Raw genomic sequence first — 141,148 nt, 5'->3', positions numbered from 1 at the left:
AACAAAGCAGGGCAGAGTAGGAACTTTGGGAGTCTTTTAGCTAAAGAAGACAGCCTCTGAAGTCCCTGGAGAGGGAGGAGCAGCAGCCTGGGGGAGAGTCCTGTTCCTCCCCCACCCAGGGCCCCCATCTCCCCCTCAGACCAGATGGGGCCCCGTCCCTCTTCCTAAGGGACACAGAGACTCTTTGTTTGAGCCAGAGGCTGGAAGAGAGGCACTGCCTGTTTCTTCCTCTTCCCCTTGGTGGGGAGGTTCAGGGCCTAGGACACACCCCTTGGGTGCCTCCGTGCTGAAGCTCCCTCAGATCCTGCATGTCTGCGCTTGTTCAGGTGTGCAGACAGCTCCACCTGACCTGACCCCCTGGGGGCCTCCTCACACTAGGGAGTTCCAGAGGGTGGGGAGCCTACTTCACCCCAGAAATGGCAGGGATCCTCCCCTCCCTGTGGCAATGCCCTGCTCTCGGGTAGGGCCAGACTCCCTGATTTAGTGGGGACATGTGTGAATATTTGGGATTGGGGCTGGAGCATCCATTTGGGGCACTGAGTCAGGGAGAGGAGGGCCCGGGGAAGGAGGTGGGAACCCTTATGTGAAGATTAAGCATTTAGGGGGGGAATTGAGAACTGTATTTTGAAATCTGTGCTAAGGGTTTTGGCTGGGGCAGCTAGGACATCCAATTCTGGGATTTGAATGGAGAGACATGATCTGGGGCTGAGGCTGGGGACACATTTTGGAATCTGGGGTGAAGTTTGAAGTGGGTTGAGGATCCCTTATTTAGGGGGAAGGTATGGGGTGGGGCTGGTATCTTTTTTGTGGGGCCAGGCAGGTGGGTGAGAAGTTGGTGTCAAGCTGGGAGTGTATTTGGGGGCCTGGCTGAGACAGAAAGGATCTGGTATAAAGCCGCAGAGCCTAATTCCAGGACCTGGATGAAGGCTGAAGGTTTGAATGAGACTAAGATCTCCTTTGAGGGGGCCTTGTAGAAGGAAAGTGTTTAGGGTAAGGCTGGGACCTGGAATTCTAAGGCTGGGTGGGAGTGACCCTCCTCCTCCACCGTGGGGTGGGGCAAGAAGCGCCCGGCTCCCGGCCCAGGACTCCACCCTTAGCCGGCCAATCAGATCTCTGCACAAACTTTCCCAACTCCCCCGACCAGCTGTCAGCTACCTCCCCCCCGTCCCCCCCCTCCAGCGAGCTCCGCCTGGCCGGGCGCTGGAGCACAGGGCGAGGCCAGGGCGGGGTCTCGGGCAGTCTCCTGCGGATCCCGACTGGAGCCGACCGCCGCGAGAGTGTACCAAGCCCGTGGAGTCGCCGCGCCCCGCAGCCACCCCCACTGGGCCCCCGCCTTGAGTGTGGGCCCCTCTGGGATGGGGAGTCGCCAGGGCTTGGGCCAGCCGCGGGCCGGCCTTTGCCTGCTCCTGATTTCCCTGCAGCTTCTGCCCCAGACGCAGGCCGGTGAGCTGGGCGGGAGATACTGGACCCAGAGGGCAGGATGCAGCGAGATCCCGAAAGACTGCGTGGAGTCCGGGCGTGCATGAAGGGCGTGCACGTTGCGCGTGGCTACAGTGCAGTGTTGGGACGCGAGTGTCCGGCATTAAGCCGTTTGTGGATGTGACAGCTGGCAGGGGCGGGGAAACGTGTGACCCTGTTTTCTGGTGGATCAGTGGGAGTGAATGCTATTTGTGTGTGTGTGTGTGTGTGTGTGTGTGTGTGTGTGTGTGTAGAAATGTGCGTGCTGCCATTTGGAGTGAAATTGTGTGTGTGCTCCAGGTGGGAGTTGACAAAGATTGGATATGGGTGATGTGAGGATCCCCGGGCGAGTATGTGACTGAGTTGTGGATATGCAAGTGTGTGTCTGTGTGCGGTTATTTGAGAATAACCTGTGTGTGTTATGGGTATGATTGTGTGTCTCTGGGTGGCCCTGTGAGGGCTGTGCTTGTGATCTGGGGGGTAAATAATTGCCCCTGAGGGTGATTTTGAGGGTGGAGGTGAGTAGGGACTATTAGAGGAAGGGCTCGATCTGGGATTCAAAGCTCCCTTTACATTTCCCCAAATGGCTTCATCCTATTCTCCCTCTTCTTCTTCTGCCCCCGACTCTTGCCCCTTCCCCCCACCCCGAGCTCCCCTGAGTAGGGATCAGCACCATGGACAGGGCCTCGGGAGGGCCTTGGTGAGGGGCGAGGCGGGGCGGGGCGCAGGGCGGGGCGGGGCGGAGCGCGGGCGGGGTGGGGGGTGGCCAGCGGAAGTTGCTCCCCCAAGCTGAGGGAGCCTCAGGGTATTTTTCCCGAGGAATTTCTCAGGGGCCCCCCTAGGGGTCCCGGGGGCCGCCGGATGTGTGAGTCAGCGCTGACGCACACCCAGCTGTGAGCATCTGGCTGGATGCCGCGCCCCGCCCCGCAGGGTTCTGGGTCGGGGGCGCCCCGGGGTTCGGGAAGGTCGTGATCCTTCAAGAGGTGATTGAGGGGCTTCCCTGGTCTGAGATACTCCAGGTCAGGCCCTTCCGGTAATCCCTCCCTAAAATGAACTCAGATCCCCCCCCTCAGGCTCCCCCCGCCCCCACTTTCTTACTTCCTCTGTAGTCCAGAGAGGTGCCTGCTCACGCAGATAATCCCACATTGGCCTATGCCCCATTCCCACGCTGACACATCCATATGGTCGTGCAATCTCAGGCATCGGTTTGGAATATAAGGCCCCTGGGACATCAGGAATGTTAAACACCTGGTGCCCACTCGGAGGCAATGCCAGCAGCCACCCGCTACTCGGTCACAGCTTTTGCCACCCTCCTACGCTTTCAAACGCTCACACATGCTTCCATTGGCATCCCTACAACACAGTCAACATTCTCAAGCAGTCACCCACTCGCTGACTTGGCCACACTCTCAAGTATAATCACACTCCTCCATCTCTAGTCGGAGTGATTACAATCACAGACTTCCCCACCTCACCTGCAGAACTTCCAACTCACTGCCAGGACCCCAGGACAAGTCAAAGAACTGCACCTCATCTCGTCATCATAGGCCAAATACTTGCACACCTCAGCACATCCCAAAAAAACACATGCTCCGCTAGTCTCTTGTCCATGTGAAGTCACACATGTGCTTGCATGCATATACACAAATGTGTAGCACATATACTCATTTGCACAGACACTCGTGCCTAAGCTCTCTTATACATCTGATGAGGTCCCAGCCTGCCTCCCTCTACAACCTAGATCCCACCCCACATCTCCCTGGCATCCCGATCAGCACAGGGGGGAGCCTGCAGGGGGAAGGGGAAGCTAGATATATGAGAGACCCCGCCATCCCCTGGCCCTGCAGGCAAGACTCAATGCCTCTTGTGTGTCTCCTTGTCACAAAGCCAGCCATGAAAAGAAAGGGCAGTTAGTTTCTGAAAGGTCATTACAGAAGGAACACTGATTGAAGCAGGAGACTTGGGTTAGATGCTGGGAAAGAATTTTGAATTGTGAATGAGCAGTTGGTTGAGGGGAGATCCCCTTCCCACTGCACAGGAACTGGAGTCTGGGTGAAAGGAGAGCCTGAGAGACACACTGGGTGGAATCATGGATCTCAGCCCTCCCCTGGGCCCCAGCCTGGAGAAGGGGCAGCTGGAATGATCATTCCACAGGGGAGTGACCCTTGTGGTCAGCAGAGCCTGGGAGTCCAGATCTTAGCCCCAGGGGGCTGTAACCCAAATACCTCTTAATGACAGCCCAGCCACAAAACAGGCAATTTAGAGATGGGACTGGTGGAGGCGGCAGGGTTGGGGGGGTGGGTGCGGATGGAGAGAGAGAGCATTGGGGAGAGTAATCCACACACAGAGATAAATAGAGAGAGGCACAGAGATAGAGTCATGCAGAGAGAGACATATGTGAGAGCCATGGAAGTACCAAGAGGCAGACACAGAGCTAGGAAGTAAGAGAGAGAGGGAGCAAGAGAAAGAGAGACTGATTCAGAGTTGGACTCAGAAAGTGGGACAAAGAGAAGGCAGGGAGGGGGAGAGAAGAAAAAAAGGAGCAGAAGGAGATTGGGGACAAGCGAGAGGATGGAACAAGGCTCTGTAGAGTCTGGAGAATGAAGGCTCTGACCCAGGAGGAGCTCCTGGGGGCCCCCATCCAAGACCCTATCTCCCCCAAGTCTGGCCCCCAACCCTGGCTCCCACTGGTGAGGTCAGCAGAGCCGCCCCCGGGGTGAGGTCATGGCAGATTCAGCAGAATCTGGCTCCTGCCAAGAGGCTGGGTCAGGGGGTCAGTGGGACAGTCTACTGGGGGGAGGGGAAATCAGGCAGGGGCTTTGGGCTGAGGAGAAGACCCCGCCCACCCTTGCCCAAGCCATGTGGTTTCACTTAGCCCTGGCCAGGCTACACAGTGTGTAGTTGGCAGGACGGGCTGGATTAGGATCTGATTGGACCAGTTCCTTCCGTTGCTGGGATGAGAGGGAGAGGGTCAGAAGGAAGAGGTCAGGAGGTTATCAGAGAGAGGTAGTTAGAGGAGAAGCTCAGGGAGGGTGGTAAAACAAGGAGGTCAAAGTCAGATGGAGGAGACTGGAATAGGCAAAGGGAGATGGACAGGGTCAGGCAGAGGAAGGTCAGAGAGTGTGAAGGAGTCAGTGGGAATCAGAAAAAGAGTGGTCAGAGAGAGGAGGTCATGGGTGATGGTTATCAGAGGGAGGTGGTCAGAAGGAAGAAGTTGGAGAGGTAGAGGTCAGAGGGAGGAGGTCATGGGTGATGGAGGTCAGAGGGAGGAGGTCATGGGTGATGGAGGTCAGAGGGAGGAGGTCATGGGTGATGGAGCTCAGAGGGAGGAGGTCATGGGTGATGGAGCTCAGAGGGAGGAGGTCATGGGTGATGGTGGTCAGAGGGAGGAGAGCTGAGGGAGGAGAGCCAGGGGGAAGGGGTGGGGAGAACACACACAAGGAGCCCCTCCTCTTTATGTGGGTTTCCCCTGGCAAGGGGGCTTTGGGCCTGGGAAGCAGCCCCAGGGGGCTGGTGCGGGGGAGTTTGGAGAGGGGGGACAGTCTGGCTCTGGGGCTGGGGCCAGGAAGCTTTGATTCATCCCAGAATTAGGTCAGCTTTTTTTTTTTTTCTCACCAAAAACCAAGGGGAAAACAAAACAAAACAAAACAAAAAAACAGGAGTCAACAGGCTGATGAGACCAGAACAGCTGTGGAGTGGTGAGGGGGGTGTGGGTCCCAGACCTGCTCCTTCTCCCTGACCCACAAACATAGATGGGCAGGGGGAGTCCCCCAAACCCGAGCCACGAGCACAGAGTCCTGGGCTGGTTCTAACAGTCCCCCTGCCTGTTTCTTTTTCCAGCAGACCCTGTGGATGTGCTAAAGGCTCTGGGCGTTCGGGGGGACCAGGCTGGGATCCCCGAGGGGCCCGGTCTCTGTCCCCAAAGAGTTCCTGATGGTGACCGGGCATTCAAGGTGGGCAAGGCCAGCATGCTCGGTGTCCCCACATGGGAGCTCTTTCAAGGTGAGTCTGGGTGAGACGGGCTGTGGGTCATCCTGGGAGCCTGGGTCACAGTCAGACCATGAGTCGCCCCTTTTCCCTCTGCTCTCCCAGATGGGCAATTTCCTGAGAACTTCTCTGTGCTGATCACCCTGCGGGGCCAGACAGACAACCAGTCTGTGCTTCTCTCCATCTACGATGAGGGCGGGGTCCGGCAGCTGGGCCTGGCATTGGGGCCGGCCCTGGCTCTCCTTGGTGACTCCTTCAGCCCTCTTCCCCAGCAAATCAACCTCACAGATGGCAGGTGAATATGGGGGTGGGGTGGGGATGAATATCGGGAGAGAGGGGATGAGAAGCACCCTTTACTGAGGGTGTCCTCTTGCAGGTGGCACCGTGTGGCAGTCAGTGTGAATGGCAGAACTGCAACTCTGGTGGCTGACTGTGAACCTCAGTCCCCCGTGTTGGTCCAGGGACCTCGATTCATCAGCACAGCTGGACTCACTGTCCTGGGGACCCAGGACCTCGAGGAGGAGACTTTTGAGGTAGCGCTTCGGCATTCAGGGAAACTGAGGCAGAGGGCGGGAGTGAGATTTGTCCACAGCCTGAATATGGAGAAGAGATTTGTTGGCACCTCAGTCTGATGCTTCCAACCTCACACCAGGAAGCGAGCGAAGGGAGGGCCATGCACGCATCACTGTGCACCATTGTGGGGTGTGACTGTGAGGTGGTAAATCCACGAATCAGTAGTATGTGATGGTGCGCACTTGGCTTGTGGTGGAAGGATGAGGTTCTGATGAGGGACTGCGCTGGGTCTTGTGACCTGTGTGTGATGCCTGCAAGGCACAATGTTGTGTGGTTCTGTGACAGATGTGTTTTCAATGTGGTGATGGTTACGTGTGTCACAGCAGTCCAGGGGCCTTATCGTCTTGTTTCTCTTCTTCTCCCCAATCCCCTGAAGGGCACCTGGCATATGGTAGGTGTCACCCTGTGCCTGAGAGCGAGGAGCAAATGTGCCTCTGATGGGACAGATATTGTGGGATGTGGCTTGTTGTTATGGTTTGATGTGATCCCAACTGAATCTTCTTCTTAGTTTTCAAGGGCAGGTGGATTTCTGGGGCTGTGATGGGGCTAGCCCCTCCTGATGCTTAGGGTGCTTTGGGTGGAAAAATATCAGACCTTGATGCTTGGAATGGGGGTTGGAGTCAGCCTGTGGACCCCTTCCCTGACCCCTGCTCTCTCCCTAGGGGGATATTCAGGAGCTGCTGATAAGCACAGATCCTCAGGCAGCCTTCCAGGCTTGTGAGCAGTATCTTCCTGGCTGTGATGACCTGGATCCTAAACCCACAGGGGTGAGTGAAGGGCTTGTCCTGAGGTCCCTGGCAGAGTCCTCCCTGGCTCCAGGTCTCAGGAATGGGTGAATTCTGAGCCCTGTTCACAGGGCTGAGTGGCCCCTGGCCCTTAAACTCTTCCTAGGCATGAGTGAGCTTGACCTCAGGTCACAGGGCTGAGTGAGCCCTGACTTTAAAACATAGGACCAGTGGACCATGTGCTGGCATGACCCCAGGTGATCTGAGTGACGGGGCCTCCACTCATGGACTCTGGACCTGATAGGAGTCCTATTCCCAGGTACCCCAGGGGGAGCCGGAGACCCCTCCCCCCCGGCGGAAGGGGAAGGGAAAAGGGAAGAAAAAAGGGCGAGGTCGTAAGGGGAAGGGCAGGAAGAAGAAGAACAAGGAAACTTTGGCACTGAGTCCACCTGTCTCCCTGGAGAACCAGGTAAGAGGTCTGTGACCTCTCGCTTCTGCTCTTTGACTGCCCTGCTTCTGGTCTCTGATCTCTGGTGCCTCTAGTTTCCAATCCCTGAATCACTGCTGGGGAAGGGGGCCTGTTCCTATCTTAGGAGCTCTCTCATATTCTCCCCCCAACCTCGAGTTCTGGGGGTAGGGGCTGGTGGGAAGGGGCACACCCAGATGAATACCTTATTATTAGGGGATCCTTGATGAAGGCCACTGTTTGAGGGCATTCATTAGCTGGGCTGAACGATGGGTTAGTGTATCATTGTTTGGGGTTGACTGGTTGGGGTCATGGGTGAGGGTTATTCATTTGGCTTTCTTGATAGAGATTGCTAGTTGGGAGAGTCACTGTAGGTGGGATATTGATGTTTGGGTGATTCTTAACTGGAGACCATGTTGGTGTTATTGGTGTCACTAGTTTAGGCTTAATGAGGGTGGGATTGCTGAGGATCACTAGTTGTGGAAGTCATTAGTGGGGGACTTGATTGGAAGGCACTAATAATAGGCAATAATAATCACCAAGCACAGTCACTAGTTGAGGGAGTGACTTTTAGGGGGTCATGGATGAGATAGTTTGTGAGCCCTACAGGGTAATTAGTGGAGAAGTTGTTTTTTTTTTTTGCGGTGGGGGGGAGTTGTTGGTGGTTCATTGGTGAGTGGAATTACTGTCTGGGGGTCATTGGTTGGGGGGGCACTCACTGAGCACACTTGTGGGTACTCACTGTTGAAGGATCACTGGTTAGGAGGACCCTTTGGTTAGGAGTCACTGGTAGGCTGTATTAGTTGGGGGTAGTTAGTTAGTACTTAATGGGGGGGATCATTGGTTGGGGAGGTCACTGGATAGAAGTATAAGAGATTGATGTCATTGTGGGGGTCATTAATTGGGGGACCACTGATGGGTCACTGCTTACAGGAATATCTGGTGGGAGGCCAATGATGTAGGTTATTTGTGGGTGTGTGTGAGTTACTAGTTAGGTTCCTTAATGAGGATTATTGGTCATGGGTCATTAATTGGAAGATTGCTAATGAGTCACTAATTGTAGGAATACTCGAGGGCCATTGATGTTGATCATTAGTTGGGGTCACTGGGTAGGTGTCCCTGGTGTGATCCACTGCTTGGGGTCCTTGGTTTGTGGGTCACTGGTTGTATGATATCTGCTCTCAACATTATTGGGGAGAAAGGGATTATCAATTAAGCTTAGAACATGGACACTTTCATTACTTTCCTTCAGCCCCTTCCTTAGGTCCAGACCCCACCATCTGCTTTGCACCCTTGACCCAGTTCCTCCGCAGCTGTCCAGGCCAGGAGGAGCTCCCACTGCCTCTCTGACTGTGGCCTGGCTGGCTGACCACTGAGCTCTGCCTTGGGAATGGACATATGGGATAGGCTTCCAGGAGTCTGGCCCTAAGTGCTGGACATTGACCCTGACCACTGGCCTTTGGAGCCAGGCCTGCTCTGCCTTCCAGGCCTCCCAGACCTGCCCAGCCCTGACCCTTCTCCACACACAAGGGTGCCCCCTGCTGGCTGTTCTCATCTAGCCAGCACATCTTGGCTTCCACCGGTCTCCTGCTCTATACCTCTCAGATGTTTTTTGCGGAATCCTCTGTCCCCTCCCTAGCCTGGGTGCTCGCGGAGGCAGAGCCTGTCTCCTCCTTTGCTTCCCTTTTGTTGCTCTCTCTTTTTAATCAGAGCTATTTTTATTTAGTTATTTTTTTCTTTTTAGGGCCTTGCCTGTGGCATATGGAAGTTCCCAGGCTAGGGGTAAAATTAAAGCCATAGCCACTGGCCTATGCCACAGCCATAGCCACACCAGATCCGGGCCACATCTACAACCCACACCACAGCTTGTGGCAATGCTGGATCTTTAACCCACTGAGTCGGGCCCGGGATCAAATCAACAACCTCACGGAGACCAGTCAGGTTCTTAACCTGCTGAGCCATAACAGGAACTCTGCTTCCCTTTCATCTTGATTGTTCTGACCCCAGACCTGATACTCTCTCTGTCCTTCCTCCAGACCTCCACTGACATCCCCAAGACAGAGACACGAGCCCCAACTCTGCCTCCAACTCCCACCTCTTTGGTCATCACCACTACTGTAGCCATTGGCAGCAACGTCACCATTCTAGAGGTTGGTGGGAAGTGGATGTGGCTGGAAGGGAGGGTCTTGGGGCAGTGGTGGTGACAATGAGGCAGTCGGGGCAAACTTTGGTCTGTTCCAATGTCCTCAGGAGGGCCTGGACCCAGACAATGGAATTGAACTGGGGACCCTGGCAACCGAGTTAGACAATGAAGATGAAGAAGAAGGTGAATCCACCATGGGCCCCAACTTCCGGGCAGCAGAACAGTCATGGAGCACTCAGTTTCAGATCTTTTCTGTGAGTCTACGTGGCTGGGTTAAGTGTAGGGGAAGGGACTCCTGCCTAGGGCCAGGCATGGCCATCTTCCTTCCTTCCTTCCTTCCTTCCTTTCTTTCCCTCTTTCTTTCTTTCTTTCTTTCTTTCTTTCTTTCTTTCTTTCTTTCTTTCTTTCTTTCTTTCTTTCTTTCTTTCTTTCTTTCTTTCTTTCTTTCTTTCTTTCTCTCTCTCTCTCTCTCTCTCTCTCTTTCTTTCTTTCTCTCTTTCTTTCTTTCTTTCTCTTTTTCTTCTTTCTTTCTTTCTTTCTTTCTTTCTCTCTTTCTCTCTTTCTCTCTTTCTCTCTTTCTCTCTTTCTCTCTTTCTTTGCCACCTGGACGTATATGGAGCTCCCAGGCCAGGGATCAGATCCAAGCTACAGCTGTGGCAATGGCCGGATCCTTAACCCACCGCTCAGAGCCAGGGATAAAAGCCTATATCCCAGTGCTCCCAAGATGCCACTGATCCTGTGGCGCCACATTGAGAACTCCTTTTTTGCTTTCTTTTTATCTCACCTAAAATGCCTTCCCACCATCCCAGTGTAGCTGACAAATATTTATCTACAGATATAGTGCTAATGTGACAGGCATTGTGTTAATGAATGGCTCTGTGGGTAGGGTGACTCATTTGGCTTTTCATCTAAGCATGTTGAAAAACCACTTGATAGGGAACACCATCTTATTTGGGAGGTTTAAAAGCTCTTTCTGGCTGCTGAACAACAATATGGACTGTAGGGGGAGCCAGAGGGGCAGCAGGGAAACTAGCAGTCTATGCAGAAGAGAGTGATGACCTGGATGAAGGTGATGGTGGTGGTGGTGACTGTAGGGACAGAGAAAAGTGGACAGATTTGGGCCATGCCCCATTTTTCTCTTGTTGCTGGTGGTGGAAAGGACGTAAGGATGGCTGGGTTGATGCACGGTGGCACCATTGAATAAGGAGGAGCAAGTGGAGTGAGTCAAGGATCTCATTTTGGGTATACTAAATTGGCAACCCCTGTCTGGTTGTCAACGTGGGTGACTGGTCAGAAAGTTCTGGAGTCCATCTCTATATCTCGATTGGAGATAAAAACTTGAAACTCATCAACAGAGTGATGCTATCTTTTGTCAAGGGATTGGATGAGATTACCCAGGAAAATAATGCAGAGAAGGTGCCCAGGCTTTAGCCTTGGTGTTGAACAGGGGAAGAGGCAAATAATCGGAACCAACTTAACCCTGGGGGCCTATTATGTGCTAAGCATTGTTTTAACATCTTCATACTCCTGTGGGATATATACCATTGGCATTTACCCATGGACTTTGCAGGTGAGGCCATGGGAGTTGGATAAGTTTCCTAACATCACTCAGCTAGTAAGGGACAGCTGCAAGATTAAGGCCCTACAGCAAGTGCCAGAGTTCATGATCTATGCCTTGCCATGGTGTGGCCAGCTTGAAATTGGAGGCTGAGTTGCTGAAGACGTATTGATTGAAGAAAGGACAGCAAAGGCAGCTCAGAGGGTGGACTTGGATTATGTGCATGCACACACCTGTGTGTGTTGGGGGGTGGGGGTGGGTGGGTGGAGGGTCAGGGAGCTGAGAGTTCTATGTCTGAGTTCCAGGATTCATGCCTCTTTTCTTTCCACTCACTGCCCCAGGGGGCTGGGGAGAAGGGAGAAAAAGGAGAACCAGCTGTGATTGAAGAGGTAAGGGGCCTGGGGCTGGAGGTGGTGGAGGGGTCTGGGCTAGAATGGGAGTCACATTCATTTCTCCCCCAGGGACAGCAGTTTGAGGGACCTCCAGGAGCCACAGGACCTCGAGTAAGTCATGGCTGCCTTCCTTCCTTCTTGTCTTTTACTTCTAATTGGGGTACTTGATCCCCTGGGGTGGAGTTGGTGTTAATGCTGCCAGATCATTCAAAGACTATTGGATAGTTGAGGCTCAAAAGGCAAGTAAAAATGGAGGCTGGGATGTGAAGTTGGGAGTTCATGTGGGCCAGTGTAGTACTGGGGTAAGAAGTTCAGCCTGGGGTAAGGATCAGTGATGGGTCGGAAGTCAGCCTGGCTCAGACTTTGCGCTTCTCATGATCTCTGTTCCTCTGTCTCCAACAGGGGATAGTCGGTCCTTCAGGCCCTCCTGGTCCCCCAGGATTCCCTGGGGACCCTGGCCCACCGGTAAGAGCCTCCCTCTGGGGTGTAACCTTCTGGGGGAGGGAGGTTCCGGGCTGTGGAGCTGAAGTTGGGAGCATGACTGGGACTGGGGTCTGGCACTGACCCCTCCTGCTCATCCTTCTCCCCTCTGTGAATGATCCCTCTGGCTCCTCTCTGTCTCTGGGGACTATTCTCTGCTTTTATTCTGTCTCTATCTCTGAGTGTCTTTCATCTCTTTCTCCCTATATCTCTGTATCTATTTCCTTATCTTTCTTTTGTCATCCATCTCTTCTACTTTTTATGACTCTCTCTCCATTTCTCTTTCTCTTGCCCTCTGTCTCTGCTCTCTCTCTCTCTCTCTCTCCTTACTTCTATCCTTCTCTGTGTCTCTTCCCTGTCTCTGTCTCTCTCTGCCTTCCTCCTTCCATTTCTCTGCCTTTACTTCTATCTCTCTCCCCTCCAACTCTATCTCTCATCTCTATTTCTCTCTGTCCTCTCCTGCCTCCATTCTTCCCTCTGTCTCTCTACCTCCATTCTTCTCTGTCTCTGTCCTTTCTCAGGGCCCTGCTGGACTCCCAGGAATCCCTGGCATTGATGGAATCCGGGGTCTCCCTGGCACAGTGATCATGATGCCGGTAAGAAAGAGATAGAGTGGTATGGCCTTGGGGAGTAGAGTCCTCACCAAAGATGGGGGCCTTTCTCGGAGGCTCCCCTCACTACTAATTGCCTCCTAGTTCCAGCTTGCAGGAGGCTCCCTCAAAGGACCCCCAGTTTCCTTCCAACAGGCCCAGGCTCAAGCCATACTGCAACAGGCTCAGGTGAGTGGAGGATAATTGGGACTCTGTCATTGAGAGAAAAATGGTGGTGGGAGATCATGAATAGTCAGGAGACAGGTGGATCTTTATCTCCTGAAGATGCCTTTGTGAGGGTGTTGGGGGTCTTGGTGGAGAACTGAGTCTCTGTTCCCCCTCTGTCTCTTCAGCTGTCTATGAAAGGCCCCCCTGGCCCCGTTGGGCTCACTGGACGCCCAGGCCCCATGGTGAGTAAGGAGGCTGCATGGAGGAGGGGGATTCATCATGGAGAGGGGCAAACTCCCTCTAAGTGCATCACCCTATCTTTCTTCCTCCAAGGGTCTCCCTGGGTATCCAGGTCTGAAAGGAGAGATGGGAGAAATGGGGCCACAGGTGAGATTGGGGGTGGGGGTGGGGACAGAACTGGATGGGAAGGGTTCTCTTCCAGGGTTACAGGGTAATGTGTTTGTTAGGGAAAATGACAAAGGGGCTAGAAATACTTTGCAATGATTGCCTTTCCTAGGGAATGATTTAAAATAAGTTCTTCCTTCTTGTTTTCCCTTTTTTTAATCCTCATTTTCTTTCTCTTCCAGGGTCCCCGAGGCCTTCAGGGACCTCTTGGGCCCCCTGGCCGAGAGGGAAAGATGGTAAGTGACTCCTAGGTCCTCAGGTCATCCCTTATCCCTCTCTCAAAGCCCAACGAAAGCCTCAGCTTTGTGCTCCCAGGATGCTGATGTCATTGGTGGGATAGGAACGTTGAGGGCAGGGAATGACAGTCCACTGAAGGTATGATGAAGGAATCTGGCCAGGTCACAGAGTCAGGAAGGACTTGTGGAGGAATGATGCTTGAACTTTGATCTGAGGTATAAGCAGGGAAAAAGGAGAGGAAGGGCATTCCAAGAAGATGCATCAGTACATGCAAAAGAAGACTGGCACCTTGGAGGAATGATAAACTGGATAAATCCAGATAGTTTTAAGTGCCATGAGGTATATACTGCAGGGCAATTAATGGCGACTGAAAATGAGGATGCTTAATTTTTGTGATGCTGGTAACCTGGACTAGAGAAAGGGCACTAGGGATAAAGAATAATGGTTGGGCTTGAGATATATGTGGGAGGCTAAATTGGTACACAGAAAATTGCCAGCACAGGACACTGCCTATGGAAGCTGCTTGAACATGGTGGTAGATGTCTTGATGATGTCACTTCCCACATAGGGCCGCCCTGGAGCAGATGGGGCTCGAGGCCTCCCAGGAGACACAGGACCTAAGGTAGGTGATGGGTCCTAAGGTAGGACTTGGAGGGACTGTCAGGGTGTAGGACTCAAGGCTCAGCTGGTGTCTCTTTGTGCAGGGTGATCGGGGCTTTGATGGCCTGCCGGGGCTGCCTGGTGAGAAGGGCCAAAGGGTGAGTGTGTGAGGCCCCTCCCCCATATCCAAGCCCCCTCCCAATATTCTTGACACCCTCCCCACCCCCAATATCAGAGCCACAATCCCTGTGTCTGGGTTCTCACTCCTCATGCCCCGTCATCTTTCCTGGGGGACCTGTTTCCATACCACCTTTCTTTCTTTTCTTTTCTTTTTAGGGCTGCACTCAAGGCATATGGAAGTTCCCAGGCTAGAGATCTGATTGGAGCTATAGCCACTTGCCTATGCCACAGCCACAGCAACTCAGGATCTGAGCTGCATCTGTGACCTACACCACAGTTCACGGCAATGCTGGGTCCTTAACCCACTGAGTGAGGCCAGGGATTGAACCTGAGTCCTCATGGGTACTAGTCAGATCTGTTTCCTCTGAGCCACAATTGGAACTCCATCCATCCTCACCTTTGACTCTGAACTGCCCTCTGTTCCTCACTCCAGGGTGACTTTGGTCACGTGGGGCAACCTGGGCCCCCAGGAGAGGATGGTGAGAAGGTAAGTTTGGAAGGGAGCTATGGGGTGGCTTGGAAGCTGGAAATCAGAGTGAGAGTCAGAGAGGAGAAGAGTATTCAGGAGGCTGGGAGAAGGGTGAGGGTCTGTACTAGAGAGTCAGGAGGCACCTGTGGGGCTCAAAAAGGCAAAATGAGGAATTCCTGCCATGGCACAGTGGGTTAAAGGATCCAGTGATGCCACAGCTGGGGCTTAGGTCAGATTCCATCCCTGGCTTGGGATATTTCATATGCCTCAGGTGCAGCTGAAAAACAACACAACACAACACAACACAAAAAACAAAACAAAACCAACCAACGAATAAACAAAACAAATTGAGAGTCAGAGATTAGTACTGAAGTTAAGAGGTGAGACCCAGGATTGCAGTTGCAGGATTGGGGTCAGGGGCCTGAACTGAATCACATATGCTCTCTCAGCTGGGATCATGCCACACACTCTGACTCTGGGATCTCCTAGAAGGGGCTGCCTATATGAAGGAAGGTGAGTCTCCAAGGGTTGTACCTCCCACCTCCCCAAGTGATGATGTTTTCCTGCAGGGAGCAGAGGGACCTCCAGGGCCCACTGGCCAGGCTGGGGAGCCGGTGAGTAGCAGGGGTCCCTGGACCTCTTATCTGGCACAGGGGCGGGAATCAGGACTCACGAGTTCTCAGAGCAGAGGTGCCAGAATCAGGGTCCTACTTCTTTGCAGGGTCCCCGAGGACTGATTGGCCCTAGAGGCTCCCCTGGCCCCCTGGGACGGCCGGTGAGAATGTCACTGTCTCTCTGCATCCTTGTTTGTCCTGTTCTCACCTTCTCTCCTCTGCATGTCTCTTTCTGTTGCCTGGCTTCTCTGCTCTCTCACCTTTTCACTTGTGCCTCTCAGTGTCTCAGACACAGGCTCCTGTGCATGTGTCTGCCCTGGTCTCACACCCTCTCCTCCCCCAGGGTGTAGTTGGAATTGATGGTGCTCCAGGTGCCAAAGGAAATGTGGTATGTGTTCTGACCCTTGATACCTTCTGATCCTCTGACCTTGTGACAATTCATATCCTTGTCCACTCCAATGACCTTCCCCCTCCCCTTCAATTTCACTGACACCTCAATACCATGATCCCTCCCAGCTTCAGAGAACCCTCACTCTCTCCCCAGGGGCCTCCAGGAGAACCAGGCCCCCCAGGACAGCAAGGAAATCCCGGGTCCCAGGTTTGAGCTATCTTTCCCAATAATAGGGGGTGGTGGTGGTCAGCCAAGATCATAGAACATTCCTAGCCTCCCCAACCTCTATACTCACTGCCCCTTTCTCATGCTTTCCTTCTCCCTAATTTTTTTTAATGTCTCCAGGGAATCCCTGGCCCCCAGGGACACATTGGCATTCCCGGGGAGAAGGTGAGTGACAGCTGTACCTACCCCTCCCACTTATGTCTTCTTCTTTCAACTCTGTCTGCAAGAAAAGCTTCCCCCCAAGGTCCCTTTTGTAAGCCCTGGAAAATGATATGACATTCCTCAAACAAGCTCAGAGTAACCAAATGTCTTTGCTGGGGAAGGGTTGACTTGGAGAAACAGAACTCCACTAATGCTAGATCATAAGGGGATGTTGTTAGGATACAGGGGAACCCTCACAAGTCAGTCATAGAAAATATTACCAACACTTGTGGGCCAGGAAATTCCTTTCTTTTGGTTCTTGTGGTGTCATCTTTATTCCTCTGCACATCTGTTTCCATCTCCCCTGGCTCAGGCTTCTTTGTGTACACATCTTAGTCTGTCCTTATCCCCAACTTCTATTTCTACATAATCTTGTGCTGCTTTGTCACTATTCAGTCTCCAGATCCTTATGCCTGCATAGTTTCTTTAACCAAATCCATCTGATCACTATCCAGTCTCTAGATCCTTATGACCCATACACTTTTTAACCTAAATCCATCTCATGTATATGAGGCAAGGTGTCCCTTACCTTAGGATTTCAGAAGAGAATCTGATTGACTTAGTTGGGCCAAGTGCCCACCTCTGGACCTGTCAACTGTTTGCAGGACATAGAGGGTCACCTCATGAGTATGTAGGCCCATCCCTCTTCTGATGGAGCCATGGGTTGGAGGTGCTTCTAAAGGAAGGGGTGTGGCTGGGGAGTCATTCATCCCAACATGTCTCTCGCACTATTTTCACATCCCTCGTCACAATCCTCCCAGAGGAAGAGGGTTTCTGAGGCTCAGAGAGGGGAGGGAGCTTGTCCAGGGTCACACAGCAAGTTTGGAAAAGCTGGGGATGGATTTCCTAGCCAGTGGGATCTACTTTTTCTCTGACTTTGAGGTAGCTATATGTCTGAGTAGGGCTGTTCCTGGTGGAATGCCAGGCTCTGAGAACATCTGTCCCCCTCTACTATTCATCTTTTTTCAGGGTCCCCCCGGAAATCCAGGAATTCCAGGCCTCCCAGGATCTGATGGTCCTCCAGTGAGAACAGCTTTTGGGGAGAAGGAGGGAGAAGGGAGGAGGCTTGGGAATTTGGATGGCAAATCACGTCTCTGACAACTTACAATGGTTTTCTCCCAGGGTCACCCAGGCCATGAGGGTCCAACAGGAGAGAAAGGGGCCCAGGTAAGTGACCTGCAGAGGGGCTGATTTGGGGATGAGGGTTGGTAGGTAGGATCAGGAGTCAGGGGCTAATGAGGAGAGAGAGGAAGGCACTGGGAACATGGAGGGGAGAAGAAAGGGATGGCACTGATCTTATCTCCATTTCAGGGTCCATCAGGGTCAGCAGGTCCTCCAGGCTATCCTGGATCTCGGGGTGTGAAGGTAGGTGATACTTGGGGCCTGTGAAAGAGTTGATGCATCAGCATTGACTTTGGGGAGCTAACTCCTTCAGAAACTAATGCATGTGTGTTGAGAGGAATCAGACTGTCAGGAAAGGTGTAGTGGGAGTAGGGTTTGAGTCTGAGTGACAACATATAGTAGGGTGTGTGCAACTTTGAAGCTAAACAGCCAAAGGGTAGCATTACAGTGTAGGTAGCACCTTGTAGTGGAGAACAGTTAAACAATTAGAGGCTTAACCCATTTCACTCTAAACACGTACATCATATCCAAGTCCAGGTCAGCACATGGTAGTCAAGCAGAGAAATATTTTAAAGCTTGAGCCCAGAGTCACATAATCTATAAGCCCAGAAATGCTGGGACAAGCTGAGAGTTGTACTGCATAGAGATTCACTGTTGACCAAGTACAAGGACATCGGAATTCATATCTATATGGAAGCTGAGTCTAGTTACATTGTAGAAAAATACAGGTACCTATTTTCTGTGGTCTAAGAACAAAGTCTGGTAGCCAAGAGCCAGATCCTCACATTTTTGCATTTTAGACAAGCTCAGGTACACTGTCAGCCAAGGAGGTGGTTATATTGTAGCTGGCCACAAAGTCCTGTGGGTGTCCAGCCTCAGAGTACCTTTGTAGCCAGGTTTTTTGCATATAGTTGAAGGCTATGTTGTTACAGGATCTAGTTACACGGTAGCCATGGCCATAGAATGATTGTAGCCAAGCTTAGTTACATTGTGGTCAATGAATTGCCCTGTGGCTAGAAACAGTCAGGCTATTGCCAAAACATGTAGTTATAGTGTATCCAAGTGTAATTTCATTGTATTTGCTGAGCTTGGTTACATTGTATCTTCCTATGGCTGGAAACAGTCATGCTATTGTCAAAACATAATCCAAGTACAATTTCTTTTAGGTGTTAAGCTCAGTTACATTGTAGGCAAGTGCAGCTTTTCTTGTGGCCCAAGCCCAAAATTTGGTGTGAGCGGCATCTGGACTTGCACTGAGCCATCTCGCTTTTGCCAAGCACAGACTAGCCTTGTTGCCAGGCACAGAGTCACATTGTAGCCAGCACAATGAGAAACATTCCTTTGCTTTTAGAATGTGGCCGGGGCCTGGAATGTTCATCCTCTTTCTCCTGCCAGAAGGAACTGTGGACACAGTGTCCCAGGGAGATGGGAATCAATTACTCGGAAATTTGGCCTTCCCTGCACACCCCCACACAGATGACCTTGGGAGGCTGCCAGTGGGAAGGGGCGGGGGAGAGGCAGCCTCTTGCACACCATACTAGCAGACTTTGGGGAAAAACAATTTCCTCTGGGGCTGTCCCCCTCCCCCCTCCCCCCTCCTTCCAGTCTAATAGCCTCTTGGGACTGGCCTGACTGTTTCAGGGAAGGGGATTTGGTTTGGGGTCTTTCTTAAGCAGGTGGGCGGGGGAGGTCCTGAGAGTCTTTTATTTTTCAGGGTACCTCTGGAAACCGTGGCCTCCAGGGGGAGAAAGGAGAGAAGGTGAGAAGGGAGGGGATTCTTTGGTTGGGGGAGCTCTAATAATGGGGCTGTGGCTGTGACTGTGTCCCTTCCCTGAAGCCCTGACCCCTGATCTCTGTACTGTTCCCTACCCAGGGAGAAGATGGTTTCCCAGGCTTCAAGGGTGATGTGGGGCCTAAAGGTGATCGGGTAAGATGATCTCCAGAGGAGGGGTCTGGTGGATTTGGGGGACTCAGAAAAGACAGGGAAGTGGTGAGCTAGGGCAAAGCCAGAGGGCTAGAGGGAGCAGGGGTGACACAGGAACTGACATCAGGGCTTCTCCTTTCTATTCCAGGGGCAACCTGGACCCCCAGGTCCTCGGGGAGAGGATGGTCCTGAAGGCCTGAAGGGGCAGGAGGGGCTGGCTGGTGAGGAGGGGCCCCCAGGCTCAGCTGGGGAGAAGGTGAGTGGACCAAGTCTATACCCACACCCTCCAGCATATACCCCAGCTTCCCATCCTGCAGTCAAGGTGTTCCCTAGCCCTTTGCCTTCTGCTCTCTGATTTTATTTTATTTTTATTTATTTATTTATTTACTTTTTGCCATGCCTGTGACATGCAGAAGTTCCTGGGCTAGGGGTTGAGCCCACACCAGAGCAGTGACCTAAGCCACAGCAGCGACAATGTCAGATCCTTAACTCTAGATCACCAGGGAGCTTCCTGCCTTCTGCTCTTTTATCTCCAACTTTAGGAGGCTCTCAGCTCCTTCAGTTCCTCAGCTCAGCATTAATGAGGAATTAATTTATGCACATTATCTTATTTTTCTCCCCATAACCACCACAAGCAATAGACATTTTTACCCCCATTTTACAGTCAAGGAAACTGAGATTTGGAACAGTTGAAGAAGCTGCCCAAGGATGTGCACTTTGCAGGCAGGAGCTAGGACTTGAACCCATGTTTCCCTGAATCCCACCCTATTACCCCTGCCACCATGCCCTTGCCATCTTGCCCCTCTCCTGCTGACCTCCAGGTTGCAGTCTCTGACTTTTATCCCATATTCTTTCTGCAGGGCAAGCTTGGATTGCCAGGTCTCCCAGGTTACCCAGGACGTCCAGGCCCTAAGGTCAGAAGCTGGAGGCAGGTGGTGGGCAAAGGCAGGGCTCAGAGTATGATTAACATCTGGGAGTCTAGGCTGTGGTCTGAGGGTGTGAGCTGTCCACCCCAATGGGCACTGAAAGTGTAAGATGTGGGAATTCCACTGTAGTGCAATGGGACTGGCAGCATCTTGGGAACACTGGGATGTGGGTTTGACTCCTGGCCTAGCACAGTGGGTTAAGGATCTGATGTTGCTGCAACTGCAGCTTAGTTCACAGCTGTGGCCAAATCTGATCCTTGGCCAGGGAGCTCCATATGCTGTGGGGTGGCCAAAAAAAAAAAAAAAAAAAAAGAAAAGAAAAAAAAAAGTGTAGGATGTAGGCTTTGGCATTGGACAAACCTGGACTCAAATACCCAACCTTACCCACTAAGTGGCCTTGGGTAGGTCACCCCTTACCTGTTAAATGACCTTGAACAAGTCTCTTGAATCCATTTTCTCAGTTGCAAAATGGAGATACCAGCAGTGTATACCTCATCAATTTGCTTATATTAATGTTGCTGGTTTGGGGGATAATAAAACTGTAGGATCCTTCTTATTTGATATGCTTGAGGTTGGTTCCAACAAAAAGTCAGTAAGGAGGAAACCCATTAAAAAAAACCCTGTGTTTTCCATATCTTGAATTAATTTTAACTTGTAACAAAATGTACTTACGTAAAAATTACATTTGGTTGCCAGTGTTTTGGTGGATGAGGCTATTGATAAGATATGTATGTCTCTGCCTGAGCCACCCCCATATTACATCACTGATAATTTATAGTTTTTGTTTACCTAAAGTGGATCAGAAACTCAAAGACACCTGAGAAGAAATCTGAGTGCAGAATCCTTCCGGAGTTCCACACTTTTGCCATCTTGATCTGGCACAGTTTTCTTGCCCAGGCCTAATCTGACAGTAATTTTTTTTTTTAGAGGCTTCTCTTTATATTCAGTCTTTTTCATTCAACTTAGATTTTTATAGATATCTGCCTCTTCCTTTCTACATGTCATCAGTTTTTGTAAGCTTTCACTAGGTCACATGACTCCAACAGCAAGAGCAACTGACATAAATAGGTTTGGGAATTAACTCACGGCACCAAAATTAAGAGCAGAAGTTCATTGGGAGTTAGAACAAAGTCTCCTAGTCAAGACTGATCAGTGTGTCTTGGACATCATGCAATGCATACATTACAGGAGGCCTGATATGTCAGTTAAGTTGAGGTCAGTGTTTTATTTAGCTTGGGTTGCTAGAACAAAAATACCTTAGGCTGGGTGGTTTACACAACAGAAATTCCTTCTGGAGGCTGGAAGTTTGAGATCAGCATGCTGGTGTGGTTGTGTTCTGGTGAGGGCTCTTTTCATGATTTGCAGATGACCAGTTTCTGTCTCCGTCCTCACAGTGGGGGAGAAGGAGGGTGGGATGGGGAGAGGGAGAGAGGGGGAGGGGAGATGGGGTGGAGGAGGGGGAAAGGGGGGAGAGAGGGAAGGGTAAAGGGAGAGGGAAGAAGAAAAGGGTAGGAGAGAGGGAGGGGGAAAGGGAGAGAGGGAGGGGGAAGAGGGGAAGGGGGAGGGTGGAAGGGGACAGGATGGAAGAGAGGGAGGTGGAGGGGAGAGGGAAGGGGGAAAGGAAGGAGAAGAGGGAGGGGAAAGGAGGGGGAGGGGGAAAGGGAGAAAGAGGGGAAAAGGAGGGGAAGAGGGAGGGAGAGATGGAGAGGGAGGGAGAGGGGAGAGGAAGAGAAAGACAGATCTAGTGTTTTTTTCTTCTTTTAAGGGCACTGATTCCATCCATGGGGGCCCCACCCTCACGACCTACTTACTTCCCAAAGACTTCACCTCCAAATATCATTACACTAGGAGCTGGGGCTTCAACCTGTGAATTTGGGGAGGACACAAACATTCAGTCCATAGCAGCTAGTAATCATAAATAACAACAACAGCTACCATTTCTTGAGCACATACTATGTACCAAGTACCTTGTTTAAACAACAACAACAACAGAGTACTTCCTATACATACCCCATTTAATCCTCTCCTAAACCTTGTGAGGGAGGTATTGGTAAGGGTGTTGGTATTCCCAGGCTACGAACAAGGAGTCTGATGCTCAGAGGGGTTAAGCCATTTGTCTAGAGCCACACAGCTAGTTCAGTGGTGGATCTAGGATTGAAAACACAGTGAGGGGTGAGAGGGGATATCAGACCCTGCAATGTCTTCCCCAAGGTCAAGGATGATGCCTCCAACATGATCAGGAAAGCAAGTACTGGAGTCAGTTAGTTAACAAGGATAGAGTAAGCCCCACCACCATGTGTCCCACACTGGGGAATAAGACCAGAGCATTATGTCCTAGTCATTGAGTAAGTAAGCAGGTGAGCAAAGTAATTTCAAGACAAGTATTATAGGGAAAACAAAATAGGATGACATGATAGAGCATGACTTGAGGATGTGGTGGTCAGGAGGGTAATGGAAGTCTTCTCTGATGAAGTGGTGTCTGGATGAGATCTAAATGATGAAGGGTAGTTGGCTCTGTGGGGATGTGAGGGGAGAGCATTCTAGGCAAAGGTGGCCAGTGCAAAGGCCCTGAGGCAGGAGTGTTCCTGTGCCTAAGTAGCATTGAAGAGGCCATTGAAGCAGCTGGAATGGAGAAAGCAAAGCGGGGAGGGAGAGGGGAGAGGAGGGCCAAGGGCTGCCTTGGAGAAGGCTGGGACTGGGGTGGGGGGTGTCCAAAGAGGCTTCTGGGATCAGTGGCCTGGAAATGGCTGAAAAGATGGCGTGGCTGAGTAGGGTGAGGGGCCCATGTTGTCTACCACCCACTCCTCACCCCTATCTCTTCTGTCTCTTCTCTTGACTCAGGGATCTGTTGGCTTTCCGGGGCCCCTGGGACCATTAGGAGAAAAGGGGAAGCGGGTGAGTCATGATCCAGGGGTCAGGGGAGGGGGAAGGGCTGGCAGGAAGGGAACGGCATGTATGGCTGGGCATGGTGGCGGGTGGGATCCTGCTTCCTGTGTTTATGCCTGGAAGCACTTGTGTGCACACATATTCCTGTGTGCAATGCAGGGCACATGTAGGTGATTCCATCTGTGTCTGCATGTCCACGTGTGCATGTGCGTCCCATGTGCCTTTCAGTGCAGATTGGATGGAGTCTGGGTACTGCAACCTGGGGGTCTGTGACTGGATGAACAAGGGCACCAGTTGCATGTATGTGGTGTGACTGTGGTCATAAATGTGTGAGGCAGCATGCAGTATGTGAGAGAATAGGGAAATACTCATGTGTGTGTGTTTGTGTGTGTTCCTGTGTACCTGGGGGATTGTGTATCCATGCATGCATTGTCTGGCCATGCATTCACTATAGCTGTGTAAGTGGACATTGTGTATGTGCATATGAGTGTATGTATACTGTTGTCTTTGTCAGGACCACGTCCTTACATGAATCCTTGCACAGATGTGTTTACATTGTGTAGACACATGTGCAAGGGGCATGTTAGATGATGAGCTGTGTGTCAATCTGAGGCTGCAGTTGCCCCTTGCATGATGTGATGGCATGCAGTCCTGCAGGCATACTGTGCAACTGATAAATAGGTGTCAGCATGAGCGACATGCTTGAAATATTTGGGCCCTGTAGGTACAATCATCCATGTAACTGATTGTCTGTGATCTTTGCATGGATGTGTGTGTAAGCTCTGTGTGTGTGTGTGTGTGTGTGTGTGTGTGTGTGAATTAAAGGCTGGTGAATGAATGTGGGGCAGACATCTTTCCAGGTCTCTGACTGGGTGCCTGTGTGTGTTTGCATTACCTCTTTGCACCCTAACCCTCCTCTGCTTTCCCCTCACCTGACTTATGTTCCAGGGGAAGGCAGGGCAGCCAGGCCTGGAAGGAGAGCGGGGACCACCAGTAAGAAATGGGGGGGCTGGAAGGAGGGGCGGGAAGAGAGTTTGGGTTATGCTGGTGTCCCTGGTAGGGCCAGGGGTGGTCACAGAGGGAGGAGACCCTGGGAACTTACCGTCGCCTAGGCTCCCCCATCTTCTCACTTCTGATCTTTGCTTCATTTCTACTCAGGGTCCCCGAGGAGAAAGGGGGCAACCAGGTGCCACGGGGCAACCAGGTCCCAAGGTATGAGGTGGGTGGGCAGTCAGGCCCCCATGCAGACCCTCTGCCTCAGGCCCACCAAGTCCCTCCCAATCCCCCCCTCCCCGTTGAGTTTGTTCTGCAGCCCGAGTGTCATTCACTCTTGTCCTAGGGTGATGTGGGCCAGGATGGAGCCCCTGGATTCCCTGGAGAAAAGGTGAGTGAGTGAGTGAGAGAGAGAGAGAGAGAGAGAGAGAGAGAGAGAGAGAGAGAGAGAGATTCTGGGTGGGAGACAAGTGCGGAAGTTGGGGAGACATTGGAGTTCACTCTGTGGCACAATGGGATTGGTGGCATATTGGGAGCATTGAGATGCAGGTTTGATCCCTGGCCCAGCACAGTGGGTTAAAGATCCAGCATTGCTGCAGCTGCGGCTTAGGTTGAAACTGCAGCTCGGATCTCATCCCTGGCCTGGGAACTCCATATGCTGAGCAGTGGCCAAAAATGGAAAAAAAAAAAAAAAGAAAAAGAAAAAAGAAAAAAGAAAAGAAAGAGGAGCTCCCGTCATGGCTCAGTGGTTAACGAATCCGACTAGGAACCATGAGGTTGTGGGTTCGATCACTGGCCTCGCTCAGTGGGTTAAGGATGTGGCATTGCTGTGGCTGTGGTGTAGGCCAGCAGCCACACCTCCGATTCAACCCCTAGCCTTGGAACCTCCATATGCTACAGGTGTGGCCCTAAAAAAGATAAAAATACCAAAAAAAAAAAAAACAGAAAAGAAAGAAGTTGGGAAGACATTATAATGCAGAAAGACCACAGTCTCTCAAGTCAGGGAGCTGAAAGTTCAAATCCTAGCTCAGCCACTCACCTGCTGTATGACCTTGGGCAAGTCCCTAAACCTCTCTGTGCCTCAGTTTCTTCCTCTATAAAATGGGAACAACCACAGTGCCCATCCCAAAGGGCTGCAGTGGTGGATGAAATGACTCTGGCATGTAAAGTGCTTGGCTCCCTGCCTGGCCTGCCGGAAGCACCCAATATGCTTATTGTCATTATGTGGGTCTGGGGTGGGGGGCAGGCAGGAGAGATGAGATAATGACTTTGGTTTCCATTTCAGGGCCTCCCAGGTCTGCAAGGCCCTCCTGGGTTCTCTGGACCAAAGGGTCCCCCTGTAAGTGAGCTCACCCTGCTGGAGGGGTGGGGGGTGGGAGTTGGGAGGGGGAGCCGGCAGTAGGGAGACTCTGTGTGCCTCAACTCTCCCCACCTTGCCCCTCAGGGCCCACAGGGGAAAGACGGGCGACCTGGGCACCCTGGACAAAGAGGAGAATTGGTGAGCATCTCCTTGACCTCTGACCCTTGACCACCTATTAGGCTCTCCATTTCTTCCCCTCCATGACATTTCCCCTTAATGTGTCTCCTCAGGGCTTCCAAGGTCAGACAGGCCCACCTGGACCTGCTGGAGTCGTGGGTCCCCAGGTCAGAGTGGACTCCACAAGTCTCCCCAATTTTGCATCAGTTGGGGGATATGTGGGGGGAAGTGAATCTCAGACAGACTCCTCCCTGCCAACCCCAGGCCACCTCCATTCAAGATGAGGCTTCTTTTCTCTCCAGGGAAAGACCGGAGAAGCAGGGCCTCTGGGTGAGAGGGGGCCCCCAGGCCCCCCTGGACCTCCTGGTGAACAAGGTCTTCCGGGCCTGGAAGGCAGAGAGGGGGCCAAGGTGAGACCCTGTACTGTGGGAGATCTTGTCGAGTGTCCCCAAAGCTCCCTTAATGACCCCAGGGCCCCTCCTTGCTCAGTATCTTCCCCCCCCATGGGGGAGGGGACCCATCCTCACAGCTTGTAGGGAAACACCCCTTTCTCTGGAGCCTGACCACCCTCCTCTGCACTCCTGCAGGGGGATCTGGGACCACTGGGACCCCTTGGGAAGGAAGGGCCACCTGGACTCAGAGGTCCCCCTGGTCCAAAAGGAGCCCCTGGTGACCCAGTGAGTATCCTTTGGAGCCCCTCCTGCATGCACCTGGGTGGACTGTGAAGCAGAGAAGGGAAGCAGTGGGCCAGGTCTGGGAAATGGCCATGGCAGCCTGGGCAGGGGCAATCAGGATAGTAAAAGGATGGCTGCAGGAGTTGCCGTTGTGGCTCATCAGGTTAAGAACCTCACTGGTATCCATGAAGATGTGGGTTTGATCCCTGGCTTTGCTCGGTGGGTTAAGGCTCCTGCATTGCCATCAGCTGCGGGGTGGGTCACAGATGCTGCTTGGATCTGGCATTGTTGTGGCTACTTGTAGGCTGGCAGCTGCAGCTCAGATTCGATCCCTAGCCTGGGAACCTCCATATGCTGTAGGTGTGGCCCTCCAAATAAAAGCAAGGCTGCAGGAGGGAGCTGGAGGAGACAGTTCCCTGAACCTCAGGGCCAAGAAGGGGGGTGGGAACTCTCAGCACCCCCCTCCCCTGGCCCCCCAAACCCAGAGTGAAGACAGGACTTGCAGGCACCTTGGGATGGGGTCTCTTGACTAACTCATCTCCTCCTTCAGGGACCTACTGGTTTGAAGGGTGACAAGGGTCCCCCGGGCCCCACTGGGGCCAACGTAAGTGTAAACACATCTGCTCTGGGGTGGGGGGAGACAGTGGTGGTGGGCAGCGTGGCAGTGTCTCAGAGTATCTGAGAAGCAGGGCATTGTCAGAATAAAAACCGCTATTGGGGAACCAGACAGTCCAGGGTCACATCCACCTCCTCCGCAAGCTGGCCAAACAGTCGAATCACTCTGTGAGCCTCAGTTTCCTTGTCTGTAAAATAGTCCCATCTCATAAACCTTGATGAGATGATCCGTTGGATATATACTTACCTGTGTGCCAGACATCAGCATTTAAAAAACCTCCTTTCTCCTGGAATTCCCCTCGTGGCACAGCAGAAACAAATCTGACTAGGAACCATGAGGTTGCGGGTTCGATCCCTGGCCTTGCTCAGTGGGTTAAGGATCTGGCATTGCTATGAGCTGTGGTGTAGGTCACAGATGTGGCTCGGATCCCATGTTGCTGTGGCTATGATGTAGGCCAGCGTCTACAGCTCAGATTCGACCCCTAGCCTGGGAACTTCCATATGCCACAGGAAGCGGCCCTAAAAAAAGCAAAAAGACATACATACATACATACATACATACATAAATACAAACCTCCTTTCTCCTGGAGTTCCCCGTCGTGGCACAGCAGAAACAAATCCGACTAGGAACCATGAGGTTGTGGGTTCGATCCCTGGCCTCTCTCAGTGGGTTAAGGATCCGGCATTGCTGTGAGCTGTGGTGTAGGCCACAGATGCAGGTCGGATCCAGCATTGCTGTGGCTGTGGCGTAGGCCGGCAGCTGCAGCTCTGATTGGACCCCTAGCCTGGGAACCTCCATATGCGGCGGGTGTGGCCCTAAAGAGAAAGAATACAAATAAATAAAATAAATAAAAACCTCCTTTCTCTAGGAGTTTATGATCTAGTTAGGGAGATAAGGAGTTAGCGGCGACAATGCTACAAGGCAAAATAGCGCAGAGATGGGGGAGCAGGAGAAAGCTGTTCAAATAGGCTGGTCAGGGAAGCTCTCCTGAGAAGGTGACATTCGAGTGGAAACCTGAAGGAGGTGAGGGAGGAGCCATGTGGATGTCGGGGCAGGTGGGGGGCGGGTCAAGAGTGTGCCCTGCAGAGGGAATAGCATGTGCAAAGTCCTGAGGCTGGAGGAAACAGGAGACCTGTGTGGCTGGAGGGGAGTGAACAAGGGTGAGCGGGAGGAGGTGAGGACAGGGTGGGGATGTAGGCAGGTCGTGCAAGGCCTTGTGGGCTGCCAGGAGAGCTCTTTTTCTCCAAAATGATAAAGCTGTGCAGGACTGTGGGCAGAGGAGAAGCGTGCTCTTACTCCGGTGTTCATAGCCCCCTCTGGCTGCTGGTGGGGAGCAGATTGGATATGTGCTAGTAACTGCTTAACTTAGCGCCTGGCTGCTTGAAAGCTTTTCAGTAAATGAGAACCACTACTATTACTATTGTTCTTGAACTCTTGTCCCTCTTTTCAGGGCCCCCCTGGGGAGCGTGGTCCTGTAGGCCCAGCAGGGGGCATTGGGCTTCCCGGCCAAAGTGGAGGCCAAGGCCCTGTTGGCCCCATGGGTGAGAAAGGGTCCCCGGTAAGTGCCTGCCCACCCCATTCCTCAGGTGGCTTCAGGACCCAAGCCTCCACATACCGGGACCTTCCTCCTACCATGGCCCCTGATGTACCCCTTTCTACTCCCACTGTCAGGGTGAACGTGGCTCCCCTGGCCCCACTGGCAAAGATGGGATCCCAGGACCCCTGGGGCTTCCAGGACCTCCTGGAGCTGCTGGGCCTTCTGGTGAAGAAGGGGACAAGGTGAGAGAGGGTTAATGGAGAGGGAGGGCCTGGGGGACAATGAGGGGTAGAGGGAAGCCATGTCCTCCCTCATCCTGTTTCCTCCACAGGGAGAAGTGGGCGCCCCTGGTCATAAGGGCAGCAAAGGCGATAAAGGGGATGCGGTGAGTGTGTGTGGGGGATGGTCCTTGTGGAGGGGAGAGATGTGGAGGATGCGTGGGGGGCAGGCCACATATTTTCCTGCATTCTTGAACCCCATCTTGACACCTGTAAGCAAGAGGATCCACTCAGGTGACCTGGAATAAAGGGGCCAGCATCAGGGGCCAGCTCAGTCCCTGGGTCCTGGTGGGTCTTCTAAGCAAATGGCCTGATGGGCCAAGCTTGGGACAGCAGATGTGTCAGGTCCCATGAGTTGGTGGCTAGGAAGACAGGGTCAGCTGGGTGGTTGGCAGCTTCCTGGTGGGGGGGAGTGGATGGGGGTACAGTGATTGACATCTTTAGTGCCCTCCCCCAAATCGAACATGAGGGGGATTTTAACTCTGTTTCCTCCCCCAGGGCCCACCAGGACCAATTGGGATACAGGGTCCTGTAGGACACCCAGGCTCCCCAGTGAGTGCTCCCAGCTTTGTGACTCTCCCCTGGATCTCCAGTGGAAAGGGACAGTGTCCTCCCCTGTGATCCAGGCCCAAGCTCAACCCCAACCCTGATCTACCCCTCCATGCCAACACCCAACATGAACTCACCCCAGAATCTGACCCAGTCCTGACCTTAATCCCCAAACCCCATCACAGCCCTAATCTCAATGCAAACTTAACCTCAACCCTAACTCAGGTCTTTTCTTCACATCCTCCTTTAGTCAAAACCCTGACCCACTCCTCCCTTTGACCCTGCTCCTGATTCACTGTCTAATGCTGACGCCAAACCTGAGTTCGAATTCTGAATCTACCTTGGCCCCAACCTCAAGCCCAACCCTACTTCTCAACCCCATCTGGACCTTAATTGACCTCAACCTGACCTTGACTCACCACCCAATGCCCATCTCCAAACTTTGACTCAACCCTTGACTTTATTCCTAAACTCTGACCCTTAACCTGCACGCCCAGCTTCAAACCCAACCCTGCCCATGACTTTGACCTTGAGCCTATTTTCAACCCTTGACCCAGAACCTTAATCGTGCCCTGCCTTGTCCTCTTCCCAGGGAGCAGATGGAGCTCAGGGGCGCCGGGGACCCCCAGGCCTCTTTGGGCAGAAAGGAGATGATGGAGTGAGAGGCTTTGTGGGGGTGATTGGCCCCCCTGGCCTGCAGGTGGGTGTCCTGAGTTTGGATGTATGGCCTCTGGTTACTCCCCTCCTTATGCCCTAATTCTGCTTTTTTTTGTTGTTTCACAGGGACTGCCAGGTCCTCCTGGAGAAAAGGGGGAGGTTGGAGATGTGGGGTCCATGGTATGGACAATGGAGGGAATGTGGAGGGTGTGGTATGGCAAGGGTGGCCATTAGATCAATTTGGGGGTAGGGTCACAGGGCACATTGTCATTTTAAGGATCGTGTGGGTCACCAGCATCAAGCCTGGTGTTTGTGGTGGCTGGAGGTTTTTGAGGGTCCACGGGGGTCACCAGGTACTCTTCTAACTGTCCTGTAGGGTCCCCATGGAGCTCCAGGCCCTCGGGGTCCCCATGGCCCCAGCGGATCAGAGGTGAGGACACTGGGGGGGAGGGCAGGATGCCTCAGAGGCAAGGAACTCACTTTCCCAAGAAGGGGCTGTTGGGAGCTTGCAGTCCCACCTGTACCCTTTGCTCTCTCCCCAGGGTCCTCCAGGACTGCCTGGAGGAGTCGGTCAGCCTGGTGCTGTGGGTGAGAAGGTGAGAGGGAGAAGGGGGGCGGGCTGCCTGCAGTGAGGGATGCACAGCCAGTCCTGCTTGGGGGTGGCTGTTCTGGCTGCCAGGATGGGACTTCTCAGCCTCGCTTTGCCTTGTGCAGGGTGAGCCAGGGGAGGCCGGAGACCCAGGACCCCCGGGATCCCCAGGAATCCCTGTGAGTGACTATGTCCTGTGCTCCTGCATCCATCTCAGGGAATCCCTGACCCCCAAGGCATCCTTGACCTCTGGGCAGCCCAAGGTCACCCACTGACCCAGGCCCCATAAGCATCCCCGGTTATCTTGATGACAGCTCTGAAAGGCATCAGGATTGCTACAGAATTATCTAGGCTGTACACTGCACAAAGGTGGGGGGCCGAGGAGGCAGGTGGGGCTCAGATCTAAACCATAAGCCCTGGTTTGAGGATGACCTGCCCAAAGGGGCCCCCTTTTCTGATTCACTCTAGGGTGGCACATGGCCTAGACCAAACTTCCCCATGACTTCTGGGCAACTAGACCATCCTGACCCCTGACTCCTATAAATCCTAGATTCCTCTGACTTCTGACCCTTGGGCAATCTAGGCAGTAGTCTAGGCTATTCTGACTCCTCATCCCTGGGAAAGTCCTAAGGCACCCAGTTTCCTGAATCTAGGTACGCTAACCCCTGACACCTGGAGAGTTCCAGGCTACACTGACCTGTGACCTCTGTTTCTACAAAGGGGCCCAAGGGAGAAACTGGTGAAAAGGGAGACTCAGGCCCATCTGGGGCTGCTGGACCTCCAGGCAAGAAAGGCCCCCCTGGAGAGGATGGAGCAAAAGGGAATGTGGTGAGTCCCTGAGGACATGGAGGCAGAGACTCGGGAGGGGCACATGAGTCAACTTGAACCTGCTCCCCAACTTCCAGCCTTGGTCCCATCCTCCTGTGTGCTGATTCCATCGACAACCCAGAACATGGCTGAATGCATGAATGACTGAATGAAAGAATGAATCTATATAAAGATACAGTGGTTAGGAGTTCCCTGGTGGCCGAGTGGATTAAGGATTTGGCGTTGTCACTAATGTGACATGGGTTTGATCCTGGCCTGGGAACTTCTGCATGCCATAGGTGCAGCAAACAAACAAACAAACAAACAAACAAACAAAAAAACAGTGGTTATATGTCATTGCAGTGGGTGCAGTGGAGAAACTTGCTTCCACATTGAATCATTCTAACAATGCTGGGAAGGTCAAGGCTGAGACTGATGCTGGGTCAGAGTTGGCCCATATGGGATTTGCCCGTAGGGGCAGAGGTTGAGCCGCTCCTGCCATGGTGGTGGGGCTTTGGGTGGGGAGTGAGGGCAGCGAGGAACTTCAGAGTCTGAGGGACCTTGATTTGAATCTCACCACCCCCACCACTCGTCCCCTCTCTGAGGTCAGCTCTGTCTGTGAGTCCCAAGCTGAGAAGATGAAGTGAGATGATGGATGGAAGTGTGGGGGGCTCACATTAAACACAAGAAAGTTCCTTCTACCAGGGCAAGGATTGTGAGTTTGGTTCACCAGTATTTCCCCAGCAACCGGGATGGGCCTGGTCATGATTCATTTGCTAAATGAATGAATGAATGTGCTCGGTCATACAGAGGCATGATTAGTCATCATTCTGTGTTCCAGGGCCCCACGGGGCTGCCAGGAGACCTAGGCCCCCCTGGAGACCCCGGAGTTTCGGTGAGCGTGACCCTTCCTCCTCCGAAAATTCAGCATATTCTCTGTTCGGTCCCTATCTTTGCCTCCCCTCAACCCCCGCGCACCCACACCCCCACCCCCTGCAGCCACTGCCTCCCCTCCCCCACCAGCCCCACAGATCTGGAACAAATCATCTTTACTTTTGTCCAAGCCTCACCTTCCAATTCTCATGACCCCTCCCCACTCTGTTCCCCCAATCACAGGGTCAAGATGGTCCCCCAGGGGAGAAGGGAGACCCTGGTGATGTTGGGGGCCCGGTGAGTTGGGGAGCAGAGGACGTGTTGCCTAAAAAAGGGGTTGGGGCTGGAGAGTGGGCCAACTGAGGGGACCAGGGGAGCAGGTTAATGAAGTCCCCAGGGCTCCCGTAGATGCACTTGCTTGGGCTCCCCCAGGCCTGGCCATGAATGTGAACAGCTTGAGGGAGGGGGCAGGAGATGGCTGGTGCTGGGGTGATGTTTGGGGAAGCCTGTCTTTGTGTCATAGACATCCTGAAATCTTTGTCCTCAACTGTCCTGGTGGTTGTAACCTCCATAGGGTCCTCCTGGTGCTTCTGGGGAACCCGGCCCCACTGGGCCTCCTGGCAAAAGGGTGAGTGATGACCCACGTCCTGGCTGCTCTGGCTCCTACCTTGTCCCACTCATGCACACAGGCCCCCCACTCACCCCCAGCCCCCCACTCATGCTGTCTTGCCCTCTTCAGGGTGCTTCTGGTCGCATGGGTCGAGAAGGCAGAGAAGGGGAGAAAGGTGCCAAGGTGAGCTCCCCCACCGGGAAGGGAACTTGTTTTGATTTGTTGGCCAACAGTTGGACCATCAGAATGGGGAGAGGGAGTTCCCATCATAGCTCAGCAGTTAATGAATCCAACTAGGAACCATGAGGTTGTGGGTTCGATCCCTGGCCTCCCTCAGTGGGTTAAGGATCCAGCGTTGCTGTGAGCTGTGGTGTAGGCCAGCAGCTACAGCTCCAATTGGACCCCTAGGCTGGGAACCTCCATATGCTGTGGGTGTGGCCCTAAAAAATAAAAATATTAAAAAAAATTAGAAAAGACAGAATGGGGAAGGGCCTGCGACCTCCACCACTTGCCCTATCTGCTCGCCTCTCCCTAATGGTTCTTGGCCAGGGGTCAGGAGCAGCCCCTGACTCTCTCTACCCCCTCCCTTGCCCTTATCCTTTTCAGGGGGAGCCAGGTCCCGATGGACCCCCAGGAAGGACAGGCCCCGTGGGGGCTCGAGGGCCCCCTGGACGTGTCGGGCCTGAGGGTCTTCCAGGGATTCCCGGTCCTGTGGTGAGTGGGGCAGGAATAGAGGTAGGGTGGGGAGTGGGATCAGGCCCTCCCTGTGGGCTCCTGTCTTGTAATTTCTCACTGCAGTTGGGAGGAGCTGACCCTGGTGGGGGAGGGGTGCAATACTGGGTTCTGGCAAAGGGAAGCCCCTCGGCACCCCATGTTCTATTTTGCCCTAGGGTGAACCAGGGCTCCTGGGACCTCCTGGACAGCTGGGTCCTCCTGGTCCTCTGGTAAGAGACTCCATCCCCAGGGTTCCCAGTGCTGAGAACCACACTGGGCATTCAGTGACCAATCTAGTGATCCTGGGTGCTGATGGTGCAGCCTGACCCCTCCCTGACTATCCATCTGATGGTCCACCCCGACATCTATCCTAACCATCTCTTCTGACCTCTCATCTCAATGGTCTACACGGACCACCCATACTGACCCTTCACCTTGATGGTCTCCACTGACCCTTCAGTTTGGTCAACTGACTACATTGACCAAATTGACCATCTATCTTCATAGTCTACACCAACTGCCCACACTGATGTTGACCACTGACCATTCATATTGGCCAAAAACCCCTTCGTTCATCTCTCATCATCCCTCCTCTCTCCCAACCATCCCCAAGACCACATCCCTGGTAATTAAACTGGAAATCTGGGTGATTTCTCACTTGGCCATCCCCCCAGCCACTCACATGGACTTTGAGGCTTTCTGCTTGAGACTCACCAACTGATCCTAACTCTCCTTCCAGGGGCCCTCTGGCCTCCCAGGGCTGAAGGGAGATGCTGGCCCCAAGGGGGAAAAGGTAAGGGTACCTCCTTCCATTATCCTCCTCTGCCAGTTACCTCCTTCTCCTCCACCTTGACCTCCCACCATAAGCCAGAGGGCTAGGAGATTGGGGTCTCCTCTGCCCTCAAACTCACTATCCCAGGGCTCAGGGATAAAAGTCTCCCAACACCCACCTTCTTCCCTGACATGTGCCTTTTTTTGTTTTTTGTTTTTTTTTTTTGGCTGCCCCACAGCATATGGAGTTCCTGGGCCAGGTGTCAGATCCGAGCCACAGCTGTGCCTGATCCTTAACCTACTGTGCCTGGCCAGGATTGAACTTGCACCTCAGTGCTCCCAAGATGCCACCAATCCCCGTTGCACCACATTGGGAACTCCCATATGCACCTCTTCTATCCTCCAGGGCCACATCGGATTGATTGGTCTCATCGGCCCCCCTGGGGAAGCTGGCGAGAAAGGGGACCAGGGATTACCAGGAGTGCAGGGGCCCCCTGGCCTCCAGGGAGAACCCGTGAGTGTGTGTCCTGTCCTCAGTGGGAAGATTGTGTTCAATGTAGAAGGTGGGTGGGAAGGCAGAAATGGGGCTGGTTTGGAGACTGTGGGTGTGGGGGATTTGGGAAGCCTGGGTATAGAATAAGATAAGGGTAGTTCCCGTTGTGGCTCAGCGGGTTAAGACCCAACTAGTATCCATGAGGATGCGGGTTCAATCCCTGGCCTCACTCAGTGGGTTAAGGATCCAGCGTTGCTGTGAGCTGTGGCGTAGGCTGGCAGCTGCAGCTCCACTAGCCTGGTGGAGCCCTAAAAAAAAGCAAAATAATAATAACAATAATAACAGGGGTTGTCCTGGGAAAATAGGGGGCTCTATCTGGGAACTTGAAGGTTGAAGGCTGTCTGGGGTTAAGGTCTTCCTTTGAAGGGACTGGAGGCTTGTCTGGGGAATGTGTCTGGACCATAAGGATGAACCCTATCAGTGATGACTCTGATGTCCTTTCTCCAGGGTTCTCCTGGTCCTATCGGCTCTCTGGGCCACCCTGGGTCCCCAGGCGTGGCGGTGAGTATGAGGGGTTTGTGGGGCGGGGTCACCTTGTCAGGGCAGCCAGGATACCAGCTCTCTCTGTCTCTATCCCACAGGGTCCCCCAGGACAGAAGGGTTCAAAGGGGTCCCCGGTGAGTACTCACCAAGTTTCCCTTGGGCTCTCACATCTCTTCTCCCCAGCCTTCGCATTCATTCGTTTATTCAGTCAGTCAGGCACTCAACAAATATTTATTCAACACTTACAATTGTACTTTGTCAAATCTAAGATGCCATCAGTTGTAAGGTGAGCCATTATTTTGTTTGTTTGTTTGTTTGTTTGCTTTTTAGGGCCGCACCCACAGCATATGGAGGTTCCCAGGCTAGGGGTCTAATCAGAGCTACAGCTGCTGGCCTACACCACAGCCACAGCAACATGGGATCTGAGCTGCATCTGCGACCTACACCACAGCTCACGGCAACGCCAGATCCTTAACCCCCTGAGCAAGGCCAGGGATCAAACCTGTGTCCTCATGGATGCTAGTCAGATTCTTTAACAGCTGAGCCACGACGGGAACTCCCAGCTGTTATTTTATAAACTGCTGCAGAAGCGAACAGTTCTGCCGAGTAAACTATGACTCAAGAAAAATGTTAAGAAGCTGATTTCAGAAATGCTAAAATGTGGGAAGAAAATGTGCATTTTCTGCTTGGTGCTGAAAAAACGGCATGTCCTTCCTGGTGCTCCCCACCCCATGCTGTGTGTGTCTCTAGGTGTTGGTGTGCAGTGATTTCATAGACAGAGTTCACACTCAAGTGACTTCTCCTTACAGGGATCCCAAGGTCCCCGTGGAGACACTGGACCCCCAGGTCCCCCAGGTCCCCCGGTGAGTTCCCCGGGACAACAACAACGGAGTGTCCCTCCCCCAACACACAGGGTTCCTCAGTGCCCAGAACTGGTCAGGGCACACACCAGGTGTTCAGGGGATGCAGGTGGAGAGGGAGGTAGAAGAGGATCTTGGCTGTGTCTCGGGTTTGGGGGGGACATTCACTGGGGTTCTGATGAGATCTTGTCTGCCCATCTCTCCTGGCCTTTCTCTTTCTCTTTTTCAAAACTCCTTTGACTATTTTATCTTTGGTCTGACCACTTCTGCCTCTCCTGGTCTCTGAGCCTTTCTGTCTCTTTTCTCATATGTCTCTCTCTGTCTTTGACTGTCCTCCTGGTCCTGTCTGTATCGCTCCCTCCACTTTCTCCCCTCCGCGCTCCCCACCCCCCACGCCCATGTCTCTCTCCCTGTATCTTCCTCCTGTGTCTCTGCTCTCGCTCCTGCATCTCCACCTCTGCCCAGGGTCCCTCTGCCGAGCTGCACGGGCTGCGCCGGCGCCGACGCTCGGTGCCAGTGCTGGGCCCGGGGGTCCCAGAGGGCGGCCTGGAGGAGGTGCTGGCCTCGCTCACCTCGCTGAGCTTGGAGCTGGAGCAGCTGCGGCGCCCTCCGGGCACGGCTGAGCGCCCCGGCCTAGTGTGCAGCGAGCTGCACCGCAACCATCCGCACCTGCCCGATGGTGAGATTCCGCCCCTCCCCCACACGGCGGGCGGGGAGCCCTGGGATCAGCCCCTGCTCATGGGCCCCTCGCCTGGCTCTGCGGCAGGGGAATACTGGATTGACCCCAACCAGGGCTGCGCGCGGGACGCGATCAGGGTTTTCTGCAACTTCACTGCGGGAGGAGAGACCTGCCTCCATCCGGATAAGAAGTTTGAGACCGTGAGTACCTCTAGGGTGGGAGAGGAGTTGGGGGAGGGGTGGGGGAGGGGCGTTGATGGACGAAGGACTGGAACTCTGGAAACTATCTCATTCAAACCCAGCTCCCACCGCCGACTTACTGCAGGCATTGTCTTTTTATCCTTACTTCAACCAGCATCCATTGAGCACCTACTGTATGCCAAGTCTCGGACGTGCTCGGGCTACAGCAGAGAATCTAAAAGAAAAAACAAAACAAAACTTTTGCTTTGCTTTTATGGAGTTCATTTTCTATGGGGAAAGACAAGAAAATCTAACAAAGAAATCAGTAATGATAGTGAACCTTTAAAAAGTAGGTATGTGTGCCAGGCTACATGAACTTACTGAGGCCTGACCATCAAGTGGCAATTCTATTATCATGTCTAAATTACATAACCAAAAGGAACTCTACTCACTATTTTGTAATAACCTATAAGGGAAAAGAATCTGAAAAAAAGGATATATATATAACAGAATCCCTTTGCTGTACACCTGGAACTAACACAACATTGTAAGTCAACTATACTTCAATTTAAAAAGATAATAGAGAGTTCCTGTTGTGGATCAGCGGGTTAAGAACCTGACTAGTATCCATAAGGATGTAGGTTTGATCCCTGGCCTGGCTTAGTGGGTTAAGGATGCGGTATTGCTGTGAGCTGTTGTGTAGGCTGCAGATGAGGCTTGGATCCTGAGTTGGATGCAGCTCCGATTCAACCCCTGGCTTGGGAACTTCCATATGCTGCACGTGTGGCCCTAAAAAGCAAAAATAAATAAATTAAATAAATAAACAAACAATAAGTCTTTATCATCCCCCAGATAGGGAAACTGAGGCACAGAGAGGGACGAGATTACCCATGACAGCCTGGCTCTTGTCCCAGTCCTTTACCAACGATATATGCAGTCTCTTAATCTGCTATCTTATAGGCCGCATGGGCTCACTGCCCTGCAGGCTATGGACTGGGAGATGGGACCTCAGAATTTCTGAGATTCTCCATCATGGAGCCCTGAGCCTAACAGCCTCTGACGCCAGGCACCAGGCTTAGCTGTGGAGGGCAGTGGGTGAGCAGTACCACCTCTGGACCTCAGACTGCTCGGGTTGGAATCCAGATCTGTGACCTCAGTTTCCCCACCTGTAAAATGGGGTCCAAGAGAGTATTGACCTCTGGAGTTCCCGTTGTGGCTCAGTGGGTTACGAACTTGACCAGAGTCCATGAGAATGCAGGTTCGACCCCTGGTCTTGCTCAGTGGGTTAAGGATCTGGTGTTGCCATGAGCTGTGGTGTGGGTAGCAGACATGGCTCGGATCCCACGTTCCTGTGCCTGTGGCATAGGTCTGCAGCTGCAGCTCTGATTCGACCCCTGGCCTGGGAACCTCCATGTGCCAGGGGTGTGGCCCTAAAAAACAAAAAATGAAAAAAAAAGTATTGACCTCCTGAAGTACTTGTGCCATCAAGGTACCAATGCACATATCAGGAGACATTGATTAAACACTGAGTTTACGTGGTGCCGTGTTAATATCGCAGGCAAAACATAGTGAGCACAGACTTGCAAAATTGTGTAATAACGTTCTTCTTATTTATTATTATTTTTGACTTATCAGAACCCTGGTTTAGGGAGGACTCAGATCCTGCCATAATGCAAATTTAGACAAGCTCTCCCCTCCCCAGTTTATAGGGCAGAGGGCAGGACTTGATCTCTAAACAGTTGCTGACACCTGAGGTCTGACCTCTCCCCAGCCTACCTTCCTCCTGGCCAGAGAGAGACTGGGGATGGGCATGAGGAATGTTCTGGGTTTGGTTTCCCCAGACACAGACCCAGAGATGAGGGTTTGACAAGGGCAAGACATTTATTTAGGAGGTGATCCCAGGAGGTGGAAGTGAGAGGGGACCAGGGGAAGCAGCCAGGAAGGGGTGTGTTGTTAAAACATCACCACTGGACACTCAAGGCTCATTTCCCCTGGGCACTTTTGGGAGACAGTGTAGAGCAGGCTCCTTGGAGTTGTCCTCCCTGAGAGGAGAGGGAGCTAGGGCATTGATCCACTAGCTCTTGTCAGTCATTGGCAGAGGCTGCCTCAGAGGGCAGGAGACCCCAACCTCTTGGGTATGTCCTGTGCACTGGCCAAGCCCAGTCCCATAGCCAAACAGCTGAGAATCCGTGATATTGACAGTTGATGGCTTTCGGTGTGGAGAGTTAAATGCAGAAAGGGCACAGGGGGACACCTGGGGCATCTACTGCAGTGACCCTCCCCTCTGTCCCCCAGGTGAAGCTGGCCTCTTGGTCCAGAGAAAAGCCGGGAAACTGGTATAGCACATTCCGTCGAGGGAAGAAGGTAAGTTGTTGGTGGAGGCCAAGGTGGAGATGGTATAAAAATTGGTGGGGGAGGAGTTCCCTTCATGGCTCAGTGGTTAATGATCCCAATTAGGATCCATGAGGATGCAGGTTTGATTCCTGGCCTTGCTCAGTGGGTTAAGGACCTGGTGTTGCTGTAGCTGTGCTATAGGTCACAGATGCAGCTCAGATCCCGCGTTGCTGTGGCTGTGGTATAGGCCGGCATATGTAGCTCCGATTTGACCCCTAGCCTGGGAACTTCCATATGCAGCAACTACAGCCCTAAAAAGAAAATTGGTGGGGGTGTTGCTGTCCTGGCTCAGCAGAAACAAATCTGACTAGTATTCATGAGGATGCAGGTTCGATCCCTGGCCTCACTCAGTGGGTTAAGGATCCGGCGTTGCTGTGGCTGTGGTGTAGGCCAGCAGCTACAGCTCCAATTGGACCCCAGCCTGGGAACCTCAATATGCTGCAGGTGCAGCCCTTAAAAAAAAAAAAGACAAAAAAAATTGGCGAAAACCAGCATGGGGAACTGGGAACTGGGGGAGGTGAGATGAACTGGATAGGCTGGCCTCTGCTTTTATGGTGATCACAGGCTAGGGGTGGGTGGGTATGGCAGCATCAGATGTGTGATGAGGGAAGCACAGGGCATGGTGGCAATCCAGGGACAGTGCAGGAAGGATCTGAGGGCTTCCTGGTAGAGGTCACAGCTCAGCTGAGGCCTAAAGAATGAATTGGCTTGCAAGTTTGGGAGAACAAGGAAGAGTGTTCCGGGCAAATGGAACAGCATAAACAAAGGCCTCCAGTCAGGTTCCTGACTGGTGTCTGATGAGATTCTGAGTTATGTAAATGGGAAGAAGGGTGAGTTTAAGGGGTGTCATGGAATCTTGGGTTCATATAGGTCTTGTTTATGTAACATATATGTATATTCTAGGCACTGGGAACATAGCAGCAAATAAAACACAGTTCCTGACTTCATGATGTTGCTATACTACTGGGAATATAACCAAGGAAGCAGACAGACAATAACCAAGGAAACAAAGCTATAATATCCTGTCATGGGATCTCTTGGTCTGGGTTCCCCTAAAACAGACGCTGAGATGAAAACTCAATCACCAGGAATTTATCAGGGAGGTGATTCCAGAAAACATCTGTCAGGGAACATGAAATGATACAGGGAAGGGAAGGAAGCCAAAAAGGATGCATTACCAAGCCAGTTTTCTTTAGCCACTGTTAAGTTAATAATATATTTTATTGAGGAGTTCCCGTCATGGCTCAGTGGTTAATGAACCCGATTAGTATCCATGAAGATGCAGGTTCAATCTCTGGGCTCGCTTAGTGGGTTAAGGATCTGGTGTTTCTATGAGCTGTGGGGTAGGTTGCAGATGTGGCTCGGATCCTGCGTTGCTGTGGCTCTGGCGTAGGCCAGCAGCTGTAGTTCTTTTTTTTTTTGGTGCTGGGGCAGCGGTAGTTCTGATTCGACCCCTAGCCTGGGAAACTTCACATGCTGTGGGCCCAGCCCTAAAAAGACAAAATAAATAAATAAATATTTTATTGAACCCAATATATCCAAAATATTGTTATATCAATATAAAGATTATTGAGGTGTTTTAAATTTTTTCCCTAGGAGTTCTTCAGAATCTTGTGCATATTTTATATTTATAGCACCTCATAATTTGGATACTGCATTTCCTTGGAAATACTTAGATTACATAAAACCTGCAGTTGAAAAAGTAGATTGGTGTCCTCAAGTTGTTCCGAACTTAAGTTTTCTGATAACTGGATTGAGGTTCAGTTCTTAGTAATGAGTTAAACTTTAAAAATTTAATTAGGAGTTCCTTTTGTGGCTCAGTGGTTAACGAGCCCAACTAGGATCCATGAGGATGTGGGTTCGATTCCTGGCTTTGCTCAGTGGGTTAAGGATCTGGTGTTGTTGTGAGCTATGGTGTGGGTCACAGACGAGGCTTGGATCTGGCATTGCTGTGGCTGTAGCATAGGCTGGCAGCTGCAGCTCTGATCTGACCCCTAGCCTGGGAACTTCCATATGCCACAGGGGCAGCCCTCAAAAAACAAAACAAAGCAAAACTATACTTCAACTTTTAAAAATGGGTGCCCAAAGTAAAAAAACCCAATAATAATAATTAAATAAAGTTTAAAAAATTTTCTTAGTCTCATTGGCCACCTTGCAAGTGCCCAATGGCCACATGTGCCTAGGAGCTTGCAGGAGAACTGGGGGTGGGTGGATGGCTGGTGAAGCTGCCGAAAATGAGGACATGGTAGTAGTTCTGCAGCTTGTGGGAGGTGGGTTCCTTGGAAAGAGTAGAGGTGAAAGGAGCACCCTCACCTCTTCTTTGTCCCACCCCAGTTCTCCTACGTGGATGCTGATGGGTCCCCTGTGAGTGTGGTCCAGCTGACCTTCCTGAAGTTGCTGAGTGCCATCGCCCGCCAGAGTTTCACATACTCCTGTCAGAACTCAGCCGCCTGGCTGGATGAAGCTGCAGGCGACTATGGCCGCTCCCTCCGTTTCCTGGGGACCAACGGGGAGGAGCTGTCCTTCAACCAGACCGCAGCAGCCACCATCACTGTCCCCTATGATGGCTGCCGGGTAAGGGAGGAGCTGGGGTTTGGGCAGAGTGGGGAGGGGAGGCCGTGACTGCCTGCCCCCTGACTCTACATCCGTGTCTTTCCATGAAATCAGCTCCGCAAGGGACAGACGAAGACCCTCTTGGAGTTCAGCTCTTCCAGAGTGGGGTTTCTGCCCCTGTGGGATGTGGCAGCCGTTGACTTTGGCCAGATGAACCAGAAGTTTGGGTTTGAACTGGGCCCTGTCTGCTTTAGCAGCTGAGAGCTTCAGGGGTGGGAGGGATCAATGAGGGAGCTCCAGACGGGGCACATTTGGTGCTGAGGCTTTGAAGCCACCATATTTATCATCTCCTATGACTGTGGAGCCGGGGGAGAATCTGCTCATCACAGTCAAACAGTATTCCTTCTCTATTCCAGGGGTCTGGTGCTGGACTCCCCCTGGCCCAGGAGTCCAGTTTCCCTGCACTGCACCCCAGCTGGCATAACCGTAATCTGACTCTTTCTCCTCTCCATGCTCACCCAATGCTCAGCTCCCTCCTCCTGTGCCCCCCCAACCCCATGCAATGAACTTCTAACCCAGAGCTGTTGAATGCTCCTCCACCAATGCCTGCCTCCCACCCCAAAGTCAGTGCTCTCAACACCCTTTGGTGCTACCTTCCCCATATAGTTAAGCACTGGATGTCTCCTGATCCCAGGCTGGGACCCCTTCGCTCATTCCTAGTGTCAGGTGGGTTCACAGCGAGGGGACTCAAATCAGACTACAGAGGGAAGTGGGACTTCCCGGGAGTGAGCTGCGTGCTCCCTCTGCTGCCTCAGCCCAACCCTGAATACCGCCTCCCTTCACAGCTCCTCAATTGCATCTTGCCATGCCAGGTGACTTGGGGACCAAGACAGGGGGTGTAAGTCAGGATCCTAATGGTGCTGCCCTATTTATACCTGGGTCTGTATTAAAAAGGGAAAAATCCCCTCTGTTGTATATTTAATCTGCTTCCTCCATAGGGAAGGCTGGGATATGATGAGAGAGATTCTAGTATGATCCCCATCCACCCCCCATCTGCCCCTGGCCATAGGGCATAATTGGCATCTCGAGTCTGAGAATAAACCAGTGAACTGTGTCCCTGTCTGTGTCTTTCACATGGTGCCATATCTCCCTTAGGGTCTGGCTCTTGTCTCACCTGAGACATTTGCCACCACCTGTCTTAACAATTGCATCTTTTGGTGGGGGTAGTTTTGGGGATGGGGGAACCTAATTACTTTGGAACTCTGTGGAGGCAATGAGCCTTTTAATTAACTTAGGCCCCTAGAGGAAACATTGGAAAACAGTCAGCTATCTAAGAAAGGAAATTTTTGTGTTTTTTGTTGTTGTTTTTTCATTTTATAGCCATACCTACAGCATGTGGAAGCTCCCAGACTAGGGGTCAAATCTGAGCTGCAGCTGCCAGCCTACACCACAGCCACAGCAATGCGGGATCTTTAACCCACTGAGCGAGGCCAGGGATGGAAACTGCATCCTCAAGAACACTATGTTGATTCTTAACCAACTGAGCTACAGTGGGAACTCCCAAGAGAGGAAATCTTAAATGTTTCCTTAATAAAAAGAAATGACAAATACATGACATGATGGAGGTGTTAGCTAATGCTCTGTTGGTAATCATTTTGCAGTATCTTAGTGTATCAAATCAACATGTTCTATACCTTAAACATATAGACAATGTTATATGTCTATTGTATCTCAATAAAGCTGGGAAAATATTGTGAACATATTAAGAAGACATCAAACTTTGAAAAAGGGAAGTTCCTGTCGTGGCTCGGTGGTTAACGAACCTGACTAGAATCTATGAGGATGCGGGTTCAACCCTTGGCCTTGGTCAGTGGGTTGAGGATCCAGTGTTGCTGTGAGCTGTGGTGTAGGTCACAGACGTGGTCTGGATCCAGCATTGCTGTGTCTGTGGCATAGGCTCGCAGTTACAGCTCTGATTGGACCTGGGAACCTAGCTCTTAGCTAGATACTAGCTAGCCTGGGAAACTCCATATGCCATGGGTGCGGCCCTAAAAAGACCCCCCCCCCCAAAAAAAAAAACCTTAAAAAGGAAATGGGAAATAGCCAGATCTCCTTGTTGACCTTGATTAGTCCTAGAATCGATGGCTGAGCTGAGGGGTGCCTCAAGAGGTGACAAGGAATGTGGTTTTGGTTTGAAAAGGAATGACTGGGGGTCAAAGGTCTGGGTGGCAAGTCAAGGGAATGAATTGAGGGTGAAGAAAATTTGAGTTATGAGTTGACCCTTGGGTGAGTTGGAAGTTAGGGGTTAGAGGCAGGGTAAACTACGTCAAAGTGGATTTAAGATGAGTTGAATTGGAGGTTGGTTTGCAGTGAGTTGAGTCCATTTGGGGATCCATTGAGTTGGAGGTTGGAATGCTGAAAGGATTGAGTCAAGAGTTTGGTATTGGATATTGGTCAAATTGAATTAGGGTTGATTTAAGAAGTAGGAAGTCCTAAATAGAGGTAAGTAGGGATTACTATGAATATGGAGTGTGGTTTGCCAGTTTGATAAGTCAGAATGGGATCAATTAAGATAAGAGCTGTTTTTTTTTTTTTTTTTTTCATGTCTATTGTCTTTTTACGGCCCCACCGTGTCATGTGGAGGTTCCCAGGCTAGGGGTCTAATCGGAGCTGTAGCCACTGGCCTACACCATAGCCACAGCAATGCAGGATCTAAGCCGAGTCTGCTACCTACACCACAGCTCACAGCAATGCCCATCCTTGACTCACTTAATGAGGCCAGGGATCGAACCCGTGTCCTCATGGATGCTAGTCGAGTTCATTAACCACTGAGCCATGACGGGAACTCTGAGAGTTGGGCTTGAAGTGACTTGAATAGGGGTTAGATATTGGGTTGAGGTTTTTAAAATTTTTTTGGCCATGCCCACGACATGCAGAAGTTTCAGGGCCAGGGATGGAATGCAGGCCACAGCAGCGACCTGAACTGCTGCAATGGCAATGCCAGATCCTTAACCTGATGCACTACAAGGGAACTCCCAAGTTGAGGCTTTTCAAAACAAATTCATTGAGATACAATTCACACACCATATAATTCATCCATTTGAAGTATATAATTAAGTGGGCTTTAGTACATTCAGACTTCTCCAACCATCACCACAATCAATTTTGCAACATTTTCATCACCTCAGAAAGAAATCCCATATCCATTAGCAGTCACTCACCATCTCTTCCAAACCTCTTAGTGGTAGGAAACCACTAATCTTTCTGTCTCTGTGGATTTGCCTATTCTGGACAGTTCATATAAATGGAATGATACCATATGTGGCTTTTTGTGTCTGCTTTGTTTCATTTAGCATCCTAATTTCACAGTTTATGTTACAGCATGCATCAGAACTTCATTCCTTTTTTCTTTTGGATTTTTAGGGCCATACTCATGGGATATGGAAGTTCCCAGGCTGGGGGTAGAATTAGAGCTACAGTTGTCGGCCCACACTACAGTCATAGCACCACGGGATCCAAACTGTGTCTGTGGCCTACACCACAGCTCACGGCAACCCTGGATCCTTAACCCGCTGAGCGAGGCCAGGGATCGAACCTGCATCCTCATGGATCCTAGTTGGGTTCTCTTACCACTGAGCCATGAAGGGAACTCCTCACTCCTTTTTATAGGTGAAAAAATAATTTGCCGAATTTTCTTTATTCACTCATCAGCTGATAGACATTGTTGAGTTGAGCTAGGAGTGGCGAAGGGCTTGTGAGTTAAGTTGAGTCAGGTAGGACTGGGTACGTAGAAGCAGCAGGTTGGAGTTGCTTCCCCAAACCCAGGGCTTATGCTATTATTTTCTGCCACCAAGCGCTCCAGGACCACCTGACCCCTGTCCTGGATTCCTCCCTTCATTCGATAAATGTTATTAAAGCATCCTAACTCTATGAAGAATGTTGGTGCCCAGAGGCTAATTGATGAGCTCATCCATTTATTCCCTTATTCATTTGTTTAGTTCTCCTGAGTGTTTACTCAGTACCAGGCACTGTTCCAGATGCTGGGGAGAGAAGACAGATGTGATGTCTGCCCTCAGGATCTTACTCTGAGGAAAACAGATTATACACAAATAGCTATATAATCTGACTTCGGGTAGTAGTAATTGCTGTGAAGGAAAATCAAGCAAGTTACATGGAAAGAGAGGAATGGAGTGGGGGGCAGTATTTGAAACAGCTTGGTCAGAAGAGGCTTTGCAGAGGAGCTCATTTTAGAGTAGAGTCCTGAAGGATGTGAGGGAAGATTCAGGTGGAGTCTGTATCCTGCACACAGTGAAGAACCCAGAGACCCTCAAATACCCAAGAGGACTCTTGAGGGAATGGTTTTTCTCTTGGTCACTTCTTCACTGGATGTGTGGCTTTTGCTGATGTCCTCACTCTGGGTGGACATCTAACAACCCAGATGTAGACCTGGGCTTGCCTGCCTTTCAGTTCTCTCTCAGACATCTTTAACTCAAGAATACAGATGGGGAGTTCCCATCGTGGCTTAGTGGTTAATGAACCCGACTAGCATCCATGAGGACAAGGGTTCGATCCTTGACCTCACTCAGTGTGTTAAGGATCTGGCATTGCTATGAACTGTGGTGTAGGTTGCAGATGAGGCTTGGATCTGGCATTGCTGTGGCTGTGGTGTAGGCTGGCAGTTGCAGCTCCGATTCAACCCCTAGCCTGGGAACCTCCATGTGCCGCCGGAGTGCGGCCCTAAAAAGACAAAAAGAAAAAAGAAAAAAAGAGAACACAGGTGGTAACACCAATGCTGTGTGTTATTTCTCTCTTTCTGGGCACACATAATTGAGAACACATCTCCCAGCCTCCCTTGCAGTTAGGTTGGGGCCATGTGGCTGAGTCTTGTCCAACAGGACATAGGTAGCCATAAACCCACCTGTACAGCCCTCCTTGTTCTTTCTCCTCAGTCCATGATGACCTTGGAGGTTATACATAAGATGAGAGTATCATGTGCAGAATGAGAACGGGGACTGCTTCCCTGAGTTACTACAGTTGACCCTTGAACAGCACTGAGGTTAGGGGAGCCAAACTCACACGCAGTCAAAAATCATAATTTGGGGAGTTCCTCTCATAGCTCAGCAGTAACAAACCCGACTAATATCTATGAAGATGCAGGTTTGATCCATGGCCCTGCTCTGTGGGTTAAGGATCAGGCGTTGCCAGGAGCTACAGTGTAGTTTGCAGACTCGGCTCAGATCTGGCATTGCCGTGGCTGTGGTGTAGGCCTCTAGCTACAGCTACTATTCAACCCCTAGCCTGGGAACTTCCATATGCCATGTGGCCCTAAAAAAAAAAAAAAATCATGTAACTTTACAGTCAGGCCTCTGTATCTGTGGCTACAAATTCATAGATCCAAACAACCTCAGGTTGTGTAGTACTGTATATATTTATTGAAAAAAATCCACATGGAAGTGGACCTGCACAGTTCAAACTCCTGTTGTTTAGTGGTCAACTGGACCTAGAGGAATGCTGCCAAGAAGACCTCCATTAGATATGACCAAGAAATAACTTGATCGTTTCTAAGGCCTTGAGATATTTGAGTTGCTTGTTATAGCAGCTACCACTAATTATCCTGACTAATACAGTGAACAGACCCAGCTTTTACTAGAGGCTGGCATGTCAGCCTGTGTGTGAACCAGGAGGTCTCATTGCAGGACAATCAACAAGTTAAAATTTATTATTGAATATCTTTATCCTCAAAACTGCCCACAACTGTGAATTTGTCACTGGAGGTACGCTCTCCCTGAGTCCAGATTTCCTGCTGTTCTGCTGCATCTTTCCCTCCTTGATACCTCTCATTGACTGCCCTCTTCATTCCCTTCCTCCAGGGCTTTCTACTTTTAGATCAAACTTGGCTCACTTTTTTTTTTTTCCCCCTTTTTGCCTTTTAGGGCTGTGCCAGAGGCATATGGAGATTCCCAGGCTAGGGGTCTAATTGGAGCTACAGCTGCAGGCCTATGCTACAAACACAGCGATGCAGGATCCGAGCCATGTCTGTGACCTACGCAACAACTTATGACAATGCTGTAGCCTTAACCCACTGAATGAGGCCAGGGATTGAACTTGCAACCTTATGGTTACTAGTTGGAGTCATTTCTGCTGTGCCACAACGGGAGCTCCTTATCTCACTTTCTTATGAAGAATCCCTCCACCTTTCTTACAGACTGTGTCTTCACACCCACATGATCCATGATGAGTTCGATGGACACAATTAATAATGATAATAATGACAATAGATGGTTTACATACCAGACACTATTCATCAAATGTTTTCCCTGAATGAATTTATTTATTCCTCATCACAACATTTTTTTGTTTTTGTTTTTGGCCACACCTGAGGCATATGGAAGATCTCTGGCCGCTACAGAGATAGTGCTGGATCCTTAACCTGCTGTGTCACAGTGGGAACTCCATAACCTTTGAGGAAGTTTCTGTTATGACCCCCATTTGGCAGATAAGGGAGCTGAGAAGCAGAGAGGAGGAGTAAATTTCCCAGAGTCTGGAGTTAAAGATTTTGCTAAATAAAAAGCCATAGTCTCCCTGAAGGGAATTATTTCCAGCATAATTTAAAAAATGACATCCAACAACAGCCCAGGGTTTGAATGCAGGATGCAGGTCCACTGGCATCAGCTTTTGCAACTTCAATCCCACACTGGTACAGGTATTTTGGAGGGGAGGAACAATTAATAGTATAATAAGGACTCTTTAATGAGCTAAAAGCTCATTAAAGAATTAGAAACTTGGCCCTGCTAAACTAAAGGGTAATTGACAAAGGCGTAAGGAGGGAATTCCAGGCTTGCAAGGGCTCAGTTCTGTGTATTTACTGAGTGAGTATCATCAACACCAGCACCCAGGCGGCTGTTGGGAAAACCCCCAGCTGATTTGCATATTCAGCAGCCATAATTAATCACAGTGCTTGTGCTTCATGAGCAATTACTCCCGAGCTGGGGATGGGGCTGGGCGGGGCGGCTGGCCAGTGTGGGGGCCCTAGCTATGGCTTTAGACAGCGGTTGTGCGGGGCAGGACGGATCAGGGGGATTTTATACATACACACAACATTATCCGAGACACAATATGCAGACCAAGGGCCCATGTCATCACACCCTCATTTTGTCACCTCCTTTCCTCCCCTGCTGCCACCATAGCTGCAAGTCACATCTTGGACCCACAGGCAGACTGAGAGAGACAGACCCATGTTAGACACACCCCACACCCTCAGTCAGATCCAGATCCGCGGACACACACAACAGGCCACACATAGCTGCATACATCCAGTTTCTGGATATAGACCCGAGACCCCCTCCTCCCCCAAACAACCGGGCTCAAAAACCCACAGAGATGGAGCTGCATCTGGAGGGTGATCCCCATTGCCGCACAGAGAATGACCACCTCCTGGAGCCTCCTGGGGCACATGCTAGCAATGCAGAGGGACACACAGCCTCGCACAGAGATATGCCACCAACACATAAGCTGCAGACATAGGCCTGGATTTTTTTTTTTTTTTTCTGAGATCAATCCTCCCTCTGCTCACACATCATCCAGTCATGCATTCCTTCAATCAACAAATTTTTATTAAGCACCTAGTGTGTGCCAGGCACTGTTCTAGGCTCCTGGGACCCAGCAGTGGAGAAAACAAAGACCCCCCCCCCACACACAACACCCTGTGGAGTTAACACTTCGTGGTGCTGACAAGCAGGGAACAGACATATAGGATAGGCCAGGTGGTGCAATGTAGAAAAATAAGACAGAGAGGAAAATTAAAGGGTGTTCTTTGAGATCGGGTGGTCAGGGAAGGCTTCCTGGAGGAGGCATCCCTGAGGTGGAAGCTCAGACAGAGAGAAAGAGGAGGGAGCCATGTGACAGCTCATACAGCCAGGCCAAGAGACACTGAACCATGCAGAAAACACGCCTACCCACACCTGGCCGTGCAGAGATCTCGTCCCCACAAAGGCCTGCACATGGTCTCCTGTGCTGAGTGCCCCTGGCACCCGGGCTTCCTTTTGAGAGGGCAGGCCTGAACCCTGAAGGTGACAGTGCAGCACTGGGGAGACAGGAAGCTGAGCAGACAGAAAACCAGACGGACACTGAGAGGTTGTCCTGTCCTTCCTTGATGCTGGGCTCATCTCCTTTATACCTGCTTCCCCCACCCCTGCCCCCTTGGGTATATTTCTTATTTTGTTTTATTTTGGTGGTGAAAAACCACATAACATAAATTTTACCATCAACTATGTTTAAGTGTACAGTTCAGTCGTGTTAAGTACACTCACATTGCCGTACAGTAGATCTACAATGTTTCATCTTGCAAAGCAGGAAACTACTCATTGGACAACTCTCCCACCTCAGCCACTGACACCCACTGTCTACTTTCTGTCTCATGAACTTGACTCCTCTAGGGACCTTGTATAAGTGGAATCATGTGGCATTTGTCTTTTTTGTGACTGGCTTATCTCACTGAGGGTAATGTCCTTGAGGTTTATCTACGTTGCAGCAGATGTCTGAATTTCCTTCTTTGTAAAGGCTGAATCATGTTCCACTGCGTGGATGTACCACATTGGGTTTATCCAGCCATCCTTCCAAGGACAACTGTGTTGCTTCTGACTACTGTGTTGCTTCTGTGTTGGCTACTGTGAATGATGCTGCTATAAGTATGGGAGGTGCAAGAATCTCTTTGAGACCCCACTTTCAATTCTGTGGGATCTATACCCAGAAATGGGGTTATTGGATCAAGTTTTATCTCTTTTTAAATAATTGTTTTCAGAGTTCCCATTGTGGCTCAGCAGATTAAGAACTCAACATATTGTGAGTGAGGATAAGGGTTCAATCCTTGGCCTCACTCAGTAGGTTAAGGATTAGGAGCTGCTGCAAGCTGTAGCATAGGCTGCAGATACAGCTCAGATCTGGCATCGCTGCGGTTGTAGCTGCAGCCCCAGTTCCACTCCTAGCCTGGGGAACTTCCATATGCTGCAAGTGTGGCCTTAAAAAGAAAAAATTTTTTTCGTCCAGGCATACATGGTGTACATTAAAATGCGCTGGTCTTAAGTATCCTGTTGGAAGAATTTTGAAAATTGTCTATACCCTAAATAAGACATTAACTGTTTCCAGAGCCCAGAGAATTTCTCATGCTCTTCCCGTGCTCCCTCTGTCCGAGACACACTCTCTTCTTGGATCCATTCCTAGCATGGCAGAACCAATGAATGACATTTGGAAGGGGTGTGGAGGCAGCGTGGCGTAGCGGTTAGAGACAAGCTACCTGGTCCAAGCTTCAGCTCTTTTGTTACAACAGGTGTAGCCAGAGTTCCTGTTGTGGCTCAGTGGTAACAAACTTGACTAGTATCTATGAGGATGCAGGTTTGATCCCTGGCCTCATTCTATGGGTTAAGGATCTGGCATTGCCATGAGCTGTTGTGTAGGTTGCAGACGAGACTCAGATCTGGTATTGCTGTGCTGTGGTATAGGCTGGCAGCTGCAGCTCTGATTCAACCCCTGACCCAGGAACTTCTATATGCTGTGGGTGTGGCCCTACAACAACAACAACAACAAAACCCAAACAAACAAAAACAGGTGTACGTGTCACCCTTCTGAGCCTCAGTCTCTATAGCTATAAAGTGGGGTGAGTAATATACCTACAGTGTTGGGTTGTGTGAGGATTACATTAATTAAAACAGATCACTCACAGAACAATGCCCGACATGTGGTAAATACTATAAAAGTCTTGTATTTTAAGTGTTACATAGAGTTCTTGCTGTGGTGCTGTGGGTTAGGAATCTGACCACAGCAGCTCAGGTCACAGCTGTGGCTTGCGTTCAATCCCTGGCTCAAGAACTTCCATATACCCTGGATTCAGCCATGAAAAAAAAAGTGTTGCATATATGCATATATGTATATAAAAGAGAGAGAGAGGGAGAGGGAAAGAGAGAAAGAAACTATTTTATTTTATTGTCCTTAGGCACGTAGAAGTTCCTGGACCAGGGATCAAACCTGTCCCACAGCAGTAACCAGAGCCGCAGCAGTGACAATGCCAGGTCCTCAATCCACTGGGTCACTAGGGAACTCCAAGAAACTTTATAAGGAACACTCACATACCCACTACCCAGGTGAAGACACAAATGATGCTTCCTATACACATTTCTGCCATTACATTCCATTTGCTTCCCCACAGAGGGTAGATGAATGTGGAGAATTAAAAACACTTGTTATGGAGTTCTTTTGTGGTACAGTGGGTTAAGGATCTGGCATTGTCAAGTGGCTCAGGTTGCTCCTGTGTCATGAGTTCAATTCCTTGCCTTGAAACCTCCACATGCCATGGGCGTGGCCAAAGAAGAAACAACACAAAAAAACTCCACATTTTTAAAATTGGGTAAAATAGACATAAAGTAAAATTTAAACCACTTACCCCCCCGCCTTTTTTGGTCTTTTTGTCTTTTTAGGGCCTCACCCATCATATATGGAGGTTCCCAGGCTAGGGGTCTAATCAGAGCTGTAGCCACTGGCCTACACCAGAGCCACAGCAATGCGGGATCTGAGCCGCATATGTGACCACAGCTCACAGCAATGCCGGATCCTTACCCCACTGAGCGAGGCCAGGGATCGAACCTGCAACCTCATGGTTTCTAGTCAAATTCATTTCTGCTGCACCATGACGGGAACTCCCATTTACCCATTTTGTTTTGTTTTGTTTGTTTGTTTTTTCTGCTGTTCTCATGGCATGCGGAAGTTCCCAGGGGCCAGGGATCGAACCTGAGTCACCAGTGACAACGTCAGATCCTAACCCATTGAGTGACAATGCCAGATCCTAACCCATTGAGCCACCAGGGAACTCCCCATTTACCCATTTCTAAGCATCCAGATGGGTGGCATTAAGTCCATTCACATTTTGTGCCACCATCCCCGCCATCTGTCTCCAGAAATTTGTCATCTTCTCCAACAGAAACTCTGTTCCCAGGAAAACCTAACTCCATACTTTCCCCTTGCTGCGGGCTGTGGGAATTTCTGACCTCAGCGTATTTCTCCATGTTTACTGCCTGCAGGGGCTGTATCCATGGATGATGCACAACATGACTTGGCAAGTTTCTAAACTGTCTTGAACTGGTTGCTCTTGCACATATTGCTTTGGTAGCTCAGCCAGAGATTTTTACATCACCTCATGATGGAGACCCAAGAATGTCTAATCTTGTCCTTTTTTTTTTTGCTTTTTAGGGTCACATATGTGACATATGGAAGTTCCCAGTCTAGGGATTGAATTGGAGCTATAACTGCCAGCCTACATATACCATGGCTCAGGGCAACACCAGATCCTTAACCTACTGAGCAATACCAGAGATTAAACCCTTATCCTCATGGATACTAGTTATGTTCGTTACCACTGAGCCACAGCAGGAACTCCTTCATTGCTTTTAAATGCTTGCCTCAGAAAGGTTATCTATTCTACTCATCAGCTTGTAGGTATTTCTCATTTTGTTCCTGTTTTAACATCCTGGCATGTTTGCACATGGATAAGTGTCTCCAGGGCATAAATATACATGGATGGAAATTCTGGGTTGGGGGAAGATGCCACTTCAGCAGTCTCTGAGTTTTGATATTCAGCTGGTTGCCCAATCCTCCCTATGTTCCCTTCAGTTCACCACTCTCCTGAGGCTCCCTGTTGGCCCCAAGATAAAGTTCCAGTTCTTCTACCTGTGTCTCTGGCCTCACTTGCTACCAGATCTCATCAGGAGACCTAGCAGCCTCCTGCACCCATGGCCTCAGGGCCTTTGCACCTGCTCTTTCTGCCCTGCCAGCTCTTACCCATCTCTCCAGTTTTACTTCTGGTGTCATTCCTTGATCCTGACCATCCCCAGGCTAGATCAGGGTCCCCCAGTCACACTCAACTTGAACCCTGCCCATCTTTGCACAAACCATACCCTTCACTCTTGAAAATGGGGCTGCCTGCTTCATAGTCACTAATCCATTGCAGCCTGGGCTGGTATGGAGGGCCCCATCTCTACCTGTGGAGGAATAGAGGAGCCCTCTCTCAGGCTTGGGGCTGAAGCTTCAGAGACCTGGGCTGTAATACCAGCTCTGCCACTTCCTAGCTGTGTGACCTAAGGCAAGTGGCTTAACCCCTCTGAGCCTCTCACTTTCCTCTCTTTGGGAAACCCTTCCCAGGGTGATTGCTGGGGTTGAAATGAGCCCCCGCCCCACCTGGCTCAGGGTAGACCACTCTCAGTAGGAGCCTTTGTAGTTCTGAGCCAAGTTCCAGCTCCAGAACCTTGGACTAGGGCTTTGCTTCTTCCTGGCTTGGCACGGCTGGGAAGTGATGCTGGGTCTCCTTGTCCCGCCAACTCTCCCCTCAATTCCCAGGCCCTTCCTTAATGGGAACCAGATGCACTGGAGGCCTGCCCACCCACCTCCCTCTCCCCCCTCTGCCCCTCCTCCCTCTCCCTCCTCTCCCAGAGAGGCTGCCTGAGTCATCTCATCAACCTCTCTGCTTCTCACAGCCTCATTCCCACGCTGCCCTGGACCTGGGTTTGCGTGCTGAGGGTATCCGTGTCCGGTCCTCGGTCCTTGTGGGTCTGTATGTGTGTGTGAACTGTCTGCCTGTATTGGGTGTTTGTGTAGGTGACTGTGTCTGAATTGTGGATCTGTGGTGGGTTTTCTACAAACCGTGTGCCTCTGTTGTGTGTCTCTGTGTGTTTGTGCTTAAACTCTCTGCCAATTTTGTGCTGTTTCTTTATGGGGCTTCGTGCGTGTCACTGTATTAAGGATATGTCTGTCTTACGTATCTCCGTCGATGCAAATCTGCATGTATGAGCTGTGGGCCTGAACTGAGGGGTTTGTGTATTTTCCATGTTGGGGATTTGTCTATTTCATTGTTTGTTGGCCATGCCCGTGTCACATGGAAGTTCCCTGGGACCAGGGATTGAACCTGAGCCATGGCAGTGACAATGTCAGCTCCTTAACCCACTGTGCTATGAGGGAACTCCACATGTTGGGGATTTGTGTGTGTGTTGGGTTAACTGTATTTGTGAGTGCTGGTTCTTCGGTAGCTGTGGCTAGTTTGCTCTGATGTTCTTCCACTATTTGATCAGTAGTGTGTGTGTTTCTGTGGGCCCTTGTGCCTGCAGTGTGGATCTGGCTGTGTGTCACATGTGGTTGCGTGTGTTTGTTCTGGGTGAGGCCATTCTGTCTGAGCACAATGTTGTGTCTGAATGATGGCATCCCCATGTGTGTTTGTGTGTTGGTTCACTTGAGGCCAGTCCAGGGCAACTGGGGGACAAATTCCTATCCTCATGTAGTCATTCAGTGTGTGTGTGTGTGTGTGTGTGTGTGTGTGTGTGTGATGCCCGAAGGGGTGGGAGTTCCTGCAGTGGCAGCAGCTCCACAGTGAGAAATGCCCAAGAGAAGGAAAAAATGGTGGGAGCAGTCTACGGGGAGCCCCCAAGGTCAAGGGCTGAACCCAGGAGCCTCTTCCAGGACATGGAAAGGGAGCTGGGCTCCATTCTGGGTGGGCCCTTGGAAAGGCAGAATCGGGAGCCTTGGACACTGGAATGGTCACCATGGAGATGCTGGGGCTGAGGAGGGGTAGAGGTGATGCTCAACTCACCTGGGAGAGACCGGGCCTTCTGGCTGCCACCTGAATACTGGAGGATCTGGCCCAGGTATTCCCTGCAACTATAGCACAAAGAGCAGCGTGTCAGAGTTCCCATTGCAGTGCAACTGGATCAGCAGCATCTCTGCAGCACCAGGATGCAGGTTTGATCCCTGGCCAGCACAGTGCGTTAAAAGACATGGTGGTGCCTCAGCTGCAGCCTAGGTCACAATTGTGGCTCAGATCTTCAGATCTAATCCCTGGCCTGGGAACTCCATATCATGCAAAATGGGCAAAAAAGAAAAAAAAAAAAAGAGAGAGAGAGAGAGAAAGAGAGAGAGAGAGAAAATCCTTGCGTCTGGAGTCAGACATGAACTAAATTACGGTCTTAGCTCTGCAGGACACCCTCTCTGTGGCTTTGCTCAAGTGTCTTAAGCTCTCTAAGCCTCAATGTCTCCATCTGAAAAATGGGACTGAGACAGAGGATGCTGGCGCTCTGTGTGTATCCCCTTGGCCCTCATGCATTGCTGTGCATGCTTCAGCCTCGGAGCTGTCTCAGCTCATATGCTGGCCAGGCCAGAAATACTGAGGAGCTGACACCCCTGGGTGACACCTCTCCCCCAATGACATGTGGGACGTGGAGAATAAACACCCACCTCCCTCACCCTCTGGTGGGATAAGAGTGAGGGGCAGGACCTGCACTCTCTCCCAGGGGTCTCCAGCAGGATGGACCCTCAGTTGTCCATGTAGATTTGATGGGAAAGGAAAGACGCTGAACAAAGAACCAATATAGGAACTTCCCGTTGTGGCTCAGTGGTAACAAACCCAACTAGCATCAATGAGGATGCAGCCCTAAAAAGCAAAAAAAAAAAAAAAAGAACCCAATATAATGCCATGGAGGTCAATAGGTTGGCTTTGAGTCGACAGAACTGGGTTTGAATCTCCTGTCTGCTGTTTATAGCTGAGTGGCCTTGATCATGTTATCTAACCTCTCTGAGCCTCAGACTTTTCATTTTTTGTCTTTTTAGGGTCGCACCCATGGCATATGGAGGTTCCCAGGCTAGGGATCTAATTGGCGCAGTAGCCACCGGCCTACACCACAGCCACAGCAATACCAGATCTGAGCCGTGTCTGTGACCTACACCACAGCTCACAGCAATGCCAGGGACTGAGCGAGGCCAGGGATTGAACCTGCAACCTCATGGTTCCTAGTTGGATTTGTTTCCACTGCATCACAACAGGAACTCCAGCCTTGGACTTTTCCTTCTTAAACTGGGGAGGAGTTCCCATGTGGTTCAGCAGTAACAAACTTAACTAGTATCCAAGAGGATTCAGGTTCAATTCCTGACCCTGCTCAGTGGGTTAAGGATGCTGCATTGCCATGAGCTGTGGTGTATGTTGCAGACACAGCTTGGGTACTGGCAGCTGCAGCTCCAATGAGACCCCTAGCCTGGCTGCGGCCCTAAAAGTACATAAATAAATAAATAAATAAATAAACGAATAAATAAGGGATAATAATTCCTATTTCACAGGGTTGTTGGAAGAATTCAAGGAAGTAATTCATGGAGAGAACTTTACCTGGTATTGAATTCTTAGTGGGAGGTGAATGAGTAGGGATGGTTGTCATGAAAGAGGTGTAGGGAGTTCCCATTGTGGCGCAGCAGAAACGAATCTGCCTAGGAACGGGGAGGTTGCAGGTTCGATTCCTGGCCTCACTCAGTGGGTTAAGGATCTGGTGTTGCTGCGGGCTGTGGTGTAGTTTGCTGACACGGCTCAGATCCTGCATTGCTGTGGCTGTGGTGTAGGCCAGCAGCTGTAGCTCCAATTAGGCCCCTTGCCTGGGAACCTCCATATGCTGCGGGTGTACCCTAGAAAACAAAAAACTAAGAGATTAAAAAAAAAAAAAAAGAGATGTAGCCCTGAGTAAGGAGTGGCACATAGCCTGGGGTATTAGGGCTTCGTGAATGACAATGTTTTCTTCTGACAAGTAAGGGGAATGAAGACTCTAAGCACATATCAATCAAAGTTTAGCTATAGGAACCAGGGACAAAAATCAGGAAACTTGGTGGTTGCAAAACTGTTGGAAGGCAGGAGAATGGGGCTCTCAGGAAAGCCTATAGGATGACTTACTACAGAACGTCACTTCTGGGAAGTTCCTGTCATGACTCAGAGGTAATGAATCGGACTAGTATCCCTGAGGATGCGGGTTTGATCCCTGGCCTCGCTCAGTGGGTTAAAGATCTGGCATTGCCGTGAGCTGTGGTCGCAGATGCAGCTTGGATCTCACATTGCTGTGGTTGTGGTGTAGGCCAGTAGCTGCAGCTGAAATTCGACCCCTAGCCCAGGAATTTTCATATGCCACAGGTACAACCTTTAAAAAGTGAAAAAAAACAAAAAACAAAAAAACCATCACTTCTGAATTGGCCCTCCCATGAGCTTCTGCCTCTGTTATTCATAGAAAGATGGAGAATAACACACTAGGAACCATTGACTACAAGAATATATCACCATGGGAGTTCCCGCTGTGGTGCAAAGGGACTGATGGTTTCTTTGGAGTGCTGGAATGCAGGTTTGATCCCTGGCCTGGTACAGTGGGTTAAGGATTGAGGGTTGCTGCAGTTGCAGTGTAGGTTGCAAGTGCTACTCAGATTTGATCCCTGGCCCGGGAATTCCATATGCTATGGGGTGGCCAAAAAAGAAAAAAAAATTTAATACATTACCATGGAGCTCCCTTGTGGCTCAGTGGGTTAAGACCCGGCATTGTCAGTGCTGTGACTCAGGTTGCTGCTGTGGCTTGCATTCAATCCCTGGCCTGGGAACTCCCACATGCCACTGGTGCAGAAAAAAAAGAAAAAAGGGGTACATCACTATAACACATAAGCAAAATCTGACCCACCTATACAATGGAATATTATTCAGCCATAAAAAAGGTGTAAAGTTCTAAGACATGCCATCCCATGGATAAACCTAGAAAACATTTTGCTGAGTTAAAGAAGCCAGACACAAAAGGACAAATGTTGTAGGATTCCACTTATTTGAAATATCTGAAATAGGCAAATTCATTAAAATGGCAGATAGATTAGAGGTTCCAGGGGCTGGGTGTGGAAAGAATGAGGAGTTATTGCTTAATGGTTACAAATTTCTGTCTGAAGAGATGAAAAATTTTGAAAATAGATAGCGCTGATGGTTTCACAACACTGGAAAGGTAATTAATACCCTTACCTCACTTTAAGAGTGAACTGTACCCTTAAAAATGGTTTAAATGGCAAGTTTCATGTTACATATATTTTATTACAACTTTAAAAATTAATAATGGGGAGTTCCTGTTGTGGCTCAAAGTGTTAAAACCTCACATAGTGCCTGTGATGATGTGGATTCGATTCCTGGCCTTACTCAGTGGGTTAAGGATCTGTCATTGCCATAAATTGTGGTGTAGGTCAAAGATGCAGCTTGGATCTGGCATTGCTGTGGCATAGGCTGGTAGCTGCAGTTCCTATTCGACCCCTAGACTGGGAACTTCCATTTGCCACAAGTGCACCATAAAAATTTTTTAAATTAAAATTAATAATGTAATATATCAAAACCCATTGAATTGTACACTTTAAAATGTGAATTGTATGGTATGTGAATTATGTCTCTATAAAAATGTTTTTTTAAAAAAATACATCTTGGAGTTCCTGTCGTGGCTCAGCGGTAAGAACCCAGCTAGTATCCATGAGGATTCGAGTTCTATTCCTGGCCTTACTCAGTGGGATAAGGATCCATTGTTGCTGTGAGCTGTGGTATAGGTCACAGACATGGCTCAGACCCTGTGTTGCTGTGTCTGTGGTGTAGGCCGGCAGCTGCAGCTCCAATTAGACCCATAGCCTAGGAACTTACATATGGGGCAAGTTCAGCCTTAAGAAGAAAGCAAAACAAAACAAACAAATAAACAAAAAACAAAAACCCATGGTGGGTTAGTAAATTAAGAATCTGGGAGTTCCCTTAGTGGATCAGTGGTTAACAAATCTGACTAGGAACCATGAGGTTGTGGGTTCGATCCCTGGCCTTGCTCAGTGAGTTAAGGATCTGGCATTGCCATGAGCCGTGGTGTAGGCTGAAGATGCAGCTCAGATCTGGCATTGCTGTGGCTCTGGCGTAGGCCGACAGCTACCGCTGCAATTGGACCCCTAGCCTGGGAACCTCCATATGCTGCAGGTGCGGCCCTGGAAAAGACAACAACAAAAAAAAAAAAACCAAAAAAACAAAATAATAATCTGGCATTGTCCCTGCTATGGCTCCTGTCATTGCATAGTGTGGGTTTGATCCCTACCTGGGAACTTCCACATGCCACAGGTGCAGCAAAACAAAACAAAACAAAACAAAAAATGAAAAAAACAAAACAAAACAAAACTCTATGGTTGCAATTAGAGATTTGGAAGCTACCATCATTGTCACTTGCAACTGCCTCTCAACAAAAGCTGGTGATGCTTGTGATACTGATGACTGAAGACAGTAACATCCTTGCAGGAAAACCCCAATGTCTCCACAGCTGTGGTTGCTAGACCTCCAGAAAGATGACCTCCACCCACTTCCCCCATCCATGTCTCATGCTTTCAATTTTTAGAACCTCATTGCCATGAAGAAATCTAGCTGCAAGTGAGTCTGGAAAACAGATTTTTAGCATTGCATTCTCTCTAGTGTAGGAACTGATGCTTTCTGGTGGTCTAGTGGTTAGGATTTTGCACTCTCTCTCTAGTGTAGGAATGCATACCAGGAAGCTGGGATGGTACTGAGAGTTAACTCATTGTCTTGATTTTGCTTACACAGTGTTTCCCCCTCTTTCAATGGTAAAATTCTATATCTGCCCCCCACTCCAATCCCTGTTCCTAATGGAGGACCAACCCCATTTTCTGGCTTCAGTGGGGTGATCAGTGAGTCAGGTCTGGTCAAACCACATAATCAATTCCTCTGAGAGCATCACTGGCTCAGGGATGGGCCCATGACTTGGGATGGACCAACGAGAGTCATTATTTTGCAAGTTCTCTTTTTGTTACAGTTGCTGTGCTTGGAAGATGAAAGCTCTGGGAAGTATCTTCATCACCTCCTGGCTAAAAGGGATCCCTTGCAGAAAGTAATAGAGATGATAAATGGAGAGACAGAATTCAGTTGATATAAGAGAAACCCTGGATCCAGCCATGCCTAAATTCCATTACCTCTAGATTTTTTTTCAGCTTTGTGAGCTAACAGATGTTCTTTTTTGTTTAAGACAGTCCAAGTTGCCTTTCTGCCACTTGCTATCAAAGGAGCCCAGAATAATATAGGGAGGGATCAGCAAGAGCAAAGGCACGGGTAGACATGCATGGCCTAGACTCATTACTTATTAAATTCTTCTTGATCATCTTCTCCATATTCTGGGCCCTGTGCAGAGTATGGGAAAACAAAGGCTTGGATTGTTTCTTCCTCTAGCTGGACACATAGAGGGGTCATCACAGGTCAGTAAAGCCAATGCCTGCAGAAGCACCAACTAAGAAAACCCAATGGCCAGCTGATAAGAGCTGGCAGGGATCCATTGCCCTTCTACCCTGCCTCTGCACGTTGTGGAGAGCAGACTGCCCAATACTAGACCTCAAGCCACCTGGTCCATCAGTTTTGTTGCACAAAGTCCTTGAGAAGCTGATCTCTCTGCAATGATGGTGCACAGTTCTGGTCACTACACTAACCACAGAGGAAGACAGACACCATGTTCATCACAGCATTGACCATGGTGCTGATCTTGAACATGACAACCATACACCCAGGACACTGAGTATGATCCTGACCACAGTATGATCTGATTGTAATTTTGACCATAGAATGTCCAGGTCACTTCCCAAGCTAGGTCAGAACACTGACCGTAGAATGACCAGGACAGTGATTGTGACTCTGAGCACAATACAGCTGAGAAGCTGACCACCACACTGACCACAGCTCAATCAAGATGACCAGTGGAAACCACAGTACTGACCACAATGCTGATCCCAGTAAATCCTGGATGCTGATGGCAGTACAGATCACAGTTTAATAGGACAATGACTAGAGCATGATAAGGACACTGAAACTGCCACTGACCACAGCTGTGGTTATGTCCATAGCATCGAGTATATTGGCCAGGGTCAAGTCTGAAAAACAAAGCTTATGCCAGATGGTTCAACAGCGAGATTTTAATATCCAGATTTAGTCACAGAGGTGTTAGTTAAGCTTTAAGAATAAATAGAAGGATGGCGTTCCCTGGTGGCACAGTGGGTTAAGGATCTGCTGTTGTCACTGCAGCAGCTCAGGTCACCACCATAGCTGGGGCCTGGAAATTTCCACATGCTGTGGGTGTGGCCAAAAAAAAAAAGTAAATAGAAGATGAATCTACTCTAGACTAGCAAGCCACCACCTTCCAAGGGCTGAAGCAGCAAAGAAAGGAGATAGTTACTGGAATAAGGGCTACATGGCAGGAGGTGATTGAACTATTTTAGGGACTCCCAATGGGGCTGAGACCACAGAGTAGACAGAACAGTCACTGCCAGGAACACCCAAACTGGATGGAGAGGGAGAAATACTCTGGCTTCTCTTTTCTCCACCCTCCAATCTCTCTCCAGTCTCCCACTGGCTGAGTTCAGCCTGGGAAATGTAGTTTGTAGGGATCAAGGGAAGCTGGGAAATGTAGTTTTCAGGGCCCTCTCTCCTGATACAGAGGAGAAGACCTAAGGGCATATTGACCAATGCTAACTACACAATCCAGGCCACAGCTTGACCATGCCAATGACCTCCTCAGTGACCAGGGGCAAAGATGATATTGTTCATGGTCCTGACACACACTGCTCTGTAGGAAAGGGACAAGCAGGGCCCTGCCCCACCCCTGTGCTGACCACAGCCCTCTCTTGGTCAAGAGGGTGTGGGTTCCAACAGCCAAAATCCCTCTGCTACTCCATGCCTACTGCAGGCTTGGCAAAAGACCATGTTCCCTTTTAGAAAGAGGAGATAGAGGGATGGATGAGATGCCTTCCTGGCTCAGATTCTGTTCTGTGTCCCACATTCCATGGCCAATGTCCTTCACTGGCCCCATGCTTTATTGCAGTAATGCCCTCTGGGGACTGAGAGCTGATGAGGTGCCCTATTTACTCCCGAGTCACAGAAGTCCCCAACAACTCAAGAGGAACTAGATCTCCTTAAAGGAAAGCTCTTTGCCTAGGGTCACCTGGCCAAGAAGTGACAGAACCAGAGTGGAACTGAGGTCCTATTGGACAAGCTCTTCCTCCTTGTTTGTTTGTTTTTGCTTTTTAGGGCCACACATGCAGCATATGGAAGTTCCCAGGCTAGGGGCTGAATCTGAGCTGCAGCTGCTGGCCTACGCCACAGCCACAGCAATGCGGGATCTGAGACACGTCTTCAACCTACACCACAGCTCACTGCATTGCTGGATCCCTGACCCACTTAGCAAGGCCAGGAATTGAACCTACATCCTCATGGACACCAGTCGTGTTCGTTACTGCTGAGCTGCAACGGGAACACCCTTTTCCTCCTTGTTTTGATGAAACCATCCATAACTTTTTATCTGCCTGCCACCCAGTAGGGTCAGAAAAAAGCCAGGCCTCCCCACTCCTGATATTTTACAGATATTTCCCTCTATAATCTGGCTTGCTTGCTCCCTCAACCAAAAAGCCACAGAGGGACTTTGGGGAAGGAAGTTGATTGGGGAGACTGATGAAAGGGGAGAGGCGGAGGAAGGCTGGAGACTGGACAAGGACGCCTTTCATATGCAAATAGCTTCGTGGGCAGGCAGCGTTAATATTTTGATTCTCTGGGGAATCTGGTCTCCTGACTTGGGTCATTGAAATGAGAGCGAGAGCCTGTCCTATGTGTGGTGGGGGAGGGGAGGCTTTGAGCGAGAGGGTCTCTGGGGAAGGGGGATGTGTGAAAACAAGATGCCCACCAGCTGGCCATCCCCTTGGGCCCGCGTAGCAGTCTCCCGCCACCCGTATCTGTTTCTCACTTTCTGTCTCCATCTCTCCCCCTGCACCGTGGTCCCAGCAGTGACCCACTTCTACCAACGTTCAATTCCACAGACTTGCCTCAGTTTCTCCGTAGATAGATGAGTTCTTTAAAGAAGAGGCCTCTCAGTTTCTCTTCTGCTACCAGGCCTTCCTCTTCCTTCCTTCGCCCCTGGGCCCCCCCCCCCGCCCCTCGCCCCTCGCCCCTCACCCCTCACCCCTCATTTATAACGTAGGAAATGTCTAGGGAGGGTGAAATTGACAACCACGTGACGGAGCCCCTTATCCTCCCCCATCCCCATGACCCTCCCCCATCCCCAAGACCTGCCCCAGTAATGGCCTCTGGGCTGTGGGTTGCGTCCACAGCTCCCCTCCCCTGTGTCAGCTTCCCCCGCCCCTTCCCCGCCCCCAGACCCAGCCCGGTCGGCTCCCGAAGATGAGCTGGGGGCGGGGCGGGGGGGGCGGAGCCCGCAACAAAGACTGGGAGCTTGCAAGGGGGGCGGGGGTGGGGCGGAATCCCTGCCGCCGGCGAGGCGGGGGAGGTGGCGGCGAAGGGTCGCCCCAGCAGGGCGGGCGGGATCGCGCATGGTCGCGGTCCTCGTGCCGAGGCGCCGCTAGGGCGGGCGGGGGACCGGACGCCGGGCCGGGGGCACGTCATGTGGCCGCTCACGGTCCCGCCGTCGCCGCTGCTGCTGCTGCTGCTGCTGTGCTCAGGCCTCGCCGGACAGGTAGGGGCCCGGCGGGCAGGTGCGGGCGCAGAGGGCTCCAAGCGGGGAGTGGGCTTTGGGGGGTTCCGGCCGAAAAGGGATTGGGGACCCCCTGAGCCCCCCTGGGCTTCGAGGGAGAGGGGTCGCAGCGAGGGAGGGGCTGGGACGTCCACCCTGGCTCTGGGAATAAGAAGGGGAGCTTCACATCCATCCTCAAGCTGGGATGGTTTGGGGGACAACCTGAACCCAGCTTCGGGGTTCTCAGCCTCTCGGTGACCCGGAGCTCACATCCGCCGTCTCGCACAAGCTGAGTGGGGTGGTAGTGGGGGACTTCAGGGGGCCTTGGGTGTTGCTTATCCTTCACGCCCCCATCATGGCAGGAGGTACCCGGCTTTTACAGCCCCCCACTCCTCTCCCGCACCCCTGGTGTGGGAAAGGGGGCGGGACTCACGTGTGAGTGACTGACGGGGACGTGTGTGAAGTACTGGAGGGGTGCTGGGTAAAACGTGTGTGTGCCTTTGTCACACGGCTGGGTGTGACTGAGAGTTTTGTGTGTGGCTGTGCAGTTGTATATCCCACTGTGCGTGAGTTGGGGCGTGATGGGGAGAGGGTGTTTGTGCGTGAGGCAGTCTGTGTGTGACAGTGGGAGGCTGAGACCAGGGGGCTGATGTGACAGTGTGAGGCTTGTGAGCCTGCGACTGGAGTTGTGTGTCTGTGTGTGACTGGCAATGTGACAGCAAGTGAGGACTGTGCTAATCCCAGTGGGATTTGGGCATCTGTAGCTGTGTGTAAAGGACCGTGTGTGTCTGTGTCCTCATGGCTCTGTCCTTCTGCCCGGGTGTTGTACAAAACGTGTGTGACCAGGTGTGTGGCTGTGTGGGAGCTTTGGGTAACCGTGTGTCATTCTGTGCCCGAATTAAGTCACTCTAAAAGGGGGTGTTCGGGCAAGGGCTGTGTGTGCGAAAGTGTGTGTTGTTGCCTCCCACACTCCATTCATGCTTTCAGGAAAGTATGTCCCTCTATGGTCCCTCATCCCTTGATTAGGCTTGGGGGGCTGGCAAAAGGTAGGGGGGGGTCCCAGCTTTTTCAGCTATTGTGAAACCTCTTTCCTCTTCCATCTTGGGGGGGACACCCCCCAAGTTCTCAGATCTTTAGGAGCTCAGAGGGAAACTGGAATCCAAAATAATAAAATAATAATTATAATTACAGCTAACACTTCTTAAGTGCTTATTATGTGCTGGGCCCAATTTCAAGCACACAGAATGAACTAAGGCATTTAAGCCTTAGAGCTCCCTACTGGTGGGTGCTTGTTACCTTCATTTTACAGATGGGGAGGCCGAGGCACAGAAAAGTTAGGTCACTTGTTTAAGTGCAGCCAGCTCGAGAGTGGCAGAGCTAGGTTTGAACCAAGGCAGTCCAGCTCCTTGGGTTAAATAATCCATTCCATGGGTGTAGACAGTGCCTGTGTGGACACTAGGAGGGTTTCGAGGTAGATGCTCAAAGGAAAACCTCAGAAGGTCCTGGCACCTTCTCTTTCCTGGTCAAGAGAAGAAGCGAATCAGATTTTGATTCATACACCAAGTGAGATATTGGGAGGAATCGAGAGCAAATTCTACAAAGAAGAATTTCCGGGCCACAAGGAGACTTGGTGAAGTCCCCTCCTTCACTCCTCTGTTTCCCCGTCTCAGTACCCACCCATATACTGTCTGGAATGGGAAGTGTACTCAGTGCGAGCATCAGGCTACACACAATAGGTGCTCAGTTGATATGTGAGCCCCAAAGAAGTAGAGACCAGAGACCAAAAGAGGCATACACTTCAGAGAATGGTGGGTAAAAATGAACCAGGAGTGAAATTGAATTTGGTGTCCGAGAAGGATCCCACTACCTGGGGATTCTCCCCCACCGCTGCTAGCCCATGGGAAGTTCTCTTTCCTGTTCTGTCGTCAAGATTGCCAAGGGGGGGTGGGAGAGTGCAGTGAGAGGTGCTATTGGGTGACCCGAGAGTAAGGTGGGAGATGCTTGGGGGCGGGGATAACATGCAGATTCATGGGGCGGAGCTAAACGAGGCGCTTTGTGGGGCGGGGCTAAAGGCGGATGTGGCGGAAGCTAAACTGGGGTAATCAGTTGGCACGAGGCTGGTGGGGTCCTGCCACCGGCTGCAGTGCCTCCAGGCAGCCACCGTGGGCACTACAGCTGTTGTAAACAGGTCTCTGCCCCAGCGTGCCCACCCGGCCTGGTGCCCCAGGGAAGAGAAGAGTCCGGAGGATGGATGCTCTGTCCCCTTTCCTTCCCTCCATCACTTGCCAGAATCCCCTCCTCTGTTCTTGATGGGCTCTGGGCTCCACCAGGGGTCCTTTCTAGAAATCAGTCATTTCTGCATTCAGTCAACAGATGCGATTAAGCACTGGTGATAAGGCCATGAACCAAGTCATCAAGTCCCAGCCCTCCTGGAGTTGGAGAGGCAGACAGGAACCAAATACATACATAATACAATGTCAACAGCTAAATAAATATATAATACAATGCAAGTAGCATGAAGAATAATAAATAGGGTAAAGGGGATTAAAGAATGATGGTGGTGGTGTGGGAGACTATTTTAGAGACTGGCAGAAGGGTGTCTCTGATGTTTGAGGTGACATCTGAAGGAGGTGAGAGAGATGTCTTCAGTATCCAGGGGAAGAGCACTCAAAGCAGGCACAGCAAGTGTCTTCATGTGGGGGCAAGCTTGGTGTGTTTGAGGAGCAGCAAGGAGGCTGGTGTGGCAGGAGGGGCCAGAGTGAAAGGGAAGCTGAGGTGAGATGAGCCCAGGGAAGCCAGGAGGGACCAGACCAAGTGGGAACTTGTGGGCTGTGGACAGGAGTTTGGATTTCACCCTGAGAACAGGAGCATAGCACCTATTAGAGGAGCTGTCTCTCCATCCAGGGTCTGGAGCTACCAGAGAACTTGGCTGCTCCAAGGCCCACCATCTTCCCCTGGGATGTCCTCCTTTAGATCTACCTACAAGAGTTCCCATTGTGTCACAACAGGATCAGAAGTGTCTTGGGAACACTGGGATGTAGGTTCCATCTCTGGCCCAGCACAGCAGGTTAAGGATGTGGCGTTGCCATAGCTGTGGCTTGGATCTGAATCCTGGCGTGGGAAGTCCATATGCCATGGGGCGGCCAAAAAAGAAAAGAAAAGAAAAGAAAGAAAAAGGGAGTTCCATTGTGGTGCAGTGGGTTAAGAACCTGTTTGGATCCCTGACCTCACTCAATGTGTTAAGGATCCAGCATTGCCATGGTGTGGTGTAGACTGCAGCTGCAGTTCTGATTCGAACCCTAGTCTGGGAACTTCCATATGACAGGGGTGCAGCTCTAAAAAAACCAAAAAAAAAAAATTAAGAAAAAGACCTAGTTATAGCTTCGGTCCTATCTGAGTTTGGGGCCACCTCTTTCCTAGGGTCCCCGCAGAATGGGACCGGAGGAGTAGCTTAGTTTACACCACATGCCTCAGGGCCTTTGCACTTGCCGTTTCTTCTGCCTGGGGCACAGTTCCCCCAGGAAGCTGCTTAACTCCCTCTCTCTCCTTTTAAACATCACCTCCTCTGAGAGGCCCACCGTGACTAGCCATCAAAAATAACCTCCCACTGCCACCTTCTGAGCTCTTAATCTGTTATTTTTTTTATAGGCTTTTCCACTACCCTTTCCAGGATTGGTTTATTCATTTATTGTGTCTCCCCCTAGAGGGACAGCTCATTGAGGTCCGGTGGTCTCTGTTGCATCATTAGTGCTTACAGAAGCGTCTGGTACACAATAAGTTCTCAACAAATATCCATTTAATGAATGGACCAGTCCCCCGCCTCCTCCCACAGAGCCTCTTTCTTTCTCAAACAGTGGGACTCTTTTGCCAAGGGAGGGTTGGGGGACAACCTTCTCCTTGGGCCATTCCCTCCCATTTCAAGTCCTAGATGGACCAGGAAAAACCCATCTTCATCTGTGCCTAAAATTCTGCCGTTATGGGGCATCCCTATTTGGAGTTAAGACGCTATTCCCTCAGGGCTCCTTTAGAAAATGTAAATGTCCCAGGTGTCGGGAAATAAAAGGAAATCTTGAGGACTCCCGGATAATAAGTGAATTGGACATTTCCTTCCGAGGGAACAGCGAGGTTCCGGCAGAGCCCAAGATGAAGGAGCTGGGGCGACACCTCGTGGTAGAATGAGGTTTGTGCAGAGACTGTGCGCCAGTGATTCTGGTGAGGATGTTGTGGGGAGATGCTCTCTCCTGTGTTGTGTGTGTGTCAGTCAGGGTTCTGGCCAGGGTGTGAGGCAAGTGAGGCACTTTCCATGGGAGAAAAATTGAAAGGAGGCCCCCCAACCTCATAAACCAAGATAAATAATGTTTTAATGCAATACTTTCTGCATTTTTGATTGCAAAAAATTGCAAGTTTGATTTATTGCATAACCAAAAATAATGCATTAAATCTATGATGAGCAAAAATATCAAACTTTTAGGATCTAACTCTGCTTTTGTGTGACTCACCTCTCTCTAGCCCTGGCCCTACAGGGATATGTCTGTAGTGTCCATGGGCGTGTGTGTGTATGTTTAGGGACCATGTTCTTGGTGTTGGCCAAGCTGGGCACAGGGACATGCCTGTGCCATAATCACATCTGTGGGTGTGTGTACACAGTGACTCTGTGTCCATATGGGTCTATCATGTGGGCATATGTGGATTTCTCATGAACCCAGCAGCTGATGCTGGCCATGACTTTTTTTTTTTTTTGTCTTTTCTAGGGCTGCCCCCTCGGCATGTTGAGGTTACCAGGCTAGGGGTCTAATTGGAGCTGTAGCTGCTGGCCTCCACCACAGCCATAGCAACGCAGGATCTGAGCCGCGTCTGCGACCTACACCATAGCTCATGGCAACGCCAGATCCTTAACCCACTGAGCAAGGCCAGGAATTGAACCCGCAACCTCATGGTTCCTAGTTGGGGTCGTTAACCACTGAGCCACAACAGGAACTCCTGGCCATGACTTTGTGTCCCCAGAATTCAGTGTCAGTGCCTGGGAGGCAGTAACTTTGTGGTTCTCATTTATTTGCATGTTCATGTATTCCTTTAGAAAGCATCCATTGTGAGCCTTCTGGGTTTCAAGGCTTAGACCAGATACCAAGGCTGGGTGACCGTTTGAGCTCTCAAGGAATGGGATGGAAGATTTAACTTCTCTGAAGTTGAGCCTTGCTGTACTGGGGAGAATGGTGTTGTAACAGAGGCAGGAGACTTTTTTCCCATCTGAGGGGACCTCTTGTTCCAGCACACTGACATATCTTCAGCCCTAACGTGGAAGCCTGGTCTGTCTCCCAACCTCATCCATAAAGAGTTCAGCCAAAAATCAGGGAGAAACCAGAAGGGGCAGAGAGAAGTCAGAATAGGTTTCACGAAGTCTGTGTGCAGAAACTTACTTGTGCTGCTTCTAGGAGCCCCAGGATATTCTCATTGCCTGTTTACTCTTACTTTACACACAGTTCTAACAATCCTGGGCAGCTAGCATCTAAGCCCTGCTTAGCAGATGAGAAGACAGGGAGCCACAGCGTGGAAAGAAAGAAACCAAGAGGCAAAGACAGTGGAAGCCATTGAATGAAGTGGCAAATAACATCCCCCCTTTTCTGGTGCTGAGAGAATCCTGGTTGTTCACAAGAAAAATACACACTGAGCACACTATGAGCCAGATTCTTTTAAGTCTTCATTTCTTAAGGCACTGGGAATGTGGAGGGGTGTGACACAGCCCACTGTGGAATGATTCTCAGGGCCAAGTAAGGGTGTGTGTGTGTGTTTATATAAAAGGATTTTTTAAATTGTGGAGGAGTTCACACTGTGGCTCAGCGGTTTAAGGACCCAATGTTGTCTCTATGAGGATGCGGGTTCAGTCCCTGACCTCACTCAGTGGCTTGGGGATCTGGTGTTGCCACAAGCTGCAGCATAGGTCACAGATGCAGCTTGGATCCCACATTGCTGTGGTTGTGGCATAGGCTGGCAACTGCAGCTCCAATTTGACCCCTGGCCCTGGAACTTCCATATGTGTCAGATGTGGCAGGCGCAGCCGTAAAACAAAAAAATGTGGCAAAATATGCATAAAATTTACCACCTTAACCATTTTTAAGTGTACAGTTCAATAGTGTTGAGTACCTTTACCTTGCTGTGCAACCATCATCTCCCTCCATCTCCAGAACACTTTTCATCTCACAAAACTGATTCTGTCCATTAAACAAACTCCTATCTCCTCTTCCCCAGCCCCTGGCAACCATCCCTCTACTTTCTGTCTCTAGAAATTTGACTTCTCCAGAGACTTCCTATAACGTAGAATCATACAATATTTGTCTTTTTGTGTCTGGCTTATTTCACTGAGCATCATGTCCTCAGGGTTCATTCATGTGGTAGGGTGTCAGAAGTCCCTTCCTTTCAAAGGCTGAGTACTGTTTCATTGTGTGGATGGAACACATTTTTCTTATCTATTTATCCTTCATTAGACATTTAGGTTGTTTCCACCTTTGGCTGTTGTAATAACGCTGCTATGAACACGGATGTGAAAAGATATGTTGGGAAGATCTTGCTTCTAACACCGGGGTATACCCAGAAGTGGGTCTGCTGGACCGTAAGATAATAACATATTTAACTTCCTGAGGAATTGCCATACTCTTTTACAGAGTGGCTGTACCATTTTTTTCACACCCACCAACAATGCACAAACGTTTTGGTTTCTCCACAGCTTCACAAACACTTGTTATTATTTGACTTTGATTGTAATGCAGTCTAAGGGGTGTGAGGCAGCTCTCCATTGTGGCTTTGATTTGCACTTGATTAAGAGTTAGTGATATTGGGGAGTTCCCTCATGGTACAGCGGGTTAAGAATCTGGCGCGGTCACTGCAGCAGTTCGAGTCACTGCTATAGCATGGATTCGATCCCTGGCCTGGGAACTTCCACATGCCACAGGTGCAGAAAAAAAAAAAATTAGTGATGTTGGGCATCTTTTCATGTGTCTTTTGGCCTTTTCTTTGGAGAAATGTGTCTAGTCACGTCCTTTGTTCATTTTCAAATTGGGATGTTGGCTTTCTTGTTGTTTAAATAGAAGGTTTGACAGCCACGAATGAGATATGGTTGGATTTGTGTGAAGGAGAGGTCCTCTGCCTGTAACTTGGGAGACAGACTGGAGCGGGGAGAGTCAAGGTGTGAAGATGGAATTATTTCAGGGGCTGACAAGGCCTGAGGCAAATTGGTGGTGGCTAGAGGCACAGCAGGACTGACATTTGTGGGGGGTGGGGGCAGGCCAGGGGGATGTGCCTCTCATTGTCTGAGGTCCAAGGTCCTCAACCAGGCCTGCCATCTCAGTCGAAATCTCCTCCTGGAATTCTGAACCAGGCAGGAAAGCAGAGACAGAGGAGAGAGAATTCCAGAGAGAAAATGCTTCAGCATCTTTTCCAAACACGTGCTGTAATCAAGCAAGACACTAAAAGCAGGCACAGGCTAGAAGATGAACACCATTTGTGTTCTGAGGGGTGCAAACCTGTGTATGTGTGGACATAAATTCATGCCTTTTGTCTGTGCGAACGAAATACCATGGGAACCAAGATGGCTGCACTGATGGAGGCCACTTGGCTTCTTGCAAAGGACACTGAGTTCTGCTTGGCTTATGTTTTCTAGCTTTTCTACGGGAAGGTCTATCATTTTTACCCTCTGCATGTCAAACAGAAATGGAACTTATGTTTCATACTTGATACTTTGATTCATATTTTTTAGTTAACTTCCTTCTTGACATAAAGCATAGCTACAAGGAAGTATGCAAATCATAAAGGTGCTGCTGGATAAATTGTCTTGAAATGACATATTACCAGAGCCAGGTGAGGACACAGAACATTGCAAAAATCCAGAAACGCCCTCATGCTCCTTCTAGATGCCCCACCCCCCACCCCAGTATCTGCTTAGCTGATGGCTCTCACTATGCACTGGTTCAACCTGCTTTTTAACTTCACAAAGTCATTAAATATGTAGTTTGGGGTGCCCAGCTTCTTTTGCTCAACATAAGGTTTGAACATTTCCTCCATACTGTTGTTTTGTGATAGATTGCTTGTTTTTGTTGTTGTATGGTGTCTCATTGTGTGTATACATTGTGATATATCCATCCTACTGTTTCTCAGCATTTGTTTGGGGAAGTTTGTGGCTGACGCAAACAGTACTGAAACAAACACTCTGACGTGTCTCTAGTGAATGCTTGTTAGACTTTCTGTTGGGTATATATGTACAGGAATGCTCTTGATTCTCAGTAGTTATGTCCTCTAAAGACCCTGTGGGAGTTCCTGTTGTGGCTCAGTGGTAACAAACCTGACTAGTATCCATAAGGATGCGGGTTTAATCCCTGGCCTCGCTGAGTGGGTTGAGGATCCAGCGTGGCCGTGAGCTGTGGTGTAGGTTGCAGACACTGCTTGGATCCTGTGTTGCTGTGGCTCTGGCTGTGGCATAGGCTGGCAGCTGTAGACTCGATTCAGCCCCTAGCCTGGGAACTTGTGTATACCCCAGGTAAGACCCTAAAAAAAAAAAAAAAAAAGATCCTGTGAATACTGAATCATTGTGGGGTTAGATTCCTTCAAGCCTCTAGTCACAATGTTTTTGTTGCCCAAATAGTATGCAACCTCCTTTTGTGAGTATTTGTGTTTAAAAACACCACGTTTAATACACATCGTTGGTATCAAATTCTCAGCCAAAGGCACTATAATTCATACTGGAATGAAGCTTATCGATGAGTCATATTTTCTCTGGAAGACACGTTACAGCCTTCTTGAGCCTGGAACACTAGACAGCACTTGGCACTGTGCATGGGGCCACTTAAAATAGCGAAATTCCCAACAAAAAGCAGAAGAATGTGGAAATTTTGGCACCAAGTAGGCTGTGAAAAGACATGTGCTTACACTTACATGAGCTGCCGAAAGAAGGCAGAGCATGGTTGTGTTCAGTTTCTTCTGGGAACCTGTGCATCAGTAACTCAATTTTTTGCTGCTCTGTGAAAGTCCACGGATGACCACAAAAGCCCCACAAGTATTGATTTTTGGGGTTACAGATAGATTGTAGGGAGTAGGCAAGTTTGACAATATGGAACCCACGCATAATGGGACTCCAGTGTATATGTCTAGGGATAGAATTGCTGAGTTGTGGGGAGGAATATGTTGAACTTTAGGAGAGACTGTCGAACAGGCTTCAAAAGTTCCAACGACTTCAAAAAGTTCATCAGTTTACTCTCCCACCAGTGGCGTCTGAGTGTTCCAGTTGCTCCACATCATCACCAACACTGGGTCTTTCTCTTTCACTTAGACATTCTGATGGGTGTAGAGTTCCTGGTGACTAATCATACTTAAATATCTTTTCACATATTAATTGACCACTGGAATATCTCCTTTTGTGAAATGCCTGCTCAAGTCTTTTGCTCATTTCTCTACTAGGCTGTCTGCCTTTTTTGTATTAATTTTTTTTTTTGGTCTTTTTGCCATTTCTTGGGCCGCTCCTGCGGCATATGGAGGTTCCCAGGCTAGGGGTTGAATTGGATCTATAGCCGCTGGCCTATACAGCAATGCCAGATCCGAGCTGTTTCTGTGAAGTATACCACAGCTCACAGCAATGCCAGATCCTTAACCCACTGAGCGAGGCCAGGGATCAAACCTGCGGCCTCATGGATGCTAGTTAGATTTGTTTCTGCTGAGCCATGATGGGAACTCCCAATGATCAGTAGAATTTCTTAATTTGAGTGTAGTTCAAATAATAACTTTTTTCTAGGAGTTCCCACGAGGACTTGGCTTGCTCAGTGGGTTAAGGATCTGGTGTTGCCATGAGCTGTGGTGTAGGTCTCAGACGTAGCTCGGATCTGGTATTGCTGTGTCTGTGGCATAGGCTGGCAGCTACAGCTCTGATTCCACCCCTAGCCTGGGAACTTTCATATGCCGCAGGTGCAGTCCTAAAAAATAAAATAAATGAATAAATAATAATAATTTTTTGCTTCAAGGTTAGTACTTGTTAGTGGGCTGTTTTAGAAATCTTTGCTTACCCCAGAGTAATGAAGATATTCAGTTTACTTCTAAAAGATTTATTGTTTATGTCACATTTTTTTTTTATCTTTTTAGGGTTGCACCAGCAGCATATGGAGGTTCCCAGGCTAGGAGTCAAATCGGAGCTGTAGCCCTGGGATCCTTAACCCGCTGATCGAGGCCAGGAATTCAACCCTCATCCTCATGGATGCTAGTCGGGTTCATTAACCACTGAGCCACGACTGGAACTCCCTTATCTCACATTTAGAGGTACAACTTACCTGGATTTGATTGTTGCATGTGACGTGATATTTTTGCATATCAGCATTTATTCTTTCCCCTTTGAATAGGTCCAGCTGACCCAGAAATGTAGAGACTCTGGAACCTGATTGTCTGGGATAGAATCCTGGAGACCTTGGAAAAGTTTTTTAGCATCTCTGTGCCACTATTTCCTGGAGTTGTATTGTAAATCAACTATACCTTAATTTAAAAGAAAAACTCTAAAAAAAAAAGGAGTTGTAACCCTCTCTACCTCACAGTGGTATTCTGAGGGTTAAATGGCTTATTTTATGCTCATCACTGCAAATGGAGCCCGGCTCCTGATAAGTACTCAATAAGCCTTGGCAATTACTGTTGTTTTTGACAGTTATGAACTATTTCCCTTCTGATAATTTTCAAGTCAGGGAAGATGATTTCCTTCCTTGGCTCCTGGTCTTCAGTGCATTCAGATGGAATACCATAGACTAGGTGGGTTCTAAACAACAGAAATCTATTTCTTACCATTCTGGAGGTGGAGTCGTTCAGGACCAAGGGGCTGGCAGATTTGGTGTCTGGCGAGGACCAGTGTCTTGGTGTCTTGATATGGTGTCTTCATCTTGGCATCTTTCATTTCATATAGTGGAAGGGGGAGACAACTCTCTGGGGTCTTTTTTTTTTTTTTGTCTTTTTGACTTTTCTAGGGCTGCATCCTCGGCATATGGAGGTTCCCAGGCTAGGGGTCTAATCGGAGATGTAGCTGCCAGCCTATGCCACAGCCACAGCAATGTGGGATCCGAGCTGCATCTGCAACCTACACCACAGCTCACAGCAACGCCAGATCCTTAACCCACTGAGCAAGGCCAGGGATTAAACCCACAACCTCATGGTTCCTAGTTGGATTCGTTAACCACTGAGCCACGATGGGAACTCCTCTCTGGGGTCTTTATAAGGACACAAATCCCATACATGAGGGCTCCACTGTCATGTCGTAATCACCTCCCAAAGACCTCATCTCTAAATACTGTCATACTGGGGATTAGGTTTCAACATAAGATTTTAGGGGGATACAAATATTCAATCTATAGCATTGCCCAACAGGATGCTTAGAGGTATGATGGCAACAGTGAGGAAGAGATACTTTCTGGACATATTTCTACATCAGTTTCACCTGGTAGTGGTGATAGGTTTTTTTGTTTGTTTTAATGGCCACACCCACAGCAGATCAAGTTCCCCTGGCCAGGAATCTGATCTGAGCTGCAGGTGCAACCTACATCACAGCTATGGCTGCAGCAACACTAGATCCTTTAACCCACTCTGTGGGGCGGTGGATCAAACCTGCGTCCTGACGCTGCAGAGATCCTGTTGCACCTTGGCAGGAACTCCGGCAGTGGTGATGGTTTGAATGGAGGAACAGGGAAAGAAAAGGAAGGTAAGGGGGACACAATCTGTAGTTTCTATTTCTGGGTACATCTGGGCCAGGAGCAGGATGAAGCAGGCAAAGAATCTAGGGTGCAAAATTTAAGGGAGAACTCTTTCTCCTGTCAGTGCAATTGCAGGGCTTCTTGGGGGAAGAAGTTTGCAGGGAAAGTTTAGGGATGCTTCCTGCTCTTAACAGTTTTATTGAGGTGTAGTTTATACACCATTAAATCCACCTGTTTAAGTATTCAACTCAATGACTTTTAGTAAATTTGCAGAGTTGTGCAAACAGCACCACAAATCAGTTTTTGTTGTTGTTGGGTTTTTTTTTTTGGGGGGGGGCGTTGTTTAGGGCTGCACTGGAGGCATATGGAAGTTCCTGGGCTAGTGGTTGAATTGAAGCTACAGCTGCTGGCCACAACCATAGCAGCTAGGGATCTGAGCCTCATCTGTAACCTACACTGCAGCTCACAGCAATGCCGGATCCTTAACCCACTGAGTGAGGCCAGGGATTGAACACGATAATGGTCGTGTTTGTTACTGCTGAGCCACAATGGGAACTCCTTCCCTAAACCAGTTTTAGGACATTTCCCATCACTTGCAAAAAATCCCTCATACCCATTTGCTGTCCATTCCAACCTTCATCCCTAATTCTAGGCAATCATTAATCTAATTTATATCTCTATATTTGCTTTTTCAAGACATTTTGTGTAAACAAAATCATACCAGCATGTGGCCTTTTGTGTCTAGCTTCTTTCACTTAGCAAAATATTCTTGAGGTTCATCCATGTTGTAGCATACATCAGTAGTTTGTTCTTTATTTGTTTACTCTTTTGTTTGTTTGTTCTGACTGTGGGTGTGCAGTGGCTTGATGTGAGATCTCAGTTCCCAGACCAGGGACTGAACCTGGGCCACAGCAGTGAAAGCACTAAATCCTAACCACTAGACCACTAGGGAACTCCCAATTCCTTTTTGTTGTTGAATGACATTCTATTGAATGGATGTGCCACAGTTTGTTTATCCATTCACCAGTTGATGAGCATAAAAAGTGTTTCAATCATTATGAAAAATGATGTTATGAATATTCATATGTAAGTCTTTCTATGGACATTTTACTTTCATTTCTCTTGGGTAGATGGAATTTTTGGGTCTTCCGGTAGGTTTCTGTTTAACATTTTAAGAAACTGCTAAATTGTTTCACAAAGTAGTTGTAGCATTTTGTATTCCCACTAGCAAGAGGTTTCCCGTTTCTCCACATCACCAATCCCTTTTTTTTTTTTTTTTTTTAGGCCTGAACCCAAGGCATGTGGAAGTTCCCAGGATGGGGGTCGAATCAGAGCTACAGCCACAGCAACGCAGGATCTGAGCCATGTGTGTGACCTACACCACAGCTCATAGCACTGAGCAAGGCCAGGATTGTACCCGCGTCCTCATGGATGCTAGTAGGTTTCATTTCTGCTGCGCCACAGTGGGAATTCCCTGCCTGTCTTTTTTATTGAAGTTGTTCTGGTGGATGTCCTGTGTGATTAATCCTGTGATACGCAGAAGTAGAGATATCCAAGACGCAGATGGGCATAGGGGTTTGAGCTCTAGGTGGAGCTCTGAGCTGTACGAATACCTTTGGGAGAGTCAGCTGAAGATTCATTTAGTCAATCAACAATTTCTTGAGCATCTACTGCATGCCAGTCACTGTTCTAAGCCTTATGGGAGTTCCATCATGGCTCAGTGGTTAACGAATCCAACTAGGAACCATGAGGTTGTGGGTTCGATTCCTGGCCTTGCTCAGTGGGTTAAGGATCTGGCATTGCCGTGAGCTGTGGCGTAGGTTGCAGACACAGCTTGGATCCCACGTTGCTGTGTCTCTGGCGTAGGCCAGTTGCTACAGCTCTGATTCGACCCCTAGCCTGGGAACCTCCATATGCCGTGGGAGCGGCCCCAAAAATGGCAAAAAGACAAAAAAAAAAAAAAGGCCTTAGGGATGCCGCTGGAAAAAATACAGACATGTAGGAGCTTTCGCGAAGTTGAAAGTCTAGTGGCAGAGATGGATCATAAACAAATAAAAGTACAATCTAATGTCACATAGTGATAATTAGTTTCCAAAAAACAAGTAGAGCAGAGTAAGGGCCAGAGAGAGGTAGGGGCTGCTACTGTAGATGAGGTGGCTAGGGGAGATCTTTCAGGAAAGCAAACAGTGGCCAGATCACTCACAGGGAATCAAGGAAACAGGGAAACAAATCACCCTAGGTGTTTCAAAGAGAGCAAAATTAATACAGAAGACTGGTTAAGTGCAAGATGGAAGAGTTGAGAAGCCAAATTTATGGGATGATCAGAGAATCCAGGAATAAACAACAGCACAAAGCACCTGGAGGGACATAATGAAAGAGTGGAGTGATGAGGAAGGGACTTTTGTGTGGGGACTGGGATCTTGGGTTCATGGAGGAGGTACAGCCACTGTCAGAACACACTCTCCACCCTCAGCAGAGAAAGGAGAAATATCCTGTCCTCTCTATTCCTCCCCACCGCCAATCTCCCTCCAGTGCCTCTCATTGGGTGAGACTAACAGGAAGCCAGTGTGCTAGGGAAACTGGGAAATGTAGTTTTCTGGAGAAGAGGAGGGCATGACTCTGACCTCCACAATGATAGAGCAGAAATACAAATGAAGTAAAGGAACAAACTGCATGTGTATCTGTGGTAACAGTGCTCTGGGTAGAACAGTGAGCAAGTGCAAAGGTCCTGAGGTGGGAGTGTGCCAAATGGAACCAAAACCCTGAGAGTGAGTGTGATGGATGGTCTAGGCACAGTAAATGGAATGACAGGGGCTAGGGACCTAGGGCAAAGCGCTGGGAGACGTTTCAGGAGGAGGCAGGAGACAGTGATGGTTAAGCCGTGGTGTCAAGGGACAAATGATTTTCAAGGGGGGAACAATCCATGAAGACTTATCTGTGAGAGAACTCTGGTGAAGCTACGAGACCCACAAGTTGTAAGATCACTCACTGGTGTCTTTAGTGAGAGGACTTTTGGAAGCATATAGGAGATAGGGGGCAAGGAAGCAGAGATAGCAAGTGCAGATGTACGTTTGGCTAGGAGAGGCTAAGGCAGTTTCCTACATCACCAATGGTGAGAAAGGGAGAGAGTATCACTGGGTTCCAAACTCTCTAAACCAGGAGGGCTTGGAGCCCAGTGGTTTTGGGGTCTGAAATCAGATGGACCTAGATTCAAATCCTGGGCTCCTCCTTATCTGCTGGGTCACCTTGAGCTGGTGCCCTCTTTTTTTTCTGAGCCCAGCTTTCTGGCTTGTAAATAGGGAAGTTGCTGTGCTTTTCATGGGAGGTTGCGTCCAGTACTCAGCAAGTGTATTACAAAGTGTTCAGCACTCATAAATGCAAGCTGTAGTACAAGTAGTCAGAGAAACGTCTCATTTTTAAAAGCTTGTTATCAGTTGCAAATAATAACAACGTCAGCTACTATTTATGAAACACCATGTTCCAGACATCCAGGCAAAGTGCTTTACAAGCACCATCTCTCTGCAGTCTGCCCCAGCTCACTCTAATCTAACAGCACTGGTCTCCTTCCCATTCCTTGAACACTTATGCTCCTGCCCCAGGGCCTTTGCACTTGCTGTTCTTGGTGCCTGGAACTCTTCCTTCAGATACCAAAATGGATCCCTCCCTCAACTTCTTCAAGTCTCTGCTCAAATGTTACTTTCCCCAAACACCTAGATTAAAGTTTACTCCCCTACCTGGTCCATATGCCCCTTTGACCCCATATCCGACTTATTTTTACTCCTCTCTCCCACCCCCACTTGTGGCCTGTCTCATCCCATAGAATGTTCATCCCCACAAAGGCAGGCATATTTGGTCTGTTGTTCACAGTGGCTGGAACATAGTAGATGCTCAATACATCTTTCATTTGATTCTCAGGACACGCGAGCCCTTAACAAATATGAGGTCCGTGGGTTCTTACAACCACCCACTTTGCAGATGAGGAAACTGAGGCAAAGAGGTTACACTGGGTCAGAACCCGCCTCTCAGTGTTAAGCTTAGAAAAAAAGGATAGTTCAAGACCCCCACCGCCAGCGCCTCTCCCGAGGCGAGCCCTCGGTGAGCGGCCACGGCCCTGGAAAGACCTGAGTCATCGCCGCCTCCAGACGGCGGCGGCCGCGGGCTGAGGGCGACGGCGGCCGCGGCGGTAGCGCGAGGTGATGCGGGGACGCCAGGAGGGGGCGTGAGTGCAGGGAAAACAGAGGAAATTAAAACCCGCCGGGCGCTCCTCCTGGCGGCCTCGCCGCCCCCGCGGCCGGCTGGTGCGTGGGTGGAAAGTGGGGGGCACTGCACACCCCGCCTCCTTCGAAGGGGCGGGCCCCGGAGTTAGTCCCCCCGGGCCTGGAGGAAGATCCGAAGTGTCTGTTCCCCGTCCCACCCCAAGTTCAAGTTGTGAGTGGCGTCCTCCTGGGACTGGTCGCCTAAAGGCTAGGCTCCTGCCTCAGCCGTCAGGGGTTTTAATGCCGCCCCTTGGAGTCATGGGGGTCCTCCTGCTGCAGAAGTGACCCCATTCCTGAACCTTCGTCCAAGTAATCGCATCTGTAGGTTTTGGACCCGTCACTCTGGGCTTCCTTCCTCCCGAAACAACCGGTTCCCAGAGTGGTCCTGGAACCGGGGAAGCCCCTTCCCCAAGGAGAGGGAGACCCCTTGGCCGTTGGATTCAAGGGAGCGCAACCAGAGGCTCCCAAGCCTGCTCTCCAGGGTTTTAGGGAGCCGGGGGTTCGTTGTTCTAACAGTAGGTGGCTGGAGACTTGCGACTCCGACCCCCTGCCAGTTTTGGGTACTCGGAATGAGGCGGCTGCCCATTTAAACGCAGTTCGAATGCCCGGGACTCTGAGAGGGGCTATGCACTGAGGGTGGCCCGGGAATACCTCGAGGAGGGAGGAGGGGGACCCGGGGGCGGGAACACCGCTGGGGGCGGGGCTGGGAATGCCGCGGCGGCGGGGGTGGGGCAGGTGGGGAATACCGCCCGAGGGGGCACTGATCGGGTGGGGCTGTCCCGGGCAAGGGGTGCGGCAAGGCGGAGGGAGGGGCGTAGGGGCAGTCTGGGTGCCCCACGCCCCACGCCGGGCTCTGGGCCGGAGCCGTGACGTCACGGCGGCTGGAAGTGCCCGGCGCGGAGGCGCGGGAGGGGGTGGGGGGGGGGGGGTGGGGGCCGAGGCGGCGCTTTATAAGCGGAGCCCGCCGGGCGCGCCGAGCCGCAGCCCGCGTCCCCGAGCCCCCCGGCCGGCCCGGCCCCGGCCCCAGTCCCCCGGCTAGCACTTACGCCCCCTGGGCAGCTGGGTGGCGAGGGACCGAGCGCCAGGCGGCGGGCCGGAGAAGGGACGCGCGGCGGGCGGCCGCGGGGCATGAGGCAGGGGCGCGATGTCGGTGCCGCTGCTCAAGATCGGGGCCGTGCTGAGCACCATGGCCATGGTCACCAACTGGATGTCGCAGACGCTGCCTTCGCTCGTGGGGCTCAACGGCACCGTGTCCCGCGCGGGCGCCTCCGAGAAAATCGTGAGTGGCCGCCGCGCTGGGGGCGCTCCCGGGGGGCGTGGTGCCTGCGCCGCCGCCGCCGCCGCCGCCGCAGCCCCCGGGGGCCCCCGCCCCCCAGCTTCCCCGCGCGGCGGGCCTGGGGGAACCCTCCCAGGGCTAGGGGCTGAACGCGGAGGCGGAGGAGCTCTGGGACCCCCAGCCACCTCCGCGCGGTTTATTATTATTATTTCTTATTAGCGTGCAGTGTCCGAGTGGCAACAATGTGCCAGGCTCGCCCCGGGCCGGGGCTGAGGCGGCAAGGGCTGCGGAATTGAGCCTGGTCCCGGCTGAGCTGGGAGAAGCCAGGGGGTAGATTAGGGGTGGTAGTTGGAGGAACCCTGCCCCTGAATGGGAATCTCCAGGTCTCCTAGGGTCTCTACCTTAGGATCTCTCCCTGTTTGTGTCTCGTTGTCTCTGAGTAGTCCTGTGTCTGTCTTTCAGTCTGTTTCTCTCTCGCTCTCATTTCTCTCTGTCTCTGTCTCTCCCTGTCTCTCTGTCTCTATGTGTGTCTCTCTCTATTCTCTTTCCTCTGGTTTGCTTCTCTGTTTCTCTGTGTGTCTCTGTCTCTGTTGTGCTGCCTGTGACTTGGTATCTCTTTTTGTCTGTCTCCCCTTTTCTCTCCACTGCACAGCCCCCCACCCCCATCATCTCTCTCATTACCTGCCTCACCATGTGCTGAATATTTATTCCCATAACTGGCCCTCTGTAAGAGGCCGTCGGGGGTCTCAGACTGGGGCAGGGATAGGGGCAGGGGCTCATGCTGCCCCCAGAAACTCTAAGGTTGCCCCCTCCCCATCCCATCCCATCCTCATCTTTTACCTTCATCCTCCAGCTTCCCTAGCCACAGTTTGGCTGGAGGTTGGGAGGGGGCAGGATATGTGTGTGCAGGCTGACTCCCTCGGGGTTAATAATTGTGGTCCTGGTGTCCTGGGGAGAGGGTAGGAAAGAGCCTCCACTGCAAACTTCCCTCAGCCTCCTCCAGATATGCCCCTTCCCTCCCTTCCCCTCTTCAACCTGGGTTTTGGAACTCATGGAGTCCCAGTCATGAAGCTGGGATTCATGGAGCTCCTTCTCTTGCTTGATGTTCCCCCAACTTCATCAGCTCCCCTGTTCAGCCTCCAGCAGCCATCACATTGAAAGGAAAGAGGTTTTTGCTCCCAAGGGTTGCAGTCAAGTGGAGAGGGGGGTGCCATGCCCTGTGCTGAGGCTTTGTCCAACTCCTGGAAGGAACTGTCATTGAGCTTGGCACAGGTGAGGGCTTTCAGTCTAAATTCTCAGGATTGAAGCCAGTGTGTGAAACAGTGTCTTTCTGTGTGTCTGTCACATCAAGTGACAGTTGAGTATGTTCTGGTGTGTCTATCTGTGCAAGGGTTTTTCTGTGTTTGTATGGGTGTGTGTGTGTGTGTGTGTAAGTGGTGTGAGAAAGTTTATGTGTTTTATCAGCATGAGAGCCCAAGTGTGTTTGTCTGTATATGAGGGTATATCTCAGAATGAGTGTGGGTGTGTCCCTGAGTACTCATTGTGTTTGGTGTAGATATATCTAAGTGTGTGTCTGCAGTTGTATGTCCCTGACTATGGCTTTTCACGTGTGTAATTTGCATGTGTGTAATTGCATGTGTGCATGAGTCTGAGCTGGACTTCTTCCTGTTGTCTTCTGAGGGGTGAGAGACGTGGTGTTTCATTGAAATCAGAAGCTAGATTCTCCTCTCCTACCATCTAAAAAGTGTGTCACTGTAAATGTGTGCATGTATTATGTACAGCATATGGTGTGTAAATGAGAGCATATATGTCTGGGGAATATGCACATAAGTGTGTAAGAGCATGTCTCTTTTTGGTTTTGGATGCATCTCTATCTGTGCAAATACGTACATGTACATGTTTTTGTGCATATAAATGTGGGCATGTATGTCTTCATTGGGTTTTTTGGTTTATCTCTAGAAATGTGTGCATGCATGTTCAAGTGTATCTGTGAATGATGTGTGTGCCTGTGGGTGGATTCCTGTGTGTATCATGATTTTTCTGTTAAGTATGAGTGTATGTGTAAACCCAAACTGACCTGGTCTCTATTCTAACCCATCTGTAGATAACAGGATCTTGATCTAATGCTTATATGAAAGCACCTCCCGAAAGCTAATACTTCTCCCATTCTGATCCCCACCCCATCCCTCAGTCTCACTGAGCCTTGCCGGAAGAGCTCTATGGAGTGAGATGCCAATTAAATTAGGGTAGGACCTAGAAGGGGACTGTGACATGAGGGTGCTCTAGAAAGGGTCTTGGGAATCTGTTAGACATTGGTTGAAATCCAGACCTGTTCTCAACTTGCTCTATGACTTGCACTTGACCCTGGGCCAGTGACATCACCACTCTATGCTGTGGTTTCCTCATCTACAAAAAGAGAATGATAATTCCTACCTTACAGAACTATTGCCTGTAACAGAGGTCTACTATCCAGCTCCTCATCCAGCCATCCATCTTTCCATCTATCTCTCTAACCACCCATCTTTACACTCATCCTTTCACCCTCCATCCACCTCTCCATCCACCCATCCATCCACTCACCCATCTATCCATCCAACCATCCATCTACCTGCCTGGTCATCTCTTCATCCTTCCATCCACCTTTCCATCCACCCATTATCCGTCATCTGTCTCTCCATTGGTTTTTCCATGCATCCATCCTTCCATCCACCCATCTCTCTACCCACCCATCCATTTTGTTTATTCAGCAGAATTGCCAAGTGCCTCCTCTATGTCAAGTATATGTGTATATATGCTTGAAAGTCCCAGCTCAGTGCCTGATGTGGTAGATGCTCAGTTAGTGACAGGTCTCTGAGCCAGATTTTAAATTCTTTTTTTTTGTCTTTTGTCTTTTTGTTGTTGTCGTTGCTATTTCTTGGGCCGCTCCCGTGGCATATGGAGGTTCCCAGGCTAAGGGTTGAATCGGAGCTGTAGCCATCGGCCTATGCCAGAGCCACAGCAATGCGGGATCCGAGCCGCGTCTGCAACCTACACCACAGCTTACGGCAACGCCGGATCGTTAACCCACTGAGCAAGGGCAGGGACCGAACCCGCAACCTCATGGTTCCTAGTCGGATTCGTTAACCACTGCGCCACGACGGGAACTCCCAGATTTTGAATTCTGATCCTTGTGATTTACTAGTAGTACGACCTTGAGGAAATTATTTAATCTCTCTAAGATCCAATATCCTCATGAGTCAAGAAGAGTCCAGAGTCCCATTAAACCGTAGGATCCATGGGACATCTGTATTTTACTCACTGTTGAACCCTAAGACCTGATGCAGAGTAGGCATACAATAAATATTTGTCAAGTGGCTAAATAAACAATCACATCTTCATAAGATTCATGGAGTCTACCTTCAAATGGAAACAAATGGCTTGTGCGTAGTAGGTGTTCAGTGAAGAGGTTGCTTTGTTTGACATTGTAGCCAAGCACATAATAGGCATAGAATAAATATTTGTCAAATACCTGAATGAATAATCTATCTTCCTAAGGATTGGGGAGAACAAATGGAAGTGAGTAGGCACAGAGCAGGTGCCCAGAAAGGAGGAGTTATAAGAAGGTACAGAGCACCAATATGGGTAAACTGGGGGTTCAGGAACCCAGGTAGTGAGAATTCCCAGTCATGCGGCAGACAGTTAGATCCTGGTGCTTGACTTAAAAGAGGATCTCAGGAGTTCCCGTCATGGCTCAGTGGTTAACAAATCCGACTAGGAACCATGAGGTTGTGGGTTTGATCCCTGGCCTTGCTCAGTGGGTTAACGATCCAGCATTGCCATGAGCTGTGGTGTAGGTTGCAGACGTAGCTCTGATCCTGCATTGCTGTGGCTGTGGTGTCTGCCAGCGGCTACAGCTCTGATTAGACCCCTACCCTGGGAACCTCCACATGCCTTGGGAGCGGCCCCAGAAAGGGCAAAAAAACAAAACAAAACAAAAAAAACAAAAAAAGAGGACCTCAGCGAGGTGGGGATGAGCCCAGATCCTTTGGCCATTCTTGTCTCTGGCTTCCCCTCCTCAGTCCAATTCAGAGAAGCAGCTTAGCATTCTAAGAGATTCTGAGAGATGGTGTTACAGACCATCTCTGAAAAGGAGTGGGGAGTTGCCACCATTACTACCTTTGACCAGCTTCCAGCCATAAACCACCCCTGTGGGATGGGAGCCTTCAGTGGAATGGCTTCTCATCTGGGGGGGTCATAAATTCAGAACCAGTCTAAGAGCTGTCAGCCTCATTGCCAGCATCTGCCATAATTATGGGGGCCTGAAGTGAGTTACCTGCATCTTATATGTTATGCCCTGTCCATCCCCACCTCTTTAAGGGGCACAGGGAAGGAAGGGGAGATGGAGGAGGGTTATTCTGTTTAGGGAGGACCCTTTTCCTCTTGGGAGGAATGGGGAGAGTTTGAGCAACTATCAGCAAGAGGCTCTTTGAGGACTTCCCTGTGAAGAACCACAGCTCGGAATCTATGTCTTTTCTTGACAGTATTTGGGGGGAAAGGCCGCCAGTACTTGGTATTAGTCAAGGGAGGAAGGTTATACTGCTGTAATAAGCAGCCTTGCATCTCATTGGTTTAACGCAGCACACGTTCATTTTGTGTTTGCATTACGTATCCGCTGTTGGCTGGAGAGCTTTGTCCGTGGGAGTCCCTCAGAGACCTAGAATGATGGAGGCTCTGTGGTGACATGATCATTGAACTAGGGAAAGGAAGGCACAGCATAGCCCCCATTGGTTCCTAAAGCTCTTCCCTGGAAGTGACATGTTCCTTCTGCTCAAATTTCATTGGCCAGCCCAAGTCACATGGCCTGCTTAACCTTGTAGAGGGTGAAAAGTGTGGTCCTACTATGACTTGGACAGAGAGGAGTGGGCGGATATTTGTGAACAACCCTCAACAGCATACTACACTACTGATCCCACCTCTTATGCTACAACAAGGGTTCTCTTGGAGGGTATCTCTATTCATTCATTCACTCATTTATTCAACAAATATTTGTTGAGCACCTACTATGTGCCAGGCACTATTCTAGGTGCCAGGGCTGTGACAGTGAACAAAACAGACAGATATCCTTCTCCTTGTGGAACTGACACTCTAGGGCAGGGATGGAGAGAAATACATATACAGGTAAGTCTATAATATTCCAGGTGGTAATATACGTGCCATGAAGAAGCACAGAGCAGTAAAAGGGCACTGGAGAGTAATGTGGGGTACTATTTAGATTGAATTGGCCTCTCTGAGGAGGTGATATTTGAGCAGAGATCTGAAGGGAGGAAGTAGAGGGAACAGCAAGTACAAAGGCCCTGAGGTAGGAATATGCCTGAAATTTTGGCGACACAGTGAGGAAACCAGTGTGGCCGAAGTAGAGTAAGTGAGGAGAGAAAGTGAGAGGGAATGAAGGCAGGGAGGTGATGGGAACTACATCATGTTTGGGGGAGAGTGACTTGCAGGGATTTTAGATTTAACTTGCAACTTCTCATTGTGCTCCTTTCATGCTTTCCTCTTTTCATTGCATTTTTTTTTTGTCTTTTTGCCTTTTCTAGGGCCACTCCTGCGGCATATGGAGGTTCCCAGCTAGGGGTCTAATCAGAGCTGTAGCTGCCTGCCTACGCCACAGCCACAGCAACGTGGGATCTGAGCCGCATCTGCAACCTACACCACAGCTCACGGCAACACTGGATCCTTAACCCACTGAGCAAGGCCAGAGATTGAACCCTTAACCTCATGGTTCCTAGTCAGATTCGTTAACCACTGAGCCACGACAGGAACTCCTCCATTGCATTTTTAACCTTCTGATATTCATGATGAAGTTGACTTATTTATTTTGTTGTTTGATACTCCCCCATGTCAGCTCTGTGAAGGCAAAATTCTTTTTTTTAATCCATTGTTGTCGGCTTGTAGCCCTAGTACCTAGTGCTGGGTCTAGAACACCATTGGTGTTCAGTATACTTAATATATATACTTAATATGTAATATTTAATACTTAATATATATACTTAATATACTTAATACTTAAGTGAAGAAATGGGATGCCAGGGAAAGTGCTGAGCAGAGAAGGGATGGGACTTGACTGGGGTGTTCACAGTTTTTCTCTGACCCCTGTGAGGAGGACAGGCTGTGGGAAGTGAGGGCAGGAGCTGGGAGATTGGGGAGGAAGCCACTAGTCCAGGTAAATGATGATGAGGGCTGAACCAGGGAGGGGCAGGGGGCGCCAAAGAAGTGCAGAAAAGTGTGTTGTGGATTTGATCCACACCTGCCATATTCATCTGCTCCTAATTGAGGACTTCCAGCTTCTGCTCAAACACCTCAATGTGTGTGGAAATATTTATTGAGCACCTACTTTGTACTGGGAAGAGTCTTGGACTGTGGAATATAGAGATGAATAACCCCCTGACTTCAATCAGTTCGAAGTCTCATCAACAGTACTTGTGACATGACATGGTATGTGAGGAGACAGGGATATTTCTGGAGTGTGATGGGGGCACAGAAGAGGGGCACTGAAATCAGCCAGGGTGTGATGGAGGTTTCCTGGAGGTGGTGATGCCCAGCTGGCCTTAAAAATTGAGAAGGAATGGGCCAGGTGACGTCAGAGCAAGGGCATGGCATTCCAGATGAGGAACAGCGTGGCAACTCAGAGGTGAGGATAGACTTCAAGCAGTTAGGAGTCGCTGAAGACTGTGTGCCTGGTTAGGAAGGGTGTGGAACTGGCCAGAGGGGTCCATGTCCCAAAGGGATTTGGCCTGAGGTGCCTGTTGTTCATTCTGAGTGTCAAAGGATGGAAGGTTTGGAAGGGTTTCAAGCAGGAAAGGATCTGGGGCCACCTGTTGCATTTTTCAAGAGACCTGATTGTTAGAAAATCTTTCTAGATTATGAGTATAAAATTTGTCTCATTTTAACTTTTTCCTCTCTCACTTGCACCAAAGCTGAACTCCTTACCCTGGGCCAACTCAGCCTGTTTCTTCATCCATAAAATGGGAATAATAGTAGAAAGTACCAAATAGCATTGCGATTAGTAGTGTGCCAAGCATACAGAAGGTGCCTGTGATTATTAGCCATTACTATTATCACAAGACCCTGTCTATCCCTTGAACCACTCTTCTATCCCTTATTCTTCTTCTTTTTTTTTTTTTTGTCTTTTTGCTATTTCTTTGGGCCGCTCCCACGGCATATGGAGGTTCCCAGGCTAGGGGCCGAATCGGAGGACCCCTGTGCTACGCCAGGGCCACAGCAACGCAGGATCCGAGCCGCGTCTGCAACCTACACCACAGCTCACGGCAACGCCGGATCGTTAACCCACTGAGCAAGGGCAGGGACCGAACCCGCAACCTCATGGTTCCTAGTCGGATTCGTTAACCACTGCACCATGACGGGAACTCCCCCTTATTGTTCTTCTTATTCCCACCCCTGGGACTTTTCACTTGTTCCCATCCTCTGGAGCATCCTTCCTGCAGTCCTTCCTCTTGCCAGCTCCTTCTTACCCCTCCAGCTCCAGCTCAGATGTCACCTCCCCAGAGAGAGCTCCTCTGACCACCTCAGCTAAAATGTCCCCACTTTATTATTTTGAACCTGTTCTATTATCTTCTCTGTACTCATTATTATCTGAAATCATCTGGGTAACTTTTTGCTTACCACCAACAGAAGGAAAGTACCATTCGAGCGAAAACTGTGCTCCTCTTGTCAGTTACTGGGGTATTTCCTGAATGGTCTCAGTTCTGCCCGCACAAGGCTGTTGCCTCTTCTTCCTCCCGATGACAACTCTGAGCCTTTCTGAGTATTTCTGTGACCCTCGAGTCTTCTCCTATGGCTTAGAAGGGTCTATTTCTTAAAGCTTTTTTTTTTTTTTCTTATGTCTTTGTTTCTCAACCCTTCTCTGTTGGGATGGATGTCCAACAAGTGTGCACACTGCCAATTTCCCACGAAGAGGCACGGAGCGGTCTTGCCACCAGAGAGCAGAGTCATCCTTGACTAACAATCCCTCAGCCCTTCTGTGTGCCAAGTCCTGTGCTGGGGACTGGGGATACCTCAGGAAACAAGAGAGACCTGGTCTCTTCTCTCATAAAGCTTCACAGGGAGACACAGTGAGCCTGGAATTGGGCAGATGGCTATGTAATTAAAGATTGGTGAGGGCCATGAAGGAGAAGATGTGGAGCCGTGGGGCCAGGAAGTTGAGGAGGGTTGGTCAGGGAAGGCTTCCCTGAGGAGGTGACGTTTGCCATGGGACATGAAGGATGAGTAAGAGTTGGGCAAAGACAGGTAATGTGGAGGGAGAGAAGCCAAGAGAATAGGGTGTGAGCAGTTGTTGGGATGGGATGGGATAGTGTGTTTGAGTATCTGGAGGTAAGGACCTTAGCTCATTGGTGTGTCAACTACGACCCTAAACCCCATCCATCCCAAGCTTGATGCAACAAATAGAGATGGCCTGAGATGCTGCCTTTACCTATGCAGTTGGCACCAACAATAGCACCATGGACAGCTACCAAGGGATGAGGGGGCGGTCTGGGCCTTGGGGTGTGCTTGAGTGTAGTTGAAAGTGGCTTCTTCCTCTTCCAGAGAGAAGCTCTGGTCTCTACCTCTTGATGTCTTCATGGTCCCCAGCATCCTTCTCACCTCCGGCCCTGGGCGGCTGATGCCTCTTTGTGAAGCTCCAGCGAGGAGCAGCCGTGAAGCTGGGCGAGGAAGAAAAGCGGCCTTCTGGGGGAGGCTCAGGCGCTTTGAGAGAGTTTGATGTGGGGTTGGGTGTGTTTGTGTGGGAGTGAAGAAGTTGCCACTGGGAGATCTGAAGGGCCAGGCTGTTTCCCAGTCCTTGTCTCTCTCTGTCTGAGCCTTGATGCTTCTCTGTTTTTAAACTTTGTCTTCTGAGTCTCTCCATGTGTCTCTCCCTTATTTCTGTCTCATTAGCTGTCTTTATTCCTCTCTCTTTATCTTCACTGTGTATTTACAACACATAAGAGACATTCAATAAATGTTTGTTGAGTGAATATTGATGATTATCTCTTTGTCTGCCTGTGTTTCATGTCTACCTCTCTTTGTCTCTGTCTCTAAGCCTGTTTCATCCTGTGTGTCTCTTGTCTCTGATTCTGTCATCTCTGGCTGTCTCTGTTTCTATATCTCTTCCATCTCTGTCTCTCAGTCTCTGTCTGTCGCGTTCTCTTTCTTTCTGTCTAGGATTCTGTTTCCATGTCGCTATAGTTGCTGTATCACAGGAACCTGACAGGGGGTGGGAGAGAGACTCAAATTCTCAGACCTGAGAGGGCTCTTGAGACAGAACAGAGCCAGAACCTGTGTTGGGTGTTGGACAGGATTCAGTGAGTGGGACAGAATGAACCAGGCTAGCACCAGTCCTGGGGGCAGCTGGGAGGGAAGACATCTATAGCCCCAAGGATGATGGGAATGGGGGCCAAGCTCTGATGGGAACCTGGGGTGAGGGGTGGTTGGCTGCCCAAGCTCTAGGCCACCCTGTTCCCTCTGCCCCCTCCATTCCCACTCCCCCTGCCGCACTGAAGGGCATCCCTCTAGGACCCAGCCACCAGACCCCAGCGTTGGCTCCAAGATGGAACAGCTGTCTGGGCTGCAGCTGCAGAAGCTCATTTTGAACAAGGGAGATGATTGCAGGAGTGATCTGGGGAGGGAGAGAGAAGGGGAGGGTAGCAAGGGCCAGAGAGGAATCAGGCTTGATTGTCACTGCTGCCGCAGCGGGTAGTTTGCCCAGGAGATGGAGAGACTGGGTGAGGCGGGAAAAGGCAGAGGGAGGTCTGTGGGCCCAGCCGTGGTCCATCTGTCCCCACTTCTGGTCCTCCCCGTTGTGAAGTTTCTCCGCCTGTCTGGGGCTGTATCTCCCTCTGCCTGTGTTTCAGAGCCTGCTTCTCTGACTCTTGCCTGTGTTGCTTGGTCTCAGTGTTGCTTGCTGTCCCACCTCCTGCCCTGTATTTCAGTTTCCCCATCTCTCCCTGCCTGTATCTCTCTGTCTCTCTGTCTGCCACTCCGCCTGGTTCTCTGGGTTATCTCTGAGCCTCCTCACCTGCCCCTTGGTGCTGCTGTCATTATCGGAAGCACAGCTCTGGCTCCAGCAGCCCTTCGGACCGCTCTTCTTTTGTTGTCATTTCTGCGATCCTCAGGGGTTGGAGATAAATAGAGATGGCAAATTCCCAGGAAATGATGGGATCGTGTCCTTCCATAAAGGGATATTTACAAAGATATCTCAATTAGGACTAATTAATTAAGCGAGCCACTTCCCCTGCCCTCTCCCCCACCCTGCAGTCCCGCAGCCTCCTGGGAGAGAACCAGCCAATGAGTGGATGGCAGTCTGGTGCTCAGACGGTGTCTCAATGTTTAATTTATAACAGCCTTCTCCCTGCTGCCCTATCAATCCACCCAGAAGGGCAAGGTGGCCTCCGGCGCGTAAACTCAGCAGAGGCTGGGGACCTGCCGGACCCCCAGGGTATGCAAGGGCATGTGGGTGTGTGTTGGAACCTGCTCCGCATGACAGGGCATGTCATAGCATGTTTGAACATTTGGAAGCATATCTTCATGGCGAACATGCCCCTTTGTGTGAGGAGCATAAGGAGAGTCCAGTGGCCCACTGGGTGCGTCTGAGCCCATGGGACATGTTGGAGGAGGTCAGAGCGTGTCTCTCATGCACAGAATGCCTGAGTATGCGGAACCCAACAGAGGATATGACACATGGCAGGGTACAGGGCACAGGATGGCTCCCATGCCATGCCATGAAGGTCTGCACTTGGAAGTTAAGCGTCTGTCCTCAAGTGTAAGGCAAACTATGTCTTGTAGCCCCACCCCCCCACCCCCAAAGGGATAACAGAGACATAACAATACCTAGGGCTTCTGGGAGGGACTGGTTACCCCACCCTACCCCAGGACCCCTGCAGCTACTCCTATCCCCTTTAGCAGGAGTGGATCAGAGGGTTGAACTCCAACTGTTTTCTGGGAGGTTTTTTTTTTTTTTTTTTTGGCTGCCCTGTTGCACATGGAATTCCTGGGCCAGCTGCAGTTGTGATGCCACAGCTGCAGCAACCCTGGATCCTTAACCCACTGTGCCAGGCCAGGGATCGAACCTGCATCCAGGTGCTGCAGAGTCACTTCTGATCCCACTGCACCACAGTGGGAACTCTGAGTTCCAACTCTTGATGTACTACCTTACTTCTCTGTTCACTGTAGCTTCCCTTCCCCAGTGTGGAGCTTTGGGCTCTCCATTTCCCCTATTGCTATGGTCCTACTGGATCCCTCAGGATTACTTCTCAACCTCAGCTCTGCCTGCCCCTTCCCACCCCACATAGTCTGTTGATGCAGCCCTCTAGTGTAAGCACCAACCAGAGTGATGGAGCCTTCAGTGTAATGACACATCTGCCCTTAGTATGATGGCAGGGTCATGTTGAGGCCATACACGTCTCTTGAAATGTGACTTCAGTTCTGCAGACCGGCGCTGGCTGGGCCATTTAGTGCAGCGGAGGAAGAGAAATTTTCTCACTCTGATGAGTGCATTCTCTAGCTATTCTGGGAGGCCAGGATTCCCCAGCCCTGCTGGCCGAGGCTGGCTCCATTAGCCCTTGTAAGTGCCATGTGACCTCAGCAGGACACCAGGCAGATTAGTAAAGCATAAATTCTGCAGGAATATTTCAGGACTGACTGCAATGCTAATGAGTTCGTCGGAGAGAACTAAGAGTGCAGCTGACAGAATGTATACAGATGTCAGTTCCTACTGAGAGGAGGGGAGGGATGTCCGAGGAATGTTCGAGACTACAGGCAGATGAACATGGAGCATCCTACTTGGAAGGGCAGGGATGTTCTGGAACTGACACAGATGCGTAACATGTTTGTAGCTTCTGGAGAGACAGGTGTATACTTGGCTGTTCAGAATAGCACACAGAGGGCCATAGGTATTTCTAGGGAGGTGTTCCCCTGTGTGATGGGAGGGCTGTTTGTGGCTTGAAGCACTGTGCCTTTACATAGGTGGCTACACAAAGTCACTTGGACATGAACCTCAAGGAGAGAGGTAAACAGACACAAATGTATCCAGTATACACATATCGTTCTTATGCACACTGACTGGTGGGGTCACAAATTGCACACAGTTTTCCATATGGAAACGGAATGCTTGTCAATGTGTCTAAATGAAGGGAATGTTCACGGCCACAGGCCACAGGGCAAGAGGCTTGTATACTTGCACTTGTCCACTGACGCATGCCAGCGTTTACTTGGATTTATACAAATGTGCACCTAGGCCCATGGTTAGTCACAGATATGTCCAGATGTTCTGTATGTGTCCAGAACATAGATGCTCACGGGTGCCTGTGGATAAACATGGATGTCCAGGAGCTCCCACTATGGTACAATGCGATCAGAAGCAGCTTGGGAGTTCTGGGTTGAGGGTTTGATCCCCGGCCCAGGACAGTGGATCTGGTGTTGTTGCAGCTTGGTTTGTGGCTGCGGATTGGATCTGATCCCTGGCTAGGGAGTTCAATGTGCCTTGGAGTGGCCAAAAAAAAAAAAAAAAAAAAACCCAAAATGGATATCTCCAGACAGTCACAAGACTCCTGTGTACCCTAATACCCACATGCCACTATTTCGAGACACAAATGACTGAATGTCCCACCTCCCTGATTCCCTAGGCTCCTGACAAAGTGAGATCTCAGAGCCAACAAGGGTGACCTTGGAACTGCCCCCAAACCCTTTTTGGAGGACTGTGGAGGCGAAGTCCCCAGTCCCATGAGTGCCTAGGTGACCCAGGAGCACCATCCTGGAATGCAGAGCCCGCAGAGCCCTGAGCCAGCCCCACTCAGGCTGTCTTAGCTGAGATTCTCTGCTGTTTGACACATACCCCCATCCCATCAGGGCCAATTAGGGCAGCCAGTGCTCAGAAGTGGCTTGGAGCAGCTTGGAGCATGTACAAGGAAGAGCCTGGGTGGCGTGTTAGGGATCCAGTCATTATCATTGAATGGAATTGTTATTACCATTATGAATATTCTCCCTGAAATGCAGAGAGATCCTGGTCCTCTTTGTTTCAGTCCTGGCGTCCACCCTAGTGTCCCTCCAGCTTTCCAGCTTCATCTGTTTCTCTCGCATTCTGTTTTGAGAGGGTCGGTCCTTTATTTTAATTTTTTTATTTTTTGCTTTTTTAGGGTACTGCACCCATGGCATATGGAAGTTCCCAGGCTAGGGGTCACATCAGAGCTGCGGCTTCCGGCCTACACCACAGCCACAGCCACACAGGATCCAAGCCACGTCTGCAACCTACACTGCAGCTTGCGGCAATGCTGGCTCCCTTAGCCACTGAGCGAGGCCAGGGATCGAACCTGCATCCTCACGCATGCTAGTCAGATTTGCTTCCGCTGCACCACAATGGGAAGTCTGATTCAGTCTTCTTTGAAGCTGTGGATTCCTCTCCCACTGTGGGCTCTTCTCTGCCATTTCTCTTCACTCTCATGTGCCTCCAAGCATCATACTTCTGGTCTGTCTGCTTGGAGGTGGGTGGGAGGATGTCAGAGTCTGTTTGGAATAAAAAAGCCCCCTAAAATGGCCCAGTGAAATAGGAGCTTTAGATAAAGATGCAGGAAGACACAGAAAACCTGACGGCTGGGCTTCAGGGGCTTGGAAAACCATCATTCACTCACTCATTTAGCATTTCATTTAGTAAATATTTATCACCCACCTACTAGGCACCAGGTAGACAAGATAGACAGGGTGCTTGCTCTCATGGAGCTGACATTTTATTTTTTTAATTTTTATTTTTTAATTTGCTTCTTATGGCTGCACCTGCAGTGCATGCAAGTTCCCAGGCCAGGGGTCGAATCGGAGTTGCAGCTGCTGGCCACAGCCATAGCCACAACAACGCCAGATCCTTAACCCACTGCTCAAGGCCAGGGATTGAACCTACCTCTTTGTGGATACTAGTAGGATTCTTAACCTGCTGAGCTATAATGGGACCTCCCAGAGCTGACATTTTAGTGGGAAGAGACCTGTAACAAACATGAGAAATTATCACCCAGTAAAAGTGCTGTATAGTTAAACCAGGACGAGGGATGTGGCAGAGGTGCGGCTACTCTGGATTCAGGAGAAAATCCCCACTTTCCTGTCCTCCCCTCTACTCTAGGGGTCCTTCATTTCTGCACCCGTCCCTTCAACCTCCCCATGGCTCTGGTTTCTGCTGCCCCCCAACCCCCCATGCATCTTCAGCTTCAGGGCCCCCCTGCCCCACACCTTTGAACCCAATCTTCTTCCCTGTTCCAATCCCATCACCCTGCACTGGAAGATTTGTCTCTTTCATCTTGTATCAGAAATCACTTGTCATCCAAGTCATCAGACATCTTGGACACCTGGGAACATGTAGTTATAGAGGTCTCCTTCTCGGTAGGGATTTATGGGTAGGAGCTTTCTCTTAGAAGGGTCCCTGGGAGCGGAGGCAGTGCTAGACATCGTCACTCATTCATTCACTCCACAAACTCACTGAGTGTCTGGAGAGTTTTGTAAATGCTGAAATGCAGCTATGACTATGACGGGACTCCCTCTGTCTTGTGATATGTATATTATGTAGAGATACAACAAACATGTAAGCAAAGATATAACAGGTCTGTTTTGGATAGATAAGTGCTGTCATGAAAATAACAAGAAGTAAAAGAAAGTGACTAGGGAGCCTTATTTTGTCAGGACACTGGGGGAGGCTCTCTGGGGAGGGTATTTCTTTGCAGATTTATTGAGATAGAACATTATGTAACTTAAGAAATTTAGGAGTTCCTGTCGTGGCTCAGCAGAAATGAACCTGACCAGCATCCATGAGGACGCAGGTTTGGTCCCTGGCCTCGCTCAGTGGGTTAAGGATCTGGTGTTGCCGTGAGCTGTGGTGTAGGTTGCAGATGTGGCTTGGATCCTGCGTTGCTATGGTTGTGGTGTAGGCCAGCAGCTACAGTTCTGATTTGACCCCTAGCCTGGGAACCTCCATATGCTGTGGGTGTGACCCTAAAAAGAACCAAAAAAAAAAAATATTGGAGTATAGTTGCCTTACAATGTGTTAGTTTCAGGTGTACAGCAAAGTGAATCACATAAATCTTTTCCCATGTAGGTTAGTACAGAATATTGAGTAGAGTTCCCTGTGCTATACAGTAGGTCCATGTTACTTATCTATTGTATGTATGGCAGTGTGTATATGTTATTTCAAACCTCCTAGTTTGTCCCTCCCCACCATATATCCCCTTTGGTAACTGTAAGTTTGATTTAGAAATCTTTGCGTCTGTTTCTGATTTGTAAATAAGTTCTTTTGTATCATTTTTATTAGATTCCACATGTAAGTGATATCAATCTGACTCATTTCACGTAATATGATAATCTCTAGGTCCATCCATGTTGCTGCAAATGACATTCATTCATTCTTTTTATGGCTGAGTAATATTCTATTTATATATGTACCTCATCTTCTTTATCCATTCCTCTGTTGGTGGACAGTATTATGTAACTTTAGGGTATACAGTAAGATGACTTGATACCTGTAGGTATCACTAAATATTACCATGATAAATTTAGTTAATACCTCCATCGCTTCATAGAAATATCATTTCTGTGTGTGTGAGGTGAGAACATTTAAGATACTCTCTTAGCGATTCCCTGGTGGCCCAGAGGGTTAAGGATCTATCCTTGTTACTGTGGTGGCTCAGGTTCCATATCTGGCCTGGGAACTTCCGCTTGCTGCAGGCACAACCAAAAAAAAAAAAAAATTACTCTCTTAGCAACTTTCAAATATATAATACGGTGTTGTTAGCTATAGTCTCTATGCTGTACACTAGATTCCCCAGACTTATTCATCTTATAATTAGAAGTTTGGGGAGGTGCCATGAGCAGAGAGAGACCTGATATATGGGGAGTTGGTCATGGAAAGAACTGGGAGAAAAGCACTGTGGGAGAGATAAGAGCATTCTGGGAGAAGAGCATTCTGGGAGAAGAGCATTCTGGGGGAAGAGCATTCTGGGGGAAGAGCATTCTGGGAGAAGAGCATTCTGAGAGAGGGATTCTGGGAGAGGGAAAGAAGTGGGAGAAGAGCATTCTGACATGGGAGCAAGCTTCATGCCTTCTGGAAAAAGAGCTGGGTAGCTTGAGAGGAGGAGAGGGTAACATTTTATAGGTTGGCAGGGGACACTGCATGCAGGGCCTCGCAGGCCAACATGAATTGTTGGGTTTTATTCTAAATGCAATGAGAAGCTGCTGGACAAGTTGCGGTGGAGAGGGGAGCCATGATCTGATGCACATTGTTTGAGGATCCTGCTATCTTCCGTGATAGGGATCGGTTTCCAGGGAGTGAGTGTGGAAGCAGGGAGATCTGGGAGAAGGTGACTGCAAGAGTCCAAGCAAAAAACCAGTGATGGCTGGACCAGGATAGAAGGATCTGGAATGGTAAGCAGTGGGCAGATTTGACACATGTCTTAGAGTGAGCCATCAGGACCTACTGCTGGATCAGATGCCGGGGTAAGGGAAAGTGAGGAATAGCGAATTGGGGTGTTTTGGAGAAAGCAGTGAGACCTAGGGAGCATTTTTAAAAGATAGGAGGACCAGAACAGACCAGATATCAGGTGAGTCACCCTGCCTTTTAATAGCCAGGAAGACATAATGGTCTCAACCCCCTTCTAAGCTCCATGGAAGGCCATTTATTCCCCAAGATTCCTCCCACCCCCGAGGGGGGGCTATATTCTCTTGGTCTTCCCTTCCTCAGACTTCCTGCTTCTACAGAATTATTATTCTCCTCTTGGCATCTTGTGCCTTTCGGTCTCTGCTCTAACCTTTACCTGGACTGAGAGCTCCATCCTTGAGGTCATGGAGAGTCTCAAATGCCAGGGCAAGTCACTCGAACTTGATCCTGAAAGCAGTGGGGCCACCTATCCATCCGTGAATGTATTCAACAGGTACTTTCGGGGAGCTACTGTGGGAGTACTTCAAGGGAGATAAGATGGTGAGCCAAGTCGTCAGGTGCGTGGAACCTCCTTCAAAATGGGGAGACAGAGAGTTCCCGTCGTGGTGTAGTGATTAACGAATCCAACTAGGAACCATGAGGTTGCGGGTTTGATCCCTGCCCTTGCTCAGTGGGTTAACGATCTGGCGTTGCTCTGAGCTGTGGTGTAGGTTGCAGACATGTCTCGGATCCCGCGTTGCTGTGGCTCTGGCGTAGGCTGGCAGCTACAGCTCCGATTAGACCCCTAGCCTGGGAACCTTCCATATGCCGTGGGAGCAGCCCAAGAAATGGCAAAAAGACAAAAAAAAGGGGGGGAGACAGGAGTCCCCGTTGTCACGCATCAGAAACTAATCCTACTAGTATCCATGGGGATGCAGGTTCAATCCCTGGCCTTGCTCAGTGGGTTAAAGATCCAGTGTTGCCGTGAGCTGTGCTGTAGTTTGCAGGCATGGCTCACATCCTGCGTTGCTGTGGCTGGGGTGTAGGCCAGTAGCTATAGGTAGCTCCAATTCAACCCCTAGCCTGGGAACTTCCATATGCTGCATGTACGACCCTAAAAAGCAAAAAAATAAAGGGGGGTGGGGGAGACAGGTAATGATCAAGTATTCACGAATAAATATAAGTGGCAGCTGTGATAACAGCTTGAGGAAAAGATTCTTAGTGTTACAGGAGCGTCTAATAAGGGGATTTAATCTTATTTGGAAGGTCAGGGGAAATAAGAGCTGAGATCTGAAGCAGAGAGAAAAGGGTATTCCAGGCAGAGAGAATTGCTTATGCCAAGGCTGTGGGGTGAGGAAAAATGTAGACGGTATGACAGACCAGAGAAGGCTTTAGAGGAGAAAGACAGTGTAGGATGAAAGCAAAGAGGTACATATAGATATAGGGCAGACCTGCAGGGCTTTGTGGCTGTGTTAAGGAATTTTTTTTTTTTTTGTCTTTTCTAGGGCCGCATCTGCGGCATATGGAGGTTCCCAGGCTAGGGGTCTAATCGGAGCCGTAGCCGTCGGCCTACGCCAGAACCACAGCAATGTGGGATCCGAGCCATGTCTGCGACCTACACCACAGCTCACGGCAATGCCGGATCCTTGACCCACTGAACGAGGCCAGGGATCGAACCCACAACCTCATGGTTCCTAGTCGGATTCATTAACCACTGAGCCACGACGGGAACTCCTGTGTTAAGGAATTTTATGTGAATGCTAAGAATAAAAGGACTCTACCAAGGGTTTTGGTTGGGAGGGTGACATGATCAGATATGCATTGTTGGAGTTCCCGTTGTGGCTTAGTAGGTTAAGAACCCTACTAGTATCCATGAGACGAGGATGTGGGTTTGAACCCTGGCCTCACTCAGTGGGTTAAGGATCTGGTGTTGCTGTAAGCTGTGCTGTAGGTTGCAGACACAGCTTGGATCTGGCGTTGCTGTCGCTGTGGCATAGACCAGCAGCTGCAGCTCTGATTCAACCCCTAGCCTAGGAACTTCCATATGCCACAAGTGTGGGCCTAAAAAAAAAAAAGAGATATGCATTGTAAAAATTCCCCGAGGCTCCCATGTATGGAGTGGACTGGTAAGTGAAGGGGGGAGTAGATCAAGGTAGACCAGATAGATTTTCTGAATTGTGAGGCTGGCTTGGACTATTGAGTGGCGAGAGAGAGTGGAGTTGTGAAAATATCTAGGAGTTAAAGTCAAACAGACTTAAGTGAGGGAGTGGAAAATGAGGGTGAGGATAAAGCCTGAGCATCCGAATCACTGGCCTGGGGAGATGGACATGGTGGCATAAGGAGTATTGGATGATGACTAGCTTCAAGAGAGAAGATCTTGAATTTCATTTTGAGCATGTGAGCATTGATATGCTTTTGAGATATCCAAGGGTGGAGGGCAGATCAAGGAGTCAGATGTATATATGGGTTTGGAGTTCCGAGGATGTATATGAATGCAGGTGATGATAGGAGATTTGGTAAGAGTAGGTACTGTTAGAGAAAGATGGAGATAAGGAGAGAGGCTAAAGCTGAGTTTAGAGCAGTGGTTTTGCACCCAGGAGACATTTAGCAATGTCTGAAGTCAAAGCTGAGAGGGGATACTACTGGTGTCTGGTGGGTAGAAGCCAGAAATGCTGCTGAACATCCTCCAAGGCACAGAATTGTTATCTGACCAAAATATCAGTCCTGCTCGGTTTGAGCTATAGCTGACCTGGAGCAACGTTTCATGGCCAGGAGGAGGATGAGTCTGCAAAGGAGTTCCACCAGGGTAAGAAGGAACCAAGCAAGCATGTGTGATGGCAGCCAAGGGACGGACGGAAACATATCAAGAGAGAGAAGTCAACAAGCTTGGATCCTGCTGAGAGGTCAAGAGAGATGGCGAGCTGAAAAGCATCCATTGGATTTAGAAACATGGAGGCCATGGGTGGACTTTGCAAGAGCTGTGCTGGTGGTCAGCTGGGGTCAGAAACCAGAAAGGACTGTGGAGGCATGAGTTCAGAAAGTGAGAGAATGGAGGCAGTTAGTGTAGGCAACTGAGAGGAGAGAATTAGGAGACAGATGGAAGGAGGAGTCAAATAAGGCATTTTGTTTTTTCATAGGAGAGACTTGAGTTTATTTAAAGACCAACGAGAGGAGTTCCTGTTGTGGCTCAGCGGTAACGAACCCGACTAGTATCCATGAGGATGTGGGTTCAATCCCTGGCCTTGCTCAGTGGGCTAAGGATCTGGTATTGCCGTGAGCTGTGGTGTAGGTTGCAGATGTGGCTTGGATCCTGTGTTGCTGTGGCTGTGGCTGTGGCCATGGCCGGCAGCTACAGCTCTGATTCCATCCCCAGCCTGGGAACTTCCATATGCCACAGGTGCGGCCCTAAAAAGGCAAAAACAAACAAACAAACAAAAAACCAAACCAAACCAAACAAACAAAACAATGAGAAAGTTCTGCTTGAGAGGGAGAGGTAAAATATGTAAGAGAAGGACAAGGGATAGAATAGACGGATAAATACGGAGAAAAGACAGAGACATGCAATAGATTGTATAGGAAGGCAGAAAAGGACCAAATCGAGAAGAGCTGTGTGATCCTTAAGGTAAAGAAGAGCTCCTCCAGTGTAGCAGGAGGGAGAGGCTGGGATGGCGCAAAGGTTTGTGAATTACATCAGGGGAGAAGAAAGGTTCCAGTTTATAGCTTCCCTGGATAGTCAGGGAAATTTGGAGGAGAATGGACAAAGGTTTCAAGTCTTCTAGTTTAGCTCGAATTGCCCCGTGAAGAGAGCTGTCTTAAAAGTCCCCTACTGAACCCCTGGCCTGAGCTCTGGCATCTGAGTTGAGAGAGATCTCTGATGGGGAGATGTCCAACATCAGTATTTATGAAGTAAGACTCATGATGGGTTCTCGTAAAGTCCCCAACTCTTGAAGATTAATTCTGTTTGTAATAGCTTATCAAGAAAGCCTTGCAATAATCCTGGAAACAGGCCCATAAAATCCACTCCAGTGAATATTTGACAATGACATCGGAAAACTAAAATCTCCCTACCCTCGTTAATGCTGGGACACACCCATCATTTGCAGTGAACATTTATTCAAGAGGCCTGGGGAGTCCCTGTCGTGGTGCAGTGGAAACAAATCCGACTGGGAATCATGAAATTGTGGGTTCAATCCCTGGCCTTGCTCAGTGGGTTAAGGATCCAGTGTTGCCGTGAGCTGTGGTGTAGGTCGTAGGCGCAGCTCGGATCTGGCGTTGCTGTGGCTCTGGTGTAGGCCGGCGGCTACAGCTCCAATTGGACCCCTAAAAAGGACAAAAGACAAAAGACAAAAGAAAAAAAAAAAGAGGCCTGGGCTTTATTTATCTATCTATTTATTTATTTATTTATTTATTTTTATTTTTTGGTGGGAGGAGTGCTCCATGAGTACGGAAATGCCCAGGAAGAGAAAACTTCAGCTACGGATTTCCCACTGATGGTGAAAGTTGAGCTAGAGCCAGGCGGGCTCAGATCACTGAGATAGACCTGGGGGAAACTGGGTTCTATGCTAGACCAAGCTCAGCTCAGGTCCTGAGATTGGGGACTAACTCAAGTCCTGAGCCATAACAGAGATATACCCCTGAGGTCTTAAGAGACTTCATGGTTGACTCCAAGACAGACTAGGATCAAGGCCAAGCTGTGGATAGACAAAGGCTGAACTTGGGTCTAGGGGTAGACCAAAGATAAACCTAGTCCCAGGGGACCAGGAATGAATCTAAGTCCTGGGTGAATCAGGACTACAGGCTGAGCTGGAATGGACAAGGCCAAACCCAGATCCTGGGATGGACCAGTGCTGAATCCACATCCTGATAGAGACTAGAGCAGAGCTTATGAGAACAGAAACATAAAATTGCCTTCTCTTGGGGAAGCTGAGGAGAGCAGGCTTGCCCTCTGTGGGTCTCCCTACCTGTTGAGCCACTTCGCTCAAACTGCTGAGTACCTTTTTGACTGTTGTCCATTGTAAATGTCATGGCATGTCCCAAGGGCTAATGAGGGGAAGTAAATTTTATTTTCCAATACCAGGTGTTCTAGGACCCCAGCTGGAGCCAGCTCAGGCACATGAACCCAGAAACAGCTTGGGAATGCCCAGGGTGGCCATGCCTCCCTCTGTGTTGGCAGCTCTGATGCAGACTAGAGGGATGTCCACACTTCACACAGGTTCATTGCACAACATACAAACCTACCCACGTGTTTCAAACACACAGCAACGTGCTTGACACAGACATGCACATTGACGCAGCAGCTTCACACAAATCCTTGCACACACATGCACAGACCACATGATAATCTCACAAATACACTGCCAGCCAGCCAAGGCAGTGCATTCAGACATAGCCTCCCACACTGTGACACTTCATGTTTACAACAGTGGCGTGTTGTAGCCTGTTGTAGCCATGTTGACCACAGTGGCCTGACAAGGGGACAGGGTGTTCTCTGAGAACAGTGCTCCCTGGAATTGTGCAGTGCCTTGCCTTTTGCATTCACATTTTCTTACCCACCTGCAGAATCTTGCACAGTCTTTTTCACTCCTTGTTTTATATACTCATATGTATAGTTTCATACACTTAATGATGCTTGCACACACTCATGTGTGTTTTATATACTCATATGTATAGTTTCATACACTTACTGATGCTTGCACACACTCATGTGTGTTCTTGGCCACAAGGACCCAGACCTGCCACTCATTCACCTAATACACTCACAGGTGCTGTACTAGTCAGTGTAGGCGAGGCTATACTGTGTAACAACCAGTCCCCAAGTCTCATTGGTTTAGCACAACCAAATGAGCTATTGCTCATGCTGCAGGCGGGTTGGCAGGGCTCTCTGCCTCGTGTGGCCAGCTGCTGGAGGCTTCTCATCAACATGCACTTCTGCAATGGCTGAGGCAAGAATGTGGCAGATAATGTGCTGGCTGTTAAAACTCTTACCCAGAAGTCACTTCCATGCCCGTGGCATTGGCTAAAGGAAGTCCCTTGGCCATTGGCCAGGGAAGCACAGTCCTATCATGTGCCCTAGAGAGAATTGGAATATTTGGGAACACGTCTACCAGCTGCCACAGTCTCTGATACATTCAAAGAGTTATACACTCACAAATGCAAGTCTATACACGCACCCTTTGTTTTTCCCGGTATGGATTTGTCTTTGGGACCCGTTCCCCTCCATGGGACGAGGTAGGAAGACACACATGCCCTCCCCATGGTTTGCCTCCAGAGCTCCTTTGTCTCATGGCATGGCTAAGGGGGTCTCCTTCTCCCTCCTGAGTTGGGGGTCCCAGGGTAACAAGTTCCCAAGCTGGAGCCATAGTCAGAACTGAGAAAACAACGCACACACCTTCTCTGCCCCCCGAGTGGGCGGTATTTTTCCACTGACACTGGGGAAGAATAATAATAGGCATTGAGAGGTCTCCGTATTAGCCAAGAACCTTCCCCATCTTGCCAGCTGCAGCTTGGAAGAGGAGCCTGGAGAGGAGAAGCAATTCCAGAGAGACCCCAGTCCTCTCCACCCACACGTCTCCCCCTCGCTACAGGGACCCTCTCCTTCCCCTCTCACTGCCCACCCCACTCCTCCTCTGACTACTTAAATATTCCAAGGCAGGAGATTCATGAATATTTATAAGGGCCTGGCAGTTGAGGGAGATAAAAAAAAAAAAACATTTGGAATTTATGAACCAGGATCCGTCTATAAATAACAGGCCTGTGGCTGGCGGGGTTCTTCCCTCACCCACCACATTCCTTCAACTTCAGCTCCAGCCCCATCCAAGCCTCACAGAGCTACCCCCTCCTTCACACGCACACACGTGCACACACACATCTTGGCTGTGGATGCACGCATTCCTGTCCTTCAGGGCTCTCACTCTCTCTCTCTCTCTCTCTCTCTCTCTCTCTCTCACACACACACACACACACACACACACACACACACACGTTCCCACACAGCTGAGCACACAGACACACATTTGCACCTGCCTGGGATCTGGCCCACTGCCTCCCTTTCACACACAGACACATGCAAAATCTGCCTGAATTTGTTCAGGCAGCCTCCTCCTATGTTTGCGTGCAGGCAGATATAGGCACTCAGGCTCTCACTAGCATACATAACACACACAGTCACACACACCCAAAGAGATGTGTTTGGACCATTCCCTGCTTACAGCCCAAGCACAGCGCTTCCTCTCCATGGGCCTCCGTGTCCGCATCTGTGTAGGGGGTGCTGAGAGTCCCCTTATAGGGTGGTGTGCGAATTTTTTTTAAACAATATGAATGGAGGCATTCCTCTTGTAGCTCAGTAGGTTGAGAACCTGATTTAGTCTCCGTGAGGATGTGGGTTCGATCCCTGGTCTTGCTCAGTGGGTTAAGGATCTGGCATTGCCGTGAGCTGTGGTGTAGGTCGCAGACATGGCTCGGATCTGGCGTTGCTGTGGCTCTGGCGTGGGCTGGTGGCTACAGCTCCAATTAGACCCCTAGCCTGGGAACCTTCTTATGCCGCAGAAGCAGCCCAAGAAATGGCAAAAAGACCAAAAAAAAAAAAAGATACCTTTTATATGCAAGGTACTATTCTAAGTACTGGTGAAATAGCAGTGAACAAAAACAGGTAAAGGTCCTCACCTGACATTCTGGAGGGGAATAAAGATAATACACAAAATTAATGCATAAATGATGCAGTGTGTTGGAAGCTGATAAAGCATAGAAGGGTATGGTTGGTGCTGAGACACTCGTAATTCCTGACTAGTGTCAAGGAAGGTGTCCTGAAACAATGACGTTAGGTAAAGGATGGGGAAGGATGTTGCAGGCAGGAAGATAGCAGGTGCAAAGGCCCATTACAGGAGAAGCATGCTCTTGGTGTTATAGAAACAGGGAGGAGGACTTTGTGGCTGGAGCAGAATGAGTGATGGGGAGCATGAAAGCAGGGAGGTGACAGGGGTAGACTGTGGGCTGTGGGGAGGACTTTGATTGTTACAAGTGAGATGGGAGCCATAGAGGGTTCTGACCAGAGGGAAGAATATGATCGGACGCTTGCTCACAGGTGCCCTCTAGCTGCGGCTGGGGGGAACACTGTGGGCGGCAAGGGTGGGATCCAGGGGAGCAGGGCAGAGGTGACTGCACCAGGGAGATGACCATCAGAAGGGGGAGAAGTGAGTAGATTCTGATTTTAAAGAGGTAAGAGAGACAGTTAAAGCTGTCTCCTAATGCATGTAAAGGATTCATTCTCTAATTCCAGAACTGTTTGTTGAGCACCTACTGTGTGCTCTGTTCTGGCTTGAGGACACAGCAGTGAACGAAGCGATAAACATTTATTGGATGTTGCCCTTGGAATGCTGACAATATCATGGGGGAGACAGACAGAAACAAGATGAATTTTAAAATAGGGTCAAGGGATAGTATTTTTATGCAAAAAAAAAAATGCAGCAGAGTGAGCCTTGGAGCGTGAGCTGCACACTGTAGTTTGTGTGGACTGGGCAGAATCGGGGATGCATTTTGAAGTGAGAGCTGTCCTCAGGATTGGCTGATGGATTGCATATGCAGGTGGAAATAGAACTTGGTTCCCGGGTGTGAAGATGAGCTTTGAAGGGACACCCACAAAAATATCCTCTTATGTTGAATGTCCATTGTTCCCCCCATCTTAGATTGGGTTCCTGAGAAGCAGAACCCAAGACAGGGGAGTTCTCACTGTGGCACCATGGGTTAGGATCCAACTGCAGTGGCTTGGGTCACTGTGGTGATATGGGTTTGATCCCTGGCACAGTGCAGTGGGTTAAAGGATCTGGCATTGTAACAGTTGCGGCTGTGGCTTGAATTCAGTCCCTGGCCTGGGAACTTCCATATGCTGTGGGTGTGGCTGTTAAAAAAATAAATAAAATAGAAATTTTTAAAAAGAAGAGGAAGAACCCAAGACAGAGATTTGGAGCACACGACTAATTGTATGTGGGGGGATAGGGGAGGGGGATCAGGGGAGGGGACTCAGGTAAATTCCAGGCTTGATATGATCCATGGGGTGGGGGGTGGGGGGTGTAAATTTGCACTGCAGAGGGGTATACTTTTGGACCCCATGCATCAATCAATCATTGACTGCCCCCGGGGGTGGGGGATGCCTCTGAGGCATCTCCGGGGTATGGTAGCTCCAAAAAGCCAAGGGCAAGTCTCCAGAGAAAGTCACCCATGCTATCTGCGAGCCTCCATTCTCAGCAGCTGTGGGGTGGGTGCGCCCTGCTGCAAGGAGATCTGGGCAGAACCCCAAGAGCATCTCCTATACCCTCAGGCTCCAACAAAAAGGGTCACGGGAGCACCAGGCATTTATGCCAATCACAGCGCAGATGTCTGACACCAGAACCTGTTCTCGGCTCTCTCAGGATGAAAATCAGGCCAACTTGGCACTGGGGCTCCCCTGACACAGCTGATATCCTTTCCGGATTCATTAACTGCTTGGGGACTCAGCCCTCCTCTTGCTAGGTTTGCCCAGGAACTGCAGAAGGGAGCTTCGAGGAAGAGCTACAGCCCCAAAACAGGTCCAAATAACTCATTTCATTCTCCCAGGGTACTATAGGAAGGCACTGCCATTATGCCCATTTTACAGATGTGGAAATGGATGCAGAGAAATCAAATCACTTCTCAGGATCACACAGCCAGAAACTGGAAGATGAACTCCCTGGTGGCTCAGCAGGTTAAAGACCCGGCATTGTCACCCTTGTGGCTCAGGTTGCTGCTGTGGTGGGTGTTCGATCCCTGGCCTGGGAACTTCTGCATGCCATGGGGGTGGCCAAAAGATCCCAAGCCCAAAAACCTGGAGGAGCCAGGATTTGAACTCAATAAATCTGGGGCTCTGGGGACTATTCAACTGCCTTAGAACCCACAACCTCTTCAAAACCCAAAGCCTCTTACCCACTCTGAGAGGGGAGGGGAAGAAGAGAGGAGAGGCTGAGAGAACAGAAGAGAGGGCATGTGGAGAGTGGGGGAGAAAGAGGTCACACAGAGGACTTGTAATGTGAAGGAGGTATTCATTCATTCATTCCTTGATTGTTCATTTACTCATTCAAGCCCTGATGATGCCTCCCTGCTCTGTCCAGCATGTGCTGGTGCTGGGACCACAGTGGGAAAGAGCAAGAGCACCCAACTCTGCCCTTTTGGAGCTCCTGGCCTGATAGGGAACAGACACTCAGGCAGGGAAATTACATATATACATTAGATATAAGAATGTTATGAGAGGGATGGGTAGGGAACCTTGGAGACATACACAGAGGGAACCCTGACCTGTCTGCAGGGATGCGGGAGGCTTTTCAGAGGTGCTGATGTTTATTCTGAGCCCTGAGGGATGCACAGCGTTTGGAGAATCCTGGGGTAGCTGGCAGGAGGGTGGCAGAGTAGAAACACCAGAGTCTGAACAGCCCCACAGAACTGGGTTTGTAATTCCATCTCTACCACTTAATGTATAGAGCAAGCAGCACTGCATGAAGAAGTGTTTTAAAGAAACATTGTACAGGAGTTCCTGTGGTGGCTCACCGGTAACGAACCCAACTAGTATCCCTGAGGATGCAGGTTTGATCCCTGGCCTCGCTCACTGGATTAAGGATCTGACACCGCCATGAGTTGCGATGTAAGTTGCAGACATGGCTTGGATCCCGAGTTGCCGTTGCCATGGCTGTGGTGTAGACCAGCAGCTGTAGCTCCTATTCCACCCCTAGCCTGGGAACTTCCATATGCCGTGGGTGCAGCCCTAAAAAGACCAAAAAAAAAAAATTTTACAAATATTGAGCACCTACTATGTGCCCAGTGCTGTTCTAGGCATTGGGTACATGGTAGTAGCCAAGATATAAGGTCTTTGTATTTGTACATTTGTCTCCTAGTGGGTCACACACTATACCAGCCAAAAAATAAATATATATAGTATGATTTCTGCCATGATAAGTGTCAGGCAGGAAAATGGGGCAGAGAAGTTCTTCTTTAAGGAAGTCTTCCCTGAGAAGTCTTTTAAACTTAGCTCTTAACTATGGATAAGAAGAATCCAGCATTATCACTATTCCTTCAAAGACTTATTATTGTGGGGCATGACATTGGACAGTTGACTGGTGCAGACTGGATCTCCATAAGTGTGTAGCTTGATAGTTAACAACAACTTTAGAGAGAGGCAGCCTGGCCCTGAGTCTTGTGGGTTGGTCATTTACCTGATGTCCCTCAGATCCATTGCTTGCCCTTCCCTGGCTCTGGGTATCAGAGAGGAATTGACCCCTGAAAACTCCATTTCCCAAGTTCCCTTGCTCACCGGCTTCCTGTTAGGTTTGGCAATTGGAGTTGGAGGCTGGAGGAAGAGAGAAGCCAGGGGACTTCTCCTATTTCTTTGCTGCAGGCGGTGGCCTTAGCATCCTCTCCTTGGGTCCAGCTCCAGTAATCCCCTTTGCCCTGCCAACCCTGCAGCTTCTTACAGTAGCTATTCTTTAGATCACATCACTTTTCCCACCTCCCTCGTCCAGCCCTTCTGGCTCCTTGGCGCCACACTCCAGACATTAAATTCCTTCTGTGGAACCATCTAGCATGGCATCTTTCCACCAACAGACTGTGGCACATCAGGCTCTGCCACTTGCCTTTCCTCCCTAAGCTTTAGCTCAGGATACCCCCTATATCACACAGCTGTTGTGAGGTGAATGGAGGCAATACTCTCCGTAGCTGACCTTTTAGCTTTTTTTGTTGTGGCTTTTATTTTTAAATGCTCCCCCACCCCACGGTATATAGAAGTTCCTGGGCCAGAGATTGAATCAGAGCTGCAGCTGTGGCAATGCCAGATCCTTAGCCCACTGCATCAGGGCTGGGATTGAGCCCACATCTCTGCCACAACCCAAACCAGATTCTTAACCCACTGCACCACCACGGGAACACCCCATGGTTCTTAACTACATGTTAAGAACATGTGGTGTGAAGCTGTATGTGCCCAGGCACTCATTTACCTCTGCCACAATCCTAAGAGGTGGGTGCTGCTATTGCCATTTTACAGATGGGAAACAGGCATAGCGAGGTTCAAGTCGCTTGCCCAAGGTCACACAAAGAGGTGGCACAAGGAAGTCCCTCGTGCACACGCATGCATGCATAGTGCCTGGCACACACAGGCTGCACTTGACAAGGCTGGTGATAATGACAGTCATCGTTACACCTGGAGCTGGTCTCTGGTGAGTGCCAAGGCTGGAGGTGATTCTGAAACTCCACCTTGGACGGATGCGGGAGCCGACAGCCACAATGCGCCTTGATTGAGGGCCCTTCTGGGACCTGCCACCTGGCAGAACAGTCCTCGGGCTTCTGCTGGCTCCTGTCCCAGCCCTGGAGGAGAGGGGGCAAAGGGCCTCTCTACAGCAGCTTTGGCTGGAAGCAGCTGCTCAGTGTTTAGCCAGGATCGATTTCCCTTCAAGTGGCCCATTCTTGCTAACAAAGGGCTCCAGTGACCCAGGTGGCTGTCACTGCCTCCTCCCCTCCAAGCGGAGGATGTGCCTCGTGGCTAGAGCTCTTTTCTTTGAAAGCTCTGGAAAACTCCAAAGGATGGGCCGAGTCAGTGCTCACCTGGATCTCGCCAGTGAATTTTTCTTCCTCTCCAAATTCATATGTTGAAGTCCCCATCCCTGGGACCTCAGAATGTGACTGTATTTGGAGATAGGGTCTCCAAGCAGGTACTTAAGTTAAAATGAGGTCTTAGATGAGTTCCCTGGTGGCACAAGGGGTTAAGGATCTGGCATTGTCACTGCAGTGGCTTGGCTTGCTGCTGTGGCGCAGGTTCGATCCCTGGCCCCAGAACTTCCACATGCAGTGGGTGTGGCCAAAAGAAATAAAGGGAGTTCCCATTGTGCCTCATTGGTAACAAACCCAGCTCCATGAGGACTCGGGTTGGATCCATGAGGACACAAGTTCTCTCAGTGGGTTAACTAGTTACTGTGAGCTGCAGTGTACGTCACAGATGTGACTTGGATCTGGTGTTGTTGTGGCTGTGGTGTAGGCCTGCAGCCGTAGCTCCTATTTGACCTCTGGCCTGGGAACTTCCAGATGCCACATATGTGGCCCTGAAAAGCAAAAAAAAAAGGAAGGAAGGAAGGAAGGAAGAAGGAAAGAAAGAAAGAAAGAAAGAAAGAAAGAAAGGAAGGAAGGAAGGAAGGAAGGAAGGAAGGAAGGAAGGAAGAAAGAAAAGAAAGATTTTATCTCCAAATAGGTTATACTCTGAGGTCCTGAGGATCAGGACTTCAATATACAAATCTGCGGGGAACACAACTCAGCCTATAACAGGGAGGTTATGCAGAGGAGCCACCAACCACAGGAGAGGAACACAGCCACCGTGAAACCACTGCTTGGCAGGAAGAGAACCAGTGGAGTCAGTACCCCAAACTCTTACCTCTATCCTCCCTCTGTTCCTGCGGTCACTCACTGGCCAGACTTTGCTGGAAGCTGGAGAGTGGGGGATTTGGAGAGATGTGGGCTGCAAGGGTCAGCCTCCTGAAGCACAAAGCTGATGGAAAAGTGAGGAGAGCAGGTCTGGAGGGGTAAATAAAATATCCAGCTCAGCTCCTGGCCTCCCAATTTAAGCTTTAAATTGTGTACCATCCTTAGGAGTTCCCAGGTGGTCTAGCAGGTTAAGGATCTGACATTGTCACTGCTGTAGCACAGGTTTGATCCCTGGCTCCAGGAACTAATGCATGCCACAAGTGTGGTCAAAAAAAGCAATTGTGTATGTCCTCTTTGCTTGTCTTGTTTGTCGATGTATCTACAGGACCTGGCACAGAGTAGGTGCTCAATAAATATTCATGGTTGCCTTTGCCCAGGCTGTTCCCTTTTCTGGGAACCCTCAACACCAGGTTCCGTAGTCAGCCTCTGCTATTATGACACCCACTGCTGCTCCCATCACGGCCCTCGTCACACACTGTTGTATAATGGCCTCTTCGCTTGTCTTTCAAATATCTTGGTTCCCTTAACTGTCAAAACACCAATGTTGTCATCACCCTCCTCCCCTTTGAGGAAACTGAGACGCACAGAGAGAATCTTGCAAGGTAATGCAGAGCCAGGATTTAAATACAGGCAGTCTGGCCCCAGATCCTGCGCTGCCTTTCTGTGTTCCTTGTCAGCATCTATTTGCTTATTTTCATGCTGTAATCAATTTTATTGCACTCACTTGTATATTACATTGCCTATGTTAAGCCATTTGAATATATTAACAACAACTTCGGTGACATCAGTACTATTTTTCGCTCCATGAGTGGGGAAAGGAAGGCCCAGGGTGACTAAATCGCTTGCCCAAGGTCACACAGCAGAGCTGAGATTGGAACTCAGGCAGCCTGGCTCCAGCGTCGGTCCCTCAGTGACTATGCTCTGTTGCCTGATCTTGGTTGGGGAAATTGAATGCCTGTCTTTGAAACCCAAGAATGTTTGTTCAAGGTGTAGCCTAATGATAAAAGATTTGGACCCTGGAGTTCCTGTTGTGGCTCATAGGGTTAAGGACCTGACATAGTGTCCCTGAGGATGCAGGTTTCATCTCTGGCCTCACTCAGTGGGTTAGGGATCCAGCATTGCCGTGAGCTGCAGCATAGATTGCAGATGTGGCTTGGGTCCAGTGTGGGTGTAGGCTGGCAGCTGCAGCTCTGATTCGATCCCTAGTTCTTAGGAACTTCTATATGCCGCGGGCACGGCCCTAAAACAAAAAACAAAACAAAACAAAACAAAAAAGGGTTTGGACCCCAGATTCACTTGCCATCTCCAGGGGCAAACACAGAGCCCATGGAAGTCAGTTCTAGGCAGTGCTGATGCCTGGCTGTGCCTGTGAATTATTAGCCTGCAGATCGGACCACTGTCACCTCCTGGCCACATGGTCCAGCCTTCAAGACCTCCTCACCACCCCAGCAAAGCCGTCCATTTTGTGCAGGGACGGTGGGGGGGATCCCTGGCTACTGGCGTGAAATGCCTGAGCCAGCCACAGAAGATCAATTTCCCCCATGACGACCTTTTCCATGCGCCGACGGATTGATTTCAGGAATCTGACCGCAGCCAGCGCACCCGGCCCCCGCCCCACCGCGGCCGCTGATGGCTGCAAATTTATGCCCAGGCCAGAAATTGAATTTCTGTAAGTCAAGAGAAGTGTAGGAAAAGCTCGCCCAGGCTCATTTTTACTTCTGACAAACTTCAGGAGAGAGATTAAAACCGGGGCCGATGTCTTCCAACACCAGGGACCGTGGCGTCACAGAAATGACCTCAACGTGGACATTTTTCTTACAGTCCCCGGCTTCACCTTGGCTTGCCAGAGCTAAGAAATTTTAAAAAGCAGCCGGTGGCTCAGCAGGTTAAGAACCCAACTAGTCTCGGAGTTCCTGCTGTGGCTCAATGGTTAATGAATCTGACTAGTATCCATGAGAATGCAGGTTTGATCCCTGGCCTTGCTCAGTGAGTTAAGGATCTGGCGTTGCTGTGAGCTGTGGTATAGGTTGCAGATGCAGCTCAGATCCTACATTGCTGCAGCCGTGGTGTAGGCTGACAGCTACAACTCCGATTTGACCCCTAGCCTGGGAACCTCCATATGCTGTGGGCGTGGCCCTAAAAAGGAAAAAACAAACAAACAAAACCCCAACTAGTCTCCATGAGGATGGAGGTTCAATCTCTCACTCCTTGGGTTAAGGATCCCATTGCTGTGAGCTGTAGTGTAGATCAGTAGTTGCAGCTCCAATTCAGTCCCTGGGCTGGGAACTTCCAAATGCCACAGGTACAGCCCTAAAAAGGAAGAAAAAAAAAAAAAAAAAAAAGCAGCCAGACCTGTAGGCCTGAATGGTTAAAGGGAATTCCTATTTCTGACTTGCTAATATGAGGAAGGGGCATGCTCTGTGTCCCCAAAGGCAAGCCTCTTTGTTCCTGTGGCAAATATCAAGCCATTCAGAGGGATGGAAGAGAAGGCTTCTAATTCATCCGCATCACCAGCCAGGCCCCTTCCTGGTCCCGAGGCAAACCATCTCAGCAACTCTGTGAGGTTCTAATTAAGCTTTTTCGGGGGAGTTCCTGTTGTGGCTTAGCAGGTTAAGAGCCTGAATAGTATCCATGAAGATGTAGGTTCGATTCCTGGCCTTGCTTAGTGGGTTTTGGATCCAGCATTGCCACAAGCTGCAGTGTAGGTCACAGATGAATCTCGGATCCATTGTGGCTGTGGTTGTGCCTGTGTTGTAGGCTGGCAGCTCCAATATGACCCCTAGCCTGGGAGCTTCCATATGCCGCAGGTGCTGCCCGAAAAAGAAAGAAAGGAAAGAAAAGGCTTCCTCGGGCTGGAACAGAGAGAACATAAAAAATGTGGATAATTCCATAGCCTCTCACCCCCACTCCACCCCCTGCCAAAAGCCCAAAGGCTGGGGAGGGAGAAGCTGAGAAATCAAATGATAGCTCTAGGAAGGAAGAAACTCCGTCTTGCTAGAAAGACCTCTTTCGCTTGCCTTGAAAAATGAGACATCTGATGCAAATGTAGCTGTTTCTCTTTGGTACAAAAGCCCCTAAATATTAAAGAAATGAAGCCTTGATGTCTACAAAGAAGGGATCAAACACGAACTTTTTTGAAAGGAGCAGAGCTTTTATTGCACTGTGAACTTTTCTAGATGTAGCCTCTGGCAGGGACGCCTGCAGAACATGGAGTGCGGAGGATAAAGAAATAAATGACTGTCATTCGTGTGTGCATTCATTCAGGAAGTGTCTGGGAAGCAGCTCCTGCGTGCCAGGCATTGGGCTGTGAGCCAGGGAAACCTCAGGGAGAAACGAGGACCTGGTTCTTGCCCTTCAAAGCTGGTGGAGCACAATACAAAAATCCCTGACTGGTGTGCTTCAAGATTGCCAAGGTCACAAAAAGACTAAGAAACTATTACAGACCAGAGAAGATTAAGGAGACATGATGATGAAATGCAATGTGGGATCCTGGATGGGATTCTGGACCAGAAAAAGGCCACGAGTGGAAAAACGGGAAATCTGAATAAAGTCAGGAGTTTAATCATAGTGATTCTAGTTTCTTAGTTGTGACAAATGTCCCATGAATATGTAAGAAGTTAACAACTAGAGAAGTCAGGTGAGGGGCGTTTGGAAGCTCTCTGTCCTATCTTCATAACTTTCCTGTAGATCTAAAGTCATTCCAGTATGAAAAGTTTATTTTAAAAAAGTCAGCAGGCAGAGTTCTCCAGTGGCTCCTCAAGTTAAGGATCTGATGTTGTCACGGCTGTGACTCAGGTCGCTATTCTGGTGTGGGTTCCATCCCTGGCCTGGGAACTTCTGCATGCCGTGGGCATGAAAAAAGAAAAGAAATGAAAAGAAAAGAGGAGTTCCCGTCGTGGCGCAGTGGTTAACGAATCCGACTAGGAACCATGAGGTTGCAGGTTTGATCCCTGGCCTTGCTCGGTGGGTTAACGATCCGGTGTTGCCGTGAGCTGTGGTGTAGGTTGCAGACTCGGCTCGGATCCCACGTTGCTGTGGCTCTGGCATAGGCCAGTGGCTATGGCTCCGATTAGACCCCTAGCCTGGGAATCTCCATATGCTGTGGAAGTGGCCCTAGAAAAAGGCAAAAAGACCAAAGAAAAGAAAAGAAAAGAAAAGAGATGGAGTTCCCACTGTGGCTCAGCGGGTTCTGAACCCGACTAGTATCCATGAGGATGTGAGTTCAGTCCCTGGCCTTTCTCAGTGGGTTAAAGGATCTCACAGTGGGTTAAAGGATCTCGAGTTGCCTTGAGCTGTGGTGTAGATTGCAGATGTGGCTCGGATCCCAAGTTGCTGTGGCTGTGGTGTAAGCCAGCAGCTACAGCTCTGATTCGACCCCTAAGCTTGGAAACTTCCATATGTCGAAGGTGTGGCCCTAAATAGCAAAATTAATTAAGTAAGTAGGAGTTCCCATCATAGCTCAGTGGTTAATGAATCTGACTAGTATCCATGAGGATGCAGGTTCGATCCCTGGCCTTGCCCAGTGCTTGATCTGATGTTGCTGGGAGCTGTGGTGTAGGTTACAGACACAGCTTGGGTCCTGCGTTGCTGTGGCTGTGGTGTAGGCTGGAAGCTGCAGTTCCAATTTGACCCCTAGCCTGGCCTCCATATGCCTCGGGTGTGGCCCTAAAAAGCAAAACAAACAAACAAACAAACCAAAAAAAAAAAAGTAAGTAAAAAGAAAAGAAAAACACAGAGGGGTTAAGGTACCTGCTCAAGGTCACATAGGAAGGAGTAGGTCAGAATTTGGACTGAAGCAGCTGTGCTATTAAACTCTATACCTGCCTGTTGATGCACAGGTATTTATTGAGCAGCTGCTATACCCTTCAGAGGCTGACTAGAAAACCAGAACCCTTCTAGGGCTTTCAGGGCCTTTAATTCACTTACATAGTTAAAAAGATGTCGGAAAAATGAGAGACTAAACAGAGATGGAGATGAAACCCAGAGATTTGCAACAGTGGAGAGTCTTTATCCCTCTAGAACTCAGGGGTAGATAGACCCTAATAGAAGGCGTGGTCTAAACAGAGCCCAGGAGTAGGACTACCAGAGGGAGCTGAAGTCACAGAGCCAATGCTGGAGCCTAGGAGGCAGAGAAATTGGGGTAATACCCCTGCTTCTCCCTTGGTCCCACCCTCGGGTCTTCCATGAACGCCTCCCATTGGCTGAACCTTTTCAGAAGTGATTACAAAGGAGTGTAGGGGCTGTGGTTCCCAACCATACAGAGCCAAGCGGGGAAAGGAAAGAAAATTCAGCCATCAGGCAGTTGATGTGTGGGGGGGTGGGGGGGTGGAGGCAGGCGGGAAGGGCAAGGGGCAGTTTTGGTTCCCATTTTACTAATGAAGGAGGTAAAGTGATCTGCTTAGGAAGTCACAAAGAGGAAGCGGACAGCCCAGGACTTGAACATTTGATCATGGTTCAATCTCCTACCGTTCTTTTGAGGATTGGCAAGAAATAATCTGCAAAGCCCTTAGAATAGGGCCTGGCTCTCAAGATATGCTTTGTAAATGTTAATTATTATCGATGATAATAATAATTTTATTTTTACTACCACTGCCATTTTTGTGATGCTAGAGGACCTTCCTTTGCATAGAACTGACAAATCCCACTGTCATAGGACTCTGTGTATATGCATGCGTGCGTGCGTGTGTGCGTGCGTGCGTGCGTGCGTGCGTGCGTGTGTGTGTGTGTGTGTGTGTGTGTGTTTAGGGGATGGTACTAAAGTGCCAGGAAGCTATTTGGGGCGGGGGGCGGGGGGAGGGCGGAGTTCCTGTTGTGTCTCAGCGGGTTAAGAATCCGACTAGTATCCATGAGGAGGTGAGTCCCATCCCTGGCTTGCTCAGTGGGTTAGGGATCTGATGTTGCAGCAAACTGCAGTGTAGGTCGAAGATGCAGCTTGGATCCTGTGTTGCTGAACTTCCATATGCCGCAGGTACAGCCATAAAAAGAAAAAGAAAAAAAAGGGAAGGGCCCAACCTGGAACCAGAACACCCCACTTTGCTGGGGCCTGAGCAGGTTTCCCCCACGTGAAGGAGAGAGGAAGTGTCCTAAGCTAAGAACACAGCACGGACCAAGGTCCAGAGGCAGGAAAGGAGATGGAAACAGGTGTTTGAAGACACAAGCGGTGGGGCTGAGAATTCCACTGCACCCAAGTGGGCAGGACCTGCCTCCAGGTGGCATTTGGGCTTTATACTGAGGGCAGAGGGAGCCTTGTGAGTTTGATGTGGGGGTGACATGTCAAAAGCTGTCTCTGGCCTTTCTGGAGAGAATGGATCACAGGGTGCAAGGCTCAAACCAAGCTTTGGTGGAGAGAGACTTATGAGCACAGCTGCTAAGAGGGAGGACAAAGTCTTCTGGGCCTGGGGTCCAAATTCCACCTCAGACATTTACCAGCTCTGTGAGTTTGGGCAACTGACTTTCCTCTCTGTGCTTCCGTTTTTCCATCCATAAAATGGAGCTAATGTTAGTAGGTACCTCACCGGGGGAGGGGCAGCTTTCATATTTGTAAGGCAGCTTAGAAGAGCATCTTAGTTCCTTCAGGCTGCTATAACAAAAATACCATAGAGGGGGTGGCTTAAATGACAGATATGTATTCCTCACAGTTCTGGAGGCTGGGAAGTCTGAGCAAGGCATCAACAGATTCAGTGCCTGCTGAGAATCAGATTCCTGGTTCATAGATGTGTTTTTATGCTGTGTTCTCATATAGCACAAGGGTTCAGGGAGCTCTCTGGGCTCTCTCTTGCTCTCTTTCCTTTCTTTTTTGAGCTGCCCCGAGGCATATGGAATTCCTAGGCTAAGGAGGATCAGATCCAAGACACAGTTACAACCTCAGCCACAGCTGCGGCAACTCGGGATCCTTAACCCACCATGCCAGGCCGGGGATTGAACCTACGTCCCAGCACTGTAGAGATGCCACTGATCCCATTGCACCGCAGTGGAAACTCCCTGGGGACTCATAAGGATATTAATTCAACTCGCAAAGGCCCATTCTCCAAATACCCCCACATTGGGTATTACATTTCAACATATGAATTTTGGGGAGACAGGAACACTCAATCTGTAGCAAAGAGCACTGTATTATAAGTGTTACATAAAATATAAAACCAGTGAGAGAGGCTTCCCAGGACTTTTAATCCCATCTCTCTGCTGAGGGTACCCAAGTAGGTATCTCTAGCTAAACCCTCTCTCCTCGGCCCCACAGCTGCCTCCTTGATAGTTCACCTGGATGTGGTCACAAGCATCGTGAACTGAATATGCCTCTTGATTTCCATCCCCCTTCCCCCGTTTTCCTCAACATCCCCCTCCCACTCTCCATGCGCTCCTCCCCCAGCTCAGTAAATGGCACCCCCTTCCGTCCACTCCATTGCTTCGGCCCCAAAAGTCGGAGTCATTTTCAACTCCCCTCCTTCCCTTCTACCCCATATCTGGTCCATCAAATTGTGGGGGCTCTGCCTTTAAAACATAGGAACCTGGGAGTTCCCGTTGTGCCTCAGCTGGTTAAGAACCCAACATAGTATCTAGGAGGATGCGGATCTGATCTCTGACCTCGATCAATGGGTTAAGGATCCGGCATTGCTGTGAGCTGCAGTGTGGGTTGCAGATGCGGCTTGGATCTGGCGTTGCTGTGGCTGTGGCATAGGTTGGCAGCTGTAGCTCCGATTCTACTGCTAAACTGGGAATTTCCATATGCAATGGCTGTGGCCCTAAAAAGAAAAAAAAAAAACACCATAAGAACCTACCCCTTTGCTTTCCCCATTACGTCTACTGGGGTGCAAGCCCTCATCTTGGCTCATCTGGAAGACTGTGGGTGTGACAGCACGTTCAAAGGCCATGGCTGATAAAGAGCTCAGGCATCACTGAAGATCTGAAAGGAGGCCCATGAGACTCAGCATACTCAAGTTAAGAGTTTGTTTCTTCCCAGAGGGGTGTCCTCAAATAGGGTCTTCTCTTATTATTCTTTTCTTTTTTAGCCGCCCCACAGCATATGGAGTTCCTGGGCCAGGGATCAGATCTGAGCCACGCTGCGTCCTATGCCACAGCTGTGGCAGCTCGGGATCCTTTAACCCATTGTGCCCGGCTGAGGATTGAACCTGCAACCCAGCGCTCCCAAGATGCCGCTGGTCCTGTTTCACCACAGCAGGAACTCCAGAATGGGGTGTTCTTGAGTGCTGGGGATGGGGAGGAACTTGGACTTTCTCAGAGCAAGCTGGTCTGGTGACCAGAGTGGCCCTTGTGTTGTGGCCTGAATGCAGACCACAACCTGTCCATAAGCCCTACTCGTAGCTCTGTCTGCAGGGATCCATGGGGATTCTGACAGTCTGGGCCACACTCAGAGGGAAGGGACTGCGTTGGTAAATTCTTGCACAAGGCAAACCTTCCTCACACCCCACACCCTGGACCCCGGGAGCGGGGCGGGGGCAGTCAGTCAAACTCAGAGACCTGTGTCTCTTCCCACCTTCCCCAAGGAACTGTCTTATTCGTTATTCATCCACATTGGCACTGTAATGGTGGAGCCTAAGACACCTGACTATGTCTGGGAGTTCCCGTCATGGCTCAGTGGTTAACGAATCTGACTAGGAACCACGAGGTTGTGGGTTCGATCCCTGGTCTTGCTCAGTGGGTTAAGGATCCGGTGTTGCCATGAGCTGTGGTGTAGGTTGCAGATTTGGCTTGGATCCCACATTGCTGTGGCTCTGGTGTAGGCTGGTGGCTACAGCTCCGATTAGACCCCTAGCCTGGGAACCTCCATATGCCGTGGGTACGGCCCTAAAAAGACAAAAAGACAAAAAAAAAAAATGTATGTCTGGACTGTGGCCCAGGGGAGATTGGGGGAGTCTTCTGCCAAGGCTTGGGTGGCTTCAGGGGGTAAGAGGTTGGAGGTCCCACTGTGGCACAACAGGATCTGCGGCATCTTGGGAGTTCTGGGACACAGGTTCAATCCCCTCCCTGACATAATGGGTTAAGGATTCAGTGTTGCTGCAGCTGTGGCCTAGGTAGCAGTTGTGGCTCAGATCTGATCCCTGGCCTGGGAACTCCATATGCTTTGGGGCAGCCAAATAAGAAAGAAAGAAAGAACAAAAAAGAGGTTGTGTGTGCCAGCCTGAGTAGCCTCTCAGGGCAAGATGGATTAACTGCGTCGGAAGGGAATGAATGGAGTGGATTTTGAATGAACGCACTTGCAGTCGACCCCCCACCCCTCAGCCCCTCATTGCAGCCACAGCTCTCAGAGGCCAAGCCCCAGATGCTCAGGCTGAGGGAGGCCCCTGTTCCCCAGCTCAGCACGGGTGAGCTGATATCTTCTTTAAGACCTGTCAAGCCTATCACTCAGTGGGGGAATTGGCCCAATACCTTCAGGTTTGACAGGGCCAGCTTGCTATTATCTCAAGCCCTCCAAAGGGACTCAGCCCCTGTCATGGCTGAGATGTAGCAGACAAGCATGTCCTTGATCATTCATCACAGCCTTTCTACTGTCCCCGCAGTCAGAGGGCTGCCTCGGCTGCCTCTGCTCCTGCCTCAGACAATCTGCAGCTTCATCTCAGATGGTCCCTCCCTGGGAGACACGGAAACCAATTCGGTGGCCAAGGGGAAGTACTTAGGGGATCTGTGATGCTAGCTCTCTGTCCCATGAGCCAATCCTCATCTAGTTGCTCAACAAACATTTCATCGTGCTGGGCTTGGGGGATTCAGCAATGAGCAAAGCAGACAGAAACCTGCAATCCCCATGCTTTTTCCTGTCTAGGGGCAGAGGCAGGCTTGGAACCAGTACTCACACTTGTATGAGGTCCTAATGGCCATTGTGATCAGGGCTTGAAGGAGGTCGGGGGCGTGCAGCTTGATGGTGTAGACTCTGGAGCCAGATGGCCTGTGTTTGAATCCCAGCTGCACCACTTACAGGCTGTGAAGCTTTGGGCAAGAGACCAGAGCCCTCTCCCTCCCAATTTTCTTCACCTATTGAAGGCAGATAATGACAGAGCCTACCTCCTAGCATTGAAGTGAGACCTCAAAACATGCAGAGTGCTTAGAATGATGCTTGATACAGAGTTGAGATAGAAGTGTGTGTGTCAGGGGGAAATGCACAGATGCCTTGAGAGGTGGGTGACACAGGGCCAGGATAGTGGAGGCTGCTTTCGGAAGGGACATTTATGCTGGAGCCCTACAAATGGGGAAGAGTTAGCCCAGCCATGAGATGGGGCAAGAGTTTTGTGTGACAAGAGGGTCTGTCTGGCCAGTGTGAAGACCCGAAGGTGGGGAAAAGTATGGCATGTCCCAGGAAGAGCAGGATGACTAGAAGATGGGCCGCCAAGAAAGTTATCGGTGAACCTTGCCAATTGCCTGTTATGCTGAAATGGGACTCCCCTCCTCCACCAAATTACATCAAGGAGATACTCTAGGATGAGAAGCTGGCCCAGCTGCTTGGGGAGTAGGATGGAGCAAGCATCTCTCTTCTTATTCAGCAAGACTCAACTCTCGGCTATCTGTGATTCCTCCTCTTTCTGCATCCACAGCTCCAAATCCAACAGACTTTCATGAATCTTTCAGGACCTTCTCAATTCAGGACTTGCATAAAGTCAAACCATTTTGACTTCGGGAAGCTCCCGAACTGGCCTCAGGTTATCATGAGGATGATAATAGGAACAGTAGCAAACACTTCTGTAGCATGTGACTATATACTGGTGACTGTTCTAATTGCTCACTCCTGCCCCATGTGGAAGTTCCTCAGCCAGGGACTGAACCCACACACTGCAGCTGTACCTGCACCCCAGGTGCCGCTGTGCCGGATCTTTAGACAGTTGTACCACAGAGAACTTCCACTCCCACGCCGAGAACTGACTCATTCAAGCTTCCCAGCAACCCCTTGCGGTAGGTAGTTATTGTGTCCATTTTACAGATGGGGGCACAGAGGCACAGGGGGATTAAGCGACTCACAGCAAGTGAGTGCCTGAGCCAGGACTTGAACCTGAGCAGCCTGACCCTGGGCCCCTGCTCTTAACCTTTTGGCTCTGTTCTGCCATTGGAGTAGGAAGGAGGAACATCCAGAGGACACAAGTCTTTTCTATCGTAAGGATGTTGTCTGGAAAGATGCTGGTGACATCACACTGGACTTTTTTTTTGGGAGGACCGTGGGAGAGATCCTTGCCTGTTCTTGGAACTAAAAATAGTTAAGTTTTCTCCTGAGCATCTGGTGTGCTTTTGTTTCAGGACACTGGGAGCCGCACAAATGACCAGCTTTCCCTTTTTGAGTTGGCTGCTAAGGAGCTGGGAGCCAAATTTATGGTCTGACCATATGCTGGTTGTTCAGGTTTTTAAAGGGATGGGTTTTTCTTAGCCTCACTTCTGGCTCTATGTCCCCACTTTTCTCTTTCCTCCCTTTCTCCGGCTTTTTAGGGCCGCATCCATGGCATATGGAAGTTCCCAGGGTAGGAGTCGAATTAGAGCTACATCTGCCGGCCTACACCACAGCCATAGCAACACAAGATCCAAGCTGTATCTGTGACCTTTGCCGCAGCTCACGGCAATGCCAGATCCTTAACCTACTGAGAGGCCAGGGATTGAAGCTGCATCCTCATGGATCTTAGTTGGGTTCGTTAACTGCTGAGCCACGAAGGGAACTCAAAAAAAAAAAAAAAAAACTTTAAAGGAACTGAAAAAAAATCTTCACACGAACAATATGTGTTTATTCGTAGAAAACTTAGAAAAGAAGATACATTTGAAGATGGCAATAAAAATCCCCAATTCTAATGGCTGTAGAGTGTTCCCTCCTATAAATGCATTTTACTTTTTTAATTTTTTAAAATTTCTTGTCTTTTTTTGCCTTTTTTTGCCTTTTTCTAGGGCCGCATCCTTGGCATATGGAGGTTCCCAGGCTAGGGGTCTAATCGGAGCTGTAGCTGCCAGCCTACACCAGAGCCATAGCAACGCAGGATCCGAGCCGCATCTGCAACCTACACCACAGTTCACGGCAACGCCGGATCCTTAATCCACTGAGCAAGGCCAGGGGTTGAACCCGAAACCTCATGATTCCTAGTCGGATTCGTTAACCACTGCGCCACAACGGGAACTCCTTTTACTTTTTTTAATCAATCCCCCTATTGGCAGGTGACTGGAGAGGAGAAAATTCCAGTTGTCCAATTTTAAACAGCATTTTAATGAGCATTCTTTTAGTAGTTGAGGGCTTGTCCACACGATTTCTCTGGGCTAAATTATTATTTTTGTTTTTATTTTATGGCCCACCTGCAGCTTATGAAGTTCCCAGGCCAGGGGTCAAATCTGAGCTGCAGCTGCTACCTGTGCCACAGCTATAGCAATGCTGGATCCTTTAACCCACAGCACGAGGCTGGGGATTGAACCCACACCTCCACAGTGACCCGAACCGCTGCAGTCACATTCTTAACCCACTGCGCCACAGCAAGAACTCCTCTCTGGGCTAAATTCTTAGACTCAGATTGACTGTGTTAAATACAAATGCAGAAACCTTAAGGCTTTGTTTCCAGATTGGCAGACTGCCCTCCTGAAACATCTAATTCCTGATCTCTCATTTAATTGGAACTATCGTGTGGTATTTTACATATCCTTGTAACCACTTGGAGTTCTCTCTGGAACAAGGCAGGGAACAAATAAATATAGGAGCCCCAAGCCACTTCTGCTTCCTGATTAAATTATCCAACCTCAAACACAATAATATCCTTGATTTATTAAGAGGCAGCCGCTTGCTCTATTCCTGTTGGCTAATCCCTGATAGCCATCACTCAATGGTTGGCTGCTCCCTGGGATCCTGTAGCAATCTCTGGGCCCCCAGAAGAACCAGGAATTGTTTTCTGAACCAAGATGTAGGTGGCGGAGCTGGTGGGGTTGTATATGCTGAGCTGATGATCCCGGACGTGACAGTGAGAAAAACTTTTCTTGCATGTTTCATGCTCAGTCAATCCTGGACCTGTTATGGAGACTGCTGCTTAATTGGGACAGCAGCCTGGGTGAAAGTATCTGAAAAATTCCCAGCCAGGAAAGACAATTTGAGAAAGAGCTACTTGAGTGCCTAGCTTATCTGCTTAGAGCCCATTAGCAAGAATTAAACTTGGAACCTGCAGCTCAGCCCAGAGAATGGCTGGCTTCCCCAGGGCACTGACCATATCAGAAGCGAGTCAGGCTACCAGATTGGATGTGTCTGTACCTGGAGAGGCCCTGGGCTCTTAAACCTGCTGTGACAAATATTTCCCTTCCTTATGGAAGTTCTCTATCCCTAGGACTGTTACCTTGGAGAGTTTGTGACTTTGGTTCCAAGCTAAAATCTAGTCTCAGAGAGCTGGCATTAGGACTCTCAAACACTGAGCTTCCCAGGACATTCCAGCAGTTCCTGGGGACATGAGCTTGACTGTGTCTTTGAACTTGAACCCAATGGGCGAACCTCAGGCTCTCTGCCTTGCTGAGATTTGGCAGCCAAACCCCAGGCATTTAATTACGCTGCTGCAGAGAACGCTCTGGCGAGGTGCGTCCAACGCAGACAATTATTTTGGGAAAGCCGTGGAGGCCTTCTCTCCTTGCCACTTAAATCTTGCTTCTCTTTTACAATTCAATATTTCCTATGTTGAGAGAAAATGGCTTATTTGCTTCAGAGGACACGCTACGGAATGTAGGAAGGAGATGTTCATTATGTTGAACCGGGCTGCTTTCTCTGTACAAATGAGAATCTTCGGGGGGTTCTGTCGAAATTGCTTGGGGACCAGAGCCAGGGGAGCACAGATGGAGATGCTTGAACTCACCTTCATGGCTTGTTTTTTGTTTTTGGGGTGTCTGTGTATGTTGGGGTTTTTGGTTTGTTTGTTTTTGTCATTTTAGGGCTGCACTTGTGGCATATGGAAGTTCCCGCACTAGGGGTTGAATTGAAGCTGCAGCTGTCGGCCTATACCACAGCCACGGCAGCATGGGATTTGAGCCGTGTCTGTGACAGCTCATGGCAACGCTGGATCCTTAACCCACTGAGCAAAGCTTGGGATTGAACCCGCATCCTCATGGATACTAGTCGGGTTCTTAACCCTCAGAGTCATGATGGGAGCTCCAAGGGTTTTTTGTTGTTGTTGTTGTTTTTAAGAGCTGTATTTGTCTTAAGAAAAAAAAAAAAGAAGAAGAAGAAGGCTAGTTCTGCATTCTTCCAGAACCAAGGGGGAGGGGCTTCCTGGGTCACCTTTCTTGTCTTGGGCCATCCTTCTTGCATTAGGCCCAGCTTCCTCAGAAGCAAAACTGGAAGAGAGGAGTGGAGTGCTGGTATTCAGCTGGGAGGCGATCCCAGGAGGAACCTGCGGGGGAAGGGAGGCGGGAAGCAAAGGAAGCCCTGGCAAGGCAAGCTGATGGTGCCACGGTGGCACTTGGAGCCCAGGTCTCAATGGGACCCCTTGGAAAATTGCAGGCAGCATGCACTCAAGTTCTCCCGCCAGACAGGCGAGAGGGCTGGTATTTACCACTTCCTCCTCTGTGACTGGCACTAACTGGTATGGAGACTGCCGGGTGGGAGGTACTTCTGCCCACCCAATGCAGAGGCAGAGTGGGCTCTGACCACCAGGGAAAGCCTTTGTCATGGGGGATTCTGGGCGCGCTGCAGTAAGGCTGGAGGGGTACAAGTGTTGGTTCCTCCTCCGTCATTCCTGTGCGCAATGAAGGCTGGGAAGATGAGAGACTTCCTTCCTCCATGTGGGAGAGGTGGGCTGATAAAGAGGGGGTTCCCTCAACCTCAGAAGTGTGTACAAAAGGCGCTGAGAATTACTAATTACAGTAGTTTCCGATGGCGTTTGTGAATGGTTGCTTTTTCTTATAAATTAGTGGAGGAGACAAGCTCTTCTGTACAGTGATATCCCTTGCTCACATTCCAATAAGCTTAAAAAAAAAAAAAAAGACTTTATCGTGGGAGAGAAAAAGGTGGGCTAATAGCTGGGGTTTCCGGGATCGCTCGTAACTCACAGCCTGGCTTATCTCTGCTCCAGCTCAGGAGAACAGCCTCTGCTATAAGTAACCGCTGTGCAAGTGATCAATGATTGTGGGGCTTTGTCTCTCTGTAAAACCCGTGGGGTTTTATCAGAATTTCTGCCCTGTCGGCGGGAATGCCTTCGAGATAGGACCAGGTTCTTCCACTTCCCATCTCTTCAGTCACCACTCACCAGGACTTGCCTGGATGGGTGTTGTCACAGTCACTTCGGCCCTATCTCCCACCCTCGCCTCCGCTCCCTACGGCCTGTTCCCCTCATAGCCACCAGAGGGCGCCAGTGAGCACCTGAGTCAGTCCGGTCCATCCTCTTGAACAAGTTCAGAACCCTTCACGGCTCCCACCTTACTCAGCGCGTTCCGGAGGCACACAAGCCCTGTTCTCATCTCCCCCCACCCCCATCCCCCTTGTTCACTCCTAGCCACACTAGCCTCCTCCATGTTCCTCAAATGCACCAGGCATGGTCCTGCCTCAGGGCCTTTGTACCTGCTGTTCTGCCTGGAACACCTTTCCCCCCCGATATCCTCATGGTTATTCCTTCACTCTACTCAGATGCGACCTTCTCATGAATGCCTTCCCAGCCCCCTTAAAATTGCAACCGCCAGGAATTCCCTTTGTGGTGCAGCGGAAATGAATCTGACTAGGATCCCTGAGGACTCGAGTTTGATCACTGGCCCCACTCATTGGTTAAGGATCTGGTGTTGCCTAGGAGCTGTGGTGTAGGTCGAAGATGCGGCTTGGATCTGGTGTTGCTTTGGCTGTGGTGGAGGGCGGCAGCTGCAGCTTGGATTTGATCCCTAGCCTAGGAGCTTCCATAGGTCACAGGAGCAGCTCTTAAAAAAAAACAAAAACAAAAATCCACAACCCTAGTAATCTCCATCATTTCTTCCCTGCATTACTTCTTTCTGTGGTACTCATCACCCTTTAAATACCTGATGTTAACTTAGTTTACTTCTGTCGCTGCCCACTTTAATGTGACTCCTAGAGGAGCCTTTGTGTTTGTTTGTGTTTTGTCCACTGCTGTTTTCAATATCCAGGATGGAGCCTGACACACAATAGGAGCTTAATGAATATTTGTTGAACCAATGAGACCACCCTGTTCTGATCAAAAACCAAAAGATTGGGACTTGTGATTAACTATGGTACATTCCTGGGAAGCTCAAGGGGGCTTGTTCTAGCATGTCCCATCCAGGGGGGATTCAACGCTTTTTGAACAGTGCTTCTCCAATCCCTCCAGATATTGCTCAGAGTTTGTGTGTCAAAAGTGTCCCTTCCTCTCTCCCCTTCTGGCCCATTCATCCTTCAAGTTCAGCTTAAATGTCCCTTCCCTGGGGCACCTCTTCTGAGACCCTCAGCCTGGGGAAGAGCCCTGTTACTCTCTGCACTTTGTAGCTGTCACTGCAGCTTATAGTTCAAGACACATCACTGGGATTCCATGCTTGATGTCTGTCTCCTCCATATCCATACGTAGCCATCAAATGCTTTCTTCACCTCTCTCTTCCTGGTCCCTATCCCAGACCCATGCCTGGAATAGAACTGGCACTCACTAGATGTTTTCTAACAAGTTTGAGAAATTATGGCTCTCTTGAGTTCCCTGATGTTCATTAGCATTTAAAAGGCTCTGATAAGTCCTGCATCGAAGAAATCCATTTCACCCAGCAATGCACAAAACTTATTTGACCTCAGAGCGCCCTTTTCTTTCCTAGCATTCCTGGTAAGACTGCCTGTGTTGAAAGGAGCATAGCTTGGGAAACACAGCCATAATTGATCCCTGAATTATCTGAGCAACATAAATTAACTTGAAGTTCAGTTTAGGAGGAGTCTAAACCTGATGCCTTGTAGTCAAGGGCTGAAGGTCTCTGTGAGGATTCTGTCACCCTTTGGCCATTGCCTTGCCTGGGCTTCTCAGGAGCAGGGCTTGGGGGAAGGGAGAATAACAACAGTGGAGTCAAGCTTAGTGGCTCCCAAAGTATATCCAGACCCCATGTGTCACTGTAGGCAGGGGAAGCAGAGTGGGGGTGCTGTCCAGGTTTGAGGGTATGAGTGGGTCTATGTTCTTTTGTTTTTCTTTTTTTGTTTCTCTTTTTTTTTTTGTCTTTTGTCTTTTGTTGTTGTTGTTGTTGTTGTTGTCGTTGCTATTTCTTGGGTCGCTCCCGCGGCATATGGAGGTTCCCAGGCTAGGGATTGAATCGGAGCTGTAGCCACGGGCCCACGCCAGAGCCACAGCAACGCGGGATCCGAGCCGCGTCTGCAACCTACACCACAGCTTACGGCAATGCTGGATCGTTAACCCACTGAGCAAGGGCAGGGACCGAACCCGCAACCTCATGGTTCCTAGTTGGATTCGTTAACCACTGCGCCATGACGGGAACTCCTGTTTCTCTTTCTTTCTCTTTAGTTTTGGGCTATACCCGTGGCATATGGAAGTTCCCAGTCTAGGAGTGGAATCAGAGCTGCAGCTGCCTACTACAGCCACACCCACAGCCACTCGGGATCCCAGCCGCGTCTGCAACCTACACCACAGCTCACAGCAATGCTGGATCCTTAACCCACTAATCGAGGCCAGGGATGGAACCTGTGTCCTCATGGATACTAGTCGGGTTCATTAACCACTGAGCCATGAAGGGAACTCCCCCTTTTCTTTTTATAAATTTATTTTATTGAAATGTAGTTGATTTACAATGTTGTGTGGTTTCTGGTGTACCGCAAAATGATTCAGATATATGTATATGTAATATATAAATATATATAATAATATATATTCTTTTCCATTATGGTTTATTACAGGATATTGAGCATAGTTCCTTTTGCTATAGAGTAGGACCTTAATTGTTTATCCATTCTATATATACTAGTTTGTATCTGCTAATCCTAAACTCCCAATCCATCCTTCCTCCATCACCCCCCCTTGGGAACCTCAAGTCTGTTCTCTGGTCTGTGAGTCTGTTTCTGTTTCGTAGATAAGTTCGTTTGTGTCATGTTTATATTCCACATATAAATGATATCATATGCTATTTATCTTTGACTTACTTTGCTTACTGTGATAATCTCTAAGTCCATCCATGGTGCTGCAGGTGGCATTATTTCATTCTTTTATATGGCTGAATAGTATTCCATTGTATGCCACATCTTTTTTTTTTTTCCTTTTCTTTTTATGGGTGTACACCTGTGGCATATGAAAGTACTCCGGCTAGGAGCTGAATTGGAGCTGCATGCTGCTGGCCTACGCCACAGCCACAGCAATGCCAGATCCAAGCCAAATCTGTGACCTGTGCTATAGCTTGTAGCAACGCCAGATCCTTAACCCACTGAGGAAGGCCAGGGATCAAACCCAAATCCTCATGGAGACAACATTGAGTCCTTAACCTGCTGAGCCATAGTGGGAACTCCACCACATCTTCTTTGTCCATTCATCTGTTGATGAACATTTAGGTTGTTTCCATCTCTTGGCTATTACGAATAGTGCTGCTGTGAACATCGAGGTGCATGCATTGAGTGGGTCTATGTTCTAATGGGGGTTATGGAGGTAGTGTTGTGTGCGTGTGCAATGCGAGTGAGAGAATGAATTCTCCTCTTGTGGAAGGGCTCACACCCCACAGTTCCTTGCTGTGTTCCTTCACCCTGCATAACTCAGTCTTATCATTTGTGAAATGGGGCTCCCTGAGGAGGGATTGAGATCGCATGTATCTGGCAGTCAACAATGATGTGGCACATTCCAAGGGTCCAACAAAGGGCATCTGTCATTTCCCGGGAGCCCCCTTTTCTCCACCAGGGGTGTCAGGGTGATTCCCTCATTGGATTCCCACTCTCTGACCCCCACCCTCCCCGCAGACCCTCTTCCAGAGCCCAGAGGAAGGCTGGCAGCTGTACACCTCGGCCCAGGCTCCTGACGGAAAATGCATCTGCACAGCTGTGATCCCTGCACAGAGCACTTGCTCTCGAGATGGCCGGAGCCGGGAGCTGCGGCAGCTGATGGAGAAGGTGAGGAACTTCCGGTTCCCCCATGAAAATCTCCCCAATCCCCCGCCCCCTGCCCCTCTCCAGGTCAGCCGGGGCCATATCTGGCCATTCAGATTATTCAGAGCTGGAGAACAACATGGCTCCCCTCCGGGAAGATATTTTAGTCAGCATCTGTTCAATGCTTCTTTGGAGGAGAAGGTGAGTGCTGTTTGGGGACAGCGAAGGAGAAGCCCAGTGGCCACATCTGAGCTTCTGTATGTGAGCTCTGGCCCCACCATGCACTCAGCCAGACTCACCTGCTAAGAAAGGGCTCACCTTCTACCCCAAGAGGCTTACATAAAGATTCCTTCCGCCTCTGACTGAGGTTATTTCCCTCTTCAATACATTCCCAAGGAGGGAGTTCCCATTGTGGCACAGCAGAAACCAATCCAGCTGGTATCCATGAGGATGCAGGTTCTATTCCTGGCCTCACTCAGTGGGTTAAGGATTCGGCATTGCTGTGAGCTGTGGTGTAGGCTGGCAACTTCCATATGCCTCAGGTGCGGCCATTAAAAAAAAAAGGCATTCCCAAGGATATTTTGGTGCTCTTTATAGACTGATCCCTTGCCATTACCCAGATGCACTGCCCCTTAGTCAGCTCTAATGTCAGTGTTTAAAGGGACCAGCAACCTCCCACCATCATCCTGTGGAGGAGGAAGCTGAGGCTCAGCAGAGAACAGAAGAGACCCTTGTTGGCACCAGAGTCTCCCACCCATTAACTCTGCCCTACCCACCACACCAGAATGGCTTTCCCCAACACTTTGGAATACCCGAGTGGTGTCCCCTGATCATTGACAATGGCTATAAAAGTATTTGGTGGCACCTAGGATGGGTATCAGACTCTTGGCTTTCTGAGAACCTCCAAGTGTCACGTGAACAAAGGCTCAGAAAAGTCTTTTTATTTCAACAAGCATCCGGTGTTTTTCTGAGTTCACCTTGACAGAGGGGGTGGGATGGGGGGAGCTCATCTTAGCCAGGTGGAGGTGGGAGCTAGAGGGCTCTAGGTCTGGATTAGGACAGGTCAGGGCTGGAGTTCCCATCACAGCACAGCAGAAATGAATCTGACTAGGAACCATTAGGTTGCGGGTTTGATCCCTGGCCTTACTCAGTGGGTTAGGGAGCCGGCATTGCCGTGAGCTGTGGTGTTGCTGTGGCTATGGCGTAGGCCAGTGACTATAGCTCTGATTAGACCCATAGCCTGGGAACCTCCATAGGCTGTGAGTGCAGCTCTGAAAAGACCAAAAAAAAAAAAAAAAAGGAAAGAAAAAAGAAGGACAGGTCAGGGCAAGGGAAGTTCAGTTCCCTCATTTAGCCTGAAAGTATTGATTGAGCATCTAATGTGTATTAAACATTCAGCTCTGGGAGTTCCCGTCGTGGCACAGTGGTTAACGAATCCGACTAGGAACCATGAGGTTGCGGGTTCGGTCCCTGCCCTTGCTCAGTGGGTTAACGATCCGGCGTTGCCGTGAGCTGTGGTGTAGGTTGCAGACTCGGCTCGGATCCCGCGTTGCTGTGGCTCTGGCGTAGGCCGGTGGCTACAGCTCCGATTCAACCCCTAGCCTGGGAACCTCCATATGCCTCGGGAGCGGCCCAAGAAATAGCAACGACAACAACAACAATAACAACAACAACAACAACAACAACAAAAAGACGAAAAAAAAAAAAAATTCAGCTCTGGACAAGCCAGACTGCCTCTGAGTATCCCACCTGGAGAAGGCAGATGAATAAGCACATTCCAGGTAGTATTTCTAGCTGGAAAGAAAATAACCATGTAAGGGGGAGAGGGGGAGTGGCTACTTGAAGGTGAGTGGTCAGGAAAGGCCACTCTGAGGAGGTGACAATGGAGTTAAGAGGTGAAGGATGAGGAGCTAGCCATGGGAAGGCAAGAGGAACGATGCTCCTGGTGGAAAGATCAGCACATGCATTTCAGCAGCACGGACGCAACTAGAGATTCTTATACTTAGTGAAGTAAGTCAGCGAGAAAGACAAATACCATATAATATCACTTACATGTGGGCTCTAAAATATGGCAGAGATGAAGCTATGTACAGAACAGAAACAGACTCATGGACATGGAGAACAGACTTGTGGTTCCCAAAGGGCGGGGGGGAGGGAGTGGGATGGACTGGGAGTTTGGGGTTGGTAGATGCAAACTATTACGTTTAGAATGGATAAGCAATGTGGACTTATTGTATAGCACAGGGAGTATGCAATATCTTGGAATAGAAGATAATATGAGAAAAAGAACGTACATATATGAGAGTTCTCGTTGTTGTGCGGCGGAAACAAATCCGACTAGAAACCATGAGGTTGCGGGTTTGATCCCTGGCCTCGCTCAGTGGGTTAAGGATCTGGCATTGCCCTGAGCTGTGGTGTAGGTTGCAGATGTAGCTTGGATCTGGTGTTGCTATGGCTGTGGCATAGGCTGGCAGCTGTAGCTCCTATTCGACCCCTAGCCTGGGAACCTCCATATGCCACGGGTATGGCCCCAAAAAACCAAAAAACCCAAAAAAAAAAAGTGCATATATGTATGACTGGGTCATTTTGCTGTACAGCAGAAATTGACAGAACATTGTAAATCCACTGTAATTTTAAAAAGAAAAAGGAACCCCCCCCAAAAAAAAAGAAAGAAAAAGGAGTCCCTGTTGTGGCTCAGCGGGTTAAGAGTATCCATGAGGATGTGGTCTGATCCCCGGGCTTGCTCAGTGGTTAAGGATTCAGTGTTGTGGTGAGCTGCAGTGAAGTTTGCAGATGTGGCTCGGATCTGGTGTTGCTGTGGCTGTGGTGTAGGCCAGCAGCTGTTGCTCTGATTTGACCCTTAGCCTGGGAAACTGCAGTGCCCCAGGTGTGGCCCTAAAAAGATGAAAAGAAAAAGAAAAAAGGAAAAAAGCAAAGGCCCTCAGGAGGGAAGGAGCTTTGAGTCTGTGAGAATGAAGTTGGGCTGGTGGTTGGGGTGGATGAACATGGAGAAAGGCAGGTGAGGGGGCAGGACCAGCCCTCTGGGTCTGCAGGGCAAGGCAAGCCAGTCTTCCTTCTGAAAAGCTGCCCCCTGGCTGCTCTGTGTAGACTGGACTGCTGGGGACCAGGTGTTGGGGGGCAGTGGTGGCGGGCAGGCAGGGAGGTGAGAGTTGGGAGGTGGTGGCAGCCAGACCCTTACGTAGCCTATGGACCGAATGTGCATGCGCCATGGGGAGGGTGCGGGTTGGTTGAGAGTTTGGCCTCTGGCCCCCGCCAGTCCTTATCTGTGGCCTCTCGGGGGCTGGGACAGGAGTCTGGCTCTCCCTAACCCTCCCAGTTCCTAGGTTCAGAACGTGTCCCAGTCCATGGAGGTCCTTGAGTTGCGGACCTACCGTGACCTCCAGTACGTGCGCAACATGGAGACCCTCATGCGGAGCCTGGATGCGCGGCTCCGGGCAGCCGATGGGTCCCTCTCGGCCAAGAGCTTCCAGGTGGGTCCTTCTGTGTTCAGGTCAGAGGTCAAGGGAAGAATTGAGATGGGTGCCCATTAGTTCCAAGAGTGGGGTCACATCTGGGAAGGACCAAGGGTTGGCTGGGATCTAGGGTCCAGGGCGGGCCAAAATGTCAAGGGCCAGGTGTGTATCAAAGGTAAGGGGTGATCGTGTTCCCTGGTGGGTCAGCGGGTTAAGGATCTGGTATCATCACTGCTCTGGCTTGGGTCACTGCTGTGGTGCGGGTTCGATCCCTGGCCTGGGAACTTCCTCATGCCATCCACGTGGCCAAAAATAATAATAATAATAATAATGGTGAAGTTGTGGATGGATGATTGGGGTCAGGAATCAGGATCAGCGATTCCGTCTTGGTGGGCAGGAGCTGAAGGACAGGATGACCGAGCTGTTGCCGCTGAGCTCAGTCCTGGAGCAGTACAAGGCCGACACGCGGACCATCGTCCGCCTGCGGGAGGAGGTGAGGAATCTCTCCGGCAGCCTAGCAGCCATCCAGGAGGAGATGGGCGCCTACGGGTACGAGGACCTGCAGCAGCGGGTGATGGCCCTGGAGGCTCGGCTCCATGCCTGCGCCCAGAAGCTGGGTATGCCCTGATGCTCGATCGTGACCCTGAGCTCCACGCCCAACCCCAATACCCTCTATGTACCTGGGGCATGATTTTGACCTCTAACTAATAAACTTTGATCCTCGACCTCCCTGCCCAAGGTCAAAAGTAGACCCAGAAGCTGGAAATGGCCCTGACCCTACCCTTCCAGTGCCTCACCCCCCCAACCTAACTCTTCCTCAGGACCAGGTTTCTGGATCCTCCCTCATCCCTGGTCCCAGCTCTTCAGTTTGATCACAACACCTCATCCTTGTCCTGTTTCCCTTGGGCTCTTTTGTCCTCCACCCTCATCCCCCCTGTTCCTGCCTCCCAGGCTGCGGGAAGCTGACTGGGGTCAGTAACCCCATCACCATTCGGGCCATGGGGTCCCGCTTCGGCTCCTGGATGACGGACACGATGGCCCCCAGTTCGGATACCCGGGTGAGTGACTGTGCCCACCCCAGGGGACAGAATCTGGGGGAGACATAACCCGTGGCTGCCCAGAGGTGCTCAGGGATTCCACATCAATGCTTATCTTGTAGCCTAAAGGGTCCTAGGATCTCCGGGACCCTTGGACCTCCCCCTGACTGTCTAGTGACCATCAAGTGACAAGAACTTTATAGCCCTGTGAATCCCCAAGTCAGTTGACCACTAATGGTTGCGTAGAGATTAATGATTACCAGTACCACTGACCATCTCCCCATGACCACTGACCTTGAAGCAACTACTGGTGACCAGTGACTTCCCAAGGACTAGGACCTACCAGCACCACTCGGTGACCTTTGAACTTCTGGTGGCCCCCATGGTCACAATCGCCTATCACCTCTGACCCACAGAATCCATCCTTTAACAGCCCAGTGACTATCTTAGTGACTGATATTGATCATTGGGAAGCCACTGAGCATCACAGATTAGAGGCAGTAAAGAGCCACTGCCCCTCCATGGTCACTGGCTTCCCAGGCATGATGGTGGTTCAGCCAAGGGGTTAAGAGCTTGGGTTTAGGATCAGACTCGGGTTCATACCTCACTTCTACCAATTCTTAGCTGGGGAACCTTGAGCAGGTTCCTTAATGTCTCTGAGCCTCAATTTCCTTATCTTCAAAATGGTTCTGAATGTGGCTTAGCCCAATAACCAGCACTAGTCCGGGTGCTCGCAACTGCTAATTAACATTGTGAGGTGTTGCTGTGTGGCTCAGCAGATTAAGGACCTGGCATTGTCACTGCTGTGGCTCTAGTTAATAGCTGTGGCTTGGGTTTGATCCCTGGCCCGGGATCTTCTGCATGCCGTGGGTATGGCCCAAAAAGAAAAAAAGGGGAGAGTTCCCACTGTGGTGCCATGGGATCAGCAGTGTCTTGGGAGTGCTGGGATGCAGGTTCAATCCCTGGCCTGGCACACTGGGCTAAGGATCTGGTATTGCTGCAGCTGCAGCATATGTTGCAATTTCGGCCCAGATCTGATCCCTGGCTCGGGAACTCCACGTATCTCAGGGTGGAAAAAAAACAAAAAAATCAAAAAACATGGTGAGAGAGAGTGAATGATGTTGACAGAGGATGATAGTGACGTGCCGGTCACCTCATGGTTACAGAGATTACCCATGGGCAATGGATCCAAATGACCTCTTATCACCCAAGGGCAGTCCATTGACCACTAGCTATCCCACATCCACTGACCAGTGAATTCCTTGGTCCAGTGAGTCACCAGGGACTGCAATTTCCCCTGATCCTTGAGGGTCAATCCCTGTCCTCTGGGTCTGTTTTGAGACTAATGGCGCTCCATGACTAAATGATCCCAGTCATGGGGACTCTGCCTGGTCATGGTCCCTGGACGTCCCATGACTAATATCCACCTAGTGACTGTCAATCCCCAGTGACTGCGTGATTCCTGAGTGGCTGCTGGGACCTTTGGGTCTTTGGCAGTGGTCCCCCAGTGATCAGTGGATTCCTGAGTGGCTGCGGTCCCCCAGTGACCAGTGGCTCTCCTGTAGGTCTGGTACATGGATGGCTATTACAAGGGCCGGCGGGTCCTGGAGTTCCGTACCCTGGGAGACTTCATCAAAGGCCAGAACTTTATCCAGCACCTGCTGCCCCAGCCGTGGGCGGGCACGGGCCACGTGGTGTACAATGGTTCCCTGTTCTACAACAAGTACCAGAGCAACGTGGTGGTCAAGTACCACTTCCGCTCGCGTTCCGTGCTGGTGCAGAGGAGCCTCCCGGGGGCCGGCTACAACAACACCTTCCCTTACTCCTGGGGCGGCTTCTCGGACATGGACTTCATGGTGGACGAGAGCGGGCTCTGGGCCGTGTACACCACCAACCAGAACGCGGGCAACATCGTGGTCAGCCGGCTGGACCCTCACACCCTGGAGGTCATGCGGTCCTGGGACACCGGCTACCCCAAGCGCAGCGCCGGCGAGGCCTTCATGATCTGCGGCGTGCTCTACGTCACCAACTCCCACCTGGCCGGGGCCAAGGTCTACTTCGCCTACTTCACCAACACGTCCAGCTACGAGTACACGGACGTGCCCTTCCACAACCAGTACTCCCACATCTCCATGCTGGATTACAACCCCCGGGAGCGGGCCCTCTACACCTGGAACAACGGCCACCAGGTGCTCTACAATGTCACGCTCTTCCACGTCATCAGCACCGCCGGGGACCCCTAAGCGCTGCCACGCGAGGGCGAGGGCTGCGGGGTGGGATGCCTGTGTCCCTCCAAGTTCATCTCTCTGTCTCTGCCCTGCCCTCTTGCTCTCTCCCCATCTCCCCTCCTGTGCTGTTTTTTCTCTCCCTGAGTGCCCAGCTGTCAATCTCTGCCTGTTTTTCTATCGGTGCGGTTCCTCAATGTTGTCTCTTCTCATTTCCGGATCTGATTTTGATACTTGGCTCTGTCTTTCTGCTTTTTTATTGATGTCCCTCTGTCTCTTGCTTTCTATCGATCTGACTCTCCAGCTCTTTCCCTATCTCTGCCGGTCTGTCTCTCTTCCATCCCCCTACCCTCTCTGCCTCCCACCCAGTCCCCGCCCCTCCTCCTCCTCATTCCACGTCCCCTCCTCTGGACCCAAGGAGTTGAGTGCATGGATCTGTTTCTTTCTTTTTTAATTTACACATTTTCTTTCCGGGTTGCTGGAATAAACGGGACCTTTGACATTTGATGCTTTCAGTTTGCTCTGTGTGTCCAGAAGGGGCTGAGGAGGCAAAGTAGAGGGTGAGTCCGAGCCTGGAGGCCCATCCCTGCTGGGTCCCCTTGTCCAGACAAGAACTTTGGCGGGGGTGGGGGGGGGAGAGAACTGGGGTGAGGGACAGGGTAAGGGACAGTAAAGCCCAGCTTGGGGAGTGGGCAGGGGCCCTGGCAGGGCGAGCTGTTTGGGAAGATGAGAGAGGAAACTCAACCCAGTTGTTTCAATTGATCCAAACAACCGAGAATTCTATCATAAGGATGAACTCTGGTCTCAAATGAATATTCTTTGTCATTATTTTTTTTGTTTTGTTTTGTTTTTGTTTTTTAACTCATTGATCACACTGGTGCCTCACTGAGCTATCTGGCAACTCTTTAAATTTTTTTTTTTTTTAACAATTTGGCTGTTTTTAAGAATATGGGCATGAGGACAGAGTTCCCGCTGTGGTGCAATGGGATCGGCAGTGTCTTGGGAGCACTGGGATGTAGGCTTGATCTCTGGCCCAGCACAGTGGTTTAAGGATCTGGTGTTGCTGCAGCTGTGGCTTAGGTTGCAACTGAAGCTGGGATCTGATCCCTGGACTGGGAACTCCATATGCCTCCAGGTGGCCAAAAAAAGAAAAAAAAAGGAAAAAAAAAAGAATATGGGTATGAGGAGTTCCCATTGTGGCTCAGTAGGTTAAAAACCTGACTAGTATCTGTGAAGATGTGGGTTTGATCCTTGGCCTTGCTCAGAGGGTTAAGGATTCAGCATTGCAAGGTGTGGTGTAGCTCACAGATGTGGATTGGATCTGGCATTGCTGTGGTATAGGCTGGCAGCTGCAGCTCAGATTCGATCCCTAGCCTGGGAACCTCCATATGCTGTAAGTGCGGCAGGAAAAAGACCAAAAAGACCCAGAAGAATTTTTCCTTTTTCTTCTCTTTCTGCTTTGTCATCTCAAAATCATTTTGTATGAGTTTGCCTGCTCTGGGTTAGCTAGTAACAAAAAGGCAGAAATAGTCTGAGGGTGTGCTGGGGGCCTTCTCTGGACATACCCACGTCCTTTGCCTGGACTTGGATAGGGGCAAACCCCCGCTGTGGGGACTGACATGGAGCTGGGAGCTCCTGGAGGGGAAGGATGGGCAACACTACGAAGAATCAGAGCCAGGAAGAGGGCTTCCAGTGATGCTGAAGAAGTAAGCAGATGCCAAGTCCTCAGAAGCCCTGGCCATGTGACTTAAGGTGGGATGGTGGGAGGGGGCATCAGGGAGATGGGGGCGGGGTCACAGGAGGGGTAGAACAAAATGAAGGCTTGAGCCAGATCCCTGGTGGCCTGGGTGACAGACTTTGAGGAAGCGGGGGCGAGAGTCACCTTGGGAGCTGTGATCAGAGACAAAGGTAGTGCTGACCAGCCTCCCACCCCCCACAGTCGCCCCATCACACGGGCCCACTGGAATCTCCAGCAGAAACATTGTGCAAAGAGCCCGGTGGGCCCAGACCCCACCCCTCTGAGGCCACGGTCGGTAGCGGTGGGAGGGGAGGGGAAGGAGGGGTAGAGGCCAAATCTGCTCCTGTAGGAGGAACCCTCCCTCCCTCCCTGTCTCTCTGTCTCTAATAAACGGACTCCCTCATTAAATCAGCTCCTCTCTACGCTGGCATCTCCGGGAACTCGGGACACTGGGGCCATCTTGCGAACGAAACCAATGAATAATAAATGTGACTGCCTAATGCACTCATTTAAAGCCCATTTTTAAGGAAATCTTCAAGAAAAGCAATTAATTTCCATTTAAATTAACAAGTTTGACATTGAAAAGAATTGATTCCTGGATAGGCACTTTGAGAGGCACTTTGCTATGCGCCTGCTTTTAAAAAAAAAAAAAAATGCGAGGTGGGAGTTTGCGGCTCAGCGGGTTGCAAACTGCAAAACTGACGAGTATCCATGAGGATGAGGGTTCGATCCCTGGCCCCACTCAATGGGTTAAGGAAGTGGGGGGGCACAGGGCTGAGGTACCTAAAACATCTGCCCATGTCTCTCATTTGTATTAGGTATCAAATAGGTGCCCACAGGTGCCTGGCATCATAACCGCCCCTTCTCTCTCTCTCACACACACACAGGCAGCCCCAGCCCTCCTTATACTTTTGCTTTGGTGGCTTTTGTTCCTACCAAGGATGGGCAGGAGAAATAACCCACTACCGCTCGGCCAAGCCAGGATCTGCCATCCATGTGTATCCTAGGCCATTTGCTGTCTTCTGCTCTTGTATACCTGGCTACACTGGGTGGGCTTTGTAGCCCATCCCATGACAGTACCCATGTTACCCTGAGTTGAAATGACCCACTCCAGCCCTGCCCCATGGCCACGGAACCTGAGCAGGTACACATGGCAGAAGGGTGGAAACCGGCTCCCTAGGGTGGAGGTTGGGCCAGGAGGTGCCAGACCAGTGACAAAGACTTATCCTCCAGAAGACTTGGGCTTTTGGGCCCCACTTCCTGGCAGGAGGTTGGGAGTGTGGAGCAGGTGACAGAAGTCATAGCTACTGAATCATGGATGCTGAGCTGGCTCTGGGGACATATTTATCTAAGAGCGACATTCTTTTGTGTTTGTGTTTTGGCCCATTCACAGCTAGACAAAGGAAGAGGGAGGTCTGTGCAGGCAGGTGGTCAGGCCCAGACAGGAAGACCCCCAGTGTCATACAGAACAGACACAAGCCTAAGGACAACTAGAGTCGCCTGGGGCTTGGACGCAAACACACACACACTCATGCCCAAAGCGACAGGAGTGCTGAGAAAATTTCCCTGCCAGCCCAGCACAGGAAAAAGCACCCTCCACCACCCTGGCAACATCTCAGAGTCCAAGGAGATTTTCCCTGGGACTTTGATGTTGAGAGGGGGCACAAGCCCTTTCTCAGGTGGCCCTATCATCTGGGAGCAGAACCCACAAACCCTTCCACCCCCAAGTGCTTATTTCATTTTATTTATTTATTAATTTATTTTGCAGCCGCACCTGCAGCATATCCAAGTTCCCAGGCTAGGGGTTGAATCGCAGTTGCAGCTGGTGGCCATACCACACCCACAGCAACGCCAGATCCTAGATGAATCTGTGACCTACACCACAGCTCACAGCAACGCCAGATCCTTAACCCACTGAGCAAAGCCAGGGGTCAAACCCACATGATCATGGAGACAATGTCAGGTCCTTAACCTGCTGAGCTGCAATGGGAATTCCCCCAAGTACTCATTTCTGATCCTCCTCAGAGGCTCCAATGGGGCAGGAGGGGTGCCTGCCCCCCAAGGATAGTTGGCGTGTGCGACAGGGCTGCTGCCTGCCTCGTGCCCCCCCACAGGTGGTGGGAGAAGTCTGTTTGGAAATGCAGCCAACCAGCTGGCTCTCCCCAGCCCACCAGAGCTGAGAGGAAATTCATTAAAGCTTCCTAGTGACAAATGCTCTGGCAGGCAGCAGGCAGTGAGCGACTGCTCCAAAAACGAGCCAGATGGGAGTTGGCCCAGGTAACTGTTTATGAGACTTGGGCCTTTATTAGAGACAGGAGAGGGGGGTTCCCTTAGGGTCAAGCCAGGCAGGGCCTTAATTTCCTCACGTCCTCAAGCTCTGCTAGCCCACTACTCCCATAAGCCGGGCTGATCTCCATTAAGGGAGGGGGGCAGAGTGGCCTAACCACTTCACCAACAGACACACAACCCCCCTGACTGAACTCTGAGCCCCAGCCCAGGCCCTGGCCCAGGGGCAGCTGTGAGGAGGTGATGGAGAATGGGTGGGACACACCCACGGCCCCTGCCCTGAAGAGGGGCCCCCCCATTTGCCCCAGGGATTCCCTCTGTCCCACAACAGCCTCCTCCCCCACCCCCGCTGTGTTCTAGCACAGAGCCTCCCTCCTCAGATGGCAGGGCAGGATTCCTGCTCTCACAGGCAT

The 141,148-nt window shown here is 50.1% G+C and overlaps 2 protein-coding genes across 4 annotated transcripts; both read left to right on the top strand.

Annotated features, from left to right (window-relative positions):
• Positions 1-1,209: 1,209 nt before the first annotated feature.
• On the top strand, positions 1,210-42,680 carry COL5A3 (collagen type V alpha 3 chain). 2 transcript variants are annotated; one of them, XM_047776986.1, is made up of 67 exons: positions 1,210-1,443; positions 5,302-5,460; positions 5,551-5,740; positions 5,822-5,978; positions 6,681-6,785; positions 7,063-7,212; positions 9,246-9,359; positions 9,460-9,606; positions 11,252-11,299; positions 11,372-11,413; positions 11,705-11,767; positions 12,304-12,378; positions 12,478-12,561; positions 12,726-12,782; positions 12,874-12,927; positions 13,128-13,181; positions 13,751-13,804; positions 13,887-13,940; positions 14,396-14,449; positions 15,001-15,045; positions 15,153-15,206; positions 15,389-15,433; positions 15,590-15,643; positions 15,782-15,826; positions 16,832-16,885; positions 16,985-17,029; positions 17,174-17,227; positions 18,699-18,743; positions 18,858-18,911; positions 19,057-19,164; positions 19,769-19,822; positions 22,676-22,729; positions 23,669-23,713; positions 23,879-23,932; positions 24,060-24,104; positions 24,999-25,052; positions 25,158-25,211; positions 25,304-25,357; positions 25,493-25,600; positions 25,778-25,867; positions 26,415-26,468; positions 27,931-28,038; positions 28,152-28,259; positions 28,349-28,402; positions 28,794-28,847; positions 29,437-29,544; positions 29,628-29,681; positions 29,878-29,931; positions 30,044-30,097; positions 30,216-30,269; positions 30,811-30,918; positions 31,739-31,792; positions 32,014-32,067; positions 32,345-32,398; positions 32,510-32,563; positions 32,987-33,094; positions 33,271-33,324; positions 33,834-33,887; positions 34,272-34,379; positions 34,866-34,919; positions 35,000-35,035; positions 35,711-35,764; positions 36,227-36,440; positions 36,528-36,640; positions 38,915-38,983; positions 41,348-41,587; positions 41,681-42,680. In XM_047776986.1, exons 1-67 carry the CDS (start codon positions 1,356-1,358, stop codon positions 41,825-41,827), a joined length of 5,241 nt encoding a protein of 1,746 aa, XP_047632942.1. In that variant the 5' UTR covers positions 1,210-1,355; the 3' UTR covers positions 41,828-42,680. The 2 variants fall into 2 exon arrangements, with proteins under 2 accessions (XP_047632942.1, XP_047632941.1); XM_047776985.1 differs by having other exon boundaries at positions 1,211-1,443; positions 5,299-5,460.
• A 21,002-nt stretch (positions 42,681-63,682) lies between these two features.
• Positions 63,683-137,218, top strand: OLFM2 (olfactomedin 2). 2 transcript variants are annotated; one of them, XM_047776984.1, is made up of 6 exons: positions 63,683-63,903; positions 129,851-130,000; positions 133,321-133,467; positions 133,847-134,066; positions 134,401-134,507; positions 136,052-137,218. In XM_047776984.1, exons 1-6 carry the CDS (start codon positions 63,832-63,834, stop codon positions 136,727-136,729), a joined length of 1,374 nt encoding a protein of 457 aa, XP_047632940.1. In that variant the 5' UTR covers positions 63,683-63,831; the 3' UTR covers positions 136,730-137,218. The 2 variants fall into 2 exon arrangements, with proteins under 2 accessions (XP_047632940.1, XP_047632939.1); XM_047776983.1 differs by lacking the exon at positions 63,683-63,903 and adding an exon at positions 80,835-81,137.
• The last annotated feature ends 3,930 nt before the right edge of the window (positions 137,219-141,148 follow it).

This window comes from Phacochoerus africanus, chromosome 4, assembly GCF_016906955.1.
Source record: "Phacochoerus africanus isolate WHEZ1 chromosome 4, ROS_Pafr_v1, whole genome shotgun sequence".
In the NCBI taxonomy this organism is placed as follows: Eukaryota; Metazoa; Chordata; class Mammalia; order Artiodactyla; family Suidae; genus Phacochoerus; species Phacochoerus africanus.
This window is presented reverse-complemented; position numbering and strand designations above follow the sequence as displayed.

What these genes read in the sequence shown, in the direction of transcription:
- OLFM2 (XM_047776983.1), top strand. Translation starts at nt 81,003, where the DNA reads ATGTCGGTGCCGCTGCTCAAGATCGGGGCCGTGCTGAGCACCATGGCC. An exon ending in TGCGGCAGCTGATGGAGAAG is followed by an intron (nt 130,001 to 133,320) that starts GTGAGGAACTTC and finishes CCCAGTTCCTAG; the next exon opens with GTTCAGAACGTGTCCCAGTC. An exon ending in CCCCCAGTTCGGATACCCGG is followed by an intron (nt 134,508 to 136,051) that starts GTGAGTGACTGT and finishes GCTCTCCTGTAG; the next exon opens with GTCTGGTACATGGATGGCTA.
- COL5A3 (XM_047776985.1), top strand. Translation starts at nt 1,356, where the DNA reads ATGGGGAGTCGCCAGGGCTTGGGCCAGCCGCGGGCCGGCCTTTGCCTG. An exon ending in CTGGCCCCCTGGGACGGCCG is followed by an intron (nt 15,207 to 15,388) that starts GTGAGAATGTCA and finishes CTCCTCCCCCAG; the next exon opens with GGTGTAGTTGGAATTGATGG. An exon ending in CAGGAGAGAAAGGGGCCCAG is followed by an intron (nt 17,030 to 17,173) that starts GTAAGTGACCTG and finishes TCTCCATTTCAG; the next exon opens with GGTCCATCAGGGTCAGCAGG.